This window comes from Hyperolius riggenbachi, chromosome 11, assembly GCF_040937935.1.
Source record: "Hyperolius riggenbachi isolate aHypRig1 chromosome 11, aHypRig1.pri, whole genome shotgun sequence".
In the NCBI taxonomy this organism is placed as follows: domain Eukaryota; kingdom Metazoa; phylum Chordata; class Amphibia; order Anura; family Hyperoliidae; genus Hyperolius; species Hyperolius riggenbachi.
Genome location: NC_090656.1, coordinates 185725283 through 185869461, shown reverse-complemented (window position 1 = coordinate 185869461; position 144179 = coordinate 185725283). Strand labels below are relative to the sequence as shown.

The 144179-nt window shown below is 44.9% G+C and overlaps 1 protein-coding gene across 2 annotated transcripts; it reads right to left on the bottom strand.

Moving 5' to 3' along the window:
* Positions 1-37477: 37477 nt before the first annotated feature.
* NUP93 (nucleoporin 93) lies at positions 37478-104084 on the bottom strand. Of its 2 annotated transcripts, none has more exons than XM_068259669.1 (22): positions 104008-104084; positions 93412-93603; positions 84961-85078; positions 78761-78823; positions 78512-78640; positions 76913-76987; positions 76719-76811; positions 69394-69533; positions 64992-65124; positions 64753-64907; positions 62959-63124; positions 58769-58862; positions 56924-57115; positions 56149-56275; positions 55873-55945; positions 55735-55779; positions 54142-54258; positions 43191-43309; positions 42034-42151; positions 41772-41855; positions 37750-37878; positions 37478-37675 (listed from the first exon to the last, which is right to left on the bottom strand). In XM_068259669.1, exons 2-22 carry the CDS (start codon positions 93588-93590, stop codon positions 37565-37567), a joined length of 2460 nt encoding a protein of 819 aa, XP_068115770.1. In that variant the 5' UTR covers positions 93591-93603; positions 104008-104084; the 3' UTR covers positions 37478-37564. The 2 variants fall into 2 exon arrangements, with proteins under 2 accessions (XP_068115770.1, XP_068115769.1); XM_068259668.1 differs by lacking the exon at positions 104008-104084 and adding an exon at positions 103916-103937.
* Between the last annotated feature and the right edge of the window lie 40095 nt (positions 104085-144179).

The window sequence follows — 144179 nt, the reverse complement described above, 5'->3', positions numbered from 1 at the left end:
TAGAGGGTCAAAGTTGACCCTCCATGGTGCATTATGGGGCGAACCGAACTTCCGCAAACGTTCGCCTGCGGGACGCGAACGCGAACCACGGAAGTTCGCATGGAACCGTTCGCAGGCGAACCGTTCGGCCCAACTCTATACCTGGTTTGTCCATTTTGTCCATCTCGGGGGGATGCTAGGTATATGCAGTGAGGTGGGTTCACTCAACACAACAGGCAGTTAGATGCAGTGAGCTGGGTTCACTAAACAGTAAAGGTACTTAGATGCAGTGAGGTGGGTTCACTCAACACAACAGGTAGTTGGATGCAGTGAGCTGGGTTCACTGAACAATAAGGTACTTAGATGCAGTGAGGTGGGTTCACTCAACACAAAAGGTAGTTGGATTCAGTGAGCAGGGTTCACTGAACAATAAAGGTACTTAGATGCAGTGAGCTGGGTTCACTGAACACAACAGGTAGTAAGATGCAGTGAGCTGGGTTCACTGAACAATAAAGGTACTTAGATGCAGTGAGCTGGGTTCACTGAACAATAAAGGTACTTAGATGCAGTGAGCTGGGTTCACTGAACACAACAGGTAGTAAGATGCAGTGAGCTGGGTTCACTGAACAGTAAAGGTACTTAGATGCAGTGAGGTGGGTTCACTCAACACAACAGGCAGTTGGATGCAGTGAGCTGGGTTCACTGAACAATAAAGGTACTTAGATGCAGTGAGGTGGGTTCACTCAACACAACAGGTAGTTGGATGCAGTGAGCAGGGTTCACTGAACAATAAAGGTACTTAGATGCAGTGAGTTGGGTTCACTGAACACAACAGGTAGTAAGATGCAGTGAGCTGGGTTCACTGAACAATAAAGGTACTTAGATGCAGTGAGGTGGGTTCACTCAACACAACAGGTAGTTGGATGCAGTGAGCTGGGTTCACTGAACAATAAAGGTAGTAAGATGCAGTGAGCTGGGTTCACTGAACAATAAAGGTACTTAGATGCAGTGAGCTGGGTTCACTGAACAATAAAGGTACTTAGATGCAGTGAGCTGGGTTCACTGAACACAACAGGTAGTAAGATGCAGTGAGCTGGGTTCACTGAACAGTAAAGGTACTTAGATGCAGTGAGGTGGGTTCACTGAACACAACAGGTAGTAAGATGCAGTGAGCTGGGTTCACTGAACAGTAAAGGTACTTAGATGCAGTGAGGTGGGTTCACTCAACACAACAGGCAGTTGGATGCAGTGAGCTGGGTTCACTGAACAATAAAGGTACTTAGATGCAGTGAGGTGGGTTCACTCAACACAACAGGTAGTTGGATGCAGTGAGCAGGGTTCACTGAACAATAAAGGTACTTAGATGCAGTGAGTTGGGTTCACTGAACACAACAGGTAGTAAGATGCAGTGAGCTGGGTTCACTGAACAATAAAGGTACTTAGATGCAGTGAGGTGGGTTCACTCAACACAACAGGTAGTTGGATGCAGTGAGCTGGGTTCACTGAACAATAAAGGTAGTAAGATGCAGTGAGCTGGGTTCACTGAACAATAAAGGTACTTAGATGCAGTGAGCTGGGTTCACTGAACAATAAAGGTACTTAGATGCAGTGAGCTGGGTTCACTGAACACAACAGGTAGTAAGATGCAGTGAGCTGGGTTCACTGAACAGTAAAGGTACTTAGATGCAGTGAGGTGGGTTCACTGAACACAACAGGTAGTAAGATGCAGTGAGCTGGGTTCACTGAACAGTAAAGGTACTTAGATGCAGTGAGGTGGGTTCACTCAACACAACAGGTAGTTGGATGCAGTGAGCTGGGTTCACTGAACAATAAAGGTACTTAGAGACAGTGAGCTGGGTTCACTCAACACAACAGGTAGTTGGATGCAGTGAGCTGGGTTCACTGAACAATAAAGGTACTTAGATGTAGTAAGCTGGGTTCACTCAACACAACAGGTAGTTGGATGCAGTGAGCTGGGTTCACTGAACAAGAAAGGTACTTAGATGCAGTGAGGTGGGTTCACTCAACACAACAGGTAGTAAGATGCAGTGAGCTGGGTTCACTGAACAGTAAAGGTACTTAGATGCAGTGAGCTGGGTTCACTGAACAATAAAGGTACTTAGATGCAGTGAGCTGGGTTCACTGAACACAACAGGTAGTAAGATGCAGTGAGCTGGGTTCACTGAACAGTAAAGGTACTTAGATGCAGTGAGGTGGGTTCACTGAACACAACAGGTAGTAAGATGCAGTGAGCTGGGTTCACTGAACAGTAAAGGTACTTAGATGCAGTGAGGTGGGTTCACTCAACACAACAGGTAGTTGGATGCAGTGAGCTGGGTTCACTGAACAAGAAAGGTACTTAGATGCAGTGAGGTGGGTTCACTCAACACAACAGGTAGTTAGATGCAGTGAGCTGGGTTCGCTCAACACAAAGCTAGGTATATGCAGTGATGAGGTGGGTTAAGTAAACACAACAGGTACTGGGTATATGCAGTACTGGGTAGTACAATGTGCAGCTCCCTGTCACACACACACAGGTAGTCACTGAATGTGCTGGGCTGCTGGCAGTGGCACACACACTATCAATTAGCAAGGCTGTGCATGCAACAAAAGTGTCAGTTTGACACACAGAAAAAAAGTACAGGATGAGCTCTGAAAAGAGCTATTGAGGGGTGCTATAAAAGCAATAACAATCAGCCAGGAGCAAGCTAAGCAGCCAAGAACCTAACTAATCTGTCCCTAGAAGAACAAGTCTGCAGCAGCTGTCCCTAGTCTGTCTCTACTCTCTAGCAGGCACACGAATGAGGCTAATGGCCGCCGCAGCCTGCCTTATATAAGGGGGGGGGGGGGGGGCTCCAGGGCTTAGTGTAGCCTGAATGGCTACAATGTGCCTGCTGACTGTGATGCAGAGGGTCAAAGTTGACCCTCATAGTGCATTATGGGGCGAATCGAACTTCCGTAAACGTTCACCTGGTGCAGACGAACGCGAACCCCCAAAGTTTGTCTAGAACCGTTCGCAGGCGAACCGTTCTTGACATCTGTACTTATCACCTAATTGATAAAAATAACCTTTCAGCACATTTACAAGCAAAATAATCACTCAAAGTAAGTTGTTCCTCAATAACTTCATTTCAATTTTACTTTTCTTACCTCAATTATATTATATTCTTGCTCTTTGTGAGCTTAAAATTGTGACATACGGTAGATGAGGTGAAAACAGAGGAAACCGGGTGAAAAAGCTTTGTAAATCATGGCAATTGGGGGAAAGTTCTGGTTAGTTTTCTGGACTGTGTACAGCTAATACAGCCTCCAAACACATTTTTAAAAGGCAGGTCAAGACTACCACAGCTCTGCACAACACTGTACAAGCCAAGAAAAAAAGATAACCAGAGGTACCCCTACAGCTTTTTTATGCTGCTGGAACGGCCATTTTATGGGGCTGTCATGGGAACATGCAAGATTTTACTCTGTTACAAGTGATATAGGCCTTAGAGTAGAGGCCAAGGGCCCCGAGGAATATTAGCAAAAAAATTTTTTTTAAAGGGGCCTGGACTCAAAACTCACAGATCACCAGCGGCTAACACAACATCCCTAAATAAACAAGATTGTTGGCGTCACATATCCAACAGGCATGTGGGTTAAGCCCCAAGGCCAATCTCCTAAAGGGGTCACCTCTGGGCTCCACTGACGATCTATCTTGTCCTGGTGTCTCCATCTCCATGACTACAGCTTATCATAGAGATGGGAGCTGAGAGGTGAGTTACTTATCTTTGCATGCCCGCTGCTGCTATTATGCACTTCAGGAAGGGGGTCCTTCTGCCCACCTGCACTGGGGGCCTTCTGGCTACCTATTCAGAGGGAAATGCTTATACATAGTTTATTCTGGTTACCTATACAGAGGGGGGATACTTATATCAGTGCTGGTCGTAATGGAAAAATCTACGCTTACGGATCATTACGCGTAATTTTACGCTATTACGCAATTACGGTTACGGCGTAGGAAATCATCTACGGTTCATCACTGTAATTACGCGTTAACTTACACAGTTACGTGTAAGGATATCGTAATGTAGGTGCTTACACTACGATGTTACGCGTAGTGCCGTAATACCCATTAATGCGTACTTTTTGACGCATACAGACGATATGTACGCAATAGCCGTCAATGTGACAGCTATTGTGTACACATAATTCGTATGGGTCAAAACGTACACTATATACTGAAGGACGGGAGAAGGTACTGTTGGTTGCTTAGGATGTTGACTGATTGGCTACTCTTAGAAAAGGGGAGTTTTTACGTTAGTAATTACGCGTAAAATTACGCGCAAGTCTTCGTAAAATTATGCATACCTAGCAATTACGGTAGACAGCGTAATTACGATACCACTTTACTGCTTACGCGTAAATAATTACGTGTAAGACCGTAAAATTTGCATTGAATTACGATGCGTAATTACGCTCATGCGTAATTTTGGCCCAGCACTGACTTATATGGAGGTTATTCTGGCTACCCTTCCTGGCGACCCTCTGGCTACCTATACTGAGATGGATACCTATATGGGGGGGTCCTTCTGGCTACCTATCCTGGGGACCCTCTGGGTGCCATACTGAAGGGGCTACTTCCATTGGGGGTCCTTCTGGATACCTATCCTGGGGGTCCTATGGCTACCTATACTAAAGGGGCTACTTACACGGTGGGTTCTTCTGGAAACATATCCTGGGGTTCCTCTGGCTACCTATACTGAGGGGGACACCGACTGTATATGGAGGGGGACTCTGTGGCTACCTTTACTGTGGGGGCTACTTATACAGTAGTCATCTTTGGCTACCTATACTGGTGGTGGTGGTGGTGGTGGGGGGCTACTTCTGGCTACCTGTACTGGTGGGGAAGTCTTTGGCTACCTATAGTGGGGTCTAATGGGGTTACCTCTGGCTATCGTTATTGAAGAGCTACTTAATGCTCTGGGGGCCCTCTGCCTACCTAAAATTGGTGTGTGGTGAAGGGGCACAAAGTTGACTTATAACTTAGGGGCACAACCAAAATGTTTTTATGGGGCCCTATGATTTCTGCACAGTGGCCTGCTAGTGTGTGTCTAGTAACCCCACACAATTATTTTCAACCCAACTATTGCTATTTGAAGCTAAGTCAGTCTTGGAGTAGATATTTTGTAGGTTCTCATTATTAACTATTCAAACTTCTCAAAGTGTACCCGATGGGACATGTGACATGATGACATAGACATGTGTATGTACAGTGCCAAACATACAATTAACTAGGCTGTGCTTTTGTTTCTGTCTGAAAGAGTTAACCATTCAGATATGCAACTGACAGCTTCTCTTCAGCCTAGTGGACTATAGCCTAATCCTCATTAATGAAGCATTTCAGCCATAAAGCCTTTAGATTGTAAGATCACAAGGGCAGGGCTCTCTCACCTATTTGTGTCTTGGAATTTGTTATACATTTTATTCATCATGTTACATTTGTCACTGTAATTACTATGTCTACCAATTCTATATTTTGTACCACTGTCTATATGTAGTGTATACAATTGTCTGTATTATTATACTGTATACCCCATCTTTGTCTCTTGGTTTGTACAATGCCACGGAATATGTTAGCGCTTTATAAAGCAATTACTATTAATAGTAATAATATAATACCTGGAAGAAAAAAACTTCCAACTGCAGGGGTTACATAACAAAGTCAATAGGTCATATATTTTAGCTCTGGGACACTGAGACTATGTAAAAAACTGTATAATTCATATGAGACAAAACATTAAACCTCCTATTTAACCTTAAAAAAATAAATAAAACTGTGGTATTCTAAAAAAAGTCATTTTCAGGAGAAAGAGGATAGATACAATTGTTTATCTCATCAGATGATTTTTAACTCTTGTTCCCTTTAAATATTGTGAGAATCTCCATAAACCAAAGTTAACGAGAACAGTAGTGCTTACTATCCATTGGTAATAATAATGTTGTTAACATTGTTTAGCACTCTTCTCCTGTCAGAATCAAAGTGCTTGAGAGCTGTGAACACACCCTTACCTAAAGGGGCCCATACACCTAACGATTTTCCCGCCAATATACAGCCGTTTCGATCACAGTGATCGAAACGGCTGTGAAATCGCTGCGCACACCGCTGACAGAACCATCGATTTCGGTCCGAAATCGATCGTTCCCGTCGACCCATCCGTGCGGAAGATTTATCCTGGTCGCCGGTGGGTCGTCAGTGCGTCGTTAGCGGCGTTCGAATGCCTGACGACCGACGCAATACAGCGTTAATACATTACTTGCTTCAGCTGGCGCGAGTCCCCTGGTCTTCTTCTCCGCTTCGGGCTCCAGAGCTACACAGAACTTCCTGTCTCGGCAGGAAGTTTAAACAGTAGAGCGCCCTCTACTGTTTAAACTTCCCCTGGACAGAAAGTTCAGTAGCCGGAGCGGAGAAGAAGACAGCGGGAACTCGCGCCGTCCGGAGAAGATGTATGCAAGGGGGGGGGGGGGGGGGGGGGCAGCAGCAGCTCCACAGATTGTGATTGGTTTCAGGCTGAAATCGATTCACAATCTGTTTGCAGTAAAGGTGGCCATACGATCCCTCTCTGATCAGATTCGATCAGAGAGGGATCTATCTGTTGGTCGAATCTGATGGCAAATCGACCAGTGTATGGCACCCTTTAGAGATATTTACAGTAGCAGATAGCTTGACTGTAAAATCCCAAAGAAAGTAGAGACATCTTGAGGAACAACACAAGCCTTAAAGCGGAACTAAAGAATGTATTAAAACAAAGTGTTTCACTTACCTGGGGCTTATGCCAGCCCTCTGCAGCCTTCCTGTCCCGCGCCGCTTCTCTACGATTCTCCGTTCTCCCGCCGCCAGCTAGTGTCGTTACTGTCGATTTGTAAGTAGACAGCAACTGCGCATGCGCACCCCGAGCCACGCGTAGCTTTTTCCTGTGCTATTAGCTCAAAGTGAAACACTTTTTTTTAAAAATATAATTTATTGAGAAAAAAATAATTTTTTCACATACAATCAAGAATATACAGTATTAAAAGTAGAACACATTCCTCTTTCCCCCCTTTCTCCCACATTTTAACATACAAAAAATTCCAAAAAAAACCCTTTCCCCTCCATCCTCCCCCCTCCTATTCTTTACAACAAGATCCTCACCAGACAAAAAACCCACACAACTGTCCCACAAGTTACAATATACCGCCTAATTCCAACAACAAATCACAATTCCCCCTATCAAGAGACTCCTCCCCTACATCTCCATCATAATTCCATACTCTACCGAATCTTGAAACTGGAACCATTTCTCCCATTTATCATTAAAAACCCCCAATTTATCCTGCTAAAGAGCTATCTGATTTTCGGCATCCTTCAACATATTACATTTACCAATCCAATCTCTAAGGGTTGGAAGATCCAGACATCTCTACTTAACTGGAATCAAGCTTTTAGCAGCTATCAATAATTGGGGAATAATCGATCTCTAATAAATACTAACAGAATTCAACGTATCATGTAACAACAGTTTAGATGGCTCCCAATTAATACAAGAATCACTTATCCTTCCAGTACAATCTAATACATTATCCCAAAAACTCGAAATTATAGGACATTCCCACACCAAATGAATTTATGTGCCCTTCCCCACAAAACCTCACCAACATCTATCACTTACACCAGGATATATGGAAGCCAATCTATCCGGCGTTTTATACCATCTAGTTAACAACTTGAAATTAACCTCATTAATCCTAGAATTTACAGAATTAGCATGGGCCAAAACACATACTTTCCTTTTTTGGATGTCACTCATAGAAATGTCAAAATCCTCCTGTCACTTATTTAGATATTCCGGAAAATCCATAATCTCATTCAAAATTAATGTTTTATACAATAAAGATATCAGATGCATGGGAAGAGTCCCCAACACAAAAAGCTTTTCAAACTCTGCTAGTCTCATATTACTGCGAAAAATTATCTTCTTCTCCGCCACAAAATGTTCCAATTGCCTATGTCTCCAAAAGTCAAATGGAAACTGACCAAATTCCTCTCGGAACCTAGCCAAAGATTTCAGGGTTCCATCAATCAAAATATCCTTCAAACCCAATCTACCTCCACCTCCCCACAATCCAAAAAACCCTCTTACCTTACCTGGTAGAAAAAAAGAGAACCCACAAGCGGTGACATAGGAGATATCCCCTCAGCCCAACCACATTTTTTATTAACCAAGTCCCAAATCTTAAACACATTCTTTACCCAAAATGGGGTCCATTTCGGTAACTCTCTAAAAATCCCAGGGAGCCAGAAAGCATCCGCCAACTCTATTCCCACTAGCCTCTTTTCAATGTTAACCCACCCTTTCACACTACCCTCATATATCCAATCAAAAGGTCCAACTATTATACAAGCTCGATAATAATATCAGGAAGTCCTAAACCACCCTTCACCTTAGGACGAGTCAAAATCCCATATGCTAACCTCGAGACCTTGTTTTGCCAAACAAACCGAAAAAAATAGATTTTAGAGCTCTGAAAAAAGTCGCAGGCACACAAACTGGCAACATAGACATACAAAACACTAACCTGGGCAAAACATTCATCTTAATAATATCTATACGTCCAAATCCCTCCAAATCCTTCTTTATAGAACTTAACAAAAGAAGGTAATTAAGAGAAAATAATTTAAAGGAATATTATCGATTGAAACAACTTTTTTTTTTAATACTCTATATTAGTGTACACATTACCACTAGTGCTAGGGGCACTGTATTTATTCACCCAGGTCTCTCTCCCTCTATTTCTGCTTAAAAAATCATTTCTCACACAGCTCACTAATATATTTCACTGTGTCACTCACAGCATGCAGGAGACATGAGGAGAAATAGGCTGATCTGAGGTGGTAACAGGTAACTAAATGAGCTGTAATATTGCTGGAATATAACTAGCTATAACACTAGTCTGTGTTTACACTCAGACTGGTTGCCTGGCTGCCTGCTTGTGGTGATTCACTACAGGCTGCATCCACTTTACAAGCTGCTGAGAGGGGCAGACCACTGTTTACAATTAGCATTATTAGTATCTTTATCAGTCAAGAGAAGCAAAGATAATAAACTCACATTGCTAGAATCTTTAACCCCTTTCCACCATATCAACAAGATTCTTTCAGCAAGGTGATAATTAAACTATAAACTGGTTGATAGCAACTCCCCTGTGCAGAGACATGGTCTATCCATCTGGGAGCCGTCAGTATTTAGATACATGTTGTATCCAAAACTGAAGGAGGATTTTACAGCTGAGAGGAACAGCTGTGTGAGGAATCAAATTGCTCCTAGTACTTGTCCTAATGTGTGCTACAACATACAGCATTTAAAAATAAATGCATACATCGATAGTATTCCTTTAAGTCTGTAATAAGTAGTTTTGATGTTTTAACCTCTGAACAATCTAAATATACGATGATTGGAGCTTTCTGCGTGGCAAGGGCCCTGCCATGTTGGAGGGAATAATTATCTATATTGGATGTGACGCGATTGAGATATCAAAGCTATAGATAAATTATATATGTGATATTGATAAGCTTGAGTGAAAAGAAATCTTTGATTATCTAGCATAGGCGTACAAGGCTGGAGTGGAAATTCTACAGTCCTGCTCTCAGGAATTCTATGCTTAACCATCCCCCCCAGCTAGAAGCTGGTCAAACAGCTGTATCTAATTATGCCACTAGTCCATAGCGTTACAATGAGGCTGTTGGAATACCAGTTTCAACCGGATTGAAACATGTGCTCTCTTTGTGATATATGAGGAGTTAGCTGAAGCAGCTAGGTATGGAAGTCAGCAAATAGAGACTACAGCATTGTTTGAACAAACCAATCATAGATAGCATTGGGACACACTGTGGGGCCAGCCCATTTCTTTATGTAAGGAGTTTTAGGCGGGAGTGGGTCTTTCTGCCATTTTCACTTCACAGACACACACATACTTTCATACATACAGACATACAATCAATTTGTTCATTTTTTGTAATCATTTGTAACGTAACTAAGATTTGTACCTTTATTGATTTATATTTTTGAATATTCATGGAAAATCAATAATGCTAAATAAACAACCACATCCTTTTAAATGATTTACTCTGGTCTCTGAAAGACTTTGTGTTCAAGTTACAAATCCCTCATTTTAACATTTAACAATTGGCGAGCCAACCAGTCGTAAATGTTTCATGAAGAATTAACTCAGCCATAGATCACAAGCTCGTTTCAAAACGGGGGAATGAGAAAGGAAGCTGGGTATTTTTGAAACTATTTTTTGCGATTGAGCCTGAAGCAAGGGAGGAGACCAGACCAGAAGCGAATGGACCTCCAGAAGATCTGTGGGTGATACCAGAAGTCTGTTTGCATAAGGTGACTATGTTTTATTTCCTGTTGAATTGGTTAAAAGTTTTAAGAGTCAGATTGCGTTGTCCGAAGTTGTTAAAGAAATAAAGAATATTTGTTAGTTAGTTAGGGAAATAGTTACTTAAAGGTTGCTAAAATGAATAGCAGGCAAAAGGAATGTTCTTCTCATTCCTATGTAAAATGCTTTAGTGGTAGCAGACAGGATGCAGACTTCCTTAATGATGTTTATTTAAAGAGGCAGATATTTTTGTTCACAGAGCTGCAAGCTAAATTTGGGAAAAAATGGTTTAAATTGAAGCTTAAGATAGTGTAATTGGATCATAGGAGTAGATTTAGCATATTAGCTTCTATAAGTAAAGTAAGGGTTTTGTATTTATGCTAATTGGCTACTTGTGTAAAAGAAAATGTGTAAACCATGAATAAGTGACAGTTTATATAAAAAGGAAATATATCTGTAATAATGGTTTATTAGAAGCGCAGTAATCCTGAAAGCCAGGAAAAATAAAAATGTTTCTGGGTATTTAAAAGTGTGGTTACCAAAATGACATTTTCTTTGCAGCAGCAGTAGTTTCATATGACAGCTATTCTAGTAGGAATGTAAAATCATTGCAGATGTCACATAAAAGTATTTGTATTGCAAGCTATATATGTTATAATAATTTCATTCAAGGTTCAGAGTTGTTGTCCTATTTTTCCATTTGAGTTTTGATAAAAAGTATAAAATATAGTCATTGGTATTATAATTGATATTAAAAAAAAAAAAATGTTTAATTAATTAAAATGAGCTTATTATAATTTTGCATAAGATTGTTAATCATAGTTTGATGATAGACATATCTGTTCTTGTATTAGTGATTGATGAGGATATGGTGATAAGGTTCAGCATTCATAAGTAAGATGTGATTGCTGGTGTCCATAGATGATAGATATATATTTCGACAATCGATTTACACAAAAGTTGGTAAAATAAGTTTTTTTAAGTTATAGGTTTAGTCAGGAGGATATTCTTAGTGAGTTTATGGTGAAATAAAGAGATTTGGTTTAATTTTGATTAAATAAAGCTGAATTGTTGCAAATAACGATTGCATCAATTACATAAGAATTTGATCTGTAAGGTATAAAATAATTTGGTAGCTCATGACTATAGTTATTATATATAGATGAGTTTGACACTTTAGAAGGTAAAGATATATTTTTAATAGACAATATGTGTGTTCAGTCTAATGTGAGTGATGATGGGAAATATGATCAGATTATGATATTTATTGAATGCTCAGTCTCATAAGTGATTTGTCATGAATAAGTATATCCTTATACTTATATATGCATTATTTTTGTAAAGATCTGTTTTTCTTTACCGGAGGAGAAATGGGAATTTATAAAAATATAATTGATGAATGGTGACAGGTGGTTTCATATCTTTTCCGGTCAGAGGTGTGAAATCAGTTGTGCCAGTTCAAATTATTGGTATACAAGGGACTTGGTGTTGGTGTATCAAATATCTGAAATAAAATTGTATACTTTGGTCATTGCTGTAGATTGTTGATACAGTAATGTATGCACTGATATTTTAGACTGTACACAATATATTCACATTCAAGGAAATTTAAAAATTAAACGTTTAAAGGACAACAGGTTAAAGCAGAACTCTGATAAAAGTTATTGGTTGTGAATTCTATATGTGTTTATGTGATAATATTTTTTTTATTCCCCTTTTATGATTTGGTGTACACATGTATTCTATCTCCTTAATTATTAAATTTTGTTTCCTAAGAAGTATGTGAAGAGAATCAGAGATGGTGGTGATTTCCTTCCTTTCTGTAAATTGATGAAAATAGAGGTACAATATTAATTGGGATATTGGATTTAAAAGTAATTCGAGTATCAGTTGTTTATAGAAAAGTGGATTTCATGTTTCCTTGAGTTTATTTTGGATACTAGCAATTGGTTACATCAGTTGCAATGTATTTTAGTAAGATGAGGTCATTTTAAAGTAAAAATTAAAGAAAGGTTTCTAGTTAAGTTTTAGTGACATAGAAATGTTTCAGCAGAAGCTGTTTAGGAAATGCTTTCCTCTGTTTGTATGAGAAACAGTGGCATCTATGTTAAGCGAGAGTAGGGTTAATTAAGAACAGCTGGAGTCCTGTAATCTGAAGCCATTAGCTGTCACTCAAACTGCATGAGTAAAAATACGTCAGAAGTTGTTATAAATAATGTATTGATCATTTTTGAGATATCATTGTGAAAGAAATGTAAGGGTATCATTTAGTTACTTGCAACTTGCACACACACACAGCAGGTATACTAATAATGACATATACACATGAGATTAGCATGTTATATAAACGCACACACACATATTAACATGCTGTTACACATTTACATAAGAGAATATAACTTTGTTGTCCTCACAATTAAAGTGTGAAGGATATTTTTTAGATGACATTGTGTTTTTTTTTTATTTTATTGGGTTTTATCTCAGGTTTGTCTAAGGTTATGTTTATTAGATAAACGAGATTTATTAAAGTTCATGGTTTGTGTCCTCATCAAAGGATTGCAATTTAGACAATGTCATATGAGTTTGTTTGTTCAAAGGGGGAACAAAAGTTTAAAGTTATTTTCTTGAAATAAGATCATTGATACCATATTTTTCTAATTATAGATGTATCTCTAAAGATTGATTGACTAAAAGGTCACATGCAGAAATGGCGAAAATTACAAGGCTTTCACATGCTAACGAGCCTATTGAGAGGAGATTCCATGCTTCCATTGATAAAGGAATGAACAGAAGTGCTTGAAGACATGAAGAGTTTTTTTTTCTTTTCCCTCCCCACTTTTCATGAACTGAACTGAGAATCTAATCTCTTTACACACATATAATTTTTAATTGGACACACATGAAAAAGACATTTTTGGTGTTTTGAGTTTAATTGTTTGTTTTATTTGTTACAGAACAGAATTAGATTTTATGTGATATTTTCATAAAGTAATGAAAAGTTTAGGGAAAAATATTGGTAAGAATAGAAAAGGTTTTTAAGGAAAGTTTTTTTATCCAATAGCTTATAGATCCTTTCATTTAAAAAAAAAAAAAATAATAATAATAAGGTAAATTTTTGATTAATGTTTGGAAATTGATATTTTTGATAGAAAGGGGTTTCCATAATATATCTGGTATGCAAAGTTATTTTGAGAGTTTGATCAAAATATTAGAAAAGGAATTTTAGATGGTGCAAAGATCATTGATATAATTAATGGGTTGTATTAAGAAACTTTGAAATCTGATTTAAAGATAATAAGGCTTGTCAGAAAGCAAAAGGCTTGTCAAAAAGCAAAGGGCTAGTTAGATAGCATAATAAACTGTTAATGTAAATCAGATGATGGGAAGGTATTGTTATACACATTGCATCAGTATTATGTCCTTAAATGACACATTTTTATGATTTAATATTTTTAATTTTGATTAATAATGGAAACCATATTTGATTAGGATATGTTTGAAACTCCAAACTGCATATATTTTATAGATATTTCCAAACAGTAATACAAACTTTTTAAGGAGGTATGACATAATTGAAGAATACAGGTATACATTAATTCATATTGATTTGGGATGGATAAGTGATATGAATTCCACCAAGATGAATGAAGAATATTTTAATGATATTAGTAGTTGTAAGGCAATACATCTGATTATTATGTAACATTATTAGGTAATCCAGTTAATGATATACATTATTATGATTGTTTTATTAAAAAAGGGTTTTGTGATCATTTTAAAATGGAAGGAAAAAGTAATGAAGTTCAAAGTTTAGATTTGTCATCATGCTTGCATGTTTAGTTTAAGGGTATTAGGTTAATTTTATGAAGAATCTACCATTCTTGTCAAAGGTAAAGTTTCCTCTATAACAAAATGTGAAAGGGTTAACACACATTGTTTCAATTACACATGAGAGTACAAAAGTAGTTGCTGTTTAAGTTAAGTCCAGCAAGGCAGAGATTAAGAGTTTTTTTTCTTTTAGAGTTCATTCACAAGGGATGAATGAAGAGCATATACATGCAATTAGTTTAAATAAAAGTTATTAATTTGTCTAAAAATTTAGGGGTAGCAAAATTTGAAGGTAATTATTAATGAAAGATGACAGAATATGACTGTTATATTTTAACAAAAATTTTGATAATGATTAAAATATAAAAGGTATTTATAGAAGTGAAAGTAATTTTAATATAAGATTTTACTTCTATAAAAGGGGGAAATGTAATAAGTAGTTTTGATGTTTTAACCTCTGAACAATCTAAATATACGATGATTGGAGCTTTCTGCGTGGCAAGGGCCCTGCCATGTTGGAGGGAATAATTATCTATATTGGATGTGACGCGATTGAGATATCAAAGCTATAGATAAATTATATATGTGATATTGATAAGCTTGAGTGAAAAGAAATCTTTGATTATCTAGCATAGGCGTACAAGGCTGGAGTGGAAATTCTACAGTCCTGCTCTCAGGAATTCTATGCTTAACCATCCCCCCCAGCTAGAAGCTGGTCAAACAGCTGTATCTAATTATGCCACTAGTCCATAGCGTTACAATGAGGCTGTTGGAATACCAGTTTCAACCGGATTGAAACATGTGCTCTCTTTGTGATATATGAGGAGTTAGCTGAAGCAGCTAGGTATGGAAGTCAGCAAATAGAGACTACAGCATTGTTTGAACAAACCAATCATAGATAGCATTGGGACACACTGTGGGGCCAGCCCATTTCTTTATGTAAGGAGTTTTAGGCGGGAGTGGGTCTTTCTGCCATTTTCACTTCACAGACACACACATACTTTCATACATACAGACATACAATCAATTTGTTCATTTTTTGTAATCATTTGTAACGTAACTAAGATTTGTACCTTTATTGATTTATATTTTTGAATATTCATGGAAAATCAATAATGCTAAATAAACAACCACATCCTTTTAAATGATTTACTCTGGTCTCTGAAAGACTTTGTGTTCAAGTTACAAATCCCTCATTTTAACATTTAACAAAGTCACTAGATAATATAATTCCCAAATACTTAATTGCTTCATTTCTGAAAGGAAATGAAAAATTAAGCTTTATCTGATTTAACAACAAAGAGCTTATTGAGACATTAAAGCGGACCCAAATCACACATTTTTTTTATTCAAAATATTTAGTTGCACCTCTCTGACACATACAAATATAAATAAACACTCCTTCAAGCCTATGAGCATTTCAGTGCATGTTTTTCACCCTCCTCTTTGCATAACTAGGGTTTTACAGGTGGCAGCCATTAGCAATTCCTCCTTTGCTGGACACCATCTACTCCACCAGTTTGCCGGATTATTTTCCGGCAATATGAAAGGAAGGGAGGGGTTTCTCCAATAAATGTAAAATATTTTATATTTGTCATCATGCAGCTGAAAAAAGGCTGCTATTTATTATTATAATTTAAAAAATAGATTTTATTTCTGAAATCTTGTAGTTTGGGTCCACTATAAATGCATCAGACTATGACAAATCAGTCTTGAAGTTCGAGTAAACCTCATACCTCTCAAATTCTTTGATCAAGTTTAGTAAGGACACTAATGGATCCAAAACATAAAACAAAATATCTGCAAAAGCTGACAATTTATGCTCGTCCTCTCCGACCCTTTTCCACATGAATACTTCCCTCCCCCCTGATAGTACACAAAAGAACGTCCAAAGTCAAAATAAATATCACCGGTGACAGGGGACAACCCTGCCTCTTACCATTAGACAAGGAAAAGGCATCCGACAGGGCCCCATTCGCTCTAACCTGAGCAGTAGGATTAGAATATAAAGCACTAACCCACTTTAACATATTAGACCCCAACCCCACATACTTTTATGCAGCCATAATAAAAATCCCATTGTACAGTTGTACAGAGGCGCCAAAGGTATAAAAGTAGGATAAAATGTTTTAAAAGAGAACAATAGGGGGGTTAGTGGTAGACTTACCTCCCCAAAATAGACACCGAAAAATGATGCTCAATTCAACAAAAGCGATTTATTTACATACTCCGGATAGATGCAACACGTTTCGTGGGCACATCCCACTTCATCAGGCAATAAATTTGGAGTACAATCAACTCATACGTTCTCAGTACAAGCTTAGCGCCTTGTACTGAGAACGTATGAGTCAATTGTACTCCAGTTTTATTGCCTGATGAAGTGGGATGTGCCCACGAAACGTGTTGCATCTATCAGGAGTATGTAAATAAATCGCTTTTGTTGAATAAAGCAACATTTTTCTGTCTATTTTGGGGAGGTAAGTCCACCACTAATCCCCCATTGTTCTCTTTTAAAACATTTTATCCTACTTTTATACTTTTGGCGCCTCTGTACAACTGAACAATAAGTGTGTCCACCCCTGGTGGAGGGGACTTGGTTTCCTTTTTCCGATCTCCAGAGAGCGAATTCTTAATCCTGAGTGGGGACAGGTCTAATACTCCCCACCTGCCTTCAAAGTGGTTACCTGATACAGTAACCCAGATTTGTGAGTATAACATTATACTTCTCCTTCTATACCCATACGTTACAGTGCATACTACACTATATTGGGCTCTCGGTGTTCCCCCTCCTTATAGATAATAAAATCCCAATTCACCCTATGGAACACTGTCACAGGAGCCCTGGTGGCTGACTGCAAATGGCCTTCCAAACGGTGCCAGCACACGGATCGTGCGAACTCTGGTCGCAGTCAATGCGAAGGAACCGTTGGGAATTAGCCACAGACAAACCAGAAGGGAGCCTGTGAGATACGGGTAATTACAACTCACACACGATTCAGGGTATAACTGCCACCACCTCGGTTACCATGGGCCCGAAGAGCCCGCTGACTGCCTAGTCCTGCGAATAAAAACGGTTAAACACACTCTATTCTGTCTAGCCAACAACAAACAATAGTAGTAGCGTCTCTCCAGAGGTCTGGTTCAGTGGTGCGGCTGATAAGCAGGGTAGCGGACAGTGAATGACTTTGATAAAGTCGTTTATTCACGGCAATATAAATAATTAATATATACAGACAATTATTAAAATCAACAATTATTAAAACAGTAATAGCCAGTATGAAAAATAAAAGAAGGGCGAAAAAATACTTAGTTCCTGGAAAGATGTCCTTTTTGTGGGAAGAATCATAAAGTTCTTGGTTTCAATCAAAGTTCAGAGTTCAGACCAGGTGGATGCCAGCATGTCCTCAAGCTGGCACAGATGAGTCCAAGATGTTTCAGGGTGGAGGACAGCTTTGTCCGGGCAGCTCATTCACTTTTAATGGAGCTGAGTTCAGAGGCGGGCTTCCAGAGTCGGCCCCCAGGCCGGATTATGGTAATCACATCTGGGCAGGGGCTTCAGCAACCTCATAATCCTGACATGTTCTCTAGGCCGACCTACGCGGCCGGCACACAAATAATAATTACATATTATCGATCCCCAGAACCTACCGATTAATATATCAGACATGGCTAGTGCAGCGGATCAGGTTCCTGAGAAGATTCATACCTGGGTTGTAGGGGCCCCCGGGCCCCTCTTGACTGGTATCAATAGATTCAGCATGACCCTACGGATCCAATGATACCGCTCTCATAGCTACCCTATTTATTGTATTCTGTAAATGGGCAAAAGATTATATAGTACATTAATTTCTTCCTGGTAAGGCTGGAGCCAGGGTGTCTGGTGTCCAGCTGTGACTAGCTTTCTCGGATCTCCCTCTATGAAAGGCCCTGTTGGTTCCTTTAATTAACATCTGAATGTGAGATCAGCTTAGACAAACTGAGTTTACACCTCTGGCTAACAGGGCACAGGCTTCATGAAAAGACTCTGCTAACTAACTCCCCTGAAGACAGCCGAGACCCCCCCAGGCTGGACTGCCTGGGTCCACCGACATGAGATTCTGATTTGGCACAAAAACCTTTATGCCCAGATTCAATAAAGAAATAGGTCTATAACTTTGACACAAAGCAGGATCCTTCCCACTTTTATGAATAACAGTTATATGTGCCTCCAGCGTATCCGTAGGCAAAGTACTACCATTTTTTGAATATCCATCTGGACCTGGCGATTTCCCCAACTTCATTGCTATTATTATCATTGCACCAACTTCCTCCTCAGAAATTTCCCTCTCCATTTCCTCCCTTTTATTCTGCAACAAATTAGGCATACCAGAATCTTCCAAATATTTCCAAATCCCTGTCATAACATTATTAGTAGGGATGGGACGATGAATCTGGCGAGTCCACGAATCCCTCGAATATTGGGAAATATTCAAAATTCGTGGATTCAAATCCCAACGCCATTTACCGTTCATCGAATCCGCCGAATCCCGACGATGAGTCCCCGCGCATCCGCCGCTCCCCCTTGTCCTCCTCCGTCCCCTCTGCACCTCCTCCGCTCGCCCCCAGCATAGTTAAGAATTATCCACTCAGCTATCCAGAGCGGCAGACCTCTCGCCGACTTCCTTGTTCCCCCTAGTGACCGGCTTTTACTATTACGTCATCAGTAAAAGCCAGTCCGGCCACTAGAGGGAACAGGGAAGTAAGGAAGAGGTCTGCCGCTCTGCACTCCATGGGGAGGGTGAGTGGGTACTTATTTATGCAGGGGGGCCAGCGGAGGAGGCAAGGGGGGACGGAGGAGGCCATGGGGGGGTTGGAGGAGCACAGGGCTATCTACTTGAGGGCCCCTATACCTACGTACCAGCCTACCTAAAGGCCCCTTTACCTCCCTACCTATGTGAAGGCCCCTATACCTTCCTACGTGAAGGCTCCTATACCTACCTACCTATGTGAAGACCCCATATGCCTACCTACCTACGTGAAGGCCCCTATACCTACCTACGTACCTACCTATATTGAAGGCCCCTTTACCTACCTACCTATACTGAAGGCACATATACCTTGCTACCTATAGTGACGGCCCCTATACCTACCTACCTATACTGAAGGCACATATACCTTGCTACCTATACTGAAGGCCCCTATACCTAGCTACCTATACTGAAGGCCCCTATACCCTGCTATCTATACTGAAGGCACACGTACCTTGCTACTGATACTGAAGGCCCCTATACCCTGCTACCTATACTGAAAGCCCATATACCCTGCTACCTATACTGAAGGCCCATATATCCTGCTACCTATGCTGAAGGCACATATACCTTGCTACCTATACTGAAGGCACATATACCCTGCTACCTATACTGAAGGCACATATACCCTGCTACCAATACTGAAGGCCCATATACCTTGCTACCTATACTGAAAGCTACCAATATTGAAGGCACCCATACCTAGCTATCTATACTGAAGGCACCTTTGCCTCACTACCTTTACCGCGGGTACCTATACTGCGGGCAATTATACCACAGATCGCATAATTCTTATGTGCAGGATTCGTTAGATTCGTGATTCGAAAGGTTCGAGATATTCGAGAACCTTTTTAGATTCGGATTCAAAGAAATTGTGGATTTGTCCCATCCCTAATTTTTAGACTTATCTTTAGGGAGGTTATACAAAGAAAAATAATAATCCTTAAATAAATTAGCAATTTTGTGTGCCTGCAACTCCAGACCTCCTTGAGAATCCTTAATCTTTGTTATATATGTACTCTTATGCTGTCCTTTTAAAGAGAACCCGAGGTGTGTTTAAAGAATGTTATCTGCATACAGAGGCTGGATCTGCCTATACAGCCCAGCCTCTGTTGCTATCCCAAACCCCACTAAGGTCCCCCTGCACTCTGCAATCTCTCATAAATCACAGCCGTGCTGTGAGGCTGTGTTCACATCTGTAGTGTCAGTCTCAGCTGCTCCCCCGCCTCCTGCATAGCTCCAGTCCCTGCCCCCGTCCCTTCACTCCAATCAGCAGGGAGGGAAGGGATGCAGGCGGGGACTGGAGTTCTGCAGGAGGCGGGGAGAGCAGCAGACTGACATTATAGAGATAAACACAGCCAGCTCTGACAAGCTGTTTGTCAGCAGCGTGGCTGTGATTTATGAGGGATTGCAGAGTGCAGGGGGACCTTAGGGGGGTTTGGGATAGCAACAGAGGCTGGGCTGTATAGGCAGATCCAGCCTCTGTATGCAGATAAGATTCTTCAAAACCACCTCGGGTTCTCTTTAAGGATTTAGCTAGCCATTTACCATACTTATTCGCCTGCTCAAACCATTCCACAGAAAAAATCCTATTCTTCTCCCTTAATCTCCCATCCAGCAAATCAGATAACTTACCCCTCGCTAAACTTCCTGATCCAAGGTGCTCTTATCTCACTCAGCAAACCAAGAATTTTCTCTGAATATTCCCCCTTTTTTTCTGGCTCCCTGGGAAATAAGAACCCCCCTAATCACAGCCTTATGAGCCTGCCACAACTTGCACTTGTCCATGCCCTCCAATTAATTCTTATCAAAATATTCTATTATTGAAGCTTTCACCCTGTCTCTAATTTCAGGATCGTCCAACAGATTGCCATTGAGTCTCCAATGCCAGTCACATCTATTCCTTTATATAAATCACTAATATAATATAATCACTTTATATAATATTTTTGTACAATTCTGAGGGTTGGGGAATCCCTCCACAGAACACGCAGCTTATAGAGTAGTTGCTATTTTCAGCGCCGGAGAGTGTTTTCCATAAAATATACATCTATTCCTTTGTCTAAGCTCCAGATCAAACCATACTGGTGCATGATCTGAAAATAGTAATATTCCCAATTCTTAAGTCCTTCCTGATAAGGCCTCTTGCACACTACATGCGATTCTGATTTTTTTATACGTCCGATTTTGGATTCCGATTAAAAATCTAAGCAGCATGCAGTACGTTTTTTAATCGGAATCCAAATTCGGATCAGATAACAAATCAGAATTGCATGTAGTGTGCAAGAGGCCTAATACTGATCAAACACTTTGTTTTAATATGTTCTTCAGTTCCGCTTTAACTTCAAAAGTGCACTCTCTCCCCCTTCTCTGTCCCCAAGTGGTCGTCATGTGGTTAAAAACACACTGCCTCTAGGTATTTTTATTGTATATTACCCCACCTCTTGTTTTCCCCCATTCCTTTGGATTGTAAGCTCGCAAAGGCAGGGCTCTCTTGCCCTTCAGTGTCTTGGAGTGTTATACATTTTATTCATCATGTTACTTTTGTCACTGTCATTAGCAAATCTGTATTTTATATCAATTCTGTATTTTGTATATAATTCTTAGTACAGTATATTGATACCTCAAGAGGTATATAGAGATACCCTCCGAGAAACCAAATAACAAAAAGATAAAAAATGATCCATCACAACAAATTATTAGTGAACGACTGAAAAAATAAAAATCTTAGTGGTGCTTTAATTTATAGCTTTGCGGATTTTTCTTTTTAAATGTTCTTTAAAACACCATTTTTTATTTCCTGTTATGGACTCAGTATGAATATGAATTTGTTTCATTGCACCTGTAGCCCTCACAGAGAAAAAAACAAAACAAAACCCAAATATAAAAAAATGTGGATTGCTAAGTTTTATATATCTTGTATCATTAGCCTTATTCTGCCAGTAACACAATCATGTGGAGCAGCTCAGATTTTGTAAGTGTACCTTTGTCACTGACCTTTATTTATTAGTAGGGCGCAGGACTTTTGGTGCTGGTAGTTAAAATTATTGCAGGCTGGAGTCACATGTAACAGCAATAGCTGCAGCAGATAAAATCTGTATCAAAAAGCAATTCAGATAGCAAACAAATGACTTGTAGTGTTTTTGCTTTGGCTGGATTCAGAAAAGTTAATGGAAAGTCTGAGATGTCTGTCCTCGGGGCACATTTTCAGTTTTACAAGCTACATGTAATAGTTTATGGGACTAACTATAGTTCTGCTGGACTAGACATACTTAAAGGACATCCGAGGTGAAAATAAACTGATGAGAAAAACAATAGAATCTATCCTCAGTCTCCTAAAAATGACTTTTTTAGACATCCCACAATCTTATTTTATATTTAAATCTAGTTTTTAAGTGTTTACTGTTTCATTGTCTCCGCTCAATGACACCTTCATTGGAGTATGTCATTTCAGAGTTCAAATCTATGAAATATTGACCCTTTTTATCTCTTTCCTGCTTTCAGAAGCCATTTACTGACAGGAAAGTGTTTTATGGCTGTAATTACTTATCAGTGAGGGTCATGCTATAGTCTGACCCAGTCTGACCCAAGCAGAAACTGTCTCTCACTTGCATACCTGATGTTTAACTTTTTCAGGCAGTGAAAGAAAAAAAAGAACACAGCCTTGTTATTGTGTTCTTGGCACTGTACATACTCATGTCTATCTTATCATGTTACGTCACCTCGGTTGTCCTTTAAAGTGAAATTCCACTCTTGCAAAATATAAATTAAAAACATTTCAAAAATCACCATGAAATGATCCAGCAGGAATGCAAAATTTTTTTTTTTTTTTTTGAATTTAATATTATTAACCTATTATGCTGCTAGGATGTAGCTTCTAAGTCCCGAAAAATATCCATTTATGCCGCCAGGACGTAGGAACTACATCTGAGAGAACCCAACCCCTAACGCCGAGGATGATCGCGGGCACAGTTTGGTGCAAGTGATTATATGGTCCCTCTACACAATCGATGCCCCATAAAGCCACAATGATCACTGCTACGAGTAACAGCGATTATTGTAAACTGTGCACAGGAAGTAGTTTACTTCTTGTATTGCTTGTGCGTGCACATAACCCCCATACTGCACCACTGTTGGGGCAAAAGGATCATATGATCCCTTGACCTCTTTGGCTAAAGTGATTGGCCAATCAGAGTCCTATCAACCCCCCAAGTAACAGTGTTTGTTGCTTAGAAAAAAAAATGAAAACATTTTAAATGTTTAAAATAAAAAAACAGTAAGAAAAAAAAGAAGAAGCAGCGTTCATGTATCCCCAAGGCAATTATTGGTGCAAGGGATCATGGGGTGCCTGAAGGTCCATACCCATGATACAATGTTTGCGGTTACTTTTTTTGGCAGCGAATGACTTTTTTTAATGACAGTTTTGTGATATTGTGATCGTGACTGTCATGACGGATTACTGAGCAATTGCCTGATCAGTTCCCCATTGCCCGATGTGATAATTTTACTGATTGTTTAAATGATTACCACAGTAGTAAAGATGGATTGGGAAACGATCGCTGGTCACCACTGATCCTCAATTCATATTTACATGGGTCGCATAGTGGCTGATGGGACCGCACCGTGACAATATTGGATTGCTGTGCAGTGGCGTATGAACAATAGTGCGCAAAGGGTGTGGCGCAACTCTGCAGTATGCGGCAGCGACTTCCACCTGGAACATCCCTCAAGAATCGGGTGTTACCCTTCCTCGCGATGTGCTTTGGCATGCTGGCTCCACCCTCTACCTGCCCGATCCTCCTGTCGGTCATAACGAAGTAATTAAAGGCAGGGTGGACGTGTTTTGGATCGGCAGGGGGCAGCTCTCATCCATCACTTATGCATGAGAGCTGCCCACTGCTGATCTAAAACATGCCCACCATGATTTCACTCTGGTACTGCATTATGATGCCACAGGAGGATCGGGCGGGTAGAGGGGAGAGCCGGCACACTAAACCACGGCCTGAGGGAAGGAAGGCAACACCCGCCTCTTGAAGGATGTACCAGGTGGAAGCACTGTCACTGGCTGGCAGAGCTTGGGAGCTGCTCTAGCGTGTGTGCAGGAATGCCGGTAACTGTACATCATGTATAGTTTCTTATCTGCACGTACTTTCTGCCTCCAGCCTCCCTTCTCTCTCTTTCTCGGTCTCCCCCTGTCTCTGTGACAGATTTCAGCTTCCTGGGATCAAAGATCTCTGCAGATGGTGACTGCAGCCATGATTAAAATACACTTTGTTACTTGGAAGGAAAGCTATGGCAAGTTTAGACAAGATTTTAATGGCTAGAGATGTTCCTTTACCAACAAAGATCACTGGATTCCTAGTAGTAGCATATGGCTTTGAAAGTTGTATAAATAAAGTCACTTGTAGTAAACTTGATGCTTTTGAAGGGTGGGTCTAAAGAAAGCCACAATTTATGCTGAAGCTAATGCCCTCCTTTTACTGTACCTGTTTTGAATGCAAGGTGTGTAATCTGCCCGTTATTCAAGCTCTGCACACTTGTGCAGTTAGGGCTGGTTTCCACTGCAAAGTGATGCAAATGTGACTACGTAGCAGCACCGTGTCACTTCCGACGCCGGCCGCATCACTTCCGCATCTCCCGATGCGGAAGTGTATTAAAGAAATGGGACGCGGCTACGGGCGGATGCGGCCGTGCGAGAATCTGCAGCATGCTGCAGATTCTCTGATCGCTCCACATAACATGCACGCAGTGGAAACTCTTCCATTGCCGTGCAGGTGTTTCAGGACACCTGCGGTGCAATGCGGCTATGTAGCCGCATCGCACCGCTCCTAGTGGAAACGGGCCCTTAGTCAGTCAGGTGCAGCGTCTGTTTGGAAGCGCTGCCATTACCTTCTGTTGTGGTTTCTCAATATGTCTGGAACAAACTACCTGCATAGTCTATTAAAAAAATGTACCAGTGACCCTAGAAGAACTGAAATAGTTTTTAAGGCAAAGGGTGGTCACACTAAATATTGATTTGATTTATATTGATTGGTTGAAATCCCCAACGGCACAAGATATGTAGAAAGATGATGGTGGATTGCGGAACACCAGCTCTATTAGGAATAAGGGTAGGTTCCCACTTGAGCAGGTCTCCTATGGCCAGCAGAGAGAACAGTGTAACGATGGCCTGTTGGTGGTCTGGTTGGAGCCCAGGGCAGATACCTTTCCACCATAGGATATAAGGGAAATGCATCGACTCTCAGTAAAAAAAAAATTGCACATCGCACACGAGAGCATTCAACACTTTTTGCAACGGATCCGTTGCAAACTCACAAGTGTGAGTTATAGCTGCAATTAGTTACAATTTCAGGTGACCCCTGCCCTTCTCAAGCTCAAAATTGTATGCTGCAATCCGCCCTTTTATTTTCCTATAAATATACATATATTAAACATACGGTGCGGGAATTGGGTCTGTAAAGTAACGCTGAAAGAATGAGCTTCCTGTAACTTTCTCCATTTTTACATACTGGCTGTGTATAAGTCACACTTGACAAGGAATGCTGCTCTGGGGCTCCAGTGAGAGCAATAAATCCCTGTTAGCTGTTTACAGAGATCCCACACAGATAACACAGGAACATTACTTCCTGGTTAGTTAGTATATCCTCCAGCCACCAATCTATGAACTTGCCCTTATATGTAACGTGAGACCTGCTAATAGAATGGTACTCTCTGTACTACAGAAAGCCAGGCAGACATGGAGAAACAGAGTCCTCTTTTTGAATACAATATTGTAGGCTTGAAGAGAACCCAAGGTGGGATTTAATTATGCTAGTGGGGCACAGAGGCTGGTTGTGCACACTAACACCAGCCTCTGTTGCCCCATGATGTGCCTCCCCTGCGCGCCGCTATACCCCTGCAGTGCTGGCGACACGCAGCGTGTCACCAGCACAATGTTTACCTCTGCTTGTCTGTTAGCGCCGCTCCCCCGCCTCCTCCGTTTCGGCGCTACCCACCAGCGTCACTTCCCTCCAATCAGCGGGAGGGAAGGGACACAGGTGGGTAGCGCCGATACGGAGGAGGCGGGGGAGCGGCGCTAACAGACAAGCAGAGGTAAACATTGTGCTGGCGACACGCTGCTTGTCGCCAGCACTGCGGGGGGTATAGCGGCGCGCAGGGGGGTCTTGGAGGCACACCATGGGGCAACAGAGGCTGGTGTTAGTGTGCACAACCAGCCTCTGTGCCCCACTAGCATAATTAAATCCCACCTCGGGTTTTCTTTAAAGTAAAAGTGTATATTTCGAACAGGAGCTGCGGCCATTTCCGATTCGGCCTCGGCTCCTGACTGCTGAGAAGCCGCAGCCCAATTTGCTTAGCTGTGCCATGCAAGGTATAAGGATTTGGGTGTGTGCTGCAGAAACTGCGGCAAGTCCTCAAGAATTGCACTGCAGTGCGATCTAGATGGCAAACCATTAAAGGAATAGGCAACCTTTCCCCGTTCAGCTCACATGCAGAAGAATGCAGTACGGTGGCATAGCGGTCAGCGCTCTTGCCTTGCAGCGCTGGGTCCCCGGTTAGAATCCCAGCCAGGTCAACATCTGCAAGGAGTTTGTATGTTCTCCCCGTGTCTGCGTGGGTTTCCTCCGGGCACTCCAGTTTCCTCCCACATCTCAAAAACATACGTATCTACGTTAATTGGCTTCCCCCTAAATTGGCCCTATGATATATGCACTACACAATACACACATAGACATATGACTATGGTAGGGACTTGATTGTGAGCCCCTCTGAGGGACAGTGTGTGACAAGACAATATACTCTGTACAGCACTGTATAATATGTTGGCGCTATATAAATACGTAAAATAAATAAAGCTGAAGATACCTATGGAGAGGGAATGCTCTGGGTCCTATAGAGCCGTCTTTCGGTGTCCTCGTTCCAGCACTGTTACCTGGTTGCATGTATTCAACCAACTGGTCGAATAAATCTTCGGGGACCATCAGAAGCACTCATATCCCTAAGTGCTCTCGAAGATGGGTGGAGGTTCCGTGAGAGCTCTCAAAGCCTTTCGAAGGCACCCAGAGGCAGCAAATTTAAATGGGGTACAGCTCTGGAACGAGAACACAGAGGGTGCAGGGACGGCTCTATAGAATCCAGAGCCTTCCCTCTACATAGATAAGAATTTGACTTAATTGACTGCTGGAGTGAATTGTTCTGTATGTACAGCGGCCAACAATCGATCCTGCTCTGGCGTCAATTAAGAATCCATCTTGCCGGATCCTTAAAACCACCCAGGCCCATATGCAATTAACCTCCTTAGCGGTATTGCCCAACACTGTGTCAGGCATACCGCTACCTGGCCCCAGGAGTCCCCCATGCAGAATTTATGAGATCCCATGCCTGAAAACCCTTTAGCTAGCACTAGGCTAGCTAGTACAAGTGCCTGGCACCAACTGATCCCCCTTGTTAATGCACTACTCAGTCTGAATCCAGCGATCACGCAGCCTCCCAGCACAGCTTCGGTCTCTCTATGGGGAGGATTGGGTTTGCGCATGACATCATGTGCGATCTTCTCCATAGTGAAGACCAGAGCTGTGCGGGGAGGCTGTGCCAATCGCTGGATCCAGGCTGAGTAATGCATAAACAGGGGAGCGGCGGGGATCAGGGGGTGCCGGGCATTTGTACTAACTAGCCTAGTGCTAGCTAAAGGGTTTGCAGGCATGGGATCTCATTTATTATACTGGGGGGCACAAACTGGCAAAATCTCCTGAGCGGCGTAACGTTCAGGAGATTTAACTTTTTTCTCCTAGGTGATATTTTCACAACTAAATAAAATGCCTTTTTAACCACCAGTAAGCAAGAAATACTCTGTCATCTACTTCTTGGCACGTTTTTAATTGCAAAGTGCTGAAAAGGGTATGTTAAAAAGAAGTTGAAAAATGATCTCCTAGGAGAAACCGTTAATTGCATATGGGCGCCAATGCCTAAGCAGCAATGTTGTTTTTAAGATTTTGAACGAAGGGTGATCGTCTGTGCAAGAAGAGCTGGTGCTAGCATCTCTGAAACAATGACGCTTAGTATTTTCTCGCCAACTCTATCTTGGGTTTTTAGAAAGTGGCAGAAAAAAACGTCAAGTGGTAAGGACGATTCTGGTCGAAAAAGACTGATGAACAAGGGAGGTGAAAGGTGAGTAGCATGATTAGTCCACAGCAACAGAAGGGCAACAACATGACAAATTACAGCGGAACTGAATTCAATGCAGGTGTATCACAAAGCATATCCCTACTAACAAAAAGATGGACTTTGCAAAAGAGAGGCTTAAGCAGCAGACCATCAAGTGTGGTATCACAGAAAAATATGAAGAGACGCCTGTTGCGAGCCCTTGCCACCATGCACAATTGGACTGAAATTGAGAAAGGGTAGATATTGTACCGTGCACAAGATTGCTATGCTGATTACTGAGGGAGTGCAGATAGCCAAAACGTATTGCAGCAATTCCAATGAGACAGAGAAAGGGGCCTTGCACATCCCTTATAAAACTTGACTTTTAATATCAGATAAAAAGGCATACATTACATATCCATAAACATGCAAAGAGAGGTACAGGCAGGTAGGGAGGTCGACAGCAGTTTCGCGCCGATTAAATACAGTGGCGCACCATCAGGACAACCACCCCTTGTGTCATCTCCCCTTATATAAAGAAACACTCACCCCTAATCCATATGGAACAGCTGCCATTGCTAAGCCAGGGACGCGCCCATCGCGTGTGGAGCGCACGCTAGTGTGTGAAGAGACGCCGCACCGAAAAGCTTCCGCCCGGTGGAGCGCAAAAACCGGAAGTCGCATCCGCGTCACTTCCGGTAAGCGCCTCAATGACGCGCTACGTCAGACCGATGCGTCCACTGCGGCGCATCAACCCAAAATTACGCAACAACTCAGACTGTCCACCAGAGGGCAAACAGAGTTTGCTAAAAAGATGTATGTGAATAGCAGCAGCGTCCCAGACTATAGAAACGGCCCATCTGCTGCCATCAAGTGGCCAAATACATTAAGAGCATCAAATAGACATAAATAGTGATGGCAGCAGCAGATGGACAGTTCTAGTAATAAATGATAATGGCAAATGCTAGAGTTGGGCGAACTGTTAGCGCAACTGCAGCCGAACTGTTCGGCTGCCCAACCTGTCATGTGGCTGTGGCTCTTACTACTTCCGGGTCGCAATGACCCGGAGTAGTACGTCTGCGCTGGCCCGGCGGAGCGCGTACTAGATCGCGCTCCCGTTGCCGGGCACTCTCTGCGCATGTGTGTGACGTCACTCATGACGTCAAACACATGCGCAGAGAGTGCCCGGCAACGGGAGCGCGATCTAGGACGCGTTCCGCCGGGCCAGCGCAGACGTACTACTCCGGGTCATTGCGACCCGGAAGTAGTAAGAGCCACAGCCACATGACAGGTTGGGCAGCCGAACAGTTCGCCCAACTCTAGCAAATGCTCCCAGGAGGCCATAACCAGTCTGGAACAAATATGTGTATATAACATTATCTATGTAGATCTAATAGATTAATTAAATTCTCAAACAAAGTCCATCCCCATGGGGGAGAGTAATCCTATTTAATATAAATATTAGCACAGTTGTAGTTACATCCTATACTCACCACCCACTGAGATGGACTGAATAGCAAGGCCTGTAACATTTCTGTTGGGGCAATTGAGCAATTAATTAAAAACTAATTCAAGAGGAATAACAAAAACAGGATACTAATATCAGTTTAAAAAGAGAAAACAAAAATCTCAGATAAATACGGCTAAATTATTCCTATCATTTAAAAGGGAAGGTTCAGGGAAACCTGTAAAAAAATAAAAATCCCTATCCACTTACCTGGGGCTTCCTCCAGCCCGTGGCAGGCAGGAGGTGCCCTCGCCGCCGCTCCAGAGGCTTCCGGTCGTCTTCGGTGGCCGACCCGACCTGGCCAGGCCGGCTGCCAGGTCGGGCTCTTCTGCGCTCCAAGGACGGGCTCTTCTGCGTCCCACGCGGGCGCGCTGACGTTATCGGACGTCCTCCGGGCTGTACTGCGCAGGTGCAGTAGTTCTGCGCATGCGCAGTACAGCCCGGAGGACGTCCGATGAAGTCAGCGCGCCCGCGTGGGACGCAGAAGAGCCCGTCCTTGGAGCGCAGAAGAGCCCGACCTGGCAGCCGGCCTGGCCAGGTCGGGTCGGCCGCCGAAGACGAGCAGAAGCCTCTGGAGCGGCGGCGAGGGCACCTCCTGCCTGCCACGTGCTGGAGGAAGCCCCAGGTAAGTGGATAGGGATTTTTATTTTTTTACAGGTTTCCCTGAACCTTCCCTTTAAGCCTAAAGGTCTGACTGCATCAAAGTATGAAATCCAATAGCTCTCCCTCTGCAAAAGCTTACGATGCCAATCTCCACCTCTTCTGTCATGTCCCACCTGTTCTAGACCCAGGAATCTCAATTTGGTCACTATTATGGACCTCCCGCATATGTTCAATTACCCTTGGGCAGCCCTCCCCGCTATGAACGTACCTAGGGTCTAGAACAGGTGGGACATGACAGAAAAGGTGGAGATTGGCATCGGAAGCTTTCGCAGAGGGAGAGCTATTGGATTTCATACTTTGATGCGATCGGACCTTTAAGGTGCGTACACACTTGAGATAAAAGTCTTTGGAAAATGAAAGATCACAGACCAATTTTACTCCCTTTCATGTAGTATGAGAGCCATACTCTACACAGTCTATTCTATGGAGCTGAACTCCCCATCAGATAAAAATCTTTGCAAGATGCTGCACACAAAGATGCTGTACACATTCAACAGATCAGTATCTGCAAAAGATCTGTTCCTGCAAAAGATCCATTCCTTCAAAATGCATTCATAGTCTATGATACCTACAGATCCCATACACACCTTGTTTAATGGCCATTCATCTGCAGATCAGGCAATTATCTGCCGATCTGAAGATCCAACCTGGTGGATCTGATCTACAGAGAATTGTCCGTTAAACAAGGTGTGTATGAGATCTGCAGATATAATAGACTATGAATGCGTTTTGCAGGAATGGATCTTTTGCAGGAACAGATCTTTTGCAGATACTGATCTGTTGCATGTGTACAGCGGTCTTTGTGTGCAGCATCTTGCAAATATTTTTATCTGATGGGGAGTTCAGCTCCATAGAATAGACTGTGTAGAGTATGGCTCTCATACTACATGGAAGGGGGTAAAATTGGTCTGTGATCTTTCATTTTCCAAAGACTTTTATCTGACGTGTGTACCCACCTTTAGGCTTAAAGGAAAGGAATAATTTAGCTGTATTTATCTGAGATTTTTGTTTTCTTTTTTTTAAACTGATATTAGTATCCTGTTTTTGTTATTCCTCTTGAATTAGTTTTTAATTAATTAATTGCTCAATTGCCCCAACAAAAATGTTACAGGCCTTGCTATTCAGTCCATCTCAGTGGGTGGCGAGTATAGGATGTAACAACAACTGTGCTAGTATTTATATTAAATAGGATTACTCTCCCCCATGGGGATGGACTGTGTTTGGGAATTTAATCTATTAGATCTACATAGATAATGTTATATACACATATTTGTTCCAGACTGGTTATGGCCTCCTGGGAGCATTTGCCATTATCATTATTACTAGAACTGTCCATCTGCTGCTGCCATCACTATTTATGTCTATTTGATGCTCTTAATGTATTTGGCCACTTGATGGCAGCAGATGGGCCGTTTCTATAGTCTGGGACGCTGCTGCTATTCACATACATCTTTTTAGCACTCTGTTTGCCCTCTGGTGGACAGTCTGAGTTGTTGCGTAATTTTGGGTTGATGCGCCGCAGTGGACGCATCGGTCTGACGTAGCGCGTCATTGAGGCGCTTACCGGAAGTGACACGGATGCGACTTCCGGTTTTTGCGCTCCACCGGGCGGAAGCTTCTCGGTGCAGCGTCTCTTCACACACTAGCGTGCGCTCCACACGCAATGGGCGCATCCCTGGCTTAGCAATGGCAGCTGCTCCATATGGATTAGGGGTGAGTGTTTCTTTATATAAGGGAAGATGACACAAGGGGTGGTTGTCCTGATGATGCGCCACTGTACTTAAAGCGGATCCGAGATGAAAAACTAACTATAACAAGTAACTTGTATATATATATATTTTATCTGAAGTTTAGATAGTTTACACAGCAAATTTAGCTGCAAACAGCTTTAATAGAATAAGAATATTTCTTCCTGTGATACAATGACAGCCGCCATGTTGTTTGTAAACATTACACAGAGGCAAGCTTATCTGCATCTTGAGCAAAGAAAACTAATCCCCCCTCCTCCTCTGAAATCTCTGGCTAGTAATACCTCCCCCTCCTCCTGCCCAGACTGAGCTCCCATGAGCCCTTGCTACTGTCTGAAAGTGCCTTGGCTCTCTGAAAACCTGTGGGAGTGGCTTATTACGTTTATAGGGAATTAGAGCATTAAAACAAAAACAAAAAAGTATTTGGCTTGAGGAATGCCCTATAAACAATAGGAAAGGAACACAATTATGCAATGAGTAAAAGTTCACCTCGGATCCACTTTAATCGGCGCGAAACGGCTGTCGACCTCCCTACCTGCCTGTACCTCTCTTTGCATGTTTATGGATATGTAATGTATGCCTTTTTATCTGATATTAAAAGTCAAGTTTTATAAGGGATGTGCAAGGCCCCTTTCTCTGTCTCATTGGAATTGGACTGAAATTGGTTTGAGGAACATCAGAGTTTAACATGTTTCCATGGCCAGCTTAGTCCCCTGAGCTCAATCCTATTGAGCATTTGTTGGATGAAGTTGAAAGATCACTTCAAAGCTTGGAAATGCCACCATCCAATCTGACCCAACTTAGAGCTGCCATTATGTCAGCATGGGCCAACATTCCTCATGAACGGTATCAGCATCTTGTTGAGTCCATGCCAAAGCTAAAAGGTGGACCAACTTGTTACTAGAGGGCATCTCTAATGTTTTCTCCATTCAGTGTATATCACTGGCAAATAGATGTGGGTAAGATATACAGTGGGGTGCGAAAGTTTGGGCAACCTTGTTAATCATCATGATTTTCCTGTATAAATCGTTGGTTGTTACAGAAAAAATGTCAGTTAAATATATCTTATAGGAGACACACGCAGTAATAGAGAAGTGAAATTAAGTTTATTGGATTTACAGAAAGTGTGCAATAATAGTTCAAACACAATTACGCAGGTGCATCAATTTGGGCACCACAAAAAAGAAATGAAATCAATTTTTAGTAAATCCTCCTTTTGCAGAAATTACAGCCTCTAAACAATTCCTGTAGGTTCCAATGAGAGTCTGGATTCTAGCTGAAGGTATTTTGGACCATTCCTCTTTCCAAAACATCTCTAGTTAATTCAGGTTTGATGGCTTCCGAGCATGGACAGCTCTCTTTAACTCACAACACAGATTTTCAATTATATTCAGGTCTGGGGACTGTGATGACCATTCCAGAACGTTGTACTTGTTCCTTTGCATGAATGCCTTAGTGGATTTTGAGCAGTGTTTAGGGTTGTTGTCTTGTTGAAAGATCCAGCCCCGGCGCAGCTTCAGCTTTGTCACGGATTCCTGGACATTGGTCTCCAGAATCTGCTGATACTGAGTGGAATCCATGCGTTCCTTAACTTTGACAAGATTCCCAGTCCCTGCACTGGCCACACAACCCCACAGCAAGATGGAATCACCACCATATTTTACTGTAGGTAGCAGGCGTTTTTCTTGGATTGCGGTGTTTTTCCCCCATGCATAATGCCCCTAGTTATGCCCAAATAACTACATTTTAGTTTCATTTGTCCACAGCATCTTATTTCAAAATGAAGCTGGCTTGTCCAAATGTGCTTTAACATACCTCAAGCTGCTCTGTTTGTGCTGTGGGCAGAGAAAAGGCTTCCTCTGCATCACTCTCACATACAGTATCTCCTTGTGTAAAGTGCGCCGAACGTTTGAACGATGCACAGTGACTCCATCTGCTGCAAGATGATGTTGTAGGTTTTTGGTGCTGGTTAGTGGGTTGACTCTGACTGTTCTCACCATTCGTCACTTCTGTTTATTCGAGATTTTTCTTGGTCTGCCACTTCGAACCTTAACTTGAACTGACCCTGTGGTCTTCCATTTCCTCAATATGTTCCTAACTGTGGAAACAGACAGCTGAAATCTCTGAGACAATTTTCTGTAGCCTTCCCCTAAACCATGATTGTGAACAATCTTTGTCTTCAGGCCATTTGAGAGTTGTTTTGAGACCCCCATGTTGCTACTCTTCAGAGAAAATTAAAAGAGGAGGGAAACTTACAATTGACCCACCTAAATACTCTCTCATAATTGGATTCACCAGTGTATGTAGGTCAGGGGTCACTGAGCTTACGAAGCCAATTTAAGTTCCAATAACTAGTTCTAAAGGTTTTAGAATCAATAAAATAACAGTGCCCAAATTTATGCACCTGCCTATTTTTGTTTAAACAATTATTGCACACTTTCTGTAAATCCAATAAACTTCATTTCACTTCTCAAATATCACTACGTGTGTCTCCTATATGATGTATTTAACTGACATTTTTTGTCGTAACAACCAAGGATTATTCAGGAAAATCATGACGATTAACAAGGTTGCCTGAACTTTCGAACCCCACGGTAAATGTTGAAGTTAGCTAGAGTTATTCTATAGCAAAAACAAAATGAAAAGCGGAGACTATCTATACAGTAGCAATCATGGGCCAAAAGTCAATATTAATAAATTAAAAAATGCCTACTTCTGCAGTATCCAGGGCATACTAATGTTAATTATAGCCACAGGAGAAAAATACATTGCAATCTTTCCTCTCAATAAAATAACAATCTGCCATGATAAGTCCACACCAATATTAAAGTGTACCACTCGGGCCTGGTTTCCATAATCCTGCATCACCCTGGAAACGTTATTCCTAAAATGTAAAACATTTCCAATCAGAGGTCTAGGATGCCCTTCTGGTTAGCCACCAGGAACTCAATGTGCTTGTTCTAATGAAAAAGTTGGTAAAAAGCATAGACAGAATAAACTCTCTGAGCCCCTGCTCTAGACATGCCTCAGGCTGGGAACCAGAGCAAAAGCAACTAGCCCTTTCCACACTTACAAAAACTAACTAAACTCAAGTCATTAACAGTCAATTCATGGCGCAGCTACTGTCCCCACAGCCAAGTGAGGTTATAGTTTATATAAACATTCAGGACCGTGTAGCCATATACACCAATGTCTCTGGATTAGTATGCGTCCTACCAACAGCTCTGTAACATGCATATTGTTGGGACAAGCATACCACGGATCAACCTATCTAAATACTAGATGCATGTTTGAGGCTACACAGAATAATGCAGGTTTTTGTAAAAAATACCCTGGTCTCTTAATTAGCCTTAGGAACCAGGGCTCTGGAGTCGGAGCAATTTTGGGTACCTGGAGTCGGAGGTTTCATAAAACTGAGGAGTCAGATGATTTTTGTACCGACTCCACAGCCCTAGCAGGAACAGTATGCAGCCTATGTAGAAATGGATCAGAAGTGCCAGACCCTTTTACACACACACTTGTCAAACTCCAGTCCTCCAGAACCATATCCATGCCTGTATTTAGGATGGACTGAAAAATGGACAAATGTGTTCTACTTACCGGTAATAAGCCACACCTTTCCTGATTCAGTCACATCAATTAATTTTATCTGTGCCATGTGTGTGAGGACCTCGGCCCTTCAGGACTGAAGTTCAACATCCCTAACGTGACAGGGACATTCCCTATCCCCACCACCAGCAGATCTCCAAGGTGCTGGTGATGAAGCCTGCGTATCTGTCATTGTGTAACACAACGAAATTACTTTTCATGACAAGAGTTCAGATCCACTTTAACCATTTAGTGGCATCCTAACGCATTAATACGTCATGCTTTACCCTATTAACGGCAACATGACGTATTAATAAGTCGCGCGTTCCCGCCGCTGCTACCGCCGTGTGCGCGCCGCTACGGCCGCCGTTTCCGTCAGGATCCCGTGCTGAGGGATTGGGGAAGAGGACCAAACGGTCCTCTACCCAATCGCAGTGCCTGGAGTGAATAGACGTGACTGCGAACAGCGGCTACGTCTATTCACAAAAACAGGAAATGTAACAATTAAATAAAGTGTAAAAAAAAAAAAAAAAAAAAAGTGAACACTTACTATAACAAGTACTATAAAAAGTATATGACACGTACAAAATACATACATTTACAAGTACATGCACATGAGTAATAAAATTAATAAAATTCCACTTCCAACACTCCCCCTCCAAAAGAAAACACTTGTAAAAAAAAAAATCAGCTTAAAATAAATAAATACTTGCCTTAGGGACTCAGCTTTTTTTAATCTATATTTTATGGGGGAAAATTTTAATTTTAATTTATTACATTGGGGCTTGTAATTATGGCCAGAACAAAAAAAAACAGAACAGAAAAATAACACCTATATTTCAAAATAATATACTGTCGCCATACATTGTGATAGGGACATAATTTAAATGGTTTAATAATCGGGACAACTGGGCAAATACAATGTGTTTGTTTTATCCACAGGAGAATGTTTAATTTTAAAACTATAATGGCTGAAAACTGAGAAATAATAATTTTTTTTCTATTTTTTTGTTTTTTTCTCATTAAAATGCATTTAGAATAAAAAAATTCTTAGCAAAATGTACTACCCACAGAAAGCCTAATTGGTGGTGAAAAAAACGAGGTATAGATCATTTTCTTGTGATAAGTAGTAATAAAGTTATTAGGGAATAAAAGGTAGGAGCACTGACAAGTGAAAATTGCTTTGGTCCGTTAGAGTAAAAACCCTTGGGGGTGAACTGGTTAACCACCCTGGCGTTCTATTAAGATCGCCAGGGAGGCTGCGGGAGGGGTTTTTTTTAATAAAAAAAAAACTATTTCATGCAGCCAACTGAAAGTTGGCTGCATGAAAGCCCACTAGAGGGCGCTCCGGAGGCGATCTTCTGATCGCCTCCGGCGGCCAGAAATAACACGGAAGGCCGCAATGAGCGGCCTTCCGTGTTTCGCTTACCTCGTCGCCATGGCGACGAGCGGAGTGACGTCATGGACGTCAGCCGACGTCCGCCGCCTCCGATCCAGCCCTTTGCGCTGGCCGGAACTTTTTGTTCCGGCTACGCTGGGCTCAGGCGGCTGGGGGGACCCTCTTTCGCCGCTGCATGCGGCGGATCGCCGCACTGCAGCGGCGATCAGGCAGCACACGCGGCTGGCAAAGTGCCGGCTGCGTGTGCTGCTTTTTATTTGAGCCAAATCGGCCCAGCAGGGCCTGAGCGGCAGGCTCCGGCGGTACTGGACGAGCTGAGCTCGTCCAGACCGCTCAGCTGGTTAAGCACACTGTAGATAGAATTAACTCTTTTGTTCAACAATCCGCTAAATAGGTTTTGTTGGATACAAATATAAAATAACCACACGAGACATAGAAACAACAACAAAAAAATGTATTAACAGAAAAATCAGCAGAAAATGCGGTGGTAACTTGATAATTATGAAAAAGTATATCTGCTTTAGTTCATAAGAACTTCCATCTGAACAAGTCGAGCGTTTGTATCTCCCGACATTCTGTATGGAATCATTCCAGCAAAGGTGATGAGGGCACGCGCTTGGCTACGCAGGGTCTGAAGAAAGACAACAGTTAGTAATCAGAGGAAACAGACTGCAAAAAACCTCAGGAACAAAGTTTCCCACTTACCAAGTCCTTATCTTCCAAAGATTTCTGTTGTTTGCCAAGAGTGGAGGGCCCACTGCCCTTCAGTCTTTTGTACTGGGTAAATAATATGTTCATGGTGGCAAGAAGAACTTCTGAAAGGTTTTGTCTGATCTGTAGGGAGAAAGAAATGGAGGAAGTTTTATACACCATTTGTGTGCAGCGTGTTAAAGCCCAAATAAACATGGGTGCTCAGACCATGGTTCTTGGACAATCCCACAGTAGAAGCAAGCATTAAAGGGGTACTTAACGGAAAAAAAATTGTCCAGTTACTTACCTGGGGCTTCCTCCAGCCCCCTGAAGTCCTTCTGGTCTTTTGCCATCATTCCACGCTGCTTGGTTCTCCCGGCTGTCTTACTCCGCAAGCCGGAGAACTTGGCAAGTCAAAGAACACTGCACAATTTTTGCTCACTGTGCAAGCGCAGAACACTCCTGGCCATGGGAGTGCATTAGAGTGGGCGCCACAGCAAAGGGTGCATTCAGTGTGACACTGAGGGGATGAAGCAGCGCAGGATGACGTCGAGGGACCAGGAGCACTTCAGGGGGCTGGAAAAAGCCCCAGGTAAGTAACTGGTCAATATTTTTCAGTACCCCTTTAATACTTGTTTCTACTGTGGGATTGTCCAAGAACGACGGTCTGAGTAAATAAAAAGCAAGGAATTTTGCCAAAAATTAGTAACTCCTAATTGTGACATAATTAAAATATCCATTGAATTTTGACTGGATATGACTGATATTCTTGCAATTGATACTGAAGGAGAAAGTGGTATTTGAGTGAAGGTTCAGAACGTTCAAAGTTAGCAGCTGCGGTGGTGCCATTGGTGTAAGACAAGATTCCTCCGGAAAAGGAAAACTGTAGCAAATCATTCAATACTCAAGCCAGAGGGATACCGATTGTATTTTGCAGATGGGGGCGGGGGTATTGTGTTTCAGTGCGTCTTATAGTCCACAAGCACAGTGCATAGTGCACAGCTGAATTACCAATGCAGCTGATCCACTCAATCAAGCCCCACACTCATCATCCATCTCCAGCCATGGGGACACTGTCTCTGCTCGCTCATTCCTCCTGGCTGTTCGGGCACTCGCTCTGGTACGTCTTGTTAGTGAGTCTCGGTGATGTGTCCCCCTCCCCCGTCTGTACTTCCTGGTTTACCAGCGTCCTCACTGCGTGACCAGGGGGTGCATGTGCCTCCGGGGTCATACATGACATAACAGCGCACATTGGCTGCGAAAGTAGTAGCCGGAACCACTGCCATGGAAGTGTTGTGGAAGTACAGACAGGGGGCAGGGAGCGGGACACACTAACAAGGAGTAATGGAGTGAGTGCCCAAATTACTAGGAGTACTGAGCGGGCTGAGGCTGTGTCATTGTGGCTGGATATGGATGAGGAGGAACCTGGGTTGGGTGGTGAGAGGCAAATTAATAGTTTGGAATGGCCCCCTCAGCTGTGTTTTCTGAGGATACTGTCGCATGAAGTATAAAACAGCCCCAAAAGGCACACGCCCAACAAAGAGCACACCCCACGTCAACTGTCTACACGACTTGTATTTTCCACGCACTGACCAACCAACCATCCATCACATCCATCCCATACCCTGGGATGAGTATCGATGTCCCTGAAATTCTCACTTGAGCTCCCAGGGGGCGTAGATCCTTGTCCCTGTCTGTTTGCCCCCACGGTGATGCACAGCTTGGGGAGTAGGAACATATGTTCCTAAACTCAAGCTAAGTGTTTAAAGCTTAAAATGATTGCTGTTGCAACGAGCAACAGTAATCACTCCATTGTAAATGGCTGGAACGCTGCTTAAACTGCATTCAAATGTGAGAGGAAAATGCGTGGGGAAATCTAATGTCCAAAAAAGAATATTACAATAAAAAAATGTAAATATACATTTACTATGCCTATAAAAAGCCCATTAATTCATTATGCTCCCTCCCTGCCCCCATATAACACAACTGTGGGAAAAAAATTAAAGTGATCAAATTTAACCTCTTGAGGACCACAGGTTTATACCCCCCCAGTGACCCGGTAATTTTTTACAATTCAGCACTTCACAACTTTTTACTGCTTGGTCATACAACTTAGCACCCAAATGAATTTTACCTCCTTTTCTACCCCCTAACAAAGCATTCTTTTGGTGGTCTCTGATTGCTCCTGCAATCACATTTTTTTTATTAATTGAAAAAGAGCAAGTGTGTGTGTGTGCGCGTGTGTGTGTGTGTGTGTACACACATACAATTTCTTCCCCCCCCCCCCCTTTAAATTGGCCCTAGACTGAGATCCATACACTAAACCACACACTCATAGGCATCGGCCTATGAGAAGGATTAGATTGTGAGCAGTTTGGAGAGACAGTTAAGTGACAATGCAGTCCCCTGTACAGCGCTACGATAGAGCGTAGTGATGAACACATATTTATTAGCTTTATTTTTTTTTTTTTTACACTAGTCTGCCAGCAATGAGTGCGGCTGGCAGGCTGATCACAGATCCCCACTCTGTTTTCCCACAGGGCGTGCGTGTTCCCTGCTAACCCCACCTCAAGGACTTTGACCCCAATCGGCGTTAGACAGTTAACAGAGCGCCACTCTCCCACCGCCCATCAGCGTAAGGAGGTCCACAGAAGGTTAAAGACAATATATAAATTGTTACGTTAGGGACTTAGCTTTTAAAACATGTATGCTACGAGGGTGTATTCTTTTTTTTTGCAAATAAGGGCTTCCATTTTGTTTAGTGTACCCAAAAATCACATAATAGAAAAAAAATACACCTTTATTTCCAAATAGAATATTATCACCATACACTGTACTAGGTACATAATTTAAATGGTGTAATAACTGGGACAAATGGGCACACAAAATGTGTGGGTTTTAATTATAGTACCACGTTTTATTTTAAAACTTAATTAGCTGAAAACTGAGAAATAATGATTTTCTTTTCTTCTTATTCACCTTAAAGAGAATCTGTATTGTTAAAATCGCACAAAAGTAAACATACCAGTGCATTAGGGGACATCTCCTATTACCCTCTGTCACAATTTCGCCGCTCCTCGCCGCATTAAAAGTGGTTAAAAACAGTTTTAAAAAGTTTGTTTATAAACAAACAAAATGGCCACCAAAACAGGAAGTAGGTTGATGTACTGTATGTCCACACATAGAAAATACAACCATACACAAGCAGGCTGTATACAGCCTTCCTTTTGAATCTCAAGAGAACATTTGTGTGTTTCTTTCTCCCTGCAGTTCTCATGCACTGAAGTTTCAGGCTGCTCTTTTTTCTCCTGCAAACAGCTTTGCCCTTGTCTGTAATTCTTCAGTATGTGAAAGCCCAGCCAGCTCAGAGGACGATTTATCCAGCTTGTAAAAGAGAAGAGAGAAGCTGCTCTAATCTAAATAATACACAGGCAGTGTGCATAGAGGGGCCTGGAAGGGGGAATTCATAGCAGAACCACAACACTGAAGAACTTGGCAGCCTTCCAGACACAGGCTGACAAGTCTGACAAGGGAAAGATACATTGATTTATTACAGAGACTGTGATAGCAGAAAGTGCTGCAGTAAATCAGAACACATTAGAATAGCTTTTGGAACTTGTAGGATGATAAAAAACAGGATGCAATTTTTGTTACGGAGTCTCTTTAAAGTGCATATAAAAAATAAATATAAAATAAATAAAAAGTAATTAATTCTTAGCAAAAAAGTACTACCCAAAGAAAGCCTAAATTGTAGCAAAAAAACAATGCATAGATCATTTCAGTGTGATAAGTAGTGATAAAGTTATTGCCAAATGAATAGACAGAGCTTAAATGTGAAAATTGCTCTGGTATTTAAGGGGGAAACCCCTTAGAGGTGAAGTGGTTAAAGGTATAAATAGAATGTAAGCACAAATGTGCAAAGCAGCAGCACCAGTCTTGCAGTCTTGGTCTGGGGGCAAACCTTACAGCCATGGCTGAAGCTGACAAATTAATTTCAAATTCAAAATAAACTCCCTCTCTTCAGCCCATGCACTCACCTCATCACTGAAGTTTCTGAATGCAGCAACTCTCTCCTCTACACTGTCCTGGCTGAGAGGAACGATCTTCAGCTTCTCAATGATCTAGTAATTTTTTAGGGCAAATAGAAAAACATTTAATAAAAAATAAAATTTGAATTTACACATTACAAATGTTTTTATCTATTTAATTTGCAGTTCAATGTCACTTTTTAGAATTTTCTCGTAAGGCTAACCCAAAGTCTATTTCAAAAATATATATCTAAATGATATGTCAACTTACATCAAATGCAACATCAATGTGACCAGCGTGGTAGCTATCAAAAAACGTCATCAAGTCTAGCAGAAGGTAAAATGTGCCGCTTATGGATTTTTCTGCACTTACTCCCTGTGTTCTGTATCTACAAGAAAAGTAAACATCAAAATTGAAATGGAGTTGTTAACATTGCTGAAACCACAATTATTTCAGTATAATGTTGTTATAATAAACTTAGGTATAGTAAACATTCGGGTATAGTAAACTACCTCTGCGGGTCCTGGCCAGTCTCCATTATAAGTCTATGGGAGCAATGTCTGTTAAAGAAAACCCTGATATAATAAAACTTCTATTATAGTAAACATGTTTTTAGGCCCCTATGTGCCGCTGACACTGGATACAGTAAAAAGTGGGCAGTGCATGCGTCATATGTCAGTGTGAAACCCATGGTCTGCTGCTGTCTTTAGGCTGGTTGCAGGTGAGTTGATGCCTGATTATATTTGCAAGACAGGAAGAATGACACAGACGCTGGATGTACAATACTGTACAAATAAGCAGCCTGGGGAAAATGAGGAATAATGTGAACGTAAACAAAAAGAGCAGATGAAAATAGATGATTGGTTGCATTTTGACGAGGGGCTTTGTGATTGGCTCAAGTGAGAAATAAAAGTTTACCATAATGTGATTATACTGTATTTAGTACTTGTATAGCACCGACATCTTTCGCAGCACTTCACAGAGCGTGTATAGTCCTGTCACTGACGGTCCCTCAGAAAATCTCACAATCCAATCCCTACCATTGTAGTCTAGGGCCAATTTAGGGGGAAGCCAATTAACTTACTTGTATGTTTTTGGGAAGTGGGAGGAAAATGGAGCACTTGGAGGAAACCCAGACAAACACGGGAAGAATATACAAACTCTGTGCAGAGGTTACCCTGGCTGGGAATCGAAACAGAGTCCCATTGCTGCAAGGCAAGAGCAATATCCACTACGCCACAAGAGTGCATGAGGTACAAAGGGGGCATAATCCACAAACGATTCCCCTTTATTATATTTTTCCCCTGATTTTTGTCCTCTAAACCTAGGTGGGTCTTATGGTCAGGAGTGTCTTCTAGTCCAAAAAATATGGTAGGTTCACTTCAATAGCCTTCTAAATGGCAAAAAGAAAATAAGCCTCTGCATACCTTTCAGCAATTGATAAAGCCATGTTTTTCAGGCGTTCCCTGTTAGACTGTGGAGTGCTGATTTGAGAAATGACAGGACTCAACAACTTGTTGATCAGCTCAAGAACCTTGTCTGGGTTCTAAAAAGGAAGCAAAAACCAAAACGATTAATGGAAAGAAGTATTTGTAATCAACCCAGTGTAACTTGGGTTATTGTTAAAAAAAAATGTAAATATAGAATTGTTAAGATGTGACGCAATACATATTACCATTCCCATGAAAATCCAAACCTCTCTTTCCTGCATAAAGATATCTCAGATTTCTCCATTCTTCAGGAAAGAGAACACAGGGACACCGAGAGCCCAATACAGTGTAGTATGTATGAACACAATGGATAGGTGATGAAAAGTAAGTACAGGATACTCACAAACCAGGGTTACCTCTAATGCTGGGGATACACGGTACGTTTCTGTACCGTGTATCGAGCTGCTCGACCCTCGCCCGCTCGATCCTCGTCGGTGGACAATGGCAGGGAATGGAGCGGCTGATAAGGAGCGCCGGCGGGGACGAGCGGTAATCGATCAGCGCGCATGCGCGGACACGCGGCTGGGGTCGATCCGGCGGCTAATCGGCCGCCGGATCAACCCGTGTATTCCCAGCATCAGGCAACCACTGTAACAGCAGGTGGGGAGATTAAGCCTGTCCCCACTCAGGGATTAGAAGTCGCTCTCTGTAGATAGGAAGAAACGTATAACGTTTGCCGCCCTTCCACCAGGGTGGATAGAAGATTGATGCAAGTGAACATAGGCGCCAAAAGAATAAAACAAAATGATTAAATTTTTAAAACATGGAAGTGGCTGTGGTGAAAATGTAACCATCCAAAGTACACTCGGAAACCAGTATGTTTCAAGGTATAACACAATAAGAATTTTATTATATAGGTACTTTATATACTCACACAGTGAAATCTTGGAGTTTATAAATACATTTTTATTGTGTTATACCTTGAAACATACTGGTTTCCGAGTGTCCTTTGGAGTGGTTAGATTTCCACCACAGCCACTTCCATGTTTTAAAAATGTTATATTTTATTCTTTTGGCGCCTCTGTTCACTTGCATAATTCTTAACCACTTAAAGGGATACTGTAGGGGGTCGGGGGAAAATGAGCTGAACTTACCCAGGGCTTCTAATGGTCCCCCGCAGACATCCTGTGCCGGCGCAGCCGCTCACCGATGCTCCGGCCCCGCCTCTGGCTCACTTCTGGAATTTCTGACTTTAAAGTCAGAAAACCACTGCGCCTGCGTTGCCGTGTCCTCGATCCCGCTGATGTCATCAAGAGCGCACAGCGCAGGCCCAGTATGGTCTGTGTCTGCGCAGTACACTCCTGGTGACATCAGCGGGAGCGAGGACACGGCAACGCAGGCGCAGTGGTTTTCTGACTTTAAAGTCAGAAATTCCAGAAGTGAACCGGAGGCGGGGCCGGAGCATTGGGGAGTGGCTGCGCCAACACAGGATGTCTGCGGGGGACCATTAGAAGCCCCGGGTAAGTTCAGCTCATTTTCCCCCGACCCCCCCTACAGTATCCCTTTAAGCCCTCAGTCGTTTTCACTTTATGCATCCGAGCAATGTTCACCTCCCATTCATTAGCCTATAACTTTATCACTACTTATCACAATGAACTGATCTATATCTTGTTTTTCCCCCCCAATTAGGCTTTCTTTGGGGGGTACATTTTGCTAAGAGCTACCTTACTGTAAATGCATTTTAACAGTAAGAATAAGAAAAAAACTGAAAAAAATCATTATTTCTCAGTTTTCGGTCATTATAGTTTTAAATTAATGCATGCCTCCATAATTAAAACCCACGTATTGTATTTGCTCATTTGTCCCGGTTATTTCACAGTTTAAATTATGTCCCTATCACAATGTATGGCGACAATATTTTATTTGGAAATAAGAGCATTTTTTTCCGTTTTGCATCCATCAATCTTTAAAGTTTATTAAAAAAAAAATATAGAAATATTTACCGTATTTTTCGGACTGTAAGACGCACTTTTTCTCCCCCAAAAGTGGGGAGGAAAAGTGAGTGCGTCTTATAGTCCGAATGTGGCAGTTTTACAAATCTGAGCGTATTGTATCCTCTGTGCCTTAATTGAAACTAATGACGTCCGCGGTGGGGAAGCAGCAGCAGTGTGATCCCAGGTGCTTTTACTGAATGGCATAACGGCAGCCGCTTCTTGGATATGATCCTGCCCCGCCAGCCCTGTATCAGTGCGATGCTCAGTGCTCCCAAGCGGCATAGCAGCAGCCGCTGTGAAGAATGGAAATACCGGTACTCTTGGCAGGCAATCCTGTCCCTTCCTCAGCCCCTTATCCAGCGCGATCCTCATTGTCCTCAGACAGCATAGCGGCCGCCACTGTAATGTCCGGGGATGCTGCGCTTGGCTGTGGGTCACGTATCTGCATAATCCCGGCAGAGATGTATGCCTGCAGCCGCTATATCGGCAGAAACCTCAGAGGCTTCCGTACTGTGCCCTGTTTACTTGCACCCTCTCATGACCCCGACGCACGTGGTCATGAGAGGGCGCAAGTAAACAGGGCACAGTACGGAAGCCTCTGAGGTTTCTGCCGATATAGCGGCTGCAGGCGTACGGATTATGCAGATACGTGACCCACAGCCAAGCGCAGCATCCCCGGACATTACAGTGGCGGCCGCTATGCTGTCTGAGGACAATGAGGATCGCGCTGGATAAGGGGCTGAGGAAGGGACAGGATTGCCTGCCAAGAGTACCGGTATTTCCATTCTTCACAGCGGCTGCTGCTATGCCGCTTGGGAGCACTGAGCATCGCACTGATACAGGGCTGGCGGGGCAGGATCACATCCAAGAAGCGGCTGCCGGTATGCCACTCAGTAAAAGCACCTGGGATCACACTGCTGCTGCCTCCCTGTCAAAAACCTGAGCGGTTTTTGCCTTTTTCATGATTGCTAACTCAGTAAAGGACCAATGTGAAGAATGAAGCCTGAATTGATGAAGACTTTTAAATATATAAAGGAGAAAAGAAGTTATGTACACCAAGAGACTGGAAAAAAAATCCATGCCTTAGGTAATCGATTGACGAAGTTCAAGAAGAACAGTTTCAAGATGAATACGCTATTCAAGAAGTGTAACACTGAGGACAACAGTTAACTAAAGTGATGAACAGATAACAAGAAAAAATGTTTTTGTACATGGACAAGGACTTACTGATGTCAAGCTATGATAAAAGCCACGACACACATGAAGCAACCAATGAAGACATGTATGATATGCTATCAATGGATTTTTATGCACAGCTTAAACGTGAAAGTTTTTTATTTTCAGAAGAAGAAAATGAACACTTTTCAAAGAGAAGACATATCTCAACATTTACAGAAAATGGATAATACTACTTTGATTTTTACAAGACAAACTAAGATGAACTTAAGAAAAGACATAAGCAAGAAGAGAAGGAACCTGCTGTTATAAGTTTGAACACTAGAGCAAACTAGTAAGAATGCACCCAGCACCATATAGCATCAATAATATTTTTCTTTTTGAACCACAAGTGGGAAGGTAGTAGTTAGTTTAGTTTTTTTTTTATGCTGAAAATTCACCAGAATGTTGCATATTACTTTTTGTGTTTTCCCCTTCTCTCCTCTTCCTTTTTATTTTTCTCATAGGTGCTGAGAACAATATCAATTATCCGCAAAAATACCCATACAATGGGGTTTGCTGTATCTGATACATTTGATGACTACAAAAGCTGAACTTTGCAACTAACAAGGAAAACTTCAAAATAAATTGAACTTGATGCATCAACAGTATGCCCAGCGCCTGAACAAGAGTGACTGCTGGATTTGCTCATACAGCCTTTATCCTTGAAGAGGATGCCCAACCTAGCCATTCCAGTACTATCTGAAGAGTTGGTAACCAGAGTGTCCGGAGGAAACCCACACAGACACAGAGAGCACATACAAACTCCTCTCAGACCCAGCACTGCAAGGCGAGAGCACTAACCCCTACGCCACTGCGCTGTTCACATGAAGTTAAAGAAGGATATTTTTCAGAAATATTCAAATATGCAATACATGGACAATTAAAAGAGAAAATCCAATTCACCTGAATAAAGGACAGTTTAACATTTGTTTGAATTCCAAGAGAGATGAAAATATCCTAAATGATGAAAAGATATGTTCAGCAAGGGACTATCGTAAATCTGCACATAGCTCTGCACAGTGAATGGCAACTGTACTAAATTGCAACCCGACTGATAGGGAAAACAATACGACGTTCCGTTTAAAATACAACTTGTAGATGACTGTTACTCATCCTTTTAAAGTTTTCAAGAAAGCATCCTGGGACAAATAAAATTGCCCTATGACTGGTTCTAGCATTGCGTGATGGTGGAAAAAGAAGATGCACCATAACAAGAGGAACACCCACTACATGACCTAAAGAGCAAGAACAGTTCAAATATCAATTAAATACCTAATCCCTATATATAAGAGAAGTACTGAAGAAACTGAGAGTGAAACGCCTTCAAATGCCATGGTATGCAAAGACTGTCCTACACACTAGACGTATAGATGCAAGATGACTAGCCATAGTCAACTCAGAAAATATAGAGTTAAATGTGAGACTATTTGATAATATTACAGATGAAATGTTCTAAACAACCTGAACTGTCAATAATGCGTTAAAGTGGCAAATTAAATTGCTAGTAAAACACTGGACTGATACTAGATTGTTGTAAAGCGGCACAAGGGGGGATCCTATCATGAGAACTGCATGTCGTATGCAAGAATTACAGATACTTGACTGAAAGCTATATGAATGACTACTGATTCCAATACTAATGACTACTGATTCCAATACTAATGAATGATTAGTGCGGAGAATTACTTCCATCAGAGAGAAGATCTACACATGACATATCAGGATCAAGCGTGTAACTGCATTAAATATTGCCATGAGAAGAGACTGTGCTTAACAAGAAAATAATCGTATATCACACTTAATCTACAAGATAATCTATCACATTTGACTTTTTGCGAAAGTAAACATACAAAGATTTATACACAACAATACTTACAGTCTACTACATAAGTTTCAAGAGACTTTTAAATCAGTGATAAAGATCCTGATAAATTTAAGAGAGAGAATTACTCCTTAACCTGCTGAGCGGTCTGGACGAGCTCAGCTCGTCCAACACCGCCAGAGGCTGCCGCTCAGGCCCTGCTGGGCCGATTTCCACCAAATAAAAAGCAGCACACGCAGCCGGCACTTTGCCAGCCGCGTGTGCTGCCTGATCGCCGCTGCAGCGCGGCGATCCGCCGCGTGCAGCGGCGAAAGAGGGTCCCCCCAGCCGCCCGAGCCCAGCGTAGCCGGAACAAACAGTTCCGGCCAGCGCTAAGGGCTGGATCGGAGGCGGCTGACGTCAGGACGTCGGCTGACGTCCATGACGTCACTCCGCTCGTCGCCATGGCGACGAGGGAAGCGAAACACGGAGGGCCGCTCATTGCGGCCTTCCGTGTTATTCCTTGCCGCCGGAGGCGATCGGAAGATCGCCTCCGGAGCGCCCTCTAGTGGGCTTTCATGCAGCCAACTTTCAGTTGGCTGCATGAAATAGTTTTTTTTTAATTTTAAAAAAACCCTCCCGCAGCCACCCTGGCGATTTAATCAGAACGCCAGGGTGGTTAATACTGGAAACATGAAGTGGAGAAGCAACTTCAACAATAAGATGTTAATACATATGCTTTATTGAGAACATATTTGAAACAGCTACTGCAACTAGCTATCTAGCGACTTGAATTGCTAAAAAACCTTTTAATGCTTACATTTTCAATATGATATCTATATTTAAATAGAAAGATGATATTTTATGGGATTCTGCTGGTAAACTACACATACTTTATTTTACTACATACCATTTGTGAAAGAAACCTTGTGGTATAAGAAAGGTGTAATTAACTGTATTAATACATAATACTAACCAACTAACTAATTAACCTGTTGTAAGCTAACAATAAAATGTTGAATGTATTGTGTTCAAAAGAACCTAGGGGCCACATGAACGGTATAATTCCTGTTTATACATTTTGAATTTTAAATTTTACCATACGTCTTAAAATGGGTGACAAATATTGCCTAGAATTTTCCTACATATCTACACAAGCTACCACAGCTAACAACGCTACTTAATGAGCAAGGTTTTGCAAGAATGAAAGATTGCATTACTTTTAATTTTAAATATAGAAATTTTTTTTTCCCGGAGAAATATAACAACTACGGAGATCGCTAATCATCTGCCATCATTTTCCTGCAAGGGGGGATGTCAGAATTCTAGCGGTTTTATTTATGCAGGAAAAGATGTCATATGTATATGTGTTAAGTTTTAATGTTCTATGCAAAATTTCATTGTAAACTGTAAAGTTGGGTTACTTCTTTAAAATATTGCTATGTGACATCTGAGCATATTTTAGGCTGTAAAGCTTATGAGATTATTTTAAACTTGCAAGCTGGCAGATAATAGACGTACTGGTTACAAAAAGCCAGAGCATTATTGTTTATGCTAGTGCGTAGCCTTGACATTTAAAGAGGCTTCTGTGTGAAGACAGAGAAGCAAGTTAAACTCACATTACTGCAGTAATTATAAATGCACATAATTATTACACACAGATTAGGGCTGCACGATTTTAGGGAAAATTGAAATTGCGATTTTTCTCTTAGAAATTGCGATTTCGATTTTTCCACGATTTTTCACAACAGAAGAAGGAAGTGCACTGTAGAAGCAGCTAACACTACACAATTAAAGGGAAGGTCCAAGCAGATATATTTTTGTCATGTCATACCTTTCTTAAATCCTTATCTTCAGCCTGTCATGCCTGTGTAATTCATGTCCCCCCTCCACAGCAGCGTTGAGCGGCGATTCATCACCCGACCTCCGAGGTCGGGTGCACTGACCCAGAAAGCCATATAGGGAACGCAGGCACCGTTTATAATTTATGACTGTGTGGGACGCAGCGCGGAACACCGGAATTTTGTGGAACACAGGCATCGGCAGCTCTCTTTGCTTTTTTTGTCTCGGAGCACTGGGCTATTTTTAGCCCTGCTCGGACAAGCCTGCCGTTCACACTTTGCTCGCTTTCTCAGACACAGATAAGCTGTGCTGCTGGAAGCTCGCACACTGCAGGGAGGAGGCAATAGGCAGACAGATAGCGGGTGGAAATGATGCAATGTGAGGGCAAACACCACGTGTTCCTTGCCCTCAGCTGTGCCCCATACAAGTGCATTGATAGAGGAAATGCACAGACTAATCTACTTCCGGGTCACCTAGGAATACCGGAGCATTTTACTCCCGAACGGAGAGAGTAAGAGGGAATCAATTACAGCGATTAGAGTCAGCTGTCCAGCCTGCACAATGGACGCATTGAACACGGAAAAACGGCCGCAATAAAAAAAACAAAACACGCCACTCTGACGATACTGAAATCGTCTTAGCGCACATCGCGATTTCGATAAAAAAAAAAAATCGATATATCGTGCAGCCCTAACACAGATATTATTAATCTAAATATTAATGATCAATACAGTCCTTCTAAAGAAAGAAATAGTTATTGTTAAACCCTATATATCTATTACTCTGAAAGACATTTAAAATCTGTAGTCTACCCGTGGAAGATGAGAAAGTAAAACATTCTCGTAGGATTCTTTTGGTTCTGGAAGAATTGTTGACGTGCTCTAGTCTCAGAAAGCTGATAACACATGATATTTTGGGAACAAGTTATATAAATATTAAACAAAGAAGTTGTTTTCCCAATTAGTTAAACATGACTCCATGATGCCACCTGGCGTCAACATTATTAATACGGTTTGTTATTTGTTATGAAAGGCTGACCTCTGCCGGTTGAAATTAGATATTTATTTCTTCATCAGAAAGACAAATGTATGGAAAAGGATTTTATATTATCAAGATTTAATGTGCAATTATTTCTTTTATGATTAATTGTTTTAAGAAGAATTATTTAATAAGCTTTATATTTAAATAAGTATATTAGAAGCCCTGTATGTTTTAATAAGCCTTAAATTGCTGAAGGCTCTCACAGGTATGGTTACAGTGTCAACCTGACCAATCTCATGTCTGGGGAAGTACCAAGACATTCCAACATAATTAGCAGCGAACACTTTATCAGAAATGCGTCATGAATGACATTGTTTAGTCTCCATGTCTGGGTCAGCCAACAGATAAGATGGCTGTTGACGCCCATTTTTAATTAACCGCGTCAGAAATGACCTGATTAGAATGTGTCAAGCACTCCAAATGACGTAAATTCCCACAAGATAAGGTAATTAAGAATTTATAAACAATAATATTGTGACTTAGGTAATCAAAACATGATAAAGCATTGACGCACGGAAGCTTTAGCCAATCAGAGTCTGGGATTCAGGGAAAGTCCAGATTAGGCAGCCATATTGCCTCCAACCCCTATAAAAAGTAGGGCCTGAAAGCTCATAGTTTGCAGAAGCCCAACAATCTCCTGAGAAGACACATGAGGCAGAAGCTACCTTCCCACAAGTGGTTCTAGATGCTGAAGAGATGACAGAGAAGGGGTAATATGCTTAATATTCTGGTGATTTACTTTATTAATTTTTCAGCATTAAGTTTTATTAAGATGTTAGCAAGAAGTTTTTTAGAAGCTATTTTTTATGCTATTTCTTTAAGAAGATTACTACAAGTTTTACACAGCTACTAGATACACAGCTATTGATACAGATGAGACTACTTTTGATCTTATTCTACATAACACAACCGTTATATTACTTTTTGAATGTACTTAGAAGATTGATAATTGCTTGGCTCTAAAGCCTTGATAAGATGGAATACTGGTATAAGGAAACACTACTTGGAACTGTTCATATTTTGTATATATGCTGTATGATAAGCAAATACAATTTTTTATATAAAATAATATACTGAGTGCTCTGATTCATTTCAAGGTATACCGTCAATCTATAATTACTGTTATAGAGGGTTTAGACCCCGCTATGCCGGATTAATATGATAGCAACGCTTTAAGGGCTGGTCCTTTACTGAGTTAGCAATCATGAAAAAGGCAAAAACCGCTCAGGTTTTTGACATCCCCACCGCGGACGTCATTAGTTTCATTTACAGCCTGGACACCCACAACTGACCTGGCTACTTTTGAAGAAGCTGTCACCCAGGCTGGTAAGATATGAAATGTCATTGTAGTGGTTAGATAGTGTAGCTGGGGGGAGGACGGGGTAGCAGGGGTTTGTGTAGTGTAGTGCAGTGTAGCTGTGGGGGAGAGGCATCCGGAGTGTAGCTGGACAGTGTAATTTAAACATAGATATCTTTGGGGTAAAGGTCTATAAAACACTTCTGGACCATGGATGCACCTAGGTTTAGTATTTTTTTTTCCTTGATTTTTGTCCTCTATACCTGGGTGCGTCTTATAGTCCGGAGCGTCTTATAGTCCGAAAAATACGGTAATCTTTACATAGATATTTTAAAAAAAAGTTTAGACCCTTAGGTAAATATTTATGGTTTTTTTTATTGTAATGTTTTGTTTTGTTTTTTTATTAAATATTTTATGTGGGTATTTTTGGGAGGGTGGGATGTAAATAGTGTTTGATTTGGGGAAATATATGTGTATTTAATTTTTTCTTTACTTTTAGATGTAGTTTTACTTTTTAAGAAAAAGACACCAGGAGCCAAATATGGTGTAGTATGCTCAGGACAATAGTGAATAATGTAATGTGAGAAGGTTATACTCACAAACGAGGGTTACCGCTGAGGCAACCACTGTGTATGCAGGTGAGGAGATTAGACCTGTCCTCACTCAGGGTTAAGAAGTCGCTCTCTGTAGATAGAAGAAAGGTAGGGGTGGGTCCCCCTTCCACCAAGGGTGGACACTAGAATGACTTTGATGAACAGAGGTGCCAGCAGAATAAAAACAATTAAAAGTTTTAAAATATGCTGGGGAGGCAGTGGTGGACTTACCTCCGAAAGCAGACTAGACTACTTGTCTGACATAAATAAACACTTTATTAGTACCCCAATAGATGCAACGCGTTTCGCAGGACCAAGCCCGCTTCATCAGGCAATAAAACAGGGGACAAAACAGTAGCTCTCAGGTAGCATGTATAGCGCCTCTAGTTTTACTTTTTGGCCACAAGATGATTGATTTTGTTTACATGACGTTACTCTAAGCGTACAATGTACGCTTAGAGGGACATAGAAGTCAGAAAAAGCAAAGCTTCCGAGAGAAGCTGTCGCTTTTTCTGTGGGGGAGAGGAATCAGTGATCGGGCACCATGGCCCGATTCACTGATTCCTGGGCTAACAAATCCGCGGTCGGGAGGACGCGTGCACGCTTTTGCTGATGACAAGAGATAAGCAAGCTTATACTGCTCTCAGCAGTGAAAATAAACAATTTTACACACAGGGAATACTTGGGAATGCTTTCAAATGTTCTTTAATGTAACTAACAGTAGTAACTGAAATTTTTATTTTGAGAGTATAATGCCACTTTAAGCTATAGGACCTAGTAACAATACTTAAAGTACAAAAGGAATCTTCCAACAGTCACCTCTTCCGTTGTAATCTGGACACAGACCATGGGTCTGCTATAGCTTTGTATGCTCGTTAATCATAGCTTTGGCATGACCACTGTACAGTCCAAGCAGCATGCTCCATTATACACATAGGGATGGAAGAGACGGATATGCCGTACGGTATACAAACCATGTAGGGCAAGAAAGGTAAGGTCCACCTTGCTGCTGAAAGTCAGGCCAATGACATTAGGAAACCCCTGTACCCATTCTAGATTTCCTGTTGAGACTTACATAGGAAAATCTAAAATAGTGCATGTAGCTTAACTCTGTGTCATACACTCCATCAGCTACAAACAAATGAAGGAAAAGTATAATTACCCTAGCCAAATCGTAGAGTTTTGCCGCCTCTTCAAACAGGCCTTTCTGTTCAGCCACAAAAGCTACTTCATTAATAATTGGCTTTGTATCCCTTGTGAATTTATCAATTGCACCAGGCTGCAAAAAAAAAAAAAAATCACAGACATTAGCAGATAACATAACACTGGACAGTGGAATCCTATTGAGTCTAATATCAGGCTTGTGGGTGGAGTCAGATATTACCTCTGTGACAAGGAACCAATTGCCATGTCTGTTGGCAGCTATACTGAGTGGCCAAAAAAATTAGAGACACCCTCTAATAACTAGTTGGTCGAACTTTAGCTCTGATCACAGCTGATATTCTTCTCTGCACGAACTCAACAAGATGCGGATACAGTTGCAGAGGAATGTTGGCCAATGCTGACATGGCAACTCTAATTTGGGTCAGATTGGATGGTGGCGTTTCCAAACTTTGAAGTGATCTTTCGACTTTGTCCCACTAATGCTCAATAGGATTGACATCAGGGGACTGACCTGGCCATAGAAGCAGGTTAAACTCAGATTGATGTTCCTCAAACCAATTTGAGATCGATCGAGCATGGTTGCAAAGACCCAAAACGGGCGTCTATTTTTCTATGATACCAAAGGCACTCTTGATGGTCTCCTGCTGCTAAAGCCCATCATTTGTGAAGTCCGCCTTGTTGTGCTTTTGGCACCTGCAGACTATGCGTGCTACTCGCCTTTCACCTCCCTTGTTCACCAGGCATTTTCAATCAGAATAGTCCTTATATGTTAAAGTTTTTTTTTCCTCAACTGCCACTCTCTAAACACTCGAGGTACTGTTGGGTGCGAAAAAATCTTGAGTCATTGTTTCAGAGATTCTAGCACCAGCTCTTCTTGTACTGACAATCATCCCTCATTCAAAGTCACTTAAACCGTCCGTCTTACCCATTTTGACATTAACTTCCGTGAGAACTACATCATTCGAAGTGGAGCGATTCTTACATAAGCAACTCTGCATGGTTATGTCACTCTACGTCACTGTTGGACTGGTTTACTTTCAAATAAGGGGTGTCTCATTTTTGGCCACTTAGTGTATATACTTTGCACATAACACTTTGGGTCTCATGTGAGTGTTTTTTTCCAAAGAAAATTTCTCTGGAACAAATATGCAAACTAATAATTAATGGTACACTCTCCTACTTACCTTTAAAAAGGGAACCTTAACTCAAAATTAAAAAAATGAGTTTTGCTTACCTGGGGCTTCTACCAGCCTCCTACAGCCATCCTGTGCCCTCGCAGTCACTGACGGCTCCTCCAGTCCCCCGCCGTGCACTGCAATGTGTGTAAAGATAAGTGTTCACGTCTGCGATAGACTCCTGCACCAGCGGCAATGTGTGCAAAGGTACGTGTGGTGCCCCAGAGGAGATGTCAGTGGCTGCGAGGGCATAGGATGGCTACAGGGGGCTGGTAGAATCAACAGGTAAGCGAAACTCATTTTATATTTTCTTTTGAAGTTAAGGTTCCCTTTAATAACAACGATGACAAATCCAGGAGGGTGAGTAGGGAGTGCTAAATATACATTCCAATAAGACATCTTTATTTAGCGCTTACCTTTCTGGTGCCATCCTTCTCCAGCTTCCCAAGAAGCATGTCAAACTAAAACACAAGATAAAAAAAAAAAAAAAAAATCAGAGATTTGCGGTAGGCAGAGCATTACTATCACACTGACCAGGCCAGCGACGTCCTTACCTCTCTGCTCTCGATCACCAGCTCACTGACACATCTCAGGAACATGTTCTTGTCCTGACTGTCCTTCTCATTCCTACAAGATATTGGTCCACTAGTCAAATTTACCCAGAATCCATCACAACCACCATTAATGTGTAACCCAAATGTAACAGACATGCAATTAAGTAGCTGTGAACTCGGTCTGAGCTTGAAGTCTGCAACCAGCTTCTTTACAAAGACCAAGTGTTTTCAAATACAAGAGTTCATGTACTGTAATCTAAAATAAATTCTACTTACCTGAGAAAATAAAAGTACTGTAAGGCTTCCCGTGGGTCGGTGGACTCAAACTTCCTGGTGTACAACATAAGGAGACGGACGAAATTTAAACGCCGGACTCCAACAGGATCTCCAGCTTCTTGACCCACTACAGGGCAAGACAAAGATTTACTGTTAGGACTACTAAGAACACTATGGATGTGTATACATACACACACAGGCTGCCAATTCTGAATTTTGGTGCATCTGCTGCAGATCAGAAACGGATTAAAGTGGACCTGAACTCTTGCAGAGAACAGAAGACAAACAGAGAAATGCACCCAGTATGTATTTAGACAGTTTAGCCCGTCTAATTCCTACTCAGGAATACACTGGCACATCCTGACGGCGAGTCATGTGATGCCCTGTTGCCATGGAGACGACGCTGAACTGGTAAGTTTTAAGTCCCCTGCTTCCTTCCCACTTGCGACGCTGAAAGCCGCTACTGCCTCGGTAGACAAAAGTAAATACTGTTGGCTTCTCCTCCGGGCTGCCAGCCCAGCATCGGGCTAGCGGAGGGAAACGGAGGAGGAAGCTTCTGCATCCTAATGAGGCTTCCTCCTCCCAAGGTCAGTACCTCCACATCTTTATTGTAGCTACCAGGGGTCTAGAAACCTGTACAACTGACTCTGGGAGAAGTAGCGGTTTATTCAGTCATGCTTCCTAAATAAGTTGGTTATCCTATATTGTACAGGAGCTAGCAAGACACAGACGCTGGTATAATAAATCATTAGGGAAAAGAATTATGCACACTTACATAGCTGCGCACTTTGCCCAGATGATTTCAATAGTAGTCCAAGTTCAAAAAGCGCCAGTGCCACATGTACAGCATGGCACCGTGTCCGCTCCATACGGAATAAGTAGGCAATGGCTGCCTCAAATTGGGCAGTTAAGAAAAGTACTTGAAAATACAGGTAAGGTTGCTGGTTCACTGCGAAATGAGACTCCCCTGAAAAATAAAAGCAGAACCGTTAACCATTTCCATAACCAAAAAGAGCCCAGTTAGGAAAAATTCTGCCCACCACCATTCAGCAGTAAAGGTGTATGTGACTACAAATAACACACACACAGTAGTCAGATAGCCGTTGTTGCAGTTCACTTTCTCCAAATATACAGTCTCCCCGGTGCTACAAGCATACGCACCGCACATCCAGTTTACGGCTTCTGAGTGGTGTATTTGAATGGAACACTTCCATAGGAGGCAGCTGACCAAATAAAGGCAAAAGATGCCGGAAACAGAAAGTGCAGTACATCCATGTCACCTGCTGGGAGACCATCTTTACCCGTACGCAGAGCTATCAATGGCTGTTTGCGAGGCATGTGTCTTAAAGAGAAACTGTAACCAAGAATTGAATTTCATCCCAATCAGTAGCTGATACCCCCTTTCCCATGAGAAATCTATTCCTTTTCTCAAACAAATCATCAGGGGGCTCTGTACAGCTGATTTTGTGGTGAAACCCCTCCCACAGTGTGATGTCAGCGCCTCAAAACTCTGAGGTCCTGACATCACACTGTGGGAGCCTTGTTGCATTGTGGGAAGTAATAGTAGTTTACAGCTGTTTCCAACTGCAAAAAAGGAAGCAGCATCTCCTTCCAGTGACATCACCTGTCAGCAGTAAAAATGTTACCATGTGATAAATGTCAGAATGTAAATCAGGGAAAGGAAAGATTTTTTACATTGAGCAAACACTAACTAAATCATTTATACATAATTATTGTAAAACATTAAGCACTTTTTTATTACATTATTGTCACTGGAGTTCCTCTTTAAGTTGGCCATACATCTATCGATATTGCGGCCTGATCGACCATCTAAATTAGATAATTTTATTGAATCTGATGAAAATCGGTGCCACATCAAGCTTGTCGATCAGAGATTTGACAGATTTCGGGCCAACATCAGTTGAATGTAGCGATCAAGTCCCCTATGGTCGATTGGGTGCGCAGCGGTAACAACGTGCGATATCGTGACATCTGACAGACCCCCCGACTGCTGCGCCCCCAAACCAAATCTCACCTTCCGGTCTCATCCGCTGACTCCCCCTAGCGCTGCCAGGGTTGTGTGAGCATGTGTGACAATGGTGCTCGGGATAGACATCTGCAGCAGGTGGGATGTACAATGCATAGGCACCAGCGAACACATTTACATTTGGGGGGGGGGGGGGGGTACAGTGGCCAGGCAGAGTTATGAGGCCGATTCTTCTGAGAATTCATGCTGAAATCAATCAGGATTCGGCCTGCGTTGTATGGTGAAGCCAACAGATCTCTCTCCGATCAGATACAATCACATAGAAATCTGTTTCTTAGTCCAAGGCTTTCCAACCCAGTCCTCAAGTACCACCAACAGTGCATATTTTGTGGAACCCTTCAGAGGTAGTTAATCAGGTCTACTGAGACACCAATTACCTCAAGTGAATATTTGTGATTACCTGCAAAACAATCACTGTTGGTGGTAAGTGAGGAAAGGGTTGGGAAGCACTGTGGACTCATACATCACTAGATGCACAGGCACCTTTACTCATCCCTGCACTAATCTTCACCCATGCTGATGAATGGTGATGGGCAGAGTTTCCCTTTAAATCACAATGTTAACAATATTTACCATAGTCCTCAAGAAGTTGCTTCTGAAATTGTGGTAACGTCAGTTTATCTTGGGGCGAACTGTTGGAGTCGTCATCAAAGCAGATTTGATTTAGCTAGATGAAATAAACAGATCGAACTACATTTATTACTGAATACAGAAAAGTATGATTCATGCTTAAAATGGAATTACACTTAGGCTTAAAAAAAATGCTATAAACGTGCATCAGTGTTGTATAAATGCTTTTTAACCACTTAAGGACCGCGGTGTTAAACCCCGCTAGTGACCAAGCCATTTTTTACTATACTGGCCACTGCAGCTTTAAGGCCTCGCTGCAGGGCCTCACAACTCAACACACAAGTGATCCCCCCCTTTTCTCCCCACCAACAGAGCTCTCTGTTGGTGGGGTCTGATCGCTCCTCCAATGGTTTTTTTTCTTCCAAATATTTTTATTTTTAAATATTTAAATATTTTTCCCTTTAGGCTTTAGCCTATCACAGCGGATCGCTCCTGCCCCCCCCCCAGCTTAGATCGCAGCGTTGTGCACAGTTATTAGACGGCAGTTTCGGCGTCTAACAGTCTCCGAGCGGCGATCGCACGCTCCGCCCCAGGAATAGTGTCACAATCCTGGGCGCCTCTCTGGCGCCCAGGATTGTGACACTGTTCCCCAGGCACATCTATAGACCAGAGGAAGCGGTTTTGACCGTGAAACGCGTTGTCATTTGTGCCCCAATAAAATTTGAGAAGTAATTACCCCTACCTTAAGAGTGAGTTTTACTGCTATAAGGTAGGAACTGTAGTACCTTACTCTAACTACTGTATGATTGATACAAACCACTGATGTATGTCCACGGGCGCCTCCTACCCTCTCCCAGTCTTCTATACCCCTGTACAGGGGAGCGTACACTTGGAAGTTTTCCTAGTGACCAGTCTTTTGCATGGAGTTTGCAGGTCGCCTCCCATACTATGAGAAGCAAGGCCGAGTGAGGACGGCACTTCCTCACATGCGAGAAGAGTGGTTGCTTGTGTTTGGCAACCCAATTTTGTGAGTATATTTCCTCTCATTCTACATATACTGCCAGTGTCCCTTTGATAATACACCAGATCGGGCTCCCGGTCTCCCGGTGTACTTTTTTGTCTTCTACAAGAGCCTATACCTCGGTAAAGGATACTCCAGAGGCTTCCCTAGTCGCTCTCTACCTCGCCTTTCCAGTACTGGGACCCCCCAGAAACTCGTGGCAGCACTTTATTACGTGGATGAGAATAGCCACACTGGGCAGGCACAGAACGGTTTGCGCCAGCACAGAGCCGCTGCTTGGTGGTAAAAGCCAAACCTGTTCAACTGCGTGCCACTGGGCAAGCGTGAGCCGTCTGTGCCTGCGCAATGCGGCCAAACTCCATCAACAAGCCATTATGGATGGGTACCTGCAGGGTCACTGCACTAAAATGGCAGGGAGGGGGAGTAGTTGAGGTAAGGCTCTGGATTACCCAGAGGCTTCCGTCTCTACTTCATTTGGGGCACTTTTTTCACTACAGTTACACTTAAACTTTCTGTTTTGTGCTATATATTGTAGAGACAGAACGTTACAAGACAGTGCAGGAATGCTAGAAGTACGATTTTACAGTAGCTAGACAGGTACCATAACACGTGCAGACACCTTATAGTTGTTTCATCCTGTAAGCATTCAACTGATTTTAAGGGCTGGTTCACACGGGCTTTGAGCAGCGTCCCATTTGGCAGCGTCTCATTCAGGGGCTTTCGGTGGCTTCCCATCGCGATCTTCGTTTTTCTTCCCCACAGGGACACCCAAAGATGCTGCGGTAATTAGAGATGGCCAGAACGGTTCCCATGCAAACTTATTTGCGTGAACATCAGTGGTTCGCATTGAGTTCGACCCGCCCCCTATACTACATCAAAAATTCTGAGATTTGTGTGTATGTACCCAGGCTTACAGGACGTCCTTAAGCAGTCCAGGAAGGTGTGTGGACATTTCAGGCGGTCCTGCGCGGCCATGGCACGCTTGGCTGATATTCAGCGGAGAAACAACTTGCCGGTGAGGCGCTTGATTTGCGATAGCCCGACTCGCTGGAATTCAACGCTACTGATGTTTAACCACCTGCTACAACAGAAGAAAGCCATCAACCAGTATCTGTACAACTACAGTAAAAGGACATGCTCTGGGGAGATGGGGTTGTTCTGGCCGAAGTACTGGAAACGTATCCGTTTGAGGAGGTGACAAACATGGTGAGTCGCAGTGAAGGCACTTTTAACGACTTGATCCCATATGCTTTTTTCCTGGAGCGTGCCGTGCGTAGAGTGTTGGATAAAGCTGTGGAGGAGCGTGAACAGGAACAGGAGGAAGAGTTGTGGGATCAATTATCAGCAGAACCAGATGTTTCCTCAACACCTGCGGCAGCACAGAAGAGGGGGGAGGAGGAGGAAGAGTCGTGTGGGGAAGAGGAGCAGGATGAGGAAGGTTTTTTTTTTGAGGAGGCGGAGGAACAACTGCAGCAGGCGTCGCAGGGGTCTTGTGCTGCTCAACTTTCCCGTGGTATTGTTCGTGGCTGGGGGGAGGAGGAGAACTTACCTGACATCACTGAGGAAGAGCAAGAGGAGATGGATAGTACGTCGGCAATTATGCTTTACAGTGTGCTTAAGGGTGATGTCGCAGCACAATGGAAAATGGGTGCCACTGCCAGTAATCTTCCTCCTCCTCCCATGTCCACGCAGGCAAGGACAGGACGCTCTAGCGATCTGATGGCGATGTCGGACATGCAGACATTCTTTAGTCCAACGTCTCGCCTTAGACCTTCCGGATCCACCCTCCACCAACGCCTCGACCGGCAAGTAGCCGACTACCTGGCCTTAACTGCAGATGTACACACTGAGCAGCGATGAACCCTTGGACTACTTGGTGCGCAGGCTTGACCTGTGGCCAGAGCTGTCACAATTTGCCATCCAACTTCTGGCTTGCCCTGCCTTAAGTCTCCTGTCAGAAAGAACCTTCAGCGCAGCTGGAGACATTATCACTGAGAAGAGAAGTCGCCTAGGTCAAAAAAGTGTACAGCACCTCACTTTTATCAAAATGAATGAGGCACGGGGTCCAGGACTCCAGGTGGATACCTGAATGCTAGAAGCGGCTGCTAACAAAAACTATTTTTTCTGGTGCATGTACATGCCTGCCTAATTTTTCTGGCTGAACTGTGGCTGCAACAACAAAGCAAAAGGCATGTACATGTGTAAATTGCCCTTTGTGATCATTACCTTGCGTATCACAATGAAGCAATGACCGCCAGCTATATGAAAGTGTTGGGGGGCACACCCAAGATAATAAGGTCGTTGCTTCATTGTGGACAGACCAAATTCGATCAGCTGGACAGTCACTGTTCTATCATTGAGCTACCTCCGCCCGACCATATGGGCTGGAAAGCCGCTATCGCCTGCACTCTCGCCATGGTGTGCACCAGTCCAGCATGGCCGTCACTACACAGTCAAACAGCTGTTTGCGGTGTGTTACACAGTAGTTTGGTCTGTCAGTGTGAAGCAGGACACTAATTACACTCCCTGATTGATGTATACACATGCAAAATGTTTTAAAGCACTTTATGCCTCCAATTTAGCATGCAATGTGATTTCTGCCCTTAAAACCCTGCTGTGCACCAAATCCTAATTTTTCTCCGGGACTTTTGGCGTGTATCCCACTCCGCCATGCCCCCTCCAGGTGATAGACCCCTTGAAACATATTTTCCAACACTTCTCTGGCCAGAATTAATGTTTAAAGTTTTGAAAGTTCGCCTGCCCATTGAAGTCTATGGCGTATCACGAAGTTCGCGCAAACTTTTTGGGAAGTTTGCGTTTGAGGTTCGCAAACCTAAAATCGGAGGTTCGAGCCATCTCTAGCGGTAATTGACCCTAGATGCCGCATGTAGTGTCCAGGGTCACCAGGAACGACAGGGAAAATAGTGATTGGAAGGTCGCATTCGCGCAAACGCCAGTAAACGATACACGCTGCCAGATACAAACTCTTCCATTCACTTGAATGGGAGCATTTAACAATGAGTTCGTCGCTGGCGTTAAATGCCCGCCAAGCATCCGTGTGAAGCGGCCCTAATGGAAGTGGTTGTCATGTTTACTTAGAGAGGAAAAAAAAAAAAAATTGGAAAGTGCAAAGAAATAACAGACAAAAAAAAAAAAATTCGCAATCACTCACCTTTAGCCACAAGTAGTCTTCTGTTTTGTCTGCTACCTCACTGTGATTATCTGCCACATCACATCGGCCAATTATACAATACACAGCCCTTTTATAAGGGTCAGTGCTCGACCTCACAGCTCTTCTGTAATGTAGGCGGAGTTTGTTCTCTGATGCTGGAAGTAGCCTGAAATAGGATATTCTTTTTCAATAATCTGTCCTCCAGTTTTTAAGGGAACACTATTGTCAAACATATTCTGCAAGGAACACAATCCAACAGGAGAAGCCCCATCTACAGCTAAATAAACAAGTTAAAATATATTTACCAGCCAGCACATATGTGCATAAGTTAAAGTTAAAAGACAATCACTCCCATCTAAAGTTAAAAGCGCACAACCTCATGTACTCTGCACACACAGCCAATATTTAGTGTCCCCTAATGTCTGGGACGACCAGTCAGCTGAATGGTGACGAAGCAGTCCACAAACTGAACCACAGTTACATATTGCTTGCAGCACAGAAACTGTTACAACAGTGTAACCAGGTGCTCTGTTTGTATAAATACTGGCTGTGCACTTGGACAAATATATTTGTGTTTTTTTTCTCTTACTGGGCAGAGTGGGTAGCTAAGTAAGGCTCACCCACTTGTACAAAACCCGTAATATTGGAGTGCTACGTGGAAGACATTGAATAAGTGCTCATATTTTATAGTGACACTTCCTGTTCAACATGTTTCACCTTTGAAACATGGCTTCGTCAGGGACAAAACAGTGAATGGTGTATTAACAAGAATCACTCCACCTTATCAAAATAAATTTTAGCAGCATGTCTAGTTCTGGTCAGAGCTAAACATGCTGCTAGACAGCACGTAACATCCCTAATTCGCATCCTACTATACTACGCCAGGAAATTAATAATTTTTAATTGGAAACTCACTACAACTCCCTCTCTATCCAACTGGAAAAAGCTGATCAATGATGCCCTACCCCTATATAAACTGACGTATCAATCACGAAACCAATTTCAAAAATTCGATAAAGTGTGGAATAGATGGATAAAGGCGATAAATACCACTATACCTAATCTCGACATCACTGCCTCAATACAAGACTTTATACAAACATGACCAATCTAATACATATTTTAAGATTATATCAAATACTAATTCATGATATATATACCCTTGACTTAAGTATCATTCTTATAATCCACTCCTTTAACTAACTGATGTACTTATACTGATCTATTACTGGTCTGAGATGCGTCACTGTAACAACACTGATTTTGTAATTATGCTGAATTGACGATTGTTGATTTAGGTTTTGCTATTTGTTCAAAATTCAATAAAAATTCTCTTAAAAAAAAAAAAAAAAAGACAGCACGTAACAAGGAAGAGTTTCTCTGAACAGAGAGAGGAGGGGAGTTGGAAGTGGCCAGAAGTGTGTCAAGTGCGTACGACTGTCTGTGAGGACAGGAAGCGATTGCAAAGGATGACCCTGCCAGTATTGGATTGTAGTGATGGCTGGTGTTCCCATAAAGTCACAGACTAGTTGGATGTGATGGTGGTGGACCCCTATGAGAGACATTCTAAGCAGGATTGCACTGTGTTTGTTTATTCTTCAAGGATAACGTGGAGTCTTTCTATGCAACACTGAAAAGTGCAGCAGGCAGACAAAGTTCCATTTCTTGGGGTGTTTAGCACACCAATCTATTTCATGATGTTCTATTGATACGGGATTGCTTTAACCAACCACAGTTCTGATTGGTCATGAAAGTATAGTGCACACAAACCAAAAGCCAAGTTAGCTTGCTTACCTGCGATCATTGAGCACATATTCCTGGAACCAGTTCTTGAACTCTCCCAGATGATGCTGTAATCTGTTCACTACCTGTTCAGCTGCTGAGATATCCCCACAGCGCAAGCAGTAGTAGATGAGGGCCCAAACTGGATACCCCTCCAGCTCCCCGTCCTAGAAGCAGCAGATGAGAATGAGAAGACGCTGCTTTGCGCAGACACAACATGGCAGGACTTGCCGTCAGTGGGGGTCACTTACCTGCAGGCCAGGAATGGCAGCGGGAAGCCTGATATTAAGGAAGCTGCGCACCAGATTGTAGGTGGAAGGAATGCCTCCCAGCTGAGCCTGCTGCAAGTTTGCATAAACACTCTTCATGGTATAGTCTCTATAACTAAAAGAAATGAACACAAATTATGAGCAGAAGAAACTTGCACATTACACTGTTTAACCTCCCAGGCAATATGGTTGAGCCTAACTTTCTCAGGGAAAAACAGCTGAAACCAGTATAGATGAGTCAGGCTTGTCCAGCAGTTCTAAGGGCTTTTTTTACACTACATGCAATCCCAAAGCGATTCCAATTTTGATGTGATTTTAAAAATTCCTGCATGCTGCATTTTTTTCCTGTGGATTTATTCTTGTGTTGCTAACACCCAGTGAAAATCAGAATCACAAAATCAGAATCAAATTGAGATATGCAGTGTAAAAGAAGCCCACTGCAGGGTTCTGTTTCTTTGCATGCATATGCAAATTTTCCCATAAAAAATTTGCATTCTTATACAAATTTTTGCATGCCCTGGAAACCTGCATGTGACTTTTAATGCGAAAAAAAAATGCATGCGAAAAACTGCAGGTTTTCTACCAAAATGCTGAAGAGTGGAGAAATTGTGGCCTGACAAACAGGGACAATTAAACTTTTTTTTTTTTTTAACACGATTTTGTGTTTGAAACTCTTATTCTACTCAAAATGTATACTAGACAAAAAAAAATCATGAAAATTAACTGAACCTAAAGTGAGAAGGATATGGATTTTTCCTTTTAAAATAATACCAGTTGCCTGACTCTCCTGCTGATCCTGTGTCTCTAATGCTTTCAGCCACAGCCCCTGAACAAGCTGCCTGCAGCTTCGGTATCAGGTCTCCTTACTTCGCCCACTCTGCGCAAGACGAAGTGCACTCTCTATGTATCTCTCCAATGGCTGCTGGCGCGATATGTAGAGAACGCACTTCATTGCGCAGACTGGCCGAAGTAACGGGACTTGATACCGGAGCTGCAGGCAGCAGAGGATGGCAGCATGGGAACGATCCGTGCACTTGGTACACTTTAACATACCCTTTAAGAATATACTGTATGAAATAATCCAAATCTTTAATTCTTTATTTTGTAGCTCCACTTGCAGGTCATTCTGTTGACTTTCATAAGAAAAGCACGTCATTTAAATAAGTCCCTAACATTCTCAACGAGTTGACTTATAATAACAATCCTGAATTCCAATTTTGATTGCCCAAAGCTTGACCAATTTCACCACTCCCATGTAGTGAGAGAGCTTACCTACACATCTGTTCATAGTATTCAAAATTATTATTCTTAATTTAGTATTTATATATTGCCGACATTTTTCGCAGCGTTGTACAGAGTATATTGTCTTGTCACTTAACAGTCCCTCAGAGGGGCTCACAATCTAATCCTTACCATAGTCATAGGTCTATGTATGTATGTACTAGGGTTGCCGCGGTTTACCGGTTTCAAGATATATCACGGTTTTAATGTGCATGGTAACCGTACCGTGCACATTTACGAAATACTGGTTTTCGCCATCATTCCCCTTCTCTCAGCTATTTCTTGGATGACGTCAGGCGCTGCGTACAGGCGTCCTGTAATGATGATGCGACCGCGGCTTGTAATTTAGTCGCTGCTCCCCCTAGCGGCTGGAGCGCACACACACCACGCACTCCTCCTCCAGAGTCCTGCGTTGCCGCCCAGAGTCTGCGAGTGCTGCGTACTGCCGCTGCGTAGCTTGTACGACCCAGGAGGGAGCCATATTTACAGCCCAGCAACAACAAGTAAGGCATGCGGGAAATGCCTAGAGCCACCAAAAAATAAAAAAAATAAGGGCATCGCCACCACCTTCATCAAGGGTATTAATATACCCAGCCCCACCTGAGAGCCTCCCCCACTGTGTCTGAGTAGTGTGGACTGTGTAGGATAAACTTATGTACTGGGCCCTGGGCCTGCCTGAGCCAGCTAGGAAAGCAGACCCTGCCTGGCTGCCCCTGCATGTATTTAGAGAGTTTAGCCTGTCTGACACACTCACTCTGTGACTAAGCAAGCAGTCATTTGATCTCCCCAATGTGTCATCTCTGACTACCACCTGCAGAAAAGCTCATTTTGACAAAGTCTGACACTGATCACAAATTGTAATTTGATCACTCCCAGTCCTCGTGTCACCTGACCTGACTGCCACCGATAAGTTATTTTTAAAAGAGAATTGCACTGCAGTGCAGAATGATACCTATTATATGAGTACCTATTTTGGCTACACCTATCCCTGGCTCTCTATATTGTGGGCACCAATCCTGGCTACACCTATGTCTGGCTACCTGTGCTGCGGCCACCTACCACTGGCTACACCTATCCCTGGCTACCTATGCTGCGCCACCTACCACTGGCTACACCTATCCCTGGCTACCTATGCTGCTACCACCTACCAATGGCTACACTTATCCCTGGCTACCTGTGCTGCGGCCACCTACCACTGGCTACACCTATCCCTGGCTACCTATGCTGCGGCCACCTACCTCTGGCTACACCTATCCCTGGCTACCTGTGCTGCGGCCACCTACCACTGGCTACACCTATCCCTGGCTACCTAGGCTGCCACCACCTACCACTGGCTACACTTATCCCTGGCTACCTGTGCTGCGGCCACCTACCACTGGCTACACCAATCCCTGGCTACCTGTGCTGCGGCCACCTACCTCTGGCTACACCTATCCCTGGCTACCTATGCTGTGGCCAGCTACCACTGGCTACACCTATCCCTGGCTACCTATGCTGCGCCACCTACCACTGGCTACACCTGTCCCTGGCTACCTATACTGCAGCCACCTATTACTGGGCGGGTGGGGGCACATTATTTAATGTAAGGGGGTGGGGCCCCGGTCCAAATAATTGTTTAATACCGTATACCGTGGAATTATATACCGTTGCAACCCTAGTATGTACTGTATGTTTTGGACTATAAGACTCACTTTTTCTCCCCCAAAAGTGGGGATAAAAAGTCACTGCGTCTTATAGTAAAAATGCAGAGAGTTCCTGACTTGTGAACGCTGCCAATACAAACCTCCAACCCGCCGCAATGTCGGGGACTCCCTGTACTGTGCCCGTGCAGAGGAGGACAGGGGGACAAACGAAGGACACAAAGGGGCATATAGGACAACAAGGGGGAAACAAAGGGGCATATAGGAGGACAGAGGCAGAAACATGGGGGACACAAGAGGGACAGAGGAGGACACAGGGAGACAAGAGGTAAAAGGGGGCATAAGGTACAAAGGGGGCATAATCCACAAGATGCCCCTTCACCATGGATGCACCAGGTTTTTTTCCCACTGGTTTTTGTCCTTTAAACCTAGGTCTGTCTTATAGTCTGAAAAACACAGTATGTATTGTGGTCTAGGGCCAATTAAGGGGTAAGCAAATTAAAGGGACCCTGAGCAGTAGAAATGAATGAAATCTGTACTTACTTGGGGCTTCCTCCAGCCTACTGTAGGCCACAAGGTCCCCCGGCGTCCTCCTGCCTCCTCTCCCCGTCCCCGCTGCACACTTTGCTACTGACGGCACCCAGGCCGAGTGTCGGCCCAATACTTCCTTAACGGTGAAGCTACACATCATCACGCCAGCCAGTGTGACAGTCCTGCTCAGGTGCGGTTCTCTTACTCTGAACCGCGCATGCGCAGGACTGTCACGCCGCCGGCCGTGATGATGCGTACTTAAGGAAGTATCGGGCCGACACGGGTGTCGCCGGTAGTAAAGTCTGCAGCGGGACCGGGAGAGGAGCCAGGAGGACGCTGGGGGACCTCACAGCCTACGTTGGGCTGGAGGAAGACCCAGGTAAGTACCGATTTCATTTATTTCTATTGCTCAGGGTCCCTTTAACTTATCTGTGTGTTTTTGGGATGTGGGAGTAAACCCGCGCAGACACAGGGAGAACATACAAACTCTGTGCAGATAGTGCCCTAACTGGGATTGGAATTGGGGACCCATCGCTGCAAGGCGAGAGTGCTAACCACTATGCCATCATGCTCCCCATATAGTAAGAGGTCCAAATATGTTGGACCTCTTACTACATGGAAGTAGTATAATTGGCCAATCAAAATTGGTTGCGTGTGTACGCACCACAAGAGCGATACAGGCATTATTGACTCCAGTGGTGCACTGATGAAAATGATTCTTGTCAGGCTGTTGTGCTGTTCATCTTCCTTCTACAACTGCTGAGTCACCGACCCAGAAGCAGATAAGGTGTTCTGACTCTGCCCTACAGGTGGACTCCTTCCAGGTACGTGTACGTGTGCGTGTGTGTGTATACACATCTAGCAGACAAGCCTCACTGAGGTAGGTGAAAGCGACACGTAAATTGGTATAGTAGACAGTCGATTGGAGTTACCTCTCTTCTAGGAACTTTAATGCCTGCTTTACAAATGCCGTCTGCATCTGCAAGGAACAGCGACTTTTCAACGAATCGGTGGTGGGAACCAGGAGAACATCTGTCATTGGTTTCACCATCATCCAAATATCTAATACATTCTGTAAAGAGACAGGGTGAGAGAGTATACTAATCATGTGACAGGTACACAACAAAGAAGCCAGAAAAACAGTATTACCATGAAATCTCACTAGTAACTTGAATGAGTAAGGCATTCATTTACCAACGATAAAATAAATAAATAGTATAAAAAGTGCCCAAACTGCAGAATTCCAACCACTGTAAGGGCCCATTCACACTAGCATTCGCAAGACCTTAGTGCTAGCGGTTTGCACAGGTGATTTTACCATGATAAACACACTAAAATCACTGTACACTCTCACAATTTGTGAGCGATCTCGATTAGCACTTTTTAAGCACTATATCGCAATTGCTGTAGAATCGCAGTAAAATGCTGCATGCACCGCGTTTTGCGATTGCCGCTAATCGCGAATCACCATCGATCAGCAGCAATCACTGCAGCGAGATCACCACCATTAAGTTAGTATTGCACTAGTGCTTTAAAAACTTTGGCACTTCAGCGATTAGCTTACTAAAATTCCTCCTAAAGGCGACAGGACAGATTAAAAAAACAAAACTAGAAGACCAGGGGTTAAACAATATAATTTAATGCATAATGCATTCCCTTAGGTAGTTCATAACATGCTCTTAGTTCTCAGTTTTGCATACTTCCTCTCTGAAAAAGCAGAGTTAGGCCTGGGACTCACTATGGGCATTTGTGGCAATCACAATGCGTAGCACGATTTCATTGCGAGTCCAGAAGCGATCACGATTTGGCTACTGCAGCCTCTGACATGATCACTTCAGGATCGCTCCTAAAAAGTTGCAAGCAGCGTCCATAGGGATCCACTAGTGTAGCGATCGATAAGCGAGCACAAGTGCTGCAAAAGCACTCATAGGCCTTAAAGCAGCAGGAACGGCCTTACTAGATAAATAAGTGTTCTACTTACATATGTATTGTACTGTCCACATTTTGATTTCCGTGGAGCTTATATAGTAAATAAAGAGAAAATTGTTCCAAGCTTTTTCTAAATCACTCTGACTGAAGCCAATCCATGTCAATTCCTCCCTTACTCCTTTTTTTCTCCTGCCTGAAAAGGTGTATGCATTGCCAGCCCTTCTCCCCACTAATCTCTGTAGCAACTGCACTGTCATATCTTGTATGCTTTGTAAACATGTGAGCACAGCATAGATCGTATTTCAGCGGCTTCTGCAGAGGGGTGAGGTGCATTTTCCTTCTCAGCCTCCTGTCACACTATACTGCCCTCAGCCAATCAGTGAGCAGGAATGTGGGAGGAAAGAGAACAAGCTTCCCTATCCCTGGCAATGTACCAGAATAGAGCCAGGCTAACAGATAAGATTCATTACAGCAGACACATTTATAATTATTTTGAAATGCTTGCAATGCAGACTGCATGTTGGCTACATAATAAACACAGAGCAGTGGGTCAATGAAATTTAATTTTATGGCTGACAATCCCACTGTAACAAGTAGAGTGACTTCCATGTGCAGGGAGATCATTCAGTGGCCTAAAAGATCAACTTACCTTCGGTAACGTCTTTTCCGGAAGTCAAGAGGACAGCACCCCTGCTGAGACTTGTCTCCCTCCCTGACTGAGGACAGGAAGCTGAAAAACACTAAAAATTTGCATAGCAAATAGGCAGCAGCATAAGTAGGGAACAAGTACCTCCATCTTCAGTTATAAAAAAGACACGGACAACCATTGATGCTGAAAAAATGTAATTCTTTATTCCTCATAAACCCTCAAACATAGGGTGGGTTGCAGGGGTGCTGTCCTCTTGACTTCCGGAAAAGACGTTACCGAAGGTAAGTTGATCTTTCCCGGAGCGTCAATCGGACAGCACCCCTGCTGAGATGATAAGCAAGATTATTCTCTTAGGGAGGGACTACAGCCTGTAATACTTTTCTCCCATAAGTTAAATCTGCGCTAGCTAAAATATTCAATCTATAATGCTTGACGAAGGTGTTGTGGTTGGACCAAGTCGCAGCTCTGCAGATCTGCTCAATAGTGGCCCCAGCCCTCTCTGCCCAAGATGCCGAGACTCCTCTAGTCGAGTGAGCTTTAATTGTGGAAGATAGCTGTTTATTTTGAGTCTTGTAAGCAGTAGCAATCGCCTGTTTTATCCATCTGGATAATGTTCCTCTAGAAGCTTTGTTCCCCTTGAATTTTCCCGAAAACAGAACGAATATTGCGTCGGACTTCCTCCACTGTTTTGTCATTTCCAAGTATTGAATGAGACACCTCTTTACATCCAAGCAGTGTAACCTCTTTTCTTTCTCATTAGCTGGGTCTTGACAGAATGAGGGTAAAAAGATATCTTGAGTTCTATGAAATTTGGATACTACCTTTGGTAAAAAGGTAATATCTGGACGTAACGTAACCCTATCATCCGATATTATGCAGTATGGTTCTCTTATTGATCGTGCTTGAATCTCTCCTATTCTCCTAGCCGTAGTAATGGCAATAAGGAATGCTGTTTTCAATGATAAATATTTGTCTGATATATTTTCAATCGGCTCAAACGGAGCTTCACAAAGTCCTTGTAAAACTGTATTTAGGTCCCAAGATGGAATTCTAGGTCTCATCACCGGTCTCAATCTCTTTAGTGCCTGAAAGAATCGAATAACAAACTCTTCTTGAGCTAACTTTCTTTCTAGAAAAACACTTAATGCAGAAACTTGTACCTTAAGCGTACTTGCACTCAGACCTTTTTCGTAGCCACTTTGAAGAAATTCCAATACAGAAGATGATGAAGTTGCTTCCAATGATCTTTCTGCACACCATCTCTTAAACACTTTCCAGGCTTTGTTATAGATTTGCCGAGTGACTTTTTTCCTACTTTGAATTAAAGTTTCTGTGAGCCTATTGGAGAACCCTTTATCTTTCAAGATGCGCCATTCAGCCTCCATGCTGAGAGGTGAAGGAGTTTCAGATTCGGGTGAAAAATTTGCCCCTGGTTCAATAGATCTGTTTGAAGTGGGAGTATGATCGGTTTTGAGACCGCTATAGCTTGAAGTAATGTGAACCAAGGTCTCTTTAGCCATAGTGGAGCGATGAGAATTACTTTGGCCTGATCCTGAATGATCTTCTTCAGTACCTTTGGTAAAAGAGGTATGGGCGGAAAAGCGTACATCAGATGTGATCCCCAGTTTATTGAGAATGCATCCAGTTTCCAGGGATTGTCCTGCGGATATAGGGAACAAAATTTTAGACATTTCATATTCGTTCTCCTGGCAAATAGATCCACCTCCGGGAGTTCCCATTGATCCACTATCTGCTGATAAACCCGATGATTGAGGGACCATTCGTTCTGGTCTAACTTTGAACGGCTCAAGGAATCTGCCAGGGAATTTGATGTGCCTTTCAGGTGGACTGCCGTCAAGGATTTGACATTGTTTTCTGCCCAAGAAACGATCCGAAAAGTCTGGGTCCATAAGGTCATACTCCTTGTCCCCCCTTGTCTGTTCAGATATGCTACTACACAGCTGTTGTCTGTTCTGACTGTTACATGTGTATTCTTGAGAGGAGTACTGAAGTGTTGTAATGCCTGATAAACTGCTTCCAGCTCTCTGCTGTTTGATGACTTCAAAGACATTGTCCTGGACCATTGACCCTGGGCTGGCAAGGAATCTAAGTGGGCTCCCCATCCCCAGGAACTAGCATCCGTCGTCAGTACTTTCTGAACCGGATAATTCCACATACGACCTTCTGCGATGTGTGATTGATCCTGCCACCACATCAGGGAGACTTTCACATAGTGGGGTATCAATATCTTTTTGTCCAGCATTGACAACTTCTTGTTCCAAGCTTTTAGAATCCATATTTGCAGAATTCTCGCATGAAATTGGCTCCATTGTACTGCTGGAAAGCTGGCCGTTAAAAGTCCTAGTAGAGACATGGCCTTTCTTAGAGAAATTGTCCTTGCTTTCTGAAAAGAAAAAATATATTCTGTAATTACAGATATTTTTCTAACAGGCAAAAAAAAAAATCCTTTCCTCCCTAGTGGAAATAGTGAACCCTAAAAATTCCATGGACTGACTCGGTGTTAAAGAAGACTTTTCCCAGTTAATCAGCCACCCCAAATTTTGGAGGAACTCAATGGCTATCTGACTTTGAGTAATTACAAATTCATGAGAAGGACCCCAAAACAAGAAATCGTCTAAATATCCAAGTACATTAATGGACCTCGATCTTAGGATGGCTAATACTTCAGCAATTACTTTAGTAAACAGCCATGGAGCTGAAGATATTCCGAAAGGTAAAACAGAAAACTGAAAATGTCTTACCTTCCCTCCGATTGGAACTGCGAATCTCAGATACTGTTGGGATGAGAGATGCATTGGGATGTGCCAGTAAGCATCCTTGAGGTCTAAGGATGCCAGGAAACAGTCTTTCTGTAGGAGATGAATGACAGAGTGAATGTTGTCCATTCTGAACCTTCTGTACTTTATGCACTTGTTTAAGACCTTGAGATTTAGAATGAAGTGGAAGCTTCCCTGTGGTTTTTTTACTAGGAATACTGGTGAGTAACATCCTAAACCCCTTTGACATAATGGCACCTCTCTTATAACTCTTTTTTGTAATAAGGACATTATCTCCTGTTGAAGAAATATCTCTCGTTCTGGATCTACTGGGAGGGGGGTAACCAGAAATTTTAGTGGTGGGGGTTGATCGAATTCTATCCTGTATCCTTCTAGTATGATCTTTAGTAACCACTGATTTGTCATGTGAATCTGCCAAAACTCGAAAAAATGAGCCAGTCTCCCTCCTACCGGAATCCTGGCGTCATTGCTTGTCAGATCTACTAGGGGGAGCAAAGTTGGTCTTGGACTTCTGAGGTCTATAGGGAGCCCATCTCTTCCTGTTTTGGGTCTGCTTAACTCCTGGGTCAGACCTGACGGGTCCTCGAAAGGACCGTCTAGGTTGATAGGGTCTTTTCTTATTTGGAAAGTTCTTTTTATTATCAGCGGTTCTATCCAGAGTCTCCTCGAGTTTAGAACCAAATAACAAGGAACCTTCACATGGGATACCACACAGTCTAGACTTGGATGCATTATCACCGTTCCACGTTTTCACCCATACTCCCCTCCTTGCTGAATTTACCAAAGCAGTAGTTCTTGCTGTTAATTTTACTGTATCATCGGCTGCGTCTGTAAGATAATTAGTTGCATTAAATAATTTAGGAAAGTCGTTCAGGATCTCATTCCTAGGTACTCCCATTGCAATCTTAGTCTGTACTTCTAGTAACCAGGATTTAAGAGACCGAGTCACAGCTGTAGAAGCTACTGCAGGCTTGAAAGTAAGAGAGGATGATTCCCATGCTCTGCGTAAGATATTGTCTAATTTTTTATCAATGGGATCTTTAAGATTACCAAAATCCTCGAATAATAGGTCAGTTTTCCTTGACACTCTAGACAGAGAAGGATCTAATTTGGGCGGAGGACCCCAAAAAGCCTGATCCTCAGGACTAAAGGGATATTTTTTAGATAGAGACCTAGGCCAAAAAGCCCTCTTTTCAGGGTTACTCCATTCCTTCTTAATTAAATCCTTCAAGGAAGAATGAACCGGAATAACCTGAAATTGGGGATCCGCCAAACCAACATACATCTCATCTAACGGTGTCAAGGATTTTTGTTCATCTTTTATACCCATTGTTTCGTACATTTCTGATAAAAGACTTTTCATTAATTCTGGACAGAAGGCAAATCTTTGATGATTATCTGATTTAACAGCCTCCTCTTCTGCAGAAAGATCTTCTAACTCTGAAATCTCTCCTTCTGATAATTCAGAAGCTTCTGAATCCTCCCTATTTCTTTTACTTTTTTGAACCAAAGGGGGTATTAAGGATACCGGGGACCCAGGTGGATCCATGGTATTAACAGAGGCCGTATTATCTGTATTCTCAGGAATCCGTGGAATATCTGCTGAGGACACTGTTGGAATAGAAGCAGAAGTAGAGGCTATAGCTGAGTCTTTAATTTCTTTAATGGCTGATGCCATCTCAGCCCGCATCCAGCCCATAAATCCTTTCATTAACACAGGAGATTCATCCTTGACTACTTTCTCAGTACAGGCCTGACACAATTTTCTTGCTGAAGAGGTTACAAAACGAGTATTGCAGATAACACACTTTCTCTCATTCTTTGTATGTCTATCTTGACTGGTCTGATGAACACTCTTATCAGTCTTGTCCTTTTTTGTCTATAATATAAACAAACATAAACCTTTTTTAGCCTATCTGTAACATAGTAAAAAATACATCATGCATTAATACAGACAATCACCCACTTGACTGGCCTGAGGATTGAGTTTATCCAATTTATCAGTTTTGTCAGTTCTTTTGGGCTAAAGAGGAAAAAATAAGAGACAAGACTGTAAGATACAATATTCCCTCTAACACAGATATATGCTGGCTAAGTAAATATTTTCAATACTACTTGCCAGAGAGGGATCTAGGCCTGGTTCTGCAGACTGCAGAGAGGAAGAACCTGCAGCGTCCTCCATCGTCAAACTCAAAGAGCAGAATGACGAATGGATACATTTGCCGCTTTAAATACTTATTTACCTGATTTGCTTCAGGTGTATAATCTCCGCCGCCCCGGCCGCCTGATTGGCCTGTGCGCTGTTGGTCTGCACATTTCCGGGTGGCTACGTCATGCGGAACGCGTGCGCATGACGACTTCCGGTACCGAAGACCGGAACTTCCTGTGTAGCGCGCCTGCGCCCATAAAGCCGCTGCCTCTTCAGGAGTAGCCTCCAACACGCTGCAGGACCCACTATCGTTCACTGAACGATCTTTCTCCAGGAGTCCTAACCCACGCCGCCCCAGCCGCATGACTGGATAGCACCCAGAGGAGACTCTCCCATGCATCCTGACCGGGGACAGGAAACTGAACTGAAGATGGAGGTACTTGTTCCCTACTTATGCTGCTGCCTATTTGCTATGCAAATTTTTAGTGTTTTTCAGCTTCCTGTCCTCAGTCAGGGAGGGAGACAAGTCTCAGCAGGGGTGCTGTCCGATTGACGCTCCGGGAAAGTTTAGAAGCTCTGGTCTATAAAACTGCATACACGACACTGCCAATTATTGCAGTCTTGAAAAGGCCACAAACTGCTGAGTCTTCCTGTACTTCAGTAACCAGGCCAGGTGGGGAGTAACCCTTTACTATATAAATGTAGCAAGGAGAGGCTGAATTGTCAGGCTACCTTGTCATCCAGTTTCTCAGCGATTGATGTGAATAAATCCACCAGACTGGGCTGCAGGTTTCCACTCACAATTTTTTCATTATACACATAAATCTGCAGAAGGGAAAAAAAACACAGATTCACAACATTAATTGATGAACCTGCACATCAAAAACACCTGTACATGGCATGATATGGCTTTTTTTCTGCCTCACCTGCCGTGCATATGCCATTTCCACACTGTCAAGAGAACTGCGGCCAGGAGGTCCAAGATCGCTTATAAAACTAATCTGTGGAGAAGACACAAAGTAGCATGTCAATTTCCTTTGACTGTCTCTGGTGAATGGCAACAGCCTGTTTTCATGTTTGTTCAGTTTCCAAATACACAAGAGTGTTACAACCTCTTAATAGTTATGGGTCAGAGTTATTCTTCAGTCCACTGAAATCTGACTGCAGAGAAACTGTCCCTAAAGAATCTTAACCTTTACCGTGAGTGAGTGAGTGAGTGAGTGAGTGAGTGAGAGTGTGTGTGTGAGAAAGTGTGAGAGAGAGTGTGAGAAAGTGTGTGTGAGAGAGAGAGAGAGTGTGTGAGAATGAGTGTGAGAGAAAGTGTGAGAAAGAGTAAGAGATTTATCAAGAGTGTCTGAGACAAAATATTGGTAGGTTTTTTTTAGAAATCCGTGCAGAACTGTCTCAGATCGCCAAATAGTGCAGTTTCTTCACAAACTGTTCTTAAATAGGAAGAGTTGGGAAGTGTGTGAGGGAAATTGCTGTTGCTGAAGTAACCAATACATCTGCTGTATTGCATCAATGCCCAGCACTGGAAGGGTTAGGCACATAACAGCTTCACAGGATTCAGCAGGGGCGCTTCACAAATCATGTCTTAAGCCCAATCTACACGATACGATTCTATTTACGATTCGATTACGATTCTATTTACGATCCGTTTAAATCCGACATGTACGATCGGGATTCTATTCAATTCGATTTGCCATTGTTTTGCAATGGCAAATCTAATTGAATCCCGATCGGACATGTTGGATTTAATTGGATCGTAAATAGAATCGTATTGTGTAGATTGGGCTTTAGTCTATACTGCACAAGCTGCATAGCAGTGCTATCAAGCACTTCTTAATTTGCAGCAGTTTAGGAATGGATCTGCACTTTTCTTATCTTTAGTGCAGTTTTAGAAATTCACGCTACACTGCCAAGATTTAAGAATTTTCTTTTTCTAATGCAGAACTGTCCCAATGCTGGTTAGAACTGTTTAAAGGGGCAGTATTGCAAAAATAGTCCTTTTTACTACGTCAGTAAATGTTTCTTCTGACGTGGCTCCCTTGCTTCAAATAGGTAATGCCAGTGTACTAATTACATTTGTTCAGCCACTAAACGTGTTTAAAGTATTACTCCACTTGTACATAACTTATATGTAATGAAGTAAAAAGGACTATTTTCGCAATACTGCCCCTTTAAGAAGAAAAACTGTCGGTAATGCTTTGATAAACCTGGCCCAGTGTGTAAGAGACAGCGTCAGTGAGTGTGTGTGTGTGTGTGTGAGAGAGTGTGTGTGTGCATGAGAGTGAGTGAGTGAGTGAGTGAGTGAGTGAGTGAGTGAGTGAGTGAGTGAGTGTGTGTGTGAGTGTGTGTGTGTGTGTGTGTGTGTGTGTGTGTGTGTGTGTGTGTGTGTGTGTGTACTAGGCTAATTGGAGCTAGGACTGGGACCATACATACACATATTTATCTCACCATGTTACATGTCACTCCAGAGTCCCTTTAATACACAGCCAAAACTTTGCAAGAGAGAGATTACATACCTCGGCCTCTTGTGAGAAACCCAGGTCGTCCGTCCCAGATGCAAGCAGCGTGTGGAGGATCCGCTCTTTGACTTGTTCCCACTCCACAAGCATGGACTCCCTGTGATACTCCTCTGCCATTGCAAATGTCTACAGAAAAACATTTGTCTAAATATACTTTATCTATGTACAATCTTATCCCAGTTTCAGAAGAAAAAGTAACAATTCCAACATGTGAAAAAAACATGGAACAGATCAACTGATACTCACCCTTCTCCTGGAATCATCAATTACAGCAACCAGCGCATTTTCTTTCTCATTTTTCAGGAATCCCTACAAAAAGAAGAAACCTTCAGATATTGTCCAATAATAAGCAATCTTACATATAAACAATCTAAGACACGAATAGACAGAAATGTAATAAGGCAGATGGCATGGCAGAGTAATCTTTTTTGTGTGAAGCTCAGCGCATAGTTACATATACTTTCTGGGAGGCCTCTTGAGGAGGGGGGGGGGGGGGGGGGGGGGTTGGAGATAACATTACTTAACAGTAATGTCTTTTCCAATAACCGAAAGGACAGCACCCATAAGAGATAAACTCTCCACTACACACTGCACAGTTTGATGATGGGCGGGTTGTTAGGGTGCTCTCTTTTCGATTTCTGGAAAAGGCGTTATCGGTAAGTCATGTCATCTTTCCCAGGTCATATCAGGACAGCACCCATAACAAGACTCACATATTGGGGGGGCAATTACTTGCAACACTTGGCACCAAAATATTAAAATCATTGGGAATCGTGATTAAAAAAAAAAAAAAAAGTGTCGGATACTTACCTAAGGAGAGGGAAGGCTCAGGGTCCTAATAAGCCGTCCCTCTCCAAATGACTTTAATTATGTCTTAAGACTCAGACACACTATAAGCTTGAGATAAAGATAAAATCGCAGTAAAAAAAAAAAAAAAATCAAAAAAAAAAAAAAAAAAAAAAAAAAAAAAAAAATCGCCTACGTTTTTACGTGTACGTGATCGAAGCAATTTTTCCCAAGATTTTAATGAAAGTGAATGGAAGCGATTTTCAGAAAGCGCCAATCAATTGCAATTGCAAACGCTCAAAAAAAAAAAAAATCAATCGCTTATAGTGTGTCTGAGCCCTTAGTGTGTCTTACAAAAACATACCCTTCTACTTTAGGGGCAACCTTGTACATGTTGAGTAGTGTTTCCAGGTCTCTTAGCAGGTTGAAACTGCTCTTGTCAAATGGGTACTCACTGCTAATGTTGACCGTTCCCCATGTAGCTTGTAAGCTAGAGAAAGTGTCTGACGAACCCAGAGGCTTATGAAGTTTGATTGAGCTCCATCGAAATTCTCATTTTATGGAAAGTCTAAAGCCAATCTACTCCAGACAGATGTAATCTTCAGGAGTCAAATGATACAAAATCTGACATCTAGATAGTGGGTACATTTATCCTTTTGTTTTACAGATAGGTACAGAAGGAAGGTAGATACATTATTTGAGATCAGTGGATTCATATGGTACACTAGAATCTTGTTCTGGTAAACCCAGATATAGAAAACCTCTGGATACAGTAAACTCATTCCTCAGGTCCCAGCAACTGTGTCTGTATAAATATACAATGTATGACCAATTCTGATATAGTAAACTACTTTTCTTGGTCCCTTGGAGTTTACTATAAAGGAATTCTACTGTAGAACAGACCTTGGGAAGGAAGAGTAATCCACAAGGAATTCTGTCTTCCATTATAAGAGAGAGCCTGAAATCCTCCCACCATTATAAGAATTGTCACACTGCAAACTTGGCATTACCGAGTCTCTGTAACAGAATTAGCAAGACAGAGAATAAAGTTGGATTTACAGGTAGTCCCCGATTTACGAACGACCTGCCAATACAAATGGCATGGATTCTGTATTTCCATGGGAACTAGTCAATTTTTTTTTTTCAAATTGGACTTGTAGTTTTTAAGAAAATCGATTTAAAAAAAATTAAAAGAACAAATTACTTTTAAACTTGTATAAGCAGGTACAGAGGGCAGAGGTGACACTGGAGGCACAGCGGAGGTACATGGGACAGAGATGGCACAATGTTCCGACGTAAGAACAGATTCAGGTTAAGAACAAACCTACAGTCCCCAGCTCGTTCTTTAACGAGGGACTACCTGTACTTTAATCGCTTCTACTGGGAATCCAAGTCCCAAGTCTTCCTCCTACCTCTCTTTTCATTAAAGGACTTACGAGGCCAGTTTAAAAAAAAAAAAAAAAAATGTTAAATACCTATGCTGATGCAATATCTCCAGGGGATGCCATCCGCGGACCCCGTTTCATTCCGCGGTGTTTGCTTTGTAAATTACATGCTCCAGTGGGGTCCTGACCCTATCCCTCGGGTTGCCTTCACTTTCCACAATAAAGATGGCTGCCAGGTCTTGACGCAGTTCTCATAGCCACGAGTGCGGCATGTGCAGCTCTGAGTCCTCCTCCAGCCCCGTCATGGCTCCCGGCAGTCTGGCACGCTTTAAATCCACAAGACTGCAGGGAGCCATGAAGTGGCTGGAGGAGGACGCAGAGCTGCGCAGCCGCAATTTAAGCTATGAGAACTGCGCAAGCGTGGCAAGACCTGGCGGCCATCTTTACTGCGGAAAGTGAAGGCGACCCGAGGGATAGGGTCGGGACCCCACCGGAGCATGTAATTTAGAAAGCAAACACCGCGGAATGAAACGGGGTCCGCGGATGGCACCCCCTGAAGATATTGCATCAGCATAGGTATTTAACTTTTTTTTTTTTACTCTGGCCTCTTAAGTCATTTAAGCCAGTGCCTTCTCGGCTCTCAAAAGCCAAAATGCATATTATTCTAAGATTTTTATTTTAATCTCTGAAAATCTCTTTCTAGAGTATCATCCAGTTTTAAAGGATACCAAAGCCGAAGGGCTCTGGTAAAAAAAAAAAAAAAAAAAAAAACAGTATGTGTAGTGGGTAGAAGGTTAAAAACAAATACTGCGCCTCCCGTTCACCTCCGTCACTCGCCATTCTCCTATAAACAATCAGTGCCGTTCTCCCCGGCGACTCCAAAAACCCGACTATACTGCGCCATGCATGCGCAGCATCGACGACGGGAGACAAGAGCAGGTTGAGCGAGAGCGCTCCTGTCCCATCACTGCGCAGCTACAGGGGAGCAAAACGGACATGCAGCGCAGTATGTCCGGGTTTGTAGTCGCCGCAGTCACCGGGGAGAATGGGAGGCACGGTAAGCATTTGCCTTTAACCCTCTACCCACTGCACATTCTGCTTTTACCAGAGCCCTTCGGCTCTGGTATCCTTTAAATCAACCAGTTAACAATGCTGGGGATTATTGTAGGCTAATCACTCCAAGTGTATCTGCTAAATGTATATCTCCAGCAGGGTTGTGGAGTCGGAGTTGGAACAATTGTGGGTAGCCAGAGTTGGAGTCGGTGGTTTCATAAACGGAGGAGTCGGGAGTCGGATGATTTTTGTACCAAATCCACAGCCCTGGTAAGTATTAGACTAAGGAGTCGGAGCCATTTTGGATGCCCGGAGTCAGAGTCAGTAGTTTCATAAACTGAGTCGGATGATTTTTGTACCGACTCCACAGCCCTGATCTCTAGCAGTGCAAAAAACAGGCAGTATAAGCAACTGTTGGCTTGAAATTTAAAGAGGATCCCCTTCCTTATCAAAAGGTTGTATCCTTATCCATGCACTCCACCAGAAGGGTTCTGGCACAACCCCAGTAAAACATCCACTTTTATTAGATACGGATTAAAATATAAATCACAATGGAGGCATTAGCACAAAGCTGCAAAGTGGCCTACTTCTGACACTCCAGTCATTTGAGTGCTGCTTCATTCCGTTTGGTTGATATCTTTACTGAAGAGATCATAGAAAGTTTCCAGAAGCCTCAAACGAGTTATGATTTTCTTTAAACTTCCGAGTGAGAGGCATCATGCATAGCAGGGCTGTGGTGTCGGTACAAAAATCTTCCGACTCCTCAGTATATGAAACCACCGACTCCGGGTACCCAAAATGGCTCCGACTCCAACTCCTCGACTCTGACTCTAATGTCTCTGTCTAATACTTACCAGGGCTGTGGATTTTATACAAAATCACCTGACTCCCACTCCTCAGTTTATGAAATCACCGACTCCGACCCAAAATTGCTCCGATTTCTCGACTCCAACTCTGACTCCACAGCCCTGATGCATAGTGCTGATATTCAGATTGAATGGATATGGATTGACAAGTGTTTTAGACCAGAACACTCCCTTCTCTGAAAAAATACTCCACTTCCTGGGTAAAATCTTACAAGTTTTCATGAAGCAGGACATAAACCTTGGTTTTCACTCAAGCACTCTGGTATATCATATATAGAACTGAGATCTTATCTCTACAGTGGATCTTATCTCTATAGTGGAGTTCACAGGAGCAAGGCAGTTATCAATTTCACCCTGTGATAAATCAGAATCTAGACTGCAAAGGGTTAAGGTGCCCATAGATTACTTAACTTAGTGGCCGATCAACCATCCGATCGATAATTATAATTGAATCAAAATTGGTGACAACAGCATGCCTGTTCAACAATGTGACCAATTTAGGGCTGAAATTGGTATGTATCGATCGAACTTGGTGAAAAATCTCGGGCTTGATCCCCATAATGTTTTATGCCTCTCCCAGTGCCCTGTGCAATTATACGTCACCCGTCACACCGCCCACTGGTGTCTGCCATACTTCTGCATTCTGGCACCATGTAACTACCGCAATATAGCACATGGGGCGAGTGTGTGACATCACACATGCGCCCCACATGCTATAGTCACCATGTCCTGGCCTGTACGCTGATAAATTGATATTGAACATGCAGGACACAGTCCATATAAAGCAAATCCATTTATTTGGGTAAATCAATCTTTCTCTCCTACTTTCGTTGCTTCCTGAACGCCTTGCCCAGTACACACTACAGTAAAACCTTGGATTGAGAGTAAATTGGTTTGAGAGCGCTTTGAAATACAAGCAAACATTTTTGTGAAATTTTGACTTGATATACAAGAAATATCTTGATATACAAGCAAAAAAAAACAAAACATATACGTGTGTCATGTCATCACAACTGAGCCAATGGTTCTTCTCCCTTTCACGATGCAGGATTGTACTTAATCTGTTGAGACTGTACAATGTCATAATTCATTGGAGAAGTTCCTTGTTAAAGCCACACAAAAAAAAGGTTGGGTTGAGCCAACAGATGGCAATGATTCTGTTAGTTATAGTGAAAGTCTTGTTGCCATCTTTATTTTATATAGTACATTGCTTTGTATTAAATGTTTTTCTATAACTGTTTTTGGCGTTTGGAACGAATCACTTGAAGTTCCATTAATCCTTATGGGGAAATTTGCTTTGATATAAGAGTGCTTTGGGTTACAAGCATGCTTCAGGAGTGATTTATACTCGCAAACAAAAGTTCCACTGTACTTTAAAAAAGGGACATGGGCTCAAATCACTAAGACCTGTTCCGCAAAAAAAACAGGCCGGTAAAAATGGTATTTTAGACTTGTTTCGAATTCACTAGGATTTTCACACATGGTAACAGTTTGAAAATTTACCAAAAAAAAACATGGCTTTAATTCATTAAGAACTATTCGGTAAAAAGTGGAGGTCTAGCCAGCTGTGATATGGCTGCAAGCTGTGTTCTGCTATGGTGATGTTCTCTCACTTCTGGCTAGAGCTGTACTGATTCTTCAGGTGGTCTGCCTAAAACATGAGCTGTTACTTTGCAAGAGCAGCTGGCATAGATCTGCACGCATGCCACTAGAGCACCCTCTTCTTTCTGTATCAGTCGCTAGATGTGCAGAGTAGAATGGGGTGGCTCCTCCTATTCCCCGGTCTCCTTTGCCTATCCAGCATGGCTGATTAGGAGTTAACGACAGCTCCAGGCTGGAAGTAAAATACAGAGCATCTCGCTTGTTTTATAGCATGCTCTATTCTTTGCGAATTTACATTTATTGAGGTATTTACCACACTAGTAATTCATTTTACTTTTCCATGTAGCAACAGTGAATTGACATTTACCAAACTGTTTGGTAAAATCAGCTGTTTTCTACATTACTGAATGCTTAGTGATTGAACCTCATAACCCAAATAATAGAGAAATAGATCTCTTGTCCAGGACCCAGGCATGTAGTACACTGCATACACTGGTGTACGGCAGATAACATGAGGTCAGGCTGCTGGTTGGGGTATCTAGTACCATCAGAATCACAGCACTGGCTGGATAGGATTACAAATCATTCAGCTGGACCTTCTACATGTACTGTACTATATTTCATCTGTACATTATTTGACTGTCTGGAATTGAGCTTCACAGGATTTAGATTACTACGGCAAGCAAAGTTTTATCGGTTTCATCTACAAAATAGTGACAGCCTCACACAATTACAAAATCACTTGTTGGCTCACCTGGATATCTGTATCCTTCACTGGCTCAAGAGGCTCAAAGGATGTGACTGCGCTGAGATTCTCTAGTCTCTGGGATATGTGAGAGATGTCCAGTCCTCTGGAGCCCAGCAATACCGACCTGAGGAGAAGTGTATTAATAAATCTGCAGCCGTCATGTATTGTATGTCCCTTTCCCAAACAAATCTACATATCTCTATTTTCTTTACCAGCAAAGAGAACGGCCAAATTAAGTAATTGTCTTTGTTTTGTTAAATCGTAAAGGTGCCCATACTTTGCTTGATTCATAATGATAGAATCTGACAAATTTTAAAGCTACAGTGGGATGCGAAAGTTTGGGCAACCCGGTTAATCGTCATGATTTTCCTGTATAAATCGTTGATTGTTATGATAAAAAATGTCAGTTAAATATATCATATAGGAGACACACACAGTGATATTTGAAAAGTAAAATTAAGTTTATTGGATTTACAAAAAGTGTGCAATAATTGTTTAAATACAATTAGGAATGTGCATACATTTGGGCTCTGTTGTCATTTTATTGATTTCAAAACCTTTAGAACTAATTATTGGAAGTCAAATTGGCTTGGTAAGCTCAGTGATTCCTGACCTACATACAGGGGCGTAACTAGACATCACTGGGCCCCCCTGTAAAATCAATGGACCAATGTGAGAGGCGGTGATCCGCAGAGATTGACGGCAGAGGAGGCAGAGCTACAGCTCTGCCTCATTGAGGAAGTGAAGCCCTGCGAGCCCGGGAGCTTTGCAGGACTAATCCTCGGTAATAAATCAGTCATCTGCCGCGGGGATGACTTCAGAGTCTCTTTAAGGGGGTCAATTGTAAGTTTCCCTCCTCTTAATTTTCTCTGAAGAGTAGCAACATGGAGGTCTCAAAACAACTCTCAAATGACCTGAAGACAAAGATTGTTCACCATCATGGTTTAGGGGAAGGATACAGAAAGCTGTCTCAGAGATTTAAGCTGTTTTTAGGCCCCGTTCACACTGCACGTGTTTCCAGCCGCGTTTTGAAAACGCGTGCAGGTGGCCGACACGCACGACATCAGACATTGCATAGAGTGCAATGTCTGATGTTCACACTGCATGCGTTCCGGACCTGTGCGGTCCGGAAACGCATGCTGCACGCATTTTTTGTAAAAACGCGTGTCTGTCCCATTCACTTTTCAGTGATGGGATCAGCCACGCAACGCACACAAACGGGGATGGCGTGCGTTCGCATGCGTTGCGTTCGCATGCGTTGCGTTCCGCATGCGTGGCCATCCGCGTTTGTGATGTGAACGGGGCCTTACAGTTTTGAGGAAATAGAAGACCATTGGCTCAGTTCAAGTTAAGGCTCGAAGTGGCAGACCAAGAAAAATCTCCTATAAGCAGAAGCGACGAATGGTGAGAACAGTCAGAGCCAACCCACAGACCATCACCAAAGACCTATAACATCATCTTGCTGCAGACGGAATCACTGTGCCAGCTTCATTTTGGAATAAGGTGCTGTGGACTGATGAAACTAAAATTGAGTTATTTGGGCATAACAAGGGGCGTTATGCATGGAGGAAAAATAACTCAGCATTCCAACAAAAACACCTGCTATCTACAGTAAAATATGGTGGTGGTTCCATTATGCTGGTGGGCTGTGTGGCCAGTACAGGGACTGAGAATCTTGTCAAAGTTGAGGGGCGCATGGATTCCACTCAGTATCAGCAGATTCTGGAGACCAATGTCCAGGAATCAGTGACAAAGCTGAAGCTGCGCCGGGGCTGGATCTTTCAACAAGACAACATCCTTAAAGGGGCACTATGGCTAATTTTTTAAGTGCCTTTAACATAAGTACTAGTATGTGGAGCATTGTTAATGACATTTAATTTGGCTGATTAAAAGTTGTTGTTTTTTTTTTTACACTGACACTCGCCATTTATACCTGAGAAGGCACGTCGGAAGATTTACCTTCCCGACGCCGAATTGGCATAATCCATTGCCATGTAGGAAGCATCTGTAACTGCACACAATATTGCTAATGTTTCCACCCCCGCCGGACCGCTCAGCAGGGATCAATCCAACTGTAACGGCATGATCGTGCCGTTACTGAGATCTGTGTAGGAAGCAGCTCTATAGCTTCACGCTGCCCGCTGAGGACCCCTGGCACAGTGACGGACACCTATTGTCCGTTGCTGTGGTAACCAGCACTCGGCTTTTAAAATAAATATATATAAACTATAACATTGTAAAAGCTTTTTACAATGACACCCCAAGGTATTCCGTTAGGTGTATGATGAGTTCATAGAAGATTTTATTTTTTGTCACAAGTCAGCGGAAATTGATTTTTATTGTTTTTTTTGCATAAACAATAAAAATCAATTTCCGCTGACTTGTGACAAAAAATAAAATCTTCTATGAACGCACCATACTAGAAAGTAGTCTAGAAACCAAATGCCTCAAAATGACCTGTGAATAGGACGTTGGGCCCCTTAGCGCACCTAGGCTGCAAAAAAGTGTCACATGTGGTTTTACCGTACTCAGGAGAAGTAGTATAATGTGTTTTGGGGTGTATTTTTACACATACCCATGCTGGGTGGGAGAAATATCTCTGTAAATGACGATTTTTTTTTTTTATTTTTTTTTACACACACACACACAAACAATTGTCCATTTAAAGAGATATTTCTCCCACCCAGCATGGGTATGTGTAAAAATACACCCCAAAACACATTATCCTATTTCTCCTGAGTACGGCTATACCACGTGTGACACTTTTTTGCAGCCTACGTTTGCCAAGGGACGAAACGTCCTATTCACAGGTCATTTTGAGGCATTTGGTTTCTAGACTACTCCTCACGGTTTAGGGCCCCTAAAATGCCAGGGCAGTATAGGAACCCCACAAGTGACCCCATTTTAGAAAGAAGACACCCCAAGGTATTCTGTTAGGAGTATGGTGAGTTCATAGAAGATTTTATTTTTTTGTCACAAGTTAGTGGAAAATGACACTTAGCGGAAATTGATTTTTATTGTTTTTTTCCCAAAGTGTCAATTTCCACTAACTTGTGACAAAAAATAAAATCTTCTATGAACTCACCATACTCCTAACGGAATACCTTGGGGTGTCTTCTTTCTAAAATGGGTTCACTCGTGGGGTTCCTATACTGCCCTGGCATTTTAGGGGCCCTAAAGCGTGAGGAGTAGTCTAGAAACCAAATGCCTCAAAATGACCTCTGAAATCCTAAAGGTACTCATAGGACGATGGGCCCCTTAGCGCACCTAGGCTGCAAAAAAGTGTCACACATGTGGTATCGCCATAGGAAAAAAAACCCATGGGGTTTCCGCCAAAAATGGGTGTGGCCATGGACCAGAATGTGGGTGTGGCCAAAGGTGGAGACAAATTTACATGAACTTAGCAATGTGGGACTTTAGATTAGGACAGTGGTGGCGAACCTTTTGGAGGCCGAATGCCCAAACTGCAACCCAAAAGTCACTTATCTATCGCAAAGTGGCAACAGCAATTTAAACTACATACAAACGTTTTAACTCATACATGAACATTATGGAAAATCCAAGTTGAAAATAAACTCTGAAGATAAACAATTTCATCCATCCTACTCCTGAAAAATGTATTTATTTTAAGAACCTCCCAGTTTTATTTTCCGTTTTAAAAAGCGTTTAATGCTATTGTCTCATGATGATGATTCAGCTTTTCCATAGTCTCGCAGTTCGCAATCATGTGACCCCCAACAAGACAAATTCAGCAATCATGAGGCCCCCAACAAGACAAATTCAGCAGTCATGAGGCCCCCAACAAGGCACATTCAGCAATCATGAGGCCCCCAACAAGACAAATTCAGCTATCATGAGGCCCCCAACAAAACAAAATCAGCAATCTTGAGGCCCCCAACAAGACAAATTCAGCAATCGTGATGCCCCCAACAAATCATGAGGCCCCCAACAAGACAAATTCAGCAATCATGAGGCCCCCAACACGACAAATTCAGCAGTCATGAGGCACATAAATAGAGAGCATTTCACATAAATAGGCAGAATGCCCCTTTAATATGGTAGACACCTCTCACCTGGCTTCTGTATTCTCCTCTACTGGCTGCTGTGCCTGGCTGGCCTGGCAATAGTGTTTTTGGCCAGATTGGTTATGATGTGTGGGCTGAAAGGCCTTGCGGTGCTGCTGTGGCCGGGCTGGCGGTGATGCTGTGGTGTGGCCGGATGAGGTAGTAACAGGTGCCCCCCCAGTTAGATAGTGACAGGTGCCCCCCCAGTTAGATGGTGACAGGTGCCCCCCCAGTTAGATGGTGACAGGTGTCCCCCCAGTTAGATGGTGACAGGTGTCCCCCCAGTTAGATAGTGACAGGTGTCCCCCCAGTTAGATAGTGACAGGTGCCCCCCCAGTTATAATGACATGTGTGTCCCAGTTAGATAGTGACAGGTGCCCCCCCCCCCAGTTATAGTGACAGGTCCCCCCCCCTCAGTTATAGCGACAGGTTCCCCCCCCCCCCAGTTATAGCGACAGGTTCCCCCCCCAGTTATAGTGACAGGTTCCCCCCCAGTTATAGTGACAGGTTCCCCCCCAGTTATAGTGACAGGTTCAGGTGCCCCCCCCTAGTTATAGTGACAGGTGCCCCCCCCCCCAGTTATAGTGACAGGTGCCCCCCCAGTTATAGTGACATGTCCCCCCCCCAGTTATAGTGACATGTTCCCCCCAGTTATAGTGACAGGTGCCCCCCCCCCCCCCCAGTAAGTGACAGGTGTTCCTCCATTGCCTCGCCCGTTACCTCTCTCCTGTGCCCCGCTGCTTCACAGTTCAGACCTTACAGATCGCGGCGACTGAAACAAGCAGAGCGCGCGCATAACACCCGCGCGGCAGAACCTCACATGCGGAAGTGACTGATTTCACTTCCGCATGTGACGTACTCCGTGCGGGTAATATGCGCACTCTGTTTGCCTCAGTCGCCGCGATCTGAGAGGTCTGAGCTGTGAGGCAGCGGCGACACAGGAGAGGCCACACAAGAGGGAGCAGGCATGGCGCCTATAGCGCACGCCATGCCTGCATCTCTGAGAGAGGAGCGGGCCGCAACAGGAGGCCTGGCGGGCCGGAAGCGGCCCGCGGGCCGCCAGTTGGACAGCGCTGCTTTGGGATGTCTTCTTTCCAAAATGGGGTCATTTGGGGGGTATTTATACTATCCTGGAATTCTAGCACCTCATGAAACCTGACAGGTGCTCAGAAGAGTCAGAGATGCTTAAAAAAAAAAAATGGGAAAATTCACTTTTCGCACCAGTTTGTAAATGCTATAACTTTTACCCAAACCAATAAATATACACTTATTGGAATTTTTTTTATCAAAGACATGTAGCACAATGAATTTGGACAAAAATGTATATACAAATGTTACTTTATTTGAAAAGTGTAAGCACAGAAAGTTAAAAAAAATCATTATTTGACAAAATTCATGTCTTTATTGATGAATATAATAAAAACTAAAAATTGCAGCAGCAATCAAATAGCACCAAAAGAAAGCTGCATTAGTGACAAGAAAAGGAGGTAAAATTAATTTAGATAGTGTAACGATTGGTGTCAGCTAAACAGATTTTCTGATTATTGGTGATCTGCAGTATCACCAATAATACAGATGCTATACCTGATTATGTGGTGATCTGCAGAATCACCAATAATGCTAGTATAGCCAGACACAGGACTACCAATGTGAGTAGTGTTTGGTGCAACAGTAATGAGGAAGAGGAGGTCTCCCGAGGAGCAGGTGACTACAGACAATGCTGCAGCCAAGGATCACCTGAGGAGCAGGCGAGTCCGGCTGTACTGCAGCTAAAGGACACCTGAGGAGCAGGTGCTATAGGTAATGCTGCAAGGTTGATCACCTGAGAAGCAGATGATTAAGACAGTACTGTAGCCAGTGGACACCTGAGAAGCAGGTGTTACAAACAGTGCTGCAAAAGGTGATCACCTGAGGAGCAGGTGATTAAGACTATACTACAGCTATTGGACACCTGAGGAGCAGGTGTTACAGACAGTACTGCAATAAAGCTTCACCTGAGGGGCAGGCGAATGCTACAGATCCCTCACCAGTGGCTAGGCCCACTGGCAAGGATAGAGAGGTCAGACAAGCAGGGTAGGCAACGTACAGACAGATAAGGTACAAAGACAGAAGGCTGATTCAGTGTTGAGTACAGGCAGAGTCGGCAACGTGACAATAGTCAATGAAAGCAGAAGGTCATAACAGATAATACAATGTAATTAGTACTTTAAGCTATCAACAGAATCTGGCTAAGTGTGGATCCCCAGCTCCGGCTGGTTCTAGCACACTTTGGGATCTGACTAAGGTCTGAGCGCTCACACGTAAGCATTTGCAACAGCAGACACGGAGCAACTGACAGTCTGGTACTATATATAAAGTTGCTCCGCAGCGCCGCCCCAGCCACTCAGCCAATCCGAAGTACTGTTGGAGTCAGCTGACTGGGCAGATCAGCTGACTCCCCTTCTATTCGCATAAAGGTCCTGTCGCCTGGCGCGCGTGTAGCTCTCAATCTATGTGCAATAGAAGGACCAGGCAGATCACCAGCATGTAACTGCGCGGCAGAGGCCGCCGGCTGAGACGCGGAGACAGCCGCCATTCTCTGCGGCAGCATCTCCGCTATCCCTTACAGATAGTAGGTTGTATGACCGAGCAATAAACCGTTAAAGCTGCAGTGGTCTGAATCAAAAAAAAAAAAAAAAAAGCTCTGATCCTTAAGGGGCGAAAAGACTGCGGTCCTTAAGTGGTTAAACAATTATTGCACACGTTCTGTAAATCCAATAAACTCCATTTGACTTCTCAAATATCACTGTGTGTGTCTCCTATATGATATATTTAACTGACAGTTTTAATCGTCACAACCAACTATTTATACAGGAAAATCATGACGATCAACAGGGTTGCCCAAACTTTTGCATCCCACTGTATATTAAGATGGCATCTGCTTTTGGGAACAACAAAATCCTGGGCAGGAAGCTGACAATCTACCCTGTTGATTATCCCAGCCTGTTATTGCCAACCTCAATTTTCTAGCACATAGTCTGTATAAAACCATTCATTGGAGCCCCATATCAGCCGAGTTATGTCATGTAGCCTTGCCACCTTGCAGAAAAAAGGCCTCTACCTTTTCTATATCTGATATAGAAAAGGTTAGGACCATTTTCTGCAAGAGGGCAGATCTATGCACCAGAAACCAGCTGATATGGGGTGCCAGTGAATTCTATTATACAGACATTCTAACTTTTAAGCATTTATGTACCTCTGTGTTTTTTATGTACACCAGAGATGCACTTTATACTTAGTAGCTGCAGAGTAGCTGTTAAATAGGAATCAAAACTAGTCCCTGGTAAGAGTACATTCAGAAAAAGTACTCGGGGACACCTAAGGAAGACGTATTAAACCTGCAGGTCACATGCATTTCAACAGGAGGACAGCGGTGCTGGGGTGACTCGCCACTTCTTAGGTATCTACGTTTTTTTTTTCTTTTCTTGCTTCAGCGCTGCTTTAAAGAAAATCTTGCCCCTATGGGGTCCTTACCTCAGGAGGGAGAAGCCTCTGGATCCTAATGAGGTTTCCCCATCCCCTTCCATCCCATCGCTGTCAGCCGCTGAACATCTGCCAGAGCTCCAGGATCATAACCATCCTGTGTGAGCCTTATGGAGGAGCAGTAACAGCTTTCCTTCAGCCTCAGGCGGAAATAGACGAGCCCGATCTGATCTTTTCAATGCATGAGCAGTAGAGTGGATCCAATCAGGCCTAGCTATTTCCACCTGAGCCCAAAGGAAAGCTGCTACTGTGCCTGCGGAAGGCTCACACAGGATTGTTATGATCCTGGAGCCCAGCACCACCAACAAGCTTGTCATCATATTTTTGGCCGCTGACAGCTCAGGACCGAAGGGACAGAGGAAGCCTCAATAGGATGCAGAGTCTTCCCATCCTGAGGTAAGTACCCCATATGGGCACTTTTTTTTTTTTTCCCAGACACTATAAGTTTTACTTGAAGGCAGGTCAGCAAATTAAATGCAAACTAGAAATGCTCAATGAGATGGAAATAGCATGCTATTTGAAAATGAACCGACTGAACACTGTGGCTGCTGAGCTTGGCTCAGTTTTAAGCTGTTCCCTATTTGCAATAAAGTAGGAAAATGATCGCTAGTCTAGTTTAGGGGACCTAGCAGGAAACTAATGTGATTGGTTGGACAGCAGCCTCTCAAACGTTTAGGTTTCAGATAGGTTGTGGTAAACTACACCTACACTATTCAGCCAATCACAACACTTTGTGCTGTAGAGGGTACTGTGATTGGAGAACTGTTCCCTATGAGGTTTCCTGTTGGGTCCTCTAAACGAGACTAGCGCTGGAAAATTTGCCTCTTATTGATCATCCCTGGTGTGGGCTGGGAAGAAAGGGAGGTCTTACGCTTTAACATTGGCAGATTCCTGGGAGGTGCGGGTCATAGTCCGGGAGCGCAGCCTCTCTCCGGCCTGCTGGATCTCCTGAAGATTTCTCTCCACATGAGGAAGCTCTGTGACGCCTTCAGTCTCTGCAGCTAGTTGTTCTGCTTGCTGCAGCAACTCTCCAAACCCCTCACTGTCCATTGTGAGGAGAGATCTGTCAAAGAATAAAGTCAATATGTGCAAATGAGAAACAGCAGCACAATCACTATGGTACAATTACAACAACAACAAACATAAAAGAATCAAGTAGTCACATGCCTCCAGATAATCAATCAAGTAGTCACAATCATCCAGATAAAATAATAAAGTAGTCACACACCTCCAGTTAAAATAATTAGGTAACCAAGTACCACACAATAAAACAAATAAACAGCCAGGTGCATCAAGATAAAGTAATTAAGTAGCCAAATAGGAAACATCTACAATGTTCTCCCCAGAAAATTTTTCCAACCGGGTGGCATGAAAAAAGTAGCCGGGTGGGGCGAGATGAGAGAATGCAGGGCCGGTGATTCTGTGCACAACTCTGCTTACAGAATGGAAGGAGGTGAGCTGATGACAGCCGGGTGCCCACCAAAACTAGCCGGGTGGAACACCCGGCTAAAAGAGCCTGGGGAGAACACTGATCTAGGTGCTGGGTGGGGTAGTAGGGAGCATCTAGGTCAGGCATGGGCAAACTTGGCCCTCTAGCTGTTGAGGAACTACAAGTCCCACAATGCATTGCAGGAGGCCGAGAGCCACAGTCATGACTCATAAAGGCAAATGCATTGTGGGATTTGTAGTTCCTTAACAGCCGGAGGGCCAAGTTTGCCCATGCCTGATCAAGGTGCTGAGTGGGTGCATCTAGATGCAGAGAGGTGAGAGTGGGAGGGAGCATCTAGGCGCTGGGTTTGGTGGTAAGGAGTAACAAAATGCTGGGTGGGGTGAGAGGTAGCATCTAGGTGCTGGGTGGGATGAGAGGGAGCATGTAGGTGCTAGCTGGGGTGGGTGGGTTTGAGGGAGGGTGCATCTAAGTGCTGGCCAGGGTGGGTGAGAGGTAGCATCTAGGTGCTGGCCAGGGTGGATGGGAGCATCTAAGTTCTGGGTGGAAGCATCTAGGTGCTAGGCTGAGGAAGGGGTGGAGGCCTCAGGGAGCATCTGAGTTCTGGCTGGGGTGGAAGGTTGGGACCATCTGGGTTCTGGCTGGGGTGGGATGGTGGGAGCATCTGAGTTCTGGCCGGGGTGGGAGCATGTGGGTGCTGGCTACGGTGGGCGGGAGGGAACATCTGGGTGCTGGCTGCAGTGGGAAGGTGGGAACGTGGGAACATCTTGGTGCTGGCTCGGGTGGGAGGGTGGAAGCATCTGGGTGCGAGGGTGGAGGCATCTGGGTGCTGGCTGGGGTGGGATGCTTGGAAGCATCTGAGTGCTGGTTGGGGTGGAAGCATTTGGGTGCTGGCTGGGGTGGGAGGGTGGAAGCATCTGGGTGCTGGCTGGGGTGGAAGAATCTGCGGTCTGGTTGGGTAGAAGCAGGCATGGCGCCCATGGTGCAGGTGGCGCCCATGGCACGAGCCATGCCTGCACCCCTCTAGTTATGCCACTGTAAACGTGGCTTTTCAGTCTGGATTTGAATTCCTCCAGGGATGGGGCTGTCTTTACTGGGTATGGTAAAGAGTCCCAAAGGTTAGGGGCAGAAAGTTCTAACTCCAAAAGTTTTGAGGTGCATCCTGGGAGTGACCAAGTTTATGGATCCTGCTGATCTGAGAGAGGTGTGGTGCAGTTTCATTGTGCAGGGATTTGAATATCAACAGTCCAATCTTAAAGAACATTCTCCATCTTACAGGTAGCCAGTGCAGGGAGCGAAGAATCGGTGTAATGGGACAGTGGCGAGGCTGGTTTGTTAGTAATTTGGCAGCAGCATTCTATACTAATTGTAGGCGAGATTTTTAATTTTTGCAATGTTCCTCAGATGAAAGTAGGAATATTTGACTACAGCCAAGATTTGGTTTCTGAAGCTCAATCCCCATAGATTAGCATGCCAAGGCTGCGCACAAGGTTGGAGCTATTTATGTTTGAATACCCTATGCTGATTGGTGTTGATTTTGAGTAGAGCTGTTTTGATGCCAGACACTGGCCTTGAACAAGGACCTCAGTTTTGTCAGTTTCAACCAGTTTATGCACTAGTCTTCTCTCTAAATACTACTAAACCACACAAATTAAAAACTAAAGAAGTTTTTATGCCAGAGCAGCCAGTTTCTGTAATTTGTAGTGTGAAAATTATGCCTATGGCAGTTTACCAGAATGTTTTCGGGGTTCAGCATTGCATGACATTTTATATGCGCTATAAAGCCAACATTTTCAGAGCTTGATTCACACTCTTTGGGGACACACACGAAACGTATGCAGTGCCCAGTGCTCCAGTGTTCTCTCCAGGCTCTTTTAGCCGGGTGCTCCACCCAGCTAATTTTGGTGAGCACCCGGCTGTCATCAGCTCACCTCCTCATTCTCTTCCTATGCTGTGACCAGAGTTGTGTGCCAACCATGCATTCCCCCGTCACGCCCCACCTGAAAAAAAAATTCTGGAGAGAACACTGTGCTCATAGCTGGTAAAATACCCAAACTGATTACAGGGACTTTCTTCATCCAATATTATCCTGACAATGACATAAAATCACTATTATCCTGACAATGACATAAAATCACTAAAATCACATAGTGCTAGAATCTGAGGTTAGGAGGGTACATCCTTGTACTCATATCTGCAGACTTCTCCCACCATGCATTGTGTCAGACGCACCCTACACTCCTTGGAACCACAACATGAGGCACTGTGTGGGGAACATGGCACACTCCATACGGATAAGAGGCCACATGAGCAGCCCCTCGTAGACAAGTAATGACACTCACCCCAATACCCGCCCCTGCAACAGCACACTCCATTTAGAAACTCCCTTATGGGGAGGTTTATTTTAAAAGAAAATTTCAGCTGATGCTCAAGGCTCTAGTTTCAGGCGTTCAGTCATTGTCAGTCTAGGACCATAATGCTAGGAATACACAGAAACCCAAAAACTCACAAAAAAACGTTGCAGACCTATTTTCCCAAGGTATATATCAATTGTTCGTCTGCCCCATCAAGTTACAGGAAATACAGGTGTGTAGTGGCCCTGTCATTCCAAGCCACTCCCCTTACTTCTACATAGTTCCTGTTACCTGAGGGGCGGAACAATTAAATAACTTTGGGAGGACACAATTGGAGGATTATCACAGCAACAATGAGGGAGAAAAGACCTGCAAACTAGACTAGTGGAAACCTTCCTCATGGGTTAAGCATATACTTCTCCCCTGCAGGTTGTTTGGGTTTTTTAAAACCTAATTCCAGACTTATGCTTTAAATGGATCCAGGTAAAATACAAACATGTTGCAAAATAAACCTACTGTAGCTCACAGTTTCCTAAAATTCTTGAAAATTGCTATGGCTGCACTCGGTTTCAGCATGACAATAGGACCAAATGATTTTGGTTCTGCTACTTCCCTATTCATGTGATGGCCAGCAGAACTACAAACAGACCTCAGCTATTGGGATTCAGTCTTAACAGTTTCCAGTCACCACTAGGGATCGTGTGTGTGGTGAAATTCTGTCCACTACTGCCAATTGGTGCAGGAGACGTCATCTCTAAACAGTACACTGGGGCTAAATTCAGGTGCTATAAAATATTTTTAAAAATCTCTCTAAGCTTAAATAATTTTTTCTTTAATTTGAACTTGACCATGTAGTGGGTTACTGACTTTCTATCAAACAGTATAGCTGTCACTTACGAGGCTCTGTAGAGCCTTTTATGTTTGGCTGGACTTCCTGGTTCGGAAGCTTGGCCTAGCCCTGATGCTAGCAGACCCCTGATGATGTCAAAACCTGTTCTTTAGAAGAGGTGAGGAGGCGCCCGATGGACTATTTCTTTAAGGTAGGACCATCTACTACCAACTTCCTAATATACTGTATATAAGTGTTTAGAACACATCCTAAGGCCGATTACACATTAAGCGTGCAGAACGGCTCCTGCACGCGTTGCGGCATGTCGTCGGGAATCTGCAGTGCGACGCTGAGTAGCGGCGGTAGTAGTTAATTAACCCCAAGGGGAAACGCCGATTCCCGACGATAAAATTCGCCCGGGTGCGTCGTACCGCAACGCATCGAAACGCAGCGTCGGGTGTGAAAGGTAAAATAAAAGTCGATGGACTTTCCTTTTACCTTGGTTAACGCAAAGTATAGACTTTGTGTTAAAACGCCGAAAAAGGGCTCTGGTGTGAAAGAGCCCTTACTGTGCACACATATCGGGCTCCTCCTCACCTCTTCTACGGACATTTCACCCCTAAATTGGGGTCACCACTGTGTTAAGTGGACTTTTTGAAGGAGCTGCGACCACCAGTTGACAAGGCCGAGTGGGGACGGTACTTCCCCACACGCGATTACAGTGGTTGCTTAATTGGCATCCTACCTTTGTGAGTAGAACAGCTTATATCACTGATAGAAGTCTACATATACTCACAGTGCTACACCAGATTGGGCTCCTGGTTTCCCTCCCGTCCTTTTTTTTGCCCTCCTATACCCCATTCAAAACTTGTTCTTTGCTTTATTTTGATAGCCACACGTAGAGACAGATATTAGCTGAGCCTTTGGTTTGACTAAGGTTTGGTGAGGTTCAGAGCACCAAATCTTAGAAAGTTGCCAGTAGAGCTTCAATTAGTGAGGGTAGCCATAGGCTCAGTTCATACTTGAGTTGAAAAACGAACATTTCTTTGTCCATGATTTCCACGCAATTAATGTCACAACTAATTTTGCAACAGATCCATTGCAGTCGGTGGAAGGCAAAGTCCCAACCTGCAGGATAATTCCAGACAAGCAGGTGCGTTTCCCATAGAAGCCTATACTGGAAACGCATCTGCTCCAGACTCCATATAGACCACCATATCCATTACTGTGTGGTCCGCTCTGGGTGCATTGTCAGTTAGTGCTGCCCACCATCTTGTGGTGCCCAGTATGCACACTTCCACTGTCCTGCCTGTGCACTAGGATTCCACACTGGCATCTACAATCCAGGGATGACTAGTGTTAAGCGTCTGATAAGGGAAGGTTAGTGTTAGGCAGAGGGATAGGAAGGAAAGGTTAGTTTAACACATCCAGGATTCTGAGCAGCTTAAAAGAAACCCGAGGTGAGAGACATAAGGAGGCTGCCATATTTATCTCCTTTAAACAATACCAGCCTGGCAGTTCTGCTGATTCTTCTGGTCAGTAGTGTGGACATCAAACCAACAAACGTTGGTTCCAGTGATACCTTTAATGACTAACTGTACATGGTTCATTGCAAGCTTTCAAGACGTTAAGTTTCTTCTTCAGGCATTATTCAAAAGCTTACAATAAACCATGTACAGTTAGTCATTAAAGGTATCACCGGAATCAACGTTTGTTTAATGTCTGCATTTCTGCTCCCCGACCAGACCACACTTCACTTGGGTCAGTAGTGTCTGAATCACACCTGAAACAAGCATGAAGCTAATCTTGTCATATGGTCTATAGATAAAAGTATTAGGGACAGTGGATCAGCAGGACAGTCAGGCAATGTGCATTGTTTAAAAGGAAATAAATATGTCAGTCTCCACATGTCTCTCACCTCAGGTAAGCTTTAATGATGTAGGGCTGTGTCGTGTCTGATCGTGCTGCCTGTAAATTTGCGCTGCCCTGCATGCATAGTAGGAGCTTGTGTGGCCACATTTCTTATTTAATTATGCTGCCCCAAATATCTTCGCGTCCACACGTCCTACTCTCCCAAAATGTTCAGGGTAGGGAGGGGACCCCCCGAACTACCTCTGTGACCAATTGCAGCCCCCCTGGTTCCTGAGATAAGTTTTTTGTAATCTATCTCGGGGACTAGTGGTGCTTGGGGGCTGCAATTTACCACAGAGGTAGTCCTTCCTACCCTGAAAATTTAGGGAGTGTAGGACATGTGGAAGCGGAGATATTTTTGGGGGGAATTACATTTAAGTCCCCACTGGACATGAGTGAAAGGCATTGTGGAAGGGAGCTTCCGGCCAGCACGATCAGACATAACAGCAGCACTAGTGGGGATCGAGCCTGAATGGCAGATAGGAAAGCAGTGACTCAGTACATACATGGTAACAGATCATAACAACGTGGCGTAATGTATAGTACTCTTGTCTTGCAGCGCTGGGTCCCTAGTTCAAATCCCAGCCAGGGCACCATCTGCACGGAGTTTGTATGTTCTCCCCAGAGCTGTGGAGTCCTCAGTTTATAAAACAACCGACTCCGCATACCCAAAATTGCTCCGACTCCTTAGTCTAATATCTACCAGGGTTGTGGAGTTGGTAAAAAAAAAAAATTATAATAATCCGACACCTCAGCTTATGAAACCACGACTCCGACTCCAGGTACCCAAACAATTCTCTTAGGCCCCGCGCACATTGCAAATCTGATTTGCGATTCAGATTTTCCCTGGATGCTATCCAAACAAAAAGAAAAGTGCAGAAAAAAAATAAATCGCAGCATGCAGTACCAATTAAAAATCGTAAATCGGAATCACATGTAAAATCGAGTCAAAATCGCAAATAGGAATCGCATGTAGTGTCCAAGAGCCCTGACTCCAACGACTTGACTCCACAGCCCTGGTTCTCCCAGTGTCTGCGTGGGTTTCCTCACACACCCCAAAAACATACAGGTAAGTTAACTGGCTTCCTCCTAGAAAGTGACCCTAGATGACATATGACTATTGTAGGGATTAGATTCTGAGAACCTCTGAGGGACAGGTCATGACAAGTCTATGTATACTTTGTAAAGTGCTGTGGAAGATGTCAGGGCTATATAAATACTAAATAATAATAAACAAAAATAATAATAATAATAATAATAAAAGATCTTCTAGGACCTAGGTTTTCAACGTGTGGTACGCGGACCCCAGGGGGTACTTCTGATGGTTCCAGGGGGTACTCGGGCTTGATATACATTACGAATAATAACAAATTAACCACTTCACCCCAAAGTGGTTTTTACCCTAACGGACAAGAGCGATTTTCACCTTTCAGTGCTCATCCCTTTCATTTGCCAATAGCTTAATCACTACTAATCACAATGAAATGATCTAGATCTTGTTTTTTCCACCACCAATCAGGCTTTTTGGAGTTGATATTTGCTTTCAGTAATTACTTTATTTTCTATGCATTTTCAAGGGAAAAACAAGGGAAAAAAATAAAAAAAAAAACACTATTTCTCCAATTTCATCCCCTATAGTTTTAATATAAACACTGCTACTGTACATAAAACCCACACATTTTGTCTGCTCATTTGGCCTGGTTATCACAAGATTTTAATGATGTCCCTAGTACAAAGTATGGTGACAATATATTATTTGGAAATAAAGGTGTATTTTTTCTATGGCAGTTTTTTCCCACTAATCTCACGTGCGCGGGAATGCATGCGCAGGAGCGTGCACATGCGCACAGCGACAGCAGCACTGTTTGACTTATAAAAACGTCCTGAAGCCGTTAAGAGGCTCTAGCAGGACGTTTTTATAATGCTACATACACACTTGAAAGATTAATGAAAGCTCACAGACCAATTTTACCACCTTCCATGCAGTATGAGAGCCATACTCTACACAGTCTATTCTATTGAGCTGAACTCCCCATCAGATAAAAATCTTTGTAATGGTTGCCATACATGGTACAATTTTTTTCATACAATCTTACCATTTCTATGTAATATAAGGGAACTGCCTAAATTATCCGTTCAGTATATTCACTTAATTTACCCTTATACTACATATAAATGGTAAGATTGTATGAAAAAAATTGTACCATGTATGGCCACCATAAGATGCTGCACACATTCAAAAGATCAGTATCTGCAAAAGATCTGTTCCTGCAAAAGATCCATTCCTGCAAAATGCATTCACAGTCTATGATATCTGCAGATCTCATATACACCTTATTTTAAGCCTCATCTACACGGGTAGATGAGGCTCCGATCCGGCGGCTCGATTAGCCGCCGGATCGCCTCTTCCTTGTGCCCGCTGCGTCCCCACTCGCCGGATTCCATTCCCTGCTCGTCTCCGCTTATCTTCCGCTCGATTCCCTGCCATAGTCCCCTCACGGGGAGCGAGCAGGGAATCGGCGGTGGGGAGATCCGTCCTGTCGGATCTTATCAATCGAGCCGCATCAGCGGCTCGATTGATTAGGAACATCGCCGCCGCAACTACGTGTGTAGATGCGGCTTAACAGACATTCATCTGCAGATCAGATCCACCAGGATGGATCTTCAGAGGATTGTCAGATATGCAGATGAATGTCTGTTAAACAATGTGTGTATGAGATCTGCAGATATCATAGACTATGAATGCATTCTGCAGGAACGGATCTTTTGCAGGAACAGATCTTTTGCAGATACTGATCTTTTGAATGTGTACATCATCTTTGTGTGCAGCATCTTGCAAATATTTTTATCTGATGGGGAGTTCAGCTCAATAGACTAGACCAGGGGTCTGCAACCTTTAAGAATCAAAGAGCCACTTGGACCCGTTTCCGAAAAGAGAATAAAAACTGGGAGCCGCAAAGCCATTATAAAACAGATATGACCCTAATATGCACAAATCGTTAGCAGATATGTCCCCAATACGCACAAATCGTTAGCAGATATGTCCCCAATACGCACAAATCGTTAGCAGATATGTCCCCAATATGCACAAATCGTTAGCAGATATGACCCCAATATGCACAAATCGTTAGCAGATATGTCCCCAATACGCACAAATCGTTAGCAGATATGTCCCCAATATGCACAAATCGTTAGCAGATATGTCCCCAATATGCACAAATCGTTAGCAGATATGACCCCAATATGCACAAATCGTTAGCAGCTATGACCCCAATATGCACAAATCGTTAGCAGATATGACCCCAATTTGCAGATATGACCCCAATATGCACAAATCGTTAGCAGATATGACCCCAATATGCAGATATGACCCCAATATGCACAAATCGATAGCAGATATGGACCCCAATATGCACAAATCCTTCAGCAGATCTGAAAAGAAAAACCCATTTACTCACCTAGTCAGAAGTACTCCTGTCACGATCTCCTCCTGTCCCGACCTCCGGTCCCGACCTCCTTGTGGCGCGCAACTCCCTCGGCTCCTCTTCCTTCCTTCCCGACGTCACGTCCTGCCTGCACTACACTGCAGGGCTACGGGAAAATGGCCGCCCGAAGCCCTGCACTGGTCCGGCGGCCTCTCTGATAGGCTGCCGGCCAGCTGGCAGCACACGTCACACGCGCACATGTAACAAGTGCGCCGCAGCCACTGACACTCACTACCGGTGTAGTGTCAGAATGGGCAGCCCTGCAGCACCGGAGCCGCGACTGAGCCGCGGTCTAGGAGCCGCGGCAAAAGTGAAAAAGAGCCGCTTGCGGCTCCGGAGCCGCGGGTTGCCGACCCCTGGACTAGACTGTGTAGAGTATGGCTCTCATACTACATGGAAGGGGGTAAAATTGGTCTAAGATCTTTCAAGTGTGTACACGCCATAAGAGTTATAGAAAATTATAAATCTTATTTAAACACCAAATTAGTGTTTTAACTAATTAAAAGCAATGGTAAATGCTTGGAAATTGTTTAGAACCAATTATCATGTACTACGATTAAATATGTATTTGTCAAGGGGTACTTGTGATAGGGCTGGTGCACACCAAAACCCGCTAGCAGATCCGCAAAACGCTAGCAGATTTTTAAATGCTTTTTTTTATTTTTATGAGGCGTTTTGCTAGCGTTTTGCGGATTGCTGCTGCGGTTTTCAGTATAGTAGATTTCATATATTGTTACAGTAAAGCTGTTACTGAACAGCTTCTGTAACAAAAACGCCTGCAAAACCGCTCTGAAGTGCCGTTTTTCAGAGCGGTTTGCGTTTTTCCTATACTTAACATTGAGGCAGAAACGCATCCGCAATCCAAAAAATGCCTCACCCAGGCATTTTTCGTTTCTGCAAAACGCCTGCCGCTCTGGTGTGCACCACCCCATTGAGATACATTGACCAAGCAGATCCGCAGCCGCAATCGGATCTGAAAACGCCCAAAAAGCCGCTCGGTGTGCACCAGCCCATAATGCTTATTATGCTAGGGGGTACTTGGTAAGTACAGGGTTTTAAAAATGGTACATACCAATAAAATGTTGAGAAACACTGTTCTAGGAGAACAGAGCTCCTCAACTCTTCCAATTAATTTGCTTTGCAACAGGTGACACAAATTGTTTTTTAAAAACAGGACCTTTCAGCAAGAATAAAAATGACATTCAAGCACCATGTGATAACTACCGATCTATCACATGGTCATATTTAGATCAGTGTCAGGATATGTGCTGTAGACTAGTTACAGATGTAGTGCTGGCAGGCCCCACGTGACTTATTGTAAGTATATAAAGAGTGCGTGGATTGCTCACGTTTTATACATTGACTAGCCCCTCCCCCAGCAGCGGCGGCAGACACACTGCTGAGCCCAGAACACCGGAGCATGACCACAATTCCCACTCACCTGCGATCCGCCACACTCCTCGCGCTTTCAGCTCACTGAGCGCTGATTGGTCCGCTTCCTCCCAGCATGCTGCACGGCCACGACCACAAGAAACTTTATTGACAGCGTCGGAACACAGACACCGGCTTGCGCAGATGGGACTGCTGCCGTGACGCAGAGTGTGGCTAGCTTGTCACATTTTCCTACCATTGAAATGAAGGGTGGAGGGAAGCGGCGGCTGAGGATTTGCTCTAGGAAGTGCTTCCTGATATATTTTCCTACCTGTATACGGCTGAGAATGAAAAAAGTCTTGAGTGTGGAAACAGGAAATTTGGGCAGGCAGTGTGTAGGTTTGGGTACTGCCAGTGCCATTAAAAAACTGCTAAATGATGGATAGCATTGCTCACATTTCCTCTATAGCCATTTTTTTTCAATTGGCGCCTATGGTGGCACCCAAAAACGTGTGTTTTCTTTTCTCGTCAGAGTGGCGGTGGGTGTGTGTGCTAAGCATACACCCCAACTGGCTATCATTCATAAAGCATTCCCGCATGCGGAAATGCGTAATACCGCTGACTTTACCGAGCACTCAGCAAGTTTTGTATTCATAAAGCCTCTTTCCATATGCGGAGCTGACATTCCCGTGCAGAGTGACAACGTACCGCCTTGTGCAGTGTGGATACGCAGTTATCCAGAAAAAGTATCAAAATGTTCATTCATAAACATTTCCGCATAGCGGTATGCGGAAGGGGATTACCGATCCCCTGGATGTAGCGGGAAGCTTGCGGAGTACATGTAAGTGAATGGGACGGACCTCCCACACATCAGCAGAGAGAGCACCGCATGGAGGGACTCGGCCAGCTTTTCTGTTTCCGCATGCCTACCGCCCGCCTGCCGACACCATTCTCCAGAAAACCTCCGCACTGCTACCGCCCCAGGCACAAACTTTATGAATGACCACCCAGAAGGATAAACTACCGACGGCGGTATTCTCCCGCACGGGTTCCCCTTACCGACAGCCTGTTCATGAATGATAGCCATTATGATATAAAAAAAGACTCGCATAGCTCCCAACTGTCCCTCTTTCGGAGGGACAGTCCCTCTTTGGGAGCCCTGTCCCTCTTTCCTCCTCATTTGTCCCTCTTTCAGGACTTTGGGTATCATTCATAAAGCATTTCCGCATGCGGAAATGCTAAAAACAGCTGACTTTACCGACCACTCGGCAAAGTCAGCAATTCATAAAGGCTCTTTCCGCATGAAAAAATGACATTCCCGTGCAGAGCGATACATTTCCGCCTTGTGCGGAGTTTTTCTAGATTAATCTAGAAAAAGTAACAAACACGTCCATTCATAAAGATTAGAGCAAGCGGTATCCGGAAGGAAAATACCGCTTGCTCGACAGCGATAGGCGGGCGGATTACATATAAATGAATGGGACGGACCTCCCAAGCAGCATCAGGCAGAGGAGCGCACGGAGGGAATCGGGCAGCTTTTATGTTTCCGCATGTCTTCCGCAACGCTACCGCCAGCTTCCTCCAGAAAACCTCCGCACTTCTACCGCAACAGGCAACTTCTTTATGAATGACCACCCAGAAGTCTTAATTACCGGTTGCGGAGAAGAACGGTGTTTTCCCGCATTATCGACAGCCTCTTTATGAATGATACCCTTTGTCCCTCTTTCTATGTAAATATATACCGGTATATATATATATGTGTGTGTGTGTGTGTGTGCGTGTATATACATATATATATGTGTGTGTGTGTATATATTATTATTATTGATTTATAAAGCGCCAACATATTCCGTGGCGCCAGGGCCGGCCTTAGGTTTCACAGCGCCCTGAGCGAAACCTAATTTTTGTGACCCCCCCCCCCCCTTCATCCTCTTCCCACGTGCATATACACGCACGCACGCATGTATATACACACACACAGGCCCATATGCAATTCCCCTTTTCTCCTGAGATATCTTCTAGAACAGTGGTTCCCAACCTTTCTGACGTTGTGACACATCACACATCATGCCAAATGCTCAGATCTCTGTGACACGTCACGTATGTGCAATAGAAATAATACTATTAATAACCACAAATGGATGGAAAGAGTGCATTATTCTGAATATACTTAAAAATGAAGGCTAGAACCTTTCAGGAAAATTAATAAAAACAATCAAAGGGACCGTTAGCCACCCCCCACCCATTTAGAATGATAGCACAGCACTGACAATTTGCACCACGCGTTATAGCTGCAGTGCGCCTCCCCAACGCCCTCAGACTCAGTATAGGTAGGTAGCCAGGTATAGGTGCCCGCAGTATAGGATCTCATGTGTAGGTGCCCTCAATATAGGTTGCCAAGCATAGGTGCCCCCAGTATAGCAAGTCAGTTGAAGGTCTCCATCCCCCCCATAGGTAGCCAGGCGTAGGTGCCTCCAGTATAGGTAGCCAGGTGTTGGAGCCCTCAGTAAAGGTAGCCAGCTATAGGTGCCCTCAGTATAGGAAATCAGGTGTAGGTACCCTCAGTATAGGCAACCGGCTACAGGCGCCCCCTTGGAAGCTGGCGCCCTGAGCGACCGCTCCGGTCGCTCATATCAAAGGCCGGCTATGCGTGGCGCTGTACAAAGTAAGAAACAAACATGGGGTACATAATACAGACAATGGTGTACACTAATATACAAGATACATAATTAGTGACAAAATACAAAAAATGATACCGCATACAGAATACAAAATACAGAAGTGGTAATGACAGTGATAAAAGTAACATGATTAATAAAATGTATAATGATTTCCAAGACACAAAAGGGGGAGAGAGCCCTGCCCTTGCAAGCTTACAATCTAAAGGGAATGGGGGGAAACAAGAGGAGGGGTAGTATACAATAAAATATATAAAGGCAGTGTGTTTTAGGATACCTAGTAGGAGTGCAATTTGGTCTTAGGACAAAGGGAAGTGGCCTAGGGTAGCGCATATGCTTGTCGGAACAAATGAGTTTTTAGAGAGCGTTTAAAAGTAACAAAGGTTGGCGAGTGACCGATGTGTTGTGGGAGGGGATTCCAGAGAAGGGGTGAAGCGCGTGCAAAATCTTGTAAGCGGGAATGTGAGGAGGTGATTTTAGAGGAGGACAACAGAAGATCGTGTGCAGATCTGAGATTGCGATTGGGTTTGTATCTGGAAATGAGTGATGATATGTACCGGGGAGAGAGATTGGGGAGAGCTTTGTAGATTAGGGTTAGGAGTTTGAACTGGATCCTCTGGTTAATTGGCAGCCAGTGAAGAGCTTGACAGAGGGTCAACTGAGGAAGATCGAGAAGAAAGATGAATGAGACGAGCAGCTGAGTTCAGTACCGACTGGAGCGGGGCCAGTTTGTTAGAAGGTAGTCCACAAAGTAGTACGTTGCAGTAGTCCAGACGAGAAATTATAAGAGCATGTATTAACATTTTGGTTGTGTCTTGAGTGAGAAAGGGACGGATGCGAGATATACAGACACACACATAGATACACACATACACATATATACACACACACAACTATATATGCACACACACATATATATATATATATATATATGTATATATATATATATATATACATATATGTCACAGGAACCCTAGTGGCTGACCGCACTTAGCCTTCTAAACGGTGCCAGCGCACAGATCGTGCGAACTCTGGTCGCAGTCAATGCGCAGGAACCGTTAAGAATTAGCCGCAGACAACTCAGAAGGGAGCCTGTGAGACACGGGTAATTACAACGTCACCTACTGGTTCAGAGTAAACTGCCACCACCGCGGTTACCATGGGACCGTGGAGCCCATTAACTGACTAATCCTGCGAATAAAACGGTTAAACACACGATATTCTGTCTAGCCAACAACAAACAAACAGTAGCGTATCTTCAGAGACCCGGGATCAGTTCTGTGTGTGCTGATAAGCAGGGTAGCAGACAGTGAATGACTTGGAGAAAGTCGTTTATTCACGCAATATAAATAATTAATATATACAGACAATTATTAAAATCAACAATTATTAAAACAGTAATAGCCAGTATGAAAAATAAAAGAAGGGAGAAAAATACTTAGTTCCTGGAAAGATGTCCTTTTTGTGGGAAAAATCAGTTCTGGATTTCAATCAAAGTTCAGAGTTCAGACCAGGTGGATGCCAGCATATCCTCAAGCTGGCATCTGATGAGTGCAAGATGTTTCAGTCTGGAGGACACTGAGTTTGGGTCCTCTGCCATTCTTATGCCCCTGCTTCAGTAGGAGGGAGTGAGGGCGGGGAGCCATACACCCCCTTAGAAGATGAGCCCTCCCCTTATCCTGGGGGCTAGAAATCATATCTACCCATATATGGGCTCTATCTCACCGAACCGTACAGGTCAGGGCAGATTTATTAACATTTTCAGGTCTGTCTCGATTTACCCAGCGCCCTGATACCAGACATGAGGGGTGGGACCCCTGTGGTATCATCAGGGCATTTTCAAACTGCCTAACTGGAAGTCCTTACCTCAGAATGTTCTGAAACTTCCTCAGAACCAGCACCGGGGCTCATGCTACACTTCCCCCACGTTTGGCGAAGCTGCCATCTCAGGAACCCCAGAAATATGACAGATCTGGGAAGTTATGGATATGCTATGAGACTCAGGTTATTCCCAGGCAAAGGCTCTTTGAAGTTTGGAGCAGCCAGCGAGGTGTCGCCTCCCCTGCTGGGAATGAGCCAGTGGGTCTGGCTTTTAGCCCAACTAGATTGCTTCTGCCATGGTGCTTGTCACCTTATACCTGATGGATGGGCCATCAGCACAGCTTGAAGCCAGGGACTCTCTGGGGCAGATTAGGCTCAGGCTCATTAGCATATCAAAAGAGCCATCCAGCCTTGAGGAGGGTGCTCTCTGTTTGCTAAGAAAAGGACTTCAGCTGTCCCTACACACTCAACCCAGATTGTACCGATTTGAAGCGCAATCGATGCAGGGAATCGAGTGCGATTGCTTTTTCTTCACGGGCGGTTCCAGGACGCGCCTGCGGCCCCGCAACCGTCCGTGACAGCCCTCCCTGGGGAGAAGGCAGATAGACATTCATCAGCAAGATGTGTGTCGTTGCCGCTAACCTGCGAGATCTGATCTAGTTCCCCGTTGGCGTTCTGGGGTCGGCTGCCCGCTGCGTGTCGGCCAACCTGGCTGACGGGTCTCGGGTTGCCGGTGCGGCGGGAAAACCTATTGGAGCCTGTGGCTCGGTTCCCCTGGACCGGGCGCGGTCTGCTACCCTCAGGGTTGACCCGACATGGACCATTCTGGACAGGGCGTTTGCGCCACTGCAGTCGGACGTGGTGTCTGCCGGGACTGCCGACAACGGGCAGTGGGTTGGTTAGGTCAACAGCCAGCCCACGCAGGGTTCCCCTGCTAAGTGGCTGTGGACCTAAGGGAACCCCGCGGGGATCCCTGGACCTTCCCAGCTCCTGACAGACGGCACATGCTCCGCAGTAGTTTGCTACATCCCTGTTCATCCGGGGCCAATAAAACTGTTTCCGAATACCGGCAAGTGTCTTGCGGACCCCTGAGTGCCCTGTCAGAGGATTACCATGTGCGGATTTCAGCACATGTCCCCTGAACGCACTCGGGACCACAAGCCATTTGGTATTCGCGTGGGATCTACCTGTAGGGGGCTATACAGACTCACTGTACAGTCTCCCACCTTCCCAGTACACCTTGAAAGCGGCCCCGTCTGCGAGGGGCTCAGCGGCTTGCTGCCTGAGCACCTCCAGGCTTGGGTCACTTTGTAGTGCGGCTGAGAATACGGCGCTGTCAGTTTCAGCCAACTGGCTCATGTCACACGAGGGCAGCGGCTGAAAGGTCTCATCCCTGCGGTCAGAGGAGGGGGAGGAGGCCGGAACCCCCTCCACCTGTTCTGAGCTCGGGTTCTGAGCAGTGCAGCTGCGCGGTACTGCTAGCACAGGTACACTGTCAGAATGGCACAGACGGACATTACTCAAATCATCATTGCATGCAGTAATGACATGGACAGGTATAGACATTTTTTCATTACTGACAGGTTGTACAGTAAACTCAGGTACAGTTACAGCATCATCACAACAGACAGTCTGTACATCAAACTCAGGTGCCTTTGAAGCAGGCACTATTGAACCTGGTACCCTTGAACTGGGCACATTCAACCCACCTTCCCCTGGTGCTCCCCCAAGTGTATAAAGTACCTGGTGGTGGGTGGAGAGTCCGTCTCCTTCCGTGAGCGACAAGGCGGTCGTGGCAGGTTCATAGTAGGACACAAGCTTGCCCAAATCAGTCCCCAGCAACACAGGGACTGGGAGATCCTTCATAACCCCAACAACCCTTTCTTGGATTCCTCCCACTCCCCAATCCAGCTTCACTGTCGCGTGGGCTATGTGAAAAAGGGTGCCCTCTACTCCAGTAAGGGCAAGGGATCGGCTGGAGCTGATGCTCTCCTTTGGCACAAGATGTGAGTGAACTAACGTGATGTCAGCTCCGGTGTCTCGAAATCCGGTGACAACTTTGCCGTTCACTCTAACAAGTTGCTGCTGGTCGGTTCGGTCGCGGATTTCCTTTCCGCGGGCAAACAGGACAAAATCTGATGATCCAGGCTGTGGTTCGCTGGCGGGTTGCCTCTGCTGTGGGTGAGGTACAGGTGATGCAGATGATCCAGGTGCTGGTGGTGTCTGTCTCCGCTCCGGACAGTCGAATTTCATGTGTCCGGGCTGGCGGCAGTAGTGACAGGTGACCTCTGCAGGCCTGGGTGCAGCAGCTGCGCTGGGTGGCCTCTGTGGCAGGCGGCTCACAGGGGGAGGAGGGTCTGCCGAGGTATTGGGCTGACCTCCTCTCCAGCTGGATGGGACAGTTCTGCGGGTATCAGCCACCCGGGTAGTTGCAAAAGTCTCAGCAAGGTCTGCAGCGACAGTTGCTGAAGCCGGCCTGCGTTCTAGCACAAACTGGCGTACATCAGCAGGGCAAATGTTCAGAAATTGTTCCAGGACTATCAAGTCCTCCAGGACATCATAAGACCCTTTGGTGAGGCCTAGTGTCCACTGGCGGAGTGTGGTGAGCAAGCTGCTGGCCACATCTCGGTACGAATCAGAAGGCTTTTTCTGCCAGGCCCTGAACTTTTTCCGATAGGCTTCTGGCGTCAGCTGGTACTTAGTAATGATAGCGTCTTTTATAGCAGCATAATCATTATCCTTCTCCGCAGGCAATTCTGCGAAGGCATCAAGCGCTTTGTAGCGCAGCAAAGGTGTCAGATGTCTGGCCCACTGGTCTTGGGACAGACGATACTGACGGCATGCTTTTTCAAAAGACCGCAAAAACAAGTCAATGTCTGTGTCTTTTTCAATATTAGCAAATTTAAATTTTGCACTTACGGGTGGTGCAGCTCCTTCAGCAGGGAGGCTGGGCGGTGAACTCCGGCTGGCCTGTTGAACCTTTGCCATGTTGAGCTCATGCTGTCGTCTCTCCCGCGCCTCTGCAGATTGGCGCTCCCGTTCTCGCTCAGCTGCATCCCTCTCTGCGTGGCGTTCAGCAGCAGCAGCAGCAGCAGCAGCAGCTTGCCGCTCCCGTTCCTCCCGCATTTGGCGCTCTTCACGCATGTACTGCAGGTACTTGTCCAGGTCAGTGTCCATCAGCTTTTGTAATGCCTGCTGCATTAGCGGATCAGTACAAACGGACAGTCCAGTACTGGCCGGTTCCAGGCGAGTACTTTCAGAAACTCTGGGATTGGGGTCCACACTGACATTCTCCTGCGTAACTGTTGATGCAGGGCCCTCAGGATGCACAACCTCTGTACGGTCAGGAGTCTCAGTCTCTGGTTCCCCTCGATTGTCAGATGGGTCAGCGTCTACCTCAGCAGACACATCCAGCTCCTGCAGTTGCTGGGTATCCCATTGAAACAATTCCGTTACCAGGTCCCCTTGTTTCTTGCGGCCGACATCAATGCCTCTCTCTTGGCAAAGATTTTGCAGGTCCGCCAGGCACATTTTCTTGTAGTTCCCGGACATTTCCACGCCAAATAAAATAAAACTTTTGGGGAGGGGTACTGGCTACACAGTCTCTCTGTATATATAAAAAATATATTGCCTTCCAGCTACACCAACGAATTAGTTCGTTTCTCGATAGCGCTAGCGCTATCGCAGATACTTTCAGCACAACACAGGTCCCAACCGCTGCCTAACACTGTCACAGGAACCCTAGTGGCTGACCGCACTTAGCCTTCTAAACGGTGCCAGCGCACAGATCGTGCGAACTCTGGTCGCAGTCAATGCGCAGGAACCGTTAAGAATTAGCCGCAGACAACTCAGAAGGGAGCCTGTGAGACACGGGTAATTACAACGTCACCTACTGGTTCAGAGTAAACTGCCACCACCGCGGTTACCATGGGACCGTGGAGCCCATTAACTGACTAATCCTGCGAATAAAACGGTTAAACACACGATATTCTGTCTAGCCAACAACAAACAAACAGTAGCGTATCTTCAGAGACCCGGGATCAGTTCTGTGTGTGCTGATAAGCAGGGTAGCAGACAGTGAATGACTTGGAGAAAGTCGTTTATTCACGCAATATAAATAATTAATATATACAGACAATTATTAAAATCAACAATTATTAAAACAGTAATAGCCAGTATGAAAAATAAAAGAAGGGAGAAAAATACTTAGTTCCTGGAAAGATGTCCTTTTTGTGGGAAAAATCAGTTCTGGATTTCAATCAAAGTTCAGAGTTCAGACCAGGTGGATGCCAGCATATCCTCAAGCTGGCATCTGATGAGTGCAAGATGTTTCAGTCTGGAGGACACTGAGTTTGGGTCCTCTGCCATTCTTATGCCCCTGCTTCAGTAGGAGGGAGTGAGGGCGGGGAGCCATACACCCCCTTAGAAGATGAGCCCTCCCCTTATCCTGGGGGCTAGAAATCATATCTACCCATATATGGGCTCTATCTCACTGAACCGTACAGGTCAGGGCAGATTTATTAACATTTTCAGGTCTGTCTCGATTTACCCAGCGCCCTGATACCAGACATGAGGGGTGGGACCCCTGTGGTATCATCAGGGCATTTTCAAACTGCCTAACTGGCAGTCCTTACCTCAGAATGTTCTGAAACTTCCTCAGAACCAGCACCGGGGCTCATGCTACACTTCCCCCACGTTTGGCGAAGCTGCCATCTCAGGAACCCCAGAAATATGACAGATCTGGGAAGTTATGGATATGCTATGAGACTCAGGTTATTCCCAGGCAAAGGCTCTTTGAAGTTTGGAGCAGCCAGCGAGGTGTCGCCTCCCCTGCTGGGAATGAGCCAGTGGGTCTGGCTTTTAGCCCAACTAGATTGCTTCTGCCATGGTGCTTGTCACCTTATACCTGATGGATGGGCCATCAGCACAGCTTGAAGCCAGGGACTCTCTGGGGCAGATTAGGCTCAGGCTCATTAGCATATCAAAAGAGCCATCCAGCCTTGAGGAGGGTGCTCTCTCTTTGCTAAGAAAAGGACTTCAGCTGTCCCTACACACTCAACCCAGATTGTACCGATTTGAAGCGCAATCGATGCAGGGAATCGAGTGCGATTGCTTTTTCTTCACGGGCGGTTCCAGGACGCGCCTGCGGCCCCGCAACCGTCCGTGACAATATATATACACATATAAACACACACACAAATATATATATGTGTATATATATATATACACACACACACACACATGGAGCAAAACCCATATTCAACACATTTCAAAACGATATTTATTGTTTTATGACTTACATTTCAAAATGATATTTATCGTTTTATGACTTACAGTTCAAAACGATATTTATCGTTTTATGGAAGTCATAAAACAATAAATATCGTTTTTAGTGCGGCACCATTTTTTAACTCATAAAACGATAAATATCGTTTTATAATGCAAATTAATGCGGCGCCATTTTTACACTGTAGGCGCTGGCGCCATTTTTAACTTTGTCCCTCTTTCTGTGTAAATATATGTTTTTCTCTACGAAAAAATGTGTTTGACTCTAAACTTTATTCCCATCCTTTAAATTGATATATTACTAATTTTAAAATGTTAAAATGAAGGAAAATTAACCAGGATAGAAAGGAACAGTGTGGTTTGAATGATAAAACAACATATTTTTCTTATGAAATCTTTATGGTATGCGTGACTAGGGGTGTCTCGGGGGCATGGCTTAAGTGTCCCTCTTTCTCATCTCAGAAAGTTGGGAGGTATGAAAGGGGCATTTAAAGTGAACCTTAACTGAACCTAAAACAAAGGCTTCACTTACCTGGGGTTTCCACCAGTCCCCTGCAGACGTCCTGTGCCCGTGCCGCCACTCACCCATCACCTGGCCCCCCGCCGTAGCTCAGTTTAGTTTTCAGCGACTAATCAGTCACCGAGCACTGTGCCTGCACAGCCCTGGCTGTGCACATCCTCGCTCACGCTCCTGTCCCTGTGGCCGTCTTGTGCCTGTGCTACAGTAACCAGATTTTTGTTGGTTCAACGTGGGGGGTGGGAGAGCAGCGCCAAAAATGGGGGTGGCCATGACATTGTATGGGCGGAGCTAACATAATGATGCAACAGCCAGGCATAAGAAAGCAGTGTTTACACCATAATGTGGTCAAGCGAGGTTTCGCATCATGGGCGTGCAGAAACTGTGTGATGCTATTTAATGGTATACCGTAACCCCAAAGCAGCAAACATAGCCAACTATGACCATTAAATAATAAATGCAGCAACAGTTACCCCAGACACCAGAAAATAAACGCTATGTAGGCAACATGTCAGCACAAAATAAATGCAATGGGGGCAACATGTCAGCACAAAATAAACGCAATGGGCAACATGTCAGTACAAAATAAACGCAATGGGGGCAACAGTTCAGCACAAAATAAATGCATTGTGGGCAACATGTCAGCACAAAATAAATGCAATGGGGAACATGAAAGCACAAAATAAACGCAATGTGGGCAACATGTCAGTACAAAATAAACGCAATGTGGGCAACATGTCAGTACAAAATGAAACGCAATGTGGGCAACATGTCAGTACAAAATAAACGCAATGTGGGCAATATGTCAGTACAAAATAAACGCAATGTGGGCAACATGTCAGTACAAAATAAACGCAATGTGGGCAACATGTCAGCACAAAATAAACGCAATGGGGGGAACATGTCAGAACAAAATAAACGCAATGTGGACAACATGTCAGTACAAAATAAACTCAATGTGGGCAACATGTCAGTACAAAATAAACGCAATGTGGGCAACATGTCAGTACAAAATAAACGCAATGTGGGCAACATGTCAGTACAAAATAAATGCAATGGGGGCAACAGTTCAGCACAAAATAAACGCATTGTGGGCAACATGTCAGCACAAAATAAACGCACTGTGGGCAACATGTCAGCACAAAATAAACGCATTGAGGGCAATATTTCACCTGGAAAAAAAAAGAATTTACTCACCTGACAGAAGTCTCCGGCCTCTGGCGCGCAGCTCCCGGACCATCTTGCTCCTCCTGCAGTCTCCCGCGCTGGAATGTAATAGCAGGGCTGCGGGAAGATGGCGCCTGAAGCCCTGTACTGGAGACACAAATAGTTTCCAGTACAGGGTTTCGGCAGCCATCTTCCCGTAGCCCTGCTCTGCCTGCCGGAGACTATGCAGGCTGGAGCGGGGCTGCAGGCTATGAACTGGCGCAGCGTCTATCAGACGCTGCGGCCAGTTCATTCAGTACGGTGGCCAGAGTCCCGAGGCCGGGACGTCCCGCAGGTAAAAGCGGGACGTTTCCCGGGACCTCATGCAGCCTGGGACAGCGGACCCCGAAGGCGGGACGCGTCCCAGGTAAAGCGGGACGTATGGTCACTCCAGCCTGTGCAGTACACGTACATACGTAGTACTACGCATTCATATGTAGTACGAGGACTGTGCAGGCGCAAGACTGCATGTGCTGAATGCTTATTCAGTGTCTGTGGCTAAATTTAGTTAAGACACAGGATCAAGAAGACTGCCAGACAACTGGTATTGTTTAAAAGGAAGTAAATATGGCTCCCCCAGGACCGCCTAACGCCGAAAGATGCAGATGAATGACGGAGCGAAGCTCCGAGATCAGCCTGTCTGCCCACGAGCGGCACGCTGTTGCACAGAAAAAAATCCAAGTTTATTTACATGTACAGCGCTGCGAAGTACCGGAGCGCTGTATGGGGGACAGCTCTGTCCCCTCCAGTGTGTTACCCCCTGGAGGGGACAGAGCTGTCCCCTCCAGTGTGTTACAAGAAGATCCCTCTCATAGGCTGAGGCCTATGAGAGGTGATCAACTCTGATTGGCTCTCGGGGGGGTGAGAGGGTTAATGATGACATAAAATACATATTTTTATAAAAAAATAAAAACCAAACATTGCAATGCCACCAACAGAAATCTCTGTTGGTGGCAACAAAAGGGGGGCAGATTCATTTGTGTGCTAAGTTGTATGGCTCTGCAGCGAGCTGTTAAAGCTGCAGTGTGCTGAGTTGTAAAAAAATCGCCTGGTCACTAGGGGTTTTATATGGTCCTTCAGTGGTTTAGCATCCACCAGGTTCACATTCTTTAGTGTGTGCATGAGTTGTTTTTTTTGGTGGGGGGGGGGGGGGGGGGGGGCGGGGAAGGAAGGAAGGTGGTGACACAGGACTTCTTGCCTGTAGTGAAAAGTGGTCAGAAACGGCCCTGGATGAAAATGATATGTGTGCACAGCGCACATAAAGTTTACTGGGTGTTATGCAAACTAAGGTATGTCACACATCTAGCTGAACTTGCGTTGTACAGGATCTTCTCAAAAAATTAGCATATTGTGATAAAGTTCATTATTTTCTGTAATGTACTGATAAACATTAGACTTTCATATATTTTAGATTCAAATACACACAACTGAAGTAGTTCAAGCCTTTTATTGTTTTAATATTGATGATTTTGGCATACAGCTCATGAAATCCCAAATTTCCTATCTCAAAAAATTAGCATATTTCATCCGACCAATAAAATAAAAGTGTTTTTAAAACAAAAAAAGTCAACCTTCAAATAATTATGTTCAGTTATGCACTCAATACTTGGTCGGGAATCCTTTTGCAGAAATGACTGCTTCAATGTGGCGTGGCATGGAGGCAATCAGCCTGTGGCACTGCTCAGGTGTTATGGAGGCCCAGGATGCTTCGATAGCAGCCTTAAGCTCACCCAGAGTGTTGGGTCTTGCGTCTCTCAACTTTCTCTTCACAATATCCCACAGATTCTCTATGGAGTTCAGGTCAGGAGAGTTGGCAGGCCAATTGAGCACAGTAATACCATGGTCAGTAAACCATTTACCAGTGGTTTTGGCACTGTGAACAGGTGCCAGGTCGTGCTGAAAAATGAAATCTTCATCTCCATAAAGCTTTTCAGCAGATAAAAGCATGAAGTGCTCCAAAATCTCCTGATAGCTAGCTGCATTGACCCTGCCCTTGATAAAACACAGTGGACCAACACCAGCAGCTGACATGGCACCCCAGACCATCACTGACTGTGGGTACTTGACACTGGACTTCAGGCATTTGGGCATTTCCCTCTCCCCAGTCTTCCTCCAGACTCTGGCACCTTGATTTCCGAATGACATGTAAAAGTTGCTTTCATCCGAAAAAAGTACTTTGGACCACTGAGCAACAGTCCAGTGCTGCTTCTCTGTAGCCCAGGTCAGGCGCTTCTGCCTCTGTTTTTGGTTCAAAAGTGGGTTCATGCTTCCATCTGCTGAAAAGCTTTATGGAGATGAAGATTTCATTTTTCAGCACGACCTGGCACCTGCTCACAGTGCCAAAACCACTGGTAAATGGTTTACTGACCATGGTATTGCTGTGCTCAATTGGCCTGCCAACTCTCCTGACCTGAATCCCATAGAGAATCTGTGGGATATTGTGAAGAGAAAGTTGAGAGACGCAAGACCCAACACTCTGGATGAGCTTAAGGCCACTATCGAAGCATCCTGGGCCTCCATAACACCTGAGCAGTGCCACAGGCTGATTGCCTCCATGCCACGCCACATTGAAGCAGTCATTTCTGCAAAAGGATTCCCGACCAAGTATTGAGTGCATAACTGAACATAATTATTTGAAGGTTGACTTTTTTTGTTTTAAAAACACTTTTTTTTTATTGGTCGGATGAAATATGCTAATTTTTTGAGATAGGAAATTTGGGTTTTCATGAGCTGTATGCCAAAATCATCAATATTAAAACAATAAAAGGCTTGAACTACTTCAGTTGTGTGTATTTGAATCTAAAATATATGAAAGTCTAATGTTTATCAGTACATTACAGAAAATAATGAACTTTATCACAATATGCTAATTTTTTGAGAAGATCCTGTATATGCAACAGATACGTTGCTTGCTTGTATGAGATTTGTTAAAGCGGACCCAAACCAAACATTTTTTTAATTTAAAATATTTAGTTGCACCACTCTGACACGTACAAAGATAAATAAACACTCCTTCAAGCCTATGAGCATTTCAGTGCATGCTTTTCACCCTTCTCTTTTCATAACTAGGGTTATGCTGGTGGCAGCCATTAGCAATTCCTCCTTTGCCAGACACCTCCTACTCCACCAGTCTGCCGGATTTTGTCCCGGCAATATGAAAGGAAGGGAGGGGTTCCTCCAATAAATGTAAAATATTTTATATTTGTCATCATGCAGCTAAAAAAAGGCTGCTATCTATTATTATAATTTAGAAAATAATTTAGATTTTATTTCAGAAATCTTGTATTTTTAATTTGGGTCCACTTTAATAGCTGGCAAATCTGCCAGTAATGGACATTATACATGTATATTGTGAGTTACGCTGTCTGCATAATACACATTACACAGTTTTTAAAGCCTGTTAACTTTAAGGATCCCCAGAGCAGGACGTAGCTTAGGCGAAAAGGGGGCATGACCTTGGGTGGGTCCAGAGGTGACCAGACTTGGAATTCGTAGGTTCACAAGGTGTCGATAAAAGGTCGGGTGCCCTGGGCTAGGGTGCAATATAAGCAGGAGGAGTCAGAAAGAAACCTCTTTTCGGACACAAGCAAAGCAGTTTTTGTGTGGTGAAGGGTGGGATTGCCTCACTGGCCCATGGTAATATACGCTATGTGCACATCAAACATTTACTGGCCTTTTGTGACTATATCCCAGTGTTTGTTAATGGATACCAGAGCCGAAACTCCTAAGAAAACATTCTCCTCTCTGCCCTGGCAATTACCTTACTGCAACCTGGTATCTTTTTGTAAGTCACTGAAGTCAGGCTTCCACGCAGGTGCTGGCCGGGAGCGTACTGTGCATGCGTATAACATCATGCGCATGGTGTAGTGATGTCATATGCATGCGCAGTGGGCTCGCGTCCATGGACAGCCTGGCCAGCGCCTGCGCAGAAGCCTAACTCTGGCCACTCTATGCAGTGCCCCTGCTGTGGCATCCACTTTGTTTGCATGGGCTAAGCAGTGCCTCTGCCTCCACTGGTCACAGACATCACTGAGCAATCTAAGATGCCACACAAGTAACCTAGAGGTAGTGCTGCTCCAACTGCAGTCACAACCATTGGCATAACTAAAGCACCCTTCTATGATGGCAGGAGTCCTGCTTTCTCTCTCTATAGCCTTCTCATCCCAACACCCAGAGATGCAGAGCTTAAGATTAACACCAGCTCCAGTGGTGCTGGATCCTTCTGTCCTCTTTTTAATCCAGCCTGTCAGTGTTCCTCTGTAGGAGCATTTGGGAGCCTTTTGTGGGAAAACTTGTAAAGTTCTTGGTTTCAAAGCTTGCATGGTCTGTGTGCTGAAACCGATTGGAAGGCAATTTGCGGTCTGACCACTAGGGCTCCTGTGACAGCATTGCAGTGTGTTGTGTTGGTGAGGATAGCAGCCTACAGAGTGGTAGGCCTGGGTTCATTTCCTGGGCCTGGCCAATGTATGTGAGTTGGCTTTTAAAATCCTACAAATCCCTAAGCAAGCTCATTTTTCTCTTGGATATATCATAATGGTACATGCTAGGCTGGCTTCAGTATGTAGTGTTGGTGGTGGTATAGTGGTGAAGAGAGCTACCTACCGAGCACCAGACCTGGGTTCAATTCCTGGCCAAGACCTGGATTCAATTTCCGGCCAAGGTTTGTAAGCTGGTTTTTGAAATCCTACAATTCCCTGGAAGATGAGACCCGAGGAAGGGAGGAGGGAGTGAGGAGAGGGGCCTATTGAGTAGAAATACTTCTTATTAGGCAGAAATCAGTAAGGGGGGGGGGGGGGGGGAATTGAATTCCGTAAAATTCAGCGGAATTCCATTTTGTTCCGCGTAAATTCTGAAATAGGGCTATAGCAATTCCGTTCCGGTGCTTCAGAACCGGAATCACCAAATTCCGTCCGGAATCTGCAGCGACCATCCCTACTCATGATATACATATAAAATGTCCCTAAGGACTTTTAGGGTTTTTTAAATGATATAATTTTTTTAATAATTTTTATTTGTGTAAGTGCCGGCATCACTCAAAAACGCCTTGACCGATTTCAAGAAAATTTGGCATACAGATCCCTAACTACCTGGAAAGAAAGATATATTTTTAGGGGGTCTCTCATACCCTCTCCGCCTGCACACCTGGGTGGAATCAAAGACAGCCAACAGATTTCACTTCCATTCTCACAGTAATACAGCCACAGTCCCCAAACTTGGCACAGCTGGTCACTTGGTGACTAAGGTTAAAAATTCAGAGAAAGTGGGAGGAACATAACACAGCCAATCAATTTTCAGCAATTCAAAGGGAAAATATAAACTGCAGCCATTCTTACACTGTTAATGGCAGGGTTCACAAACTTGCCACAGTTTGTCACTGGGATTCATATTTAGGGAAGTTGGTGAAGCCTACAGCCAATCAAAATTCACCTATTGATTTTGAAGGGCAATATTTAAATTGCTGCCATTCTTATACTGTTAATGGCGGAGGCCTCCAACCTGCTACAGACAGTCATTGCGTAACTGGGGTTAAAATTCAGAAAAGAGGGTTGAGCCACAAACAGCCAATCACATTATTGATACCAAGGACTCCAAAGCTCACAAACTTGGTACACAAAATGAGCAGAGCCAACAACAACCAAAATTATAAATCGGAAAATTGTAACTGTAGCCATTCTTATACTGTAAATGGCAGGGTTCTCAAACTTACCACAGTTAGGGTGACTTCCATTAATATACAGGAAAGTGGGTCGAGCCTACAACAGCTCATCAAAATTCACCTATTGATTTTCAAGGTGAATATTTCAATATCTCCTTTTCTTTCACTGTTAATATCAGATGCATCAAACCTGGTACATTTGGTCATTGGATGACTGGGGTTCAAATTCAGAAAAGGATACAGAGCCACAAACAGCCAATCAGATTTGATTGATTGATTTCCATGGAAACAATTAAACTGCTTCCACTTTCGCATTATTCATCACCAGGAATGGCTCATATGTTTGCGTATATTTTATATAGGCATATGTCCTGCTATTATTGTATGAACTCTTAGCTTGTTTGTTTGATCCTCCCAGATGAAACGGGTGAATATCCGAGAAACACATTGAATCTTTGCAGTATACAATTAAAGAATTCTGATTGGTTACTGACTATCTGAATCTTTCATGGGGAGGTAAGTCCTCCACTACCTCCCTTTTAAACTGATTTTAATTAATTTTATTCTATTCTGGCGCATGTTTCAAAAACTTTTTTTTCCCTCATTTGTCCCTCTTTCAGGACTGATGTACAGATCTATGTAAATGTAACAAGAGAAGAAAAGGAGAGATCGAGAGCCCCCAATAGTGTGTTATTGTTTTTGTGACTGGCATAAAATGTAAGGCAATGTGATTATACTCACAAGTCTGGGTTGCCGAATAAGGGCAACCACTTCAATCGCGGACGAGGAGATTAGACCTGTCCTCGCTCAGGTTAAGAAGTCGCTCTCCGTAGAAGAAAAAAAGAGGGGTGTCAACACCCATCCACCAGGTGGATCAATGTGTATTCAAATATGTGGAGGCGCCAGAAGGATAAAAAAGTCAAATTTTAAAATGATAAAATGGTGGGAGGCAATGGTGGACTTGCCTACCCAGCAGAAAGCACAAACACTGATTCAGTGTAGTGTAAAATATAATTTAATTATTACTCCTCATAAAAAACAAACAATTTTTGCAACGCGTTTCACGGATCCCAAGTCCGCTTCCTCAGGCAAAGAAAAATATACACAGGCAGGAGCAACAGTATCTCTGTGCAGACACGAGACACGAAGATCTATGTAAATATGTGTATTTGTCTCCTGAAAAATGTTTTAAAATGACTCTAAACTTTATTCTCCTCCTTTAAATTACAATATTTCTTATTTTCAAATGTTAATGTTAATATGAAATAAAACTCATGATGTGTCAGGCTTGTCTGGTCGATGACTATAGGTCAGGCTGTATGCCCATATGTCTGACCTATAGCCCAGCCCGTAACACCTGCGCAAACTCCTACCTAACACAATACTACAATACACCCTGCAGGTAGATGTAGCATACAGACTGACAGATAGTAACCCACCAAGCAGAACTTATAACTTCTAGCAATGCAATGGGCACAATATTCACAAGTATGTATATATGATAGTCACCAGAGGCCTGGTGGACGAGGCAATCCAGACGAATGAACCATATGACTGCAGAGGCTTCAGAGTAGCAAACAGTCCAGGACACTTTCCAGAGATAGCGTGGTCTTTGACAAGCCAATGTCGGTCCAGGCAGCGTTCATGCAAGTCCGTGTCCAAAGCAGAGGTCAATCCAGGCAGCTAGCAGGCGTAGTCCAGGTACAGTAGCAAGGTTGGCAACAGGTAATTAATCAGAGGCTAAACGTAGTCAGGATACAAGGCAGAGTCGGCAACAGGAATCAATCAAGGTTAACCGTGGTCAGGATACAAGGCAGATAATAGAGATGGCCTGAACGGTTTGACCACGAACTTATTCGCGCGAACTTCGGTAGTTCGCGTTCGCGGTGAACCGTGAACTTTATGCGAGTCCGACCCGCCCCCTATATTACATCATTAGGGTCAACTTTGACCCTCTACATCACAGTCAGCAGGCACAGGGTAGCCAATCAGGCTACACTCCTGTCATGATCGCTGCTGCAGCAGGTATTGCTGGAAGTAGTAGTGCTGCAGCTCAGGTAGTTCTGATCTCTTTCCATGCAAGCTGCATAGCTTTGTCTGCCTTTCCCTGCTGTCAGCTTGTGACTGATTATCATTCACCTGTGTGGGAATCTGCATGTCTGCTCCCATTGGATGACCTCAGTATAAAGATCTGCTTCCTGCAGGACTCCTCGGGTTATCATAGCTTCAGTTTAAGCCTGTCTTGCTGTTGCTTCAGCCCCCGATCGTGTTTCTTGTTCTAAAGATACTTTGCTGGTCTTTGCATCATATATTGGTTCATTGCCAATATATATGCATACCAGCACGTTTATTATTTTCCTTGTATTCGTGTTACGTTGATACATCAGTGTCGCTGATGTATACGTACACGAACTGTTTATATCCTGTGTGTGCAGTTAGTCAGCTTTTCAGCACGTTTTGGTAGTTTGCGCGTATTCGTGATCACCCGTGCTGAGTAAGTTACCCTGCTCCTGGTTCTGTTTGTGGATTGCGTTCATCTCTGCGAAGAGATAACGAATCCTTCTGAATCCTGTTCTGTTACCGTTTGTGGATTGCGTTCATCTCTGCAAAGAGATAACGAATCCTTCTGAATCCTGTTCTGTTACCGTTTGTGGATTGCGTTCATCTCTGCGAAGAGATAGCGAATCCTTCTGAGTCCTGTTCCCTGTATTACTCCTGTCCTAGTCGGAGTTCCTGCTTATGTCATATATCGGTTCATTGCCGATATATACATATGTTAGTCAGACGTTACAAATAGTTTCATTGATAGCTGTAATTGTAATACACTAGGAAAACATACTTCTTGTATTTTTGTCTGTGTTACGTTCATCTATCTCGATCCTGCTATTTCCTGACTATCCTGTCCTGTCTTTGTGAGGCACGCCATCGCTGCAACGCATTGGCTGCCTCATTCCAGTCTGTCTGGTTGTGGACGCTTGCTGTCACTAAGTAGCGGCTAGCTAGCAAGCGTTCATTCTGTCTACCTGTCCTGATCTCCTCAGTTCTGGTTTATGCGCTCAGCGCTACCTTGCGCTGAGACGTTATCGCGAAAGTATTGTTTGTGGCTGTCGGATCTGCACCGGCTCTGTGCGCCACAATCTCCTTCTGGAGTCAGTCCTCCCCTCCACTATACTAGGGATAGCCTGTTTCCTTGTGCTAGTGTGTGTACCTCCTCCACGTCAGCTCATGCGTTGCATGCTGACTGTGGAGAATACACCACCAAGCCTTACATTATGAAAACCCCATTACCAATCCCCGATGTGGGGGGGATTCCCAGAAAGTATGACACTGTTAATTATGGTTCCTGTTCCTTTAAGAAATTTGAAGAACTTAACTCTGAAACAGAAAATGAGTTTTTCTCTGAATGTGCCAGGTTCCTGGCCAATCCCGATCTCCAAGCGACTCCTGTTTCAACCTGGGCACTCCAGCTAGTTTATATTTTGTTTAAAGGGCAATTGTTTCAGTGGGCATTTGATGTTCTCAATCATTCCGATTTGAAAGAGAGACCGCTGGAATTTCTAGCGTTTGTGATCCATAACTGGTTGCGCATAGATCCATTGCCTTTTCCTCTAAATGAACTCCTGGCAGCAGGCCAATCAGCTTCCCCTTCAATTGTTTGCAAAAATGATCAGCAAGCAGAGAGTGTTCCTGATAATTTTCCTGCAGCTTTGAATAAATCGCCAAAGGCAGCAGGGTCTAAGGCAAAACGCAAACGTTCTAAGAAACATGTCCGATCTGCAGAGTCGTTATCCTTAGCGACTGAGACCTATAATGAGATTCTGACATTAACAGATAATGAAATGCAATTGTCTTTCAGGGGAGTTAAATGGACTTATGAGACTACTAATGAACTTTCCTCCCTGGCTAGGGAAAATAAAGATTTTTGTTTAAAAGAATTATCTGAGTATGATTATGAGGAGATATTACAGAGTATTGAACAAATCAACTTATTTGTGAACCAAGGGAAGTTTGCATACACTACAGTTCAACACTTGCTACAGGTATTGGAGATTCTTAAGAATAAGGAATCTGCCAATCACCTGCTAATTAACCCTATACATGTGCCTGCCACAATCATATCTGCCAACTGTGATCAGCCTAAATGTTTCGCTGTTAAGTATGCATGGGATCCTCCATTCGAGAGGGGAGAGATGGAAGCCCTGGTCTGTGAATGGAAGAATGATTCAAGTTCATTTTGTCAATTTTACAGTGCAAAAAGTGAAATGGTATTGAATGCATGCATTAAGTCGGCCTATAACCTAATAGAGACTGGTGTGTGTAGGTATGACTGTGTGGCTCCTTTGATTGATGTGTGGGAACTGATTTTGGATGATTTTTATGTGACTCCGAATTCGCAAATATGGCGTTCTGACCCGCCTGCTTCAGCACCTTTCGCTGATTCAGCAGGTGATTCGGAGCTCTTTTTGTGTGAAATTGAAGTTCCAGCAATTCCACCCTGTACCATGGATAACTCAGTGTTACTTCCCAGTAAAACTGAAGCCACTGATACTTTCTTAACCTTGCCCTGCACAAATTTCTCAGCAGAGAATCCAGAGGTCCTGCTGACTTCCGAGTCCAGTCTAGCCAGTACTCATGAGTCTTTGTTCAGTGAAACAGACACCAGAAAAATCTTGCCTGCCTCTGCAAACACTTCTGCAGAAATTACCTGTGTTAATAAAGTTCAACTCCTGTCTGATCCAGCAGATGCCAATAGATGCACTACATCAGTTTCCGAGTCCCAGCAATCCTGTCTAGAAACCTCAGAACCCCAGCATCTGAATTTTCCAATTTTACAAATGAATGGTGATTCAGATGCGCAAACATTGTGTCTTGATCTTCCTGTTTCTACACCTCGCTCTAGTTTCGTGAATAGCTCAGAGCATCTGCTATGTGAACCTGAAATCGCAGAATTATTACCTTGTTCAGAAAATGTTCCAGTAAATTTGCCCTGTATCGTGAATAGCTCAGAGCATCTGCTATGTGAACCTGAAATCGCAGAATTATTACCTTGTTCAGAAAATGTTCCAGTAAATTTGCCCTGTATCGTGAATAGCTCAGAGCATCTGCTATGTGAACCTGAAATCGCAGAATTATTACCTTGTTCAGAAAATGTTCCAGTAAATTTGCCCTGTACCATGAATTGTGCAGTAGATCTCTCCAATGAAACTCAGGTCACAGAATCATTATGCTGTCCAGCAGGTGCTTCCATGGTTTTGCCCTGCAATATGGACTGTTCAGTGATCCTGTCCAGTGAAGCTGTGGTCGCAGAGTCTTATGCTTCACCCAGTACTTTGGATACTTCAAACCCGCTAGCAGAGGAGTCTGAGGCACTGCTTACCTCAGTTGGTGTTGCAGTAATATTCACTTGTCTAGCAGCTGTTTTGGAATTACAGTCTGCTCTAATAAAACTTGATGAATTTCTGCCCAGCAAAGCAGAAGCCATTGAAATATTGTCCTCGTCAGCAAGTGTGTTAGATACCTTGCCCTGTACACAGTCTGATTTAACCAATGTTGTTGAGTCCCTCTCCAGTGTTGTAACAGCCGAGGAACTCCAGCCCTGTCCTCTGAATGTTTCAGAAGTCTTGCCCTGTAACATGGATAATTCTGATTCTCTGGTCAAAATAATAGAAATCTCAGAATTTCAGTCCGGTCTGATGAGTGTTCCTGAAACCCAGCCCTGTATCCTGAAAGATTCTGGTTCTCTGGCCGCTGTGGCAGAGGTTCCAGAGTCCCCTTCCTGTCCAGGGAATTCCTCAGTTTTGCCTAGTCCAGTGGGGGCTGCTGCAATACTGACTTGTTCTGCAGCGCCTCATGAGCTCCAATCCAGTGTATTAGATGAGTCTCTGTCCAGTCCAGAGGTAGTTGTGGAATCCCTATCTGGTTCAGTGCATACATCAGAAGATTTGTCCTGTCTTGTTAGTGCCCCTGAATCTGATTTGTTACTGACTTAGCTGGAATCAGCGACATCTAAGTCTGATCCTGCATTCTCGTGTAAAAGTCCAGTAGTTGCGAAGTCTAGTCATGATGATTTTTTTTTGGCCAGTCCTGGTTTTGGTCCTGTCTTGGCTGACCCTGAGGCTCACAGTTCCTTGACATGCCCAGAGGTTTCTCTTGTGCCAGTGTGCCCTGATGTTCTTTGTGTGCCAGAATGCCCAAGTGTGTCTAAGGTGTTAGCGTGCTCTGATGCTTCCTTAGTGGGAACATGTTCTGATGTTGCCAGTCTGCCTGCATGCCCAGAGATGGTTCTGGTCCCTGAAAGCCCTGATCTTGATGTTTGTCCTTGTGGCCCTGACTCGGGAATTGCCCTAGGTTCCATAGGGGTTCTTGATAGTTCTCCATGTGAGCCTAAGGGGCGTTCTGACCTATGGGGATCTCTTTGGAGCTTCAAGGTGTTCTGGGAGGTCTCTGAGAAAACTTGTCCTGGTGCCTTGGACTGGTTCAACAGTGGGTCCGGTGGGCATTGCAAAGGCTTTGGCGTTTTTGAACGGTTCCTGGAAGGCGGTGGGTATCGCTCAGGGAGTTTCGGAGGGCTTTCTTCTGGAAATCATGGTTCTGATGGGTGTCACACTGGGGCTTGTAGTACTGATGGGCATGGTTTTGTAGGTTCTGGTTCTGATGGGTCCAGTCTTGTGGGGACTGATTCTGGAATTCGGTCTTGCCGGGCTGTCCCGGTCATCATGAATTATCAGTCAGACTGTTTTGTTGGGAATTTCAGTTTTGAAAAGCGTCTGGAATCCGCTTTTAAGGGCGGGGGTACTGTCATGATCGCTGCTGCAGCAGGTATTGCTGGAAGTAGTAGTGCTGCAGCTCAGGTAGTTCTGATCTCTTTCCATGCAAGCTGCATAGCTTTGTCTGCCTTTCCCTGCTGTCAGCTTGTGACTGATTATCATTCACCTGTGTGGGAATCTGCATGTCTGCTCCCATTGGATGACCTCAGTATAAAGATCTGCTTCCTGCAGGACTCCTCGGGTTTTCATAGCTTCAGTTTAAGCCTGTCTTGCTGTTGCTTCAGCCCCCGATTGTGTTTCTTGTTCTAAAGATACTTTGCTGGTCTTTGCATCATATATTGGTTCATTGCCAATATATATGCATACCAGCACGTTTATTATTTTCCTTGTATTCGTGTTACGTTGATACATCAGTGTCGCTGATGTATACGTACACGAACTGTTTATATCCTGTGTGTGCAGTTAGTCAGCTTTTCAGCACGTTTTGGTAGTTTGCGCGTATTCGTGATCACCCGTGCTGAGTAAGTTACCCTGCTCCTGGTTCTGTTTGTGGATTGCGTTCATCTCTGCGAAGAGATAACGAATCCTTCTGAATCCTGTTCTGTTACCGTTTGTGGATTGCGTTCATCTCTGCAAAGAGATAACGAATCCTTCTGAATCCTGTTCTGTTACCATTTGTGGATTGCGTTCATCTCTGCGAAGAGATAGCGAATCCTTCTGAGTCCTGTTCCCTGTATTACTCCTGTCCTAGTCGGAGTTCCTGCTTATGTCATATATCGGTTCATTGCCGATATATACATATGTTAGTCAGACGTTACAAATAGTTTCATTGATAGCTGTAATTGTAATACACTAGGAAAACATACTTATTGTATTTTTGTCTGTGTTACGTTCATCTATCTCGATCCTGCTATTTCCTGACTATCCTGTCCTGTCTTTGTGAGGCACGCCATCGCTGCAACGCATTGGCTGCCTCATTCCAGTCTGTCTGGTTGTGGACGCTTGCTGTCACTAAGTAGCGGCTAGCTAGCAAGCGTTCATTCTGTCTACCTGTCCTGATCTCCTCAGTTCTGGCTTATGCGCTCAGCGCTACCTTGCGCTGAGACGTTATCGCGAAAGTATTGTTTGTGGCTGTCGGATCTGCACCGGCTCTGTGCGCCACAATCTCCTTCTGGAGTCAGTCCTCCCCTCCACTATACTAGGGATAGCCTGTTTCCTTGTGCTAGTGTGTGTACCTCCTCCACGTCAGCTCATGCGTTGCATGCTGACTGTGGAGAATACACCACCAAGCCTTACAACTCCCTCCTGGATAATTTGACCAAAAATACACAACTGTCTCAATAGCACATATAAAAAAACCACTTTAATGTTGCCATGGCAGGGTTAATAACACTGTATATTAAATTCATTAAAAACGCTTACTCTTGCTCAGCGCGCTATAGTACAATTACCAACGGCCTGTCAGTCTATGTGTGTAACGGTCGCCCAGCGTTAGTCTACGCAAATCGTTCACACTGCTGTCATTATGACCTATTGGTATTCCACCACCGGATGTTTACACCCCACACAGTGACATGCAGCTTTCCCTCGTCTAGCTTAGGGGCAATATTAATTGTATGGATGCTCATAAAGGATTTTCAACTTTTCAGGTCAGTTGCACTTGTAATATATACTTGATTGAATTATGACAGCAAACAGCCCTCTTCGTGTTAGGCAATCTGAACCTGTAGTATCGCAGTTCCTCTTACCACTTCCAGTTCTCTGGTAGATCACCGTCTATTTGGCTCCAGCGGTTTCTTCCCCAAGTCTGAGCCTTGGTCCGGATCGATGACTCCCGTGGGAAGTGGGGGAGGGACCGTCTCCACACGTCTATGTTTTGATCAGCACCATACGCAGCTACCCTGTGCAGGGAATCCTTGTCTCCCGTTGCAGCTATTAAAATTGTCCGCTGCTAGTCCCGGCGTGTAGCAGCATCAAGCAGTGATGTGTAAGCCGCGCGTCATGTTGAGGCCACGCCCACCGATGTTTCGCCCAGCCTAGGGGCTTTCTCAAGGCACGGATTAGCTTAGGAGGACGCTCTCACACTCCCTCTTTGTACCTCCCGGTCATTCGTGCATTTCATACGGCGATTCAGCGCTATGCAGTGCAGTGTATACATCATATATTTGTTTTTCAAAGCTTTACTGCATATGTGTCTTTCTGACCCCACTTCTTCTTAGATGCTATCTTGAGGATAAAAATACACTTGGGGCTTGATTCACAAAGCGGTGCTAACCTACTTAGCACGTCTAAAGTCTTTAGACGTGCTAACCAGGGTGCTAAGTAGGTTAGCACCGGATTTCTCAATCAGATCGCGCGCTAACTTTGCGCGCGCAAAGTTTTACGCGCGCAAAGTTTTATGCGCGCTAAGTCCCATAGGCTTTAATGGGCACTTCGCGCGGAGCTCCCTGCGCTCTGTGCAGTGCGCGCGTAAAGTTTTACGCGCGTAAAGTTTTACGCGCGTAAAGTTTTATGCGCATAAAGTTTTATGCGCGAAAAGCCTGTTTAGACGTGCTAAGAGGATTTTCACAGGAGTGCTAACAGTTAGCACCGCTTTGTGAATCAAGCCCTTGATGTTTAGATGAAACGATCTTTCAATTCAGGCAGCATTTTCTCACCCCCACATACACTTAATGTTTAAATGAGACATTCTTTAAATTCAGGCAACATTTCATCACCCCCACTCCTTATAAAATGCAGGCAGCGTCAGCCATTTCACTCACTCGTGTGGCTGCAGTAATTAGAGAAGGGAGAGAACCTTGCTGCTGACAGGGAAAGCTTAGTTAGGCTTTTGTGTTAGGCTTGTTAGGTTGCTCCTTCTTGCTGATCTTATTGCTAAAAAGCACTCCTCATCCTCAACAGCTCTTTTGAGAGCTAATGTTGTTCTTGTGATCTATTTTTTTTTGTGTCCCACAGACACTTGTGTTGCATTTACAGCCTTGGTAATTCCTACTGTGCCACTGCCAGGCTCAGCACATTCAGTGACTGCCTGTGAGTGTGACAGGCAGCTGCACATTTGTAATACCAATCACTGCATACCCACCTGTTGTTCAGTGCACCTACCTACCTACCTACATGACCGCACGCAGTGTCACTGCACCTGTTCACGGTACCTGTGTGTGTGTGTGTGTGACAGGTGCACATTTGTAATACCAATCACTGCATACCCACCTGTTGTTCAGTGCACCTACCTACCTACGTGACCGCACGCAGTGTCACTGCACCTGTTCACGGTACCTGTGTGTGTGTGTGACAGGTGCACATTTGTAATACCAATCACTGCATACCCACCTGTTGTTCAGTGCACCTACCTACCTACCTACCTACGTGACCGCACACAGTGTCACTGCACCTGTTCACGGTACCTGTGTGTGTGAAAGGTGCACATTTGTAATACCAATCACTGCATACCCACCTGTTGTTCAGTGCACCTACCTACCTACCTACGTAACCGCACGCAGTGTCACTGCACCTGTTCGCAGTACCTGTGTATGTGTGACAGGTGCACATTTGTAATACCAATCACTGCATACCCACCTGTTGTTCAGTGCACCTACCTACCTATGTGAACGCACGCAGTGTCACTGCACCTGTTCACGGTACCTGTGTGTGTGTGTGACATGTGCACATTTGTAATACCAATCACTGCATACCCACCTGTAGTTCAGTGCACCTACCTACCTACCTATGTGACCGCACGCAGTGTTATATACCACCAGTCACTGCACCTGTTCACGGGACCTGTGTGTGTGTTAGCTGCAAATTTGTAATACCAGTCATTGCATAATTGTTCACAGTACCTGTGTGACCGCATGCTGTGTAATATACCAGTCCATGCATACCTGTTAACTGCGCCTGTGTGACAGCTGCACAATGTATTGTAATACCAGTCACTGCATACCTTTCACTGCACCTGGGTGACTGCACATTGTATTAGTCAAGTCAGTGCATACCTTTCACTTCATCCCCCCCGATATGGACAAAACAGGCAGGGGCAGACCCAGAGGCAGGCCACCCGGCAGGTCTGTTCGAGGTCGTGCTGACGTGATTTCATGTGGCCCTGGACCAAAGTACAGTGCTCAGAAGAAGGCACGTCCCATCAACACCCAAGATTGTCAGGACGTGGTTGACTATTTAACACAGAACACCTCATCTCCCGCAGCCACCAGCACTACTACAAGCACCACATCCGCTGCATTTGACACTTGGCAGGAGTTATTTGGTTGGGAATTAATTGATTCACAGACAGTTTTGTTACAACCAGATGAAGGTGCTAAGCAAGTTACACCACCTCATATGTCTGAGTTAGGTGACACTATGGACATAATGTGTGAGGAGGAAGATGATGAAGTACCTGCTGTTGGTGCAGTTTATGAGGTGTCTGAGGCAATGGAAGCTGGGGAGGATGATTATGATGATAATTATGATGATACGGATGCCACGTGGCATCCTAACAGACAAGATGACCAAGGGGACAGTTTAGAGGGGGATTTAGAGAGGAGTAGGAGGAGACGAGTTGCTGAAAGAATCAGGGGGACCTCGTCTTCAGAAACAGCTGGTGGCAGTGTCCGGCACCATGTATCGCCACCTATGGACAGCCAGCCAACATGCCCTTTAATGTCAGCTGCTGATGCCACCATAGTGCCATCACCTCGGGTGACTTTGGAGCCCCGCCTGGGTGTCGTGCCCCCGGTTCCAAACCCAGCAGAAGCGGGCTCGGCACCCTCCGGCGGAATAGCAGGAGCAGGGGGAGCGAGCAAATGCTTTGGGCGGTTCGGCGGGAGGAGGGGGTCCCCGGCCGAGGCCACCGAGGTCCTGCTCCCCTAAGAGGCGGATGGAGCCAGAGGCCGGAGAATCCGTGCCGCGGGGCAAGCTCGCCGGAGGAGAGGCCGGGGGCATGGAGGGGGTCCCCAGCCGAGGCCACCACCCGGGCACTCGCAGGGCGGTCGGACCCGGGCACTCGCGGGGCTCCACAGGTCCGGCCGAGTGGGCTAGACTTGCTCACCTAAGAGGAGGTCAGAACTGACCTTCCCCGACCCGAGCCCGACACCCTCGGGGAGATTGTCGGGAGGTGCTCCTCCGGCCAGAACAAGCCCTTTACTGAAACTTTCCCAAACTCGACCACAAGCTAGGGAAAAAAAATGTTTTTCCGGACAGCTTGGCCCGTGCCGGAGGTGGCGGGTCAAGCTGGCTCAAATGAGCCTTCTCAACCCTCAATGATTTCGGGCAATGCCGGGGCCTCGCTCCCCGGAGGTCCCCTGGAAGCCCCGATGAGAGCGGATTTGAACGCCCGGGCTGACCCGGAGTTGTAGGAGGTCGGGTGACTTTGGAGCCTCGGCTGGGTGTCGTGCCCCCGATTCCAAACCCAGCAGATGCGGGCTCGGCACCCTCCGGCGGAATAGCAGGAGCAGGGAGAGCAAGCAGTTGCTTTGGGCGGATGGGTCCGCGGCACCCCTCCACACTGGCACTGCGGCGCAGAGAAAGGGATCCCCGGCACGAGACCACTGAGGTCCTGCTCCCCTAAAAGGCGGATGGAGCCAGAGGCCGGAGAGTCCGCGCCGCGGGCCACCACCCGGGCACTCGCAGGGCAGTCGGACCGAGTTTGGCGGCGGCCGGCCTCCTCCGTCGCGGAGGCCCCGATGAGAGCTGCCGGGCCGACCTGCACCCAGGCGGGGCTCCACAGGTCCGGCCGAGCAGACTAGAGTTGCTCGACTAAGAGGAGGTCAGAACCGACCTTCCCCGACCCGAGCCCGTCACCCTCGGGGAGATTGTTGGGAGGTGCTCCTCCGGCGAGAACAAGCCCTTTACTGAAACTTTCCCAAATTTGACCACAAGCTAGGGGAAAAAATGTCAGTTTTTCCGGACAGCTTGGCCCGTGCCGGAGGTGGCGGGGCAAGCTGGCTCAAATGAGCCTGCTCACTCCTCAATGATTTTGGGCGATCCCGGGGCCTCGCTCCCCGGAGGTCCCCTGGAAGCCCAGATGAGAGCGGATTTGAACGCCCGGGCCGACCCGGAGTTCCAGGAGGTCGGGTGACTTTGGAGCCCCGGCTGGGTGTCGTGCCCCTAGTTCCAAACCCAGCAGACCCGAGCTCGGCACCCTCCGGCGGAATAGCAGGAGCAGGGGGAGTGAGCAGTTGCTTTGGGCGGATGGGTCCGCGGGACCCCTCCACGCCGGCACTGCGGCGCAGAGGAGGGGGTCCCCGGCCGAGGCCACCGAGGTCCTGCTCCCCTAAGAGGCGGATGAAGCCAGAGGCCGGAGAGTCTGCGCCGCAGGGCAAGCTGGCCGGAGGAGAGGCTGGGGGCATGGAGTGGGTCTGTTATAGATAGAAAGGACCAAAAATAGTTCATGTAGTGTCTTTTTGGTACAAAAATTATCAAAAATACTTTATTGACACAAATTCATTAAAAAATTCCAGAGATACTCTAAGTGAAAAGCTCCTAATTGATATACAATATCTTCCAAAGCAGGAATATGACAACTTGCTTTGGAAGATATTGTATATCAATTAGGAACTTTTCACTTTAAGAGTATCTCTGGAATTTTTTTTAATGAATTTGTGTCAATAAAGTATTTTTGATAATTTTTGTACCAAAAAGACTCTGCATGAATAATTTTTTGGTTCTTTCTATCTATAACAGTCTTGGTTGGGTCAAGTATATGACTCCAAAAAAGGACTAAAAGGTTTTTTCCTTTTCCTATCTAAAAGGAACAATCCCTAACTATACTATACGGCATGGAGTGGGTCCTCGGCCGAGGCCACCACCCGGGCATTTGCAGGGCGGTCGGACCGAGTTTGACGGCGGCCGGTCTCCTCCGTCGCGGATGCCCAGATGAGAGCGGCCCCCAGGCGGGGCTCCACAGGTCCGGCCGAGTGGGCTAGACTTGCTCGCCTAAGAGGAGGTCTGAAACGACCTTCCCTGACCCGAGCCCAGCACCCTCGTGGAGATTGTCGAGTTGTTCCGGACAGCTTGGCCCGAGCCGGAGGTGGCGGGGCAAGCTGGCTCAAATGAGCCTGCTTAACCCTCAATGATTTCGGGCGATTCCGGGGCCTTGTTCCCCGGATGTCCCCTGGAAGCCCCGATGAGAGCGGATTTGAACGCCCGGGCTGACCCGGAGTTCCAGGAGGTCGGGTGACTTTGGAGCTATTTGATCCTTCGATGTCGGCTCTTCCTATCATTGTGAAGCAGAATTCACCAAGCGTTGGATTGTTCACCAACGTGAGCTGGGTTTAGACCGTCGTGAGACAGGTTAGTTTTACCCTACTGATGATGTGTTGTCGCAATAGTAATCCTGCTCAGTACGAGAGGAACCGCAGGTTCAGACATTTGGTGTATGTGCTTGGCTGAGGAGCCAATGGGGCGAAGCTACCATCTGTGGGATTTTGACTGAACGCCTCTAAGTCAGAATCCCCCCTAAACGTGACGATACCGCAGTGCCGAGGAGCCCAGGTCAGCTTGGGATAGCCAGGACCCCCCGGGGGACCCGGCGCGTAGATCCGCTCGCCTTGGGACCGGAGCATAAACGGAAACGGGCCGCCTCTCTCCCAGAGCGCATTGCATGTTCGTTGGGAACCCGGTGCTAAATCATTCATAGACGACCTGATTCTGGGTCAGGGTTTCGTGCGTAGCAGAACAGCTACCTCGCTGCGATCTATTGAAAGTCATCCGTTGAGCCAAGCTTTTGTCTCTTCCCCCCCCCCATCCGGAGGAAACGGGGACTGGGCGGGGGCCCCCCTCCCCTTCACACTGGCCCGGCCAGCTTGGCCTGCCAGAGGTCGAGGCGGCGGGATGCAAAGTCCCCCAAACCAGCTTGGCCCGCCGGAGGGTGCCGGCCGCTAGTGGCGAAGGCCGGCACAAGCCGGCAGCGCGGGGGCTGCTGGCCCTGGTCCTTGGGCAGGGGTTCAGGCCACAGGGAGGGCTTAAGAGTTGGCCGGCCAACTTGCCCCGCCAGCGAGAAAGGGAGAAGAGCGCGAGTGCCGGCGTCTGCTGGAGGCGCGGGAAATCCTGTCCTTAATCCTCGGGCGGGGGTCGTGCCTCAGAGGGAGCTTAAGAGTCAGCCGGCCAGCTTGCCCAGCCAGCGAGACAGGGAGAAGAGCGCGAGCGCCGGCGTCTGCTGGAGGCGCGGGGAAACTTGTCCTTAATCTTCGGGCGGGGGTCGTGCCGCGGAGGGAGCTTAAGAGTCGGCCGACCAGCTTGCCCCGCCCGGAAGGAAGGGCGAGCTTAAGCGTCATCCGGGGGTAGGGTGAGAGGGTTTGGGAGCTGACCAGCTCTACCACGCGCTGGAGTAAGGGTGGGCCTGAGGGCCGGTCGGGCCCAGGGAGGGAGAAGGCTTAGGTATCAGCCGGTCAGCTTGCCCCGTCTGGAGGTGGCCTTAAGGGTCGGCAGGGGGGAGAGAGAGGGAGGAGGGCTCAAGAGCCGGCCTGCCAGCTCTCCCCTACGCGGGACGTAGGGTGGGCCCAGGGAGGGAGAAGACTTAGGTGTCAGCCGGCCAGATTGGCCCGGTGTGGCAATCTCCATTCTCCACCACTTCTGGACCAAAGGAGTTTTCAGATCACATCAGCACTGCTCGCTCCCATTCATTCGCCAATGACTTTGTTACTGCTAATCACATTCCCAGTTTGTGACTAAGATAGGAATACACAAAGACATGGGCCTCGACCTTTAAACTAAAAAAATAAATAAATAAATCTCTATCCTACTACCCATAATGGTTAAAATGTTACTGCATAAGTGTGTAGTCAGTCGTTTTGCAGAAACTTTCTCAAATTCGATCACAATTTAGAGAAAATGACAAAGATTTTCCTGGCAAGCTTGGCCCACCGGGAAGTTAGGGCGGGCTTAAGGGTCGGCCAGGGGTGAGAGGGAGAGAGAGGGCTCAAGAGCCGGCCTGACCCCCCGTGCTACCGCCGCCACCGGGGGCGCCGGTCCTCCCGAGAGCCGGGCCTGACTCCCCGCGCTACCGCTGCCCACCACCGGGGGTGCCAGTCCTCCCGAGAGTCGGGCTGACCCCCCGCGCTACCGCCACCCGCCACCGGTGGGCGCCGGTCCTACCGAGAGCCGGCCTGACCCCCCGCGCTACCGTCGCCCGCCACCGGGGGGGGGCGGTCCTCCCGAGAGCCGGCCTGACCCGCGGTGCTACCACCGCCCGCCTCCGGAGGCGAATATCAGGTATCCGATCATCTCTACTTCTGAAAGTGGTGGAGAATGGAGATCGCCACTAGAGATGATCGGATACCTTATATTAGGGTTCGGATAGTGTCATCCAGCTCGCCTGCCCCGCCCGCCACCAGGGGGCGCCGGTCCTCCCGAGAGCTAGCCTGCCCCCCGCGCTACCGCCGCCCGCCACTGGGGGGTGCCGGGGCTCTCAGGAGGACTGGCGCACCCGGTGGCGAGCGGCCGTAGCTCTTGGGAGGACCAGCGCCCCCGGTGGCGGGCGGCGGTAGCACGGGGGGTCAGGCCGCCCCTCGGGAGGCCCAGCGCCCCCGGTGGCGGGCAGCGGCACCGCGGGGAAGGCATCCGGCCGGAGTGAGAGGCCGGAGAGTGGGCGCCGTGGGGCAAGCTGGCCGGAGGAGAGGCCAGGGGTGTGGAGGGGGTCCCCGGCCGGTCGGACCGAGTTTGGCGGCGGCCGGCCTCCTCCGTCGTGGAAGCCCCGATGAGAGCGGCTGGGCCGACCGGCACCCAGGCGGGGCTCCACAGGTCCGGCCGAGCGGGCTAAACTTGCTCGCCTAAGAGGAGGTCAGAACCGACCTTCCCCGACCCGAGCCCGGCACCCTTGAGGAGATTGTCGGGAGGTGCTCCTCCGGTGAGAACAAGCCCTTTACTGAAACTTTCCCAAATTCGAACACAAGCTAGGGAAAAAAATGTCAACGTTTTTCCGGACAGCTTGGCCCGTGCCGAAGGTGGCGGGGCAAGCTGGCTCAAATGAGCATGCTCGACCCTCAATGATTTCGGGCGATTTTGGAGCCCCGGCTGGGTGTCGTTTTCCTGGTTCCAAACCCAGCAGACCCGGGCTCGGCACCCTCCGGCGGAATAGCAGGAGCAGGGGGAGCGAGCAGTTGCTTTGGGCGGTTTGGCGGATAGGTCCGCGGGACCTCTCCACGTCAACACTGTGGCGCAGAGGAAGGAGTCCCCGGCCGAGGCCACCGAGGTCCTGCTCCCCTAAGAGGCGGATGGAGCAAGAGGCTGGAGAGGCCGGGGGCGTGGAGGGGGTCCCCGGCCGAGGCCACCACCCGAGCACTCGCAGGGCGGTCGGACCGAGTTTGGCGGCGGCTGGCCTCCTCCGTTGCGGAGGCCCCGATGAGAGCGGCCGGGCTGTCCGGCCCCTAGGCGGGGCTCCACAGGTCGGGCTAGACTTGCTCGCCTAAGAGGAGGTCAGAACCGAACTTTCCCAAATTCGACCACAAGCTAGGGAAAAAAATGTTAGTTTTTCCGGACAGCTTGGCCCGTGCCAGAGGTGGCGGGGCAAGCTGGCTTAAATGAGCCTGCTCAACCCTCAATGATTTCGGGCGATTCCGGGGCCTAGATCCCTGGAGGTCCCTTGGAAGCCCCGATGAGAGCGGATTTGAACGCCCTGGCCGACCCGGAGTTCCAGGAGGTCGGGTGACTTTGGAGCCCCGGCTGGGTGTCGTGCCCCCGGTTCCAAACCCAGCAGACCCGGGCTCCGCAAACTCCAGGCACTCGCAGGGCGGTCGGACTGAGTTTGGCGGCGGCCGGCCTCCTCCGTCACGGAGGCCCCGATGAGAGCGGGTGTCGTGCCCCCAGTTCCAAACCCAGCAGACCCGGGCTTAGCACCTTCCGGCGGATTAGCAGGAGCAGGGGGAGCGAGCAGTTGCTTTGGGCGTTTGGGTCCGCGGGACCCCTCCACGCCGGCACTGCGGCACAGAGGAGAAGGTCCCCGGCCGAGACCACCGAGGTCCTGCTCCCCTAAGAGGTAGATGGAGACAGAGGCCGGAGAGTCCGCGGGGCAAGCTGGCCGGAGGAGAGGCCGGGGGCGTGGAGGGGGTCCCCGGCCGAGGCAACCACCCGGGCACTCGCAGGGCGGTCGGACCGAGTATGGCGGTGGCCGGCCTCCTCCGTCGCGGAGGCCCCGATGAGAGCGGCCGGGCCGACCGGCCCCCAGGCGGGTCTCCACAGGTCTGGCTGAGCGGGCTAGACTTGCTCGCCTAAGAGGAGGTCAGAACCGACCTTCCCCGACCCGAGCCCTTCACCCTCGGGGAGATTGTCGGGAGGTGCGAGAAAAAGCTTTTTACTGAAACTTTCCCAAATTCGACCACAAGCTAGGGAAAAAAATGTCAAGTTTTTCTAGACAGCTTGGCCCTTGCCGGAGGTGGCGGGGGAAGCTGGCTCAAATGAGCCTGCTCAACCCTCAATGATTTCTGGCGAATCCGGGGCCTAGATCCCCGGAGGTCCCTTGGAAGCCCCGATGAGAGCGGAGTTAAACGCCCAGGCCGACCCTGAGTTCCAGGAGGTCGGGTGACTTTGTAGCCCTGGCTGGGTGTCGTTTTCCTGGTTCCAAACCCAGCAGACCCGAGCTCGGCAACCTCCGGCGGAATAGCAGGAGCAGGGGGAGCGAGCAGTTGCTTTTGGCGGTTGGGCGGGTGGGTACTCGCAGGGCGGTCGAACCAATTTTGGCGGCGGCCGGCCTCCTCCGTGGCCCCCAGGCGGAGTTCCACAGGTCAAGCCAAGCGGGCTAGACTTGCTCGCATAAGTGGAGGTCAGAACAGACCTTCCCTGAACCGCGCCAGGCACCCTCGGGGAGATTGTCAGGAGGTGCTCCTTAGGCGAGAACAAGCCCTTTTTTAGACCGTTGGGAGACAGCGGCCCAGCCAAATTGGCCTGCCAGAGGTCGAGGCGGTGGGAGGCAAAGTCCCCCAAACCAGCTAGGCTCGCCGGAGGGCGCCGGCCATTGAGGGCGAGGGCAGGGGTTAAGGGGAGGGCTTAAGAGTCGGCCGGCCAGCTTGCCCCACTAGCGAGACAGGGAGAAAAGCGCGAGCGCCGGCGTCTGCTGGAGGCGTGGGAAATCCTGTCCTTAATCCTCGGGCGGGGGTCGTGCCGCGGAGGGATCTTAAAAGTCGGCCGGCCAGCTTGCCCCGCCAGCGAGACAGGGAGAAGAGCGCCGGCGTCTGCTGGAGGTGCGGGGAATCCTGTCCTTAATCTTTGGGCAAGGGTCGTGCCGAGGAGGGAGCTTAAGTGTCGGTCGTCCAGCTTTCCCCGCCAGGAAGGGAGGGCGGGCTTAAGGGTCATCTGGGGGTAGGGTGAGAGGGCTCGGGAGCCGACCAGCTCTCCCCCGCGCTTGAGTAAGGGTGGGCCTGAGGGCCGGTCGGGCCCAGGGAGGGAGATGACTTAAGTATCGGTCGGTCAGCTTGCCCCGTCTGGAGGTGGCCTTAAGGGTCGGCAGGGGGGAGAGAGAGAGGGGAGGGCCAGCTTGCCCCTGCACGGGAGGGAGGGTAGGCCCAGGGAGGGAGAAGGCTTAGGTGTCGGCCAGCCAGATTGGATTTGTACGCCCTGGCTGACCCGAAATTCCAGGAGGTCGGGTGACTTTGGAGCTTTTTGATCCTTCGATGTCGGCTCTTCCTATCATTGTGAAGCAGAATTCACCAAGCGTTGGATTGTTCACCCACTAATTGGGAACGTGAGCTGGGTTTAGACCGTCGTGAGACAGGTTAGTTTTACCCTACTGATGATGTGTTGTCGCAATAGTAATCCTGCTCAGTACGAGAGGAACCGCAGGTTCAGACATTTGGTGTATGTGCTTGGCTGAGGAGCCAATGGGGCGAAGCTACCATCTGTGGGATTATGACTGAACGCCTCTAAGTACGGGGGCACCAGTCCTCCTGAGAGCCCCGGCGCCCCCCAGTGAGCGGATTTAAACGCCCGGGCCGACCCGGAGTTCCAGGAGGTCAGGTGACTTTGGAGCCCCGGCTGGGTGTCGTTCCCCCGGTTCCAAACCCAGCAGACCCGGGCTCAGCACCCTCCGGCGGAATAGCAGGAGCAGGGGGAGTGAGCAGTTGCTTTGGGCGGATGGGTCCACGGGACCCCTCCACACCGCCACTGCGGCGCAGAGGAGGGGGTCCCCGGCCAGAGGCCACCGAGGTCCTGCTCCCCTAAGAGGCAGATGGAGGCAGAGGCCGGAGAGTCTGCGCCGCGAGGCAAGCTGACCGGAGGTGAGGCCGGAGGCGTGGAGGGGGTCCCCGGCCGAGGCCACGACCCAGGCCACACGTCACTCCTCCTCCTTCTGCTGCTGTATTTATTTATTTATGAATTTATTTATTTATTGTATTTATAAAGTGCCAACATATTACGCTTAGAGATGTAGCGAACAGTTCTACTCATCGAGGAATGGGTTCCTGGAGCGGATAAAACTCTGGATCCGCTATATAGATGACATCCTGGGGATTTGGCAAGGGACCAAAGAGGAATTTGTAGCTTTTATGGAGTTTGTGAATTTTAATGATGTGAACATGTCTTTTACTCATCATTGGGGAGATCAACAATTGGAATTTCTGGATTTAGACATTGTCGTTAGGGGTGGAGGCTTATTAACTAAAACCTCTAGAAAGAAAACGGCGGCCAACTCTGTTTTACAGGCCACGAGCTACTACCCCCCAACGACAACCAGAAGTTTACCATATAGCCAGTTTCTCCGGTTGCGAAGGAATGCTAGTACTTGGGAGGATTTTTTGTTACAAAGGTTAAGCTCTAGGGGCTATGAAGACAAATTGATCAATCAGGCGTTTGGTAAAGCAGCAGGTAGAGACAGAACATTATTATTGACCCCCAAGGTTAGACATAGAGAACAGAATCGTTTTTTTATGCATTTCTCTTATTCATCAATGTATGAAACTATAAAAAAAGCAATTGAAAAGAACTGGTGGATTATACAGCAAGACAAACTCTTTAGTAGCAAGAGCTCATTGCCCCCCTGTGTTTCCTACAGAAGAGTTCCCAATTTAAAGGATAGATTAACCCATAGTGAATTTGTAAGTCCCCACACCAGGTCTTGGCTTGGTGCCTCTCGTCCATTGGGAAACTTTAGATGCCAGCGGTGTTCGTGTTGTAATTTCATTGTTGGGGGCGGCCGGTTTGTGCACTGTGGTCGGGCCTGTAAGATTAAGCAATTTATTAACTGTAGAACCAGGGGACTTGTGTATGCCCTGGTGTGTCCTTGCCAATGTATTTACGTTGGAGAGACCACAAACATGTTGAAGGACCGTTACCAGGCTCATTGCAGGTCCGTCCACAGTGGTGAAGGCTGCCCTCGAGTAATTGAACACATGCGGTGTGCCCATGGGGGAGATGTCACCAGGCTTAGATTCTTGGGATTAGAAGTAGTGAAAAAAGATACCAGAGGGGGAAACTGGCATAAAAAATTGTTGCAACGGGAGAGTTATTGGATTTCTTTTTTTGAGGCTACTGGCCCATTGGGCCTAAATGAAAGAAACAACCTTGCAGTATTCTTATAAAAGGTTTTTTCCTGGTTTAGATGTTAAAGAATACCTATTTTGTAAGTCAAATTTTAGGATATTCCTTGTATATACCTCTATTTTAATTATATTTTGTATTATTTTTGTATTTTTCTTGAATAGATCTGGACCGTATCCCGGGATGTACTGGGTCCTGTTCTATGTTATGGGGTGGTGAGTAATAAAAGTTTGTTGTTTAATGAATCCTGTTTCCACCCACTAAGACCCATTACACCTTTGGGATATGATTCCCCTGTTTTATCTCGTGAGGTGGTGATGTTATTTTCCCCTTATTTTGATGTTTAAGTGTGCAGTTAGCCAAATGGCCACAAGATGGCTCAGGCATATAGAGGGGTAGAGGGACACGCATAATGTGTCGCATGTATTATGGCAGTTATGCGACTTCTGCGTTCCACGACGCGACGCCTGCGCTCAACTACACTGACCGCGACCCGGAAGTGACGTTTTCCCTCTACCCGGATGTAGCCTATGGGGGAATATAGCCGAGGATTTCAGTGTGGCGTGCGTTGCAAATAGCGGAAGCCAGATAGCCGCCAGTATCACCCGCCCACCTCAATAGGTAAGATAAACGCTATATAAAGGGGTATGTATTATGGGGCAAATTGTCCTGATGACGCGCCACGCTATATAGGCGCGAAACGGCTGTTGACCTTCTCTCTGCCTGTACCTCTCTCCATATTTGTATTGCCTTGGAAAAGCTTTTAATGATTTTGGAATAAATGCTATGTTTTAGCCGGATGTGCACTACCGCTTTCTTCTCTCTTCAATCAATGTACAGTGAGTATACTTGTGAAGTTGCACTTAGGCTGCAATAGCTACAGTCCTGTGCACAAGTTCTTTGTTATTGACTGGATTTCTGTGCTCTACTTGTTTGTGAACGGACTGTGTTGTGAACTGGAGAAATCCATAATGGCAATTTCTGCTTTGAAGGAGGGCCGGAAGGATATGGACGCCTATTTGGAGGAAAACCTGGATATCCAGGAAGTCCATTTACCTCAAGAATTAAAAGGCCTGGAAAGCAGATTGTTTAATCTTATGGAGAGAGGTTAGAAAATACTGGACAGTTGCTACCTTAAAAAAGTACAAGGCAGTACAGAGAGCCCCAAGGGGGATTCGTTTTTATAAACATCTGATTCAATCAAAAAGTCATCCCTCGGCCAAGGTTAAATGTGATGCACTTTTTGAGAAATGTGTGCTATTATACTTGGACTTGGTGATTGAGGAAGATGAGATTAATTATCAGGAAATTACAGACGAAATAGAAAAAAACAAACAATTAATTATTACTGTGAGTGATGGGGATCATTTAAAGTTATGTGTGGCCAGATTTGAACAAAAATTTATTCCAGTGCAGGAGCAAATCAAAAAGGATAAAAATGCTAAATTTACTAGAGATCGTTTGGACTATGAACAACATAAAGTCTTTACATGGAGACAGGATAATTATTATCGAAGTCCTAACAGAAAGAATAAAAATAAAAAGAGGAGGAGACGCAACCCCTCTGGCAATAGCTCAGGAGCAAGCTCTCCCCAAACGTCACCTGGGAGTACATATGCTACAACAGAAAATGGGGGTTTATCTACTGAGGAGGAGGTCCCTTTAGGAAAAAGAAAAACAGGAGGGGCAAGAGGAGGCCAAAGGGGAATCTTGAAGCAAGTTGCGTGGAACAAACCCCAGCCCAGACGATCAGAAAGGAACAAGAAGAGATAAAAGTATTCAATCTGTCGGGTGTTCCATTGGGGCAATCCGTGCATTCTTTGTTGGCAAAGGGATTGAATTTTTGCCCTA

Excerpts from the sequence above, each read along its gene's own strand:
- NUP93 (XM_068259668.1), bottom strand. Across the intron at positions 85,079-93,411 it reads GAATCTGCCAATGTTAAAGC|GTCGGTATTGCTGGGCTCCA; the intron begins GTAAGACCTCCC and ends ACTTCTCCTCAG. Across the intron at positions 58,863-62,958 it reads AAGACTACTTGTGGCTAAAG|CTAAATCAAATCTGCTTTGA; the intron begins GTGAGTGATTGC and ends TATTTCATCTAG.